The 144,179-nt window shown below is 43.3% G+C and overlaps 1 protein-coding gene across 1 annotated transcript; it reads right to left on the bottom strand.

Annotated features, from left to right (window-relative positions):
• Window positions 1-3,787: 3,787 nt before the first annotated feature.
• On the bottom strand, window positions 3,788-114,013 carry PIPOX (pipecolic acid and sarcosine oxidase). The gene is made up of 8 exons (XM_069761203.1): window positions 113,748-114,013; window positions 89,700-89,848; window positions 51,527-51,740; window positions 48,328-48,510; window positions 28,304-28,456; window positions 26,585-26,743; window positions 25,483-25,558; window positions 3,788-4,277 (listed from the first exon to the last, which is right to left on the bottom strand). The coding sequence occupies exons 1-8, from the start codon at window positions 113,862-113,864 to the stop codon at window positions 4,147-4,149; spliced, it is 1,182 nt and encodes a 393-aa protein (XP_069617304.1). The 5' UTR covers window positions 113,865-114,013; the 3' UTR covers window positions 3,788-4,146.
• Between the last annotated feature and the right edge of the window lie 30,166 nt (window positions 114,014-144,179).

Below are 144,179 nucleotides of genomic sequence, written 5' to 3' on the forward strand. Positions count from 1 at the left end.
GGAAACAGCAACCAACTCTCTCCTCAGATGGGAAAGTAACCATCCCATTACATTAAAAAGAGGTATACCAAAAGGACAATATTTGAGAATCCGGAGAAATTGCTCCAATTCTGACACCTTTCAAGAACAAGCGTTTGACTTGAAAAACAGATTCTTAGAGAGGGGCTACCCAGAAGGGATCCTCAATAAGGCCTATAAGGAGTCCCTAAAAAAGGAGAGAAAACATTTGCTGATCCCTAAACCTAAGGTTGAGGACAATGATGTCATACGCTTCATTACCAGGTTTTCCAATGGAGCGGGTGACGTCAGAAAGATTTTGTTAAAACACTGGCCAGTACTCCAGATGGATAATGACATAAGTAAACACATTCCTGAATTGCCTCAAATCACCTATAAAAAAGGCAGATCTCTGTCAGACAGATTGGTTCACAGCCACTACCAGCCAGAAAATAGACCGGGGTGGATGAATCAAACAAAAGGATGTTATAAATGTGGCGCTTGCAAGGCCTGTGCCTCTATCTCATCAACAAAAACTTTCCAGAGCAATGTGACTGGCACATCATACTCCATACGACACTTCATTAATTGTCGCACTAAAGGAGTGATTTACAAAGCCACTTGTGAGTGTGGTTTGGAATATGTGGGCAAAACAAAGAGAGAGTTCCGGAAAAGGGTTGGGGAACATCTCCGGGACATCGCTAATAGAAGAGAAACTCCAGTGGCAACCCACATGAATAACTTCCACCATGGTATTCTCAAAAAAATCTCTTTTATCGGGATCGATAAAATAACTCCTCCAGTAAGAGGAGGAGATTGGGACAAATTGATCCTACAGAAAGAGAGTAGCTGGATATTCACCCTGAGAACCGTGCAGCCAGCTGGCCTGAATGAGGTACAATCTTATAGTTGCTTTTTATAATACCCCTCTCCACTACACTTCAGGTTTTGAGGGTATTGTAATGAGGGAAAGCCGCCGTGGAGTGGGGGCGCCACTTGCGCAGTTCTTTAGGGTGCCAACCCCCGCGCTAGGTAGGCTATGATTGATAGGGAAAGATGGTCACATCCTCTATATTGATCCCTCTTTAACCAACCATTGTATCCTTTTCTATCTCCCATGCACAATTCAGGGACAAAATAGGGCTATGCAGCTAGGGATAGCCGCCGTTGAGTGGGGGCGCCATTTTCTTTGCGTTTTTCTCTTATAGGGTGCCAACCTCCGCGATAGGTAGGGTACAGACAGGACAAGAGGGTTTAGTTCTATATAGGGTGTGCAGGTTCCCCAGCACTACCCCCTCACTCTCTGTTTCTTATCGGCACTCGGGTCCGTGGTGTCACGTCCAAATAAATGAATTCATAGCCTACTTATTCTCATATATATTCCTTTCTTTTTCTGGTCATATCTTCTTCCTAGGTCATCTGTTTTTCCTGATGGTGGGTCATACCACTAATAGTATAGGTTTATTCTGTATCATGCCGCTTTGGGTATGGGCCAGCGCAGGATCTTTGTATGCCCGCCCTTTCTTTTTGGGGTCTGCCCATAGAGGTAGTTTGTATATATTGATTATTTCACCCTTATTTGGTGCAGCCCCATCAGGGATCCTTTATATTTTATAGGATTCCATATTATGAGTACGGCTATATGGTCAGCAATTGCTCTTGGTTTACGGCGCAAGCGCACTTTGTGGGAGCTATGCGTCCCACTGAGATGCATTGCGTGCGTTCCAAGTATCCCTGACGACTGACTTAATATACCGGAAGTACTCCATACGACCTCAGACGCGTCACACGCCATGGGCGGAGCATTGCTCACGCGCGGTTTGGTCCGAACATACAAATGACACAGTAGTGAGGAAAACCGGTAAGGCGGTTTAATCATACCTCGCTCCCCTGATGATTCCGGTAGGATGAAACGCGTCGGGAGACGCTGTCTTATGTCACGGCCTCACCATTACCTTACCACGGCAAACTAGACCGACGGACTCTGGTGAGATCCACCCACAACAGTGGGTCATATGTGTGGTGATCCCAGCCCGCAACAGCAAGCGGGATCTGTCTGTGCAATCCTATATGTCTGTACAGTAATTAGGTTGTATGCAGATATAATGGTGTACCCACACTAAAGGTATATGGTTTGCACTGAGCACCTTCATAACGCTCATTAGCTATCCTATGGATTTTATATAGGTGCGCTATATAAGGGCCCAGTGCATTATAGATGTCTCATGAGGCTTTTGTGACTACTGCTTTGTCATTGACTGTTAGCATACACCTAGCATATTTGCCGTTGTTCTATACAACCAGCTTATGGTGTCAGCGCTATACGCGCTTGGTAGCAACAATCATATAGTAACCAAGGGTATGTTCTAGTTGACACTCCCAATTTATGACTGTGGTGTTTTTTGGCTATGAGGTGGATATGATTTTTGGTGAAATATAAGTGACACCATACTACCACTCTAATATAGCGAGAGGTATATATTGACTAGTACTTCCCAGTTCTTCTTGGTACTATATGCTATCTGCTTTTTGGTCTTTAATCCATTTATAGGACCAACTATTACAGTCAATTGTCTGTTGTATGTCTACGTCTATTTGTTTTCCCCTTGCTGTGTTTGGTTTAGGGCACATGTATCACAGATCCCTGGTTTTTCTGTATTTTTTTGTATTTTGTGTCTTTTAGCGGTCATTTATTTTTTACTCTTAGTATGAATAAAAGCTAAGTTTTATCTAGTATCCAACCGCTATTGCTTCTGCATTTCTCTTGTTTGGATTACTACCCAGCTATAGTACAAACTCAAAATGAGCCTTCCATTTTTTGTTGCAAGTAAAAACTTTTTTCAGGCCACTCTTCCATAAAGGCCGCCTCTATTGAGTGTATGGCTTATTGTAGTCGTATGGACAGATACTCTAATCTCTGCTTGAGAACTCTGCAGCTCCTTCAGGTTACCTTTGATCTCTGTGCTGACTCTCTGATTAATACCTTCCTTGCCTGGGCTGAGCGTTTTGGTGGAGGCCCTTTTTACACAGGTTTATTATGGCACCATGTTCTTTCTATTTGAGGATAATGGCTTTCATGGGGCTCCCGGGGATCTTCAGAAATTGGGATACTCTTATATAACCCAACCCTGATTTGTACGTCTCAACAACTTTGTCGCTGACTTGTTTGGAGATCTCCTTGGTCTTCATGGTGTTGCAACCTTAGTGGCCTTTCAGAATAAGCTGTGTACATTCCGACAGACCATGTGTCACTTAGATTGCACACAGGTGGACTTCCTTTTACTAAGCATTTGACTTATGAAAGTAATTGCTTGCACCACAAATCTTTCGGGGCTTCATAGCATAAGGGGAGAATATATATGCACATGGCCAATTTTTATTTAATTTATCCCATAAATTTAATTTTTGCCTATATTTTTCTCAGTTAACTTCACCAACTCGTACTATTTAGTGCTGATGCATCACACACATCAGATTACGAAAATATTTAAATACAGGTTGTAATGTAAAAAGTTAAGGGTGTGTATACTTTCACAAGCCACTGTAAGTTACATTACCATGTTGCTAAAAATGCATTAGTGATATCTTCATTGTTTTTCTAGTCCATGTGGTTATGTACTTCTGTACTTAGTGGCTTAAAAGCTACAAAAGAGAATTTGACATTTGCTAAATGAGGAAAATCACCCATGTGCATAGGCTAAAATTAGTCCACGTGTTGTGTGTTGTGCAAATGGACAGCCCATTAACCAACACTACGTACCATTATCATTAGATACCAATGAGATTAAGCTTTGTTTAAGTATTTTGTAGATTTATTTTCCCATTTTATAACACTTTAAACATGTAGTTTAGTATTTAACAACCTTCACCAACAAATATTAACATTAATGGTAATCACGCATCCATTACATTTACATATTGGAAATAGCACTTGATCAACACATGACATTGTCTGCAGGATGCAATCTGATATGTCTTCTATTTTTGTTAATTTCACTAAAAACGAAATCAGAGATCTTCATTGCGCTGAACAATTTCATATTTTTTTTTTATGCCAGGATTCATAAATGTAGCTTGATGTGCCTCGAGGTAATAGCACCAATTTTCTATAAAAAACCCCAACAGCTTATTTTCTTCTTATATACGGCATCACAAAGATGAATTTATTGGGCTCTTGAATCGAGATATACAGAACGGCTTTAGATCATATGATGATTGTTTCCCGATACTGAGATCACATAGTATCTTCCCAACCAGTGGAGAAAGTTTAAAACTGTGACCTGTTATAAAAGGGAACAGGTTAGAGAGTAAAATAATTATAGTAATAAATGAATAGTCCTGTTGAAAAAAAATAGATTTATATGTTTTCCTAATGAAAAAAAAAAAATAAAACTTCCTAATGCATTATCTAGAATGCCCTGATCTTGAGACCCAAGCTGGGTCGCGGCAGCTCCACATTCAGCTTGTACTCAACACAGGACAGATTTTGTGTTAGGCTATGGTCAGTCCGACAGCTATCTGATAAAACATCGGCCAGCACATGAGTCGCCCGTCAGGGCCGTGGGGTACTCGGTACCTGGTCTGGTACTTAAAGGGGATGTCATGGTGGCTGCAATCTGTGGCCCTGGGTGCCCAATTAAAGGGAAAGGTCTTTAAGGGGATTGGTGAATAAAGTTTGTGTTCGTGACTAGGGTTGAGCGAAACGGGTCGTTCATTTTCAAAAGTCGCCGACTTTTGGCAAAGTCGGGTTTCATGAAACCCGATCCGACCCCTGTGCGGGGTCGGCCATGCGGTACGCGACTTTCGCGCCAAAGTCGCGTTTCAATGACGCGAAAAGCGCCATTTCTCAGCCAATGAAGGTAAACGCAGAGTGTGGGCAGCGTGATGACATAGGTCCTGGTCCCCACCATCTTAGAGAAGGGCATTGCAGTGATTGGCTTGCTGTCTGCGGCGTCACAGGGGCTATAAAGGGGCGTTCCCGCCGACCGCCATGTTACTGCTGCTGATCTGAGCTTAGGGAGAGGTTGCTGCCGCTTCGTCAGAAGCAGGGATAGCGTTAGGGAGGGTCCATTAACCACCAAACCGCTTGTGCTGTAGCGATTTCCACTGCCCAACACCACCTTCGGTGTGCAGAGACAGTGGAAGCTACATTTTTTTTTTTCCCCTCAGCGCTGTAGCTCATTGGGCTGCCCTAGAAGGCTCCCTGATAGCTGCATTGCTGTGTGTACGCCGCTGTGCAAACCAACTGCTTTTTTCAAAGCACAAATCCTCTTGTTCCTTCCTTTCTGCACAGCTATCTTTTTTGTTTGTCCACACTTTTTATTTAATTTGTGCATCAGTCCACTCCTTATTGCTGCCTGCCATACCTGGCTGAGATTACTGCAGGGAGATAGTAATTGTTGGACACACCCTGGTTTTTTTTTTTTTTTTTGTGGGAGATTAAGATTGACATTTCTGCTAGAGTGCCATCCCTGTGTGTGCCATCTCTCACTCAGTGGGCCATAGAAAGCCTATTTATTTTTTTGCTTGATTTGGGTTATAAAATCTACCTGAAAAAATCACTACATCAATCAGTGGGAGAAAAATATTGGCCTCAGGGCTTGTGTGCCACTCCTGACTCCTGTGTGCATCATCACTCACTCAGTGGGCCATAGAAAGCCTATTTTTTTCTTTTTGCTTTATTTGGGTTCTAAATTCTACCTGAAAAAATCAATAAATCAATCAGTGGGAGATTAATATTGGCCTTTGGGCTTGTGTGCCAGTCCTAAGCGTGCCATCTCTCTCTCTCAGATAGTGGGCCATAGAAAGCCTATTTATTATTTTTTTTATTGGGTTTATAAATTTTCCCTGGAACAAAAAAAAAAATGTGGGAGATTAATATTGGCCTCTGGGCTTGTGTGCCAGTCCTGAGCGTGCCATCTCTCTCACAAATAGTGGGCCATAGAAAGCCTATTTATTTATTTTTTTGGGGTTTTATAAATTCTCCCTGGAAAAAAAAAGGGAGATTAATATTGGCCTTTGGGCTTGTGTGCCAGTCCTAAGCGTGCCATCTCTCTCTCTCAGATAGTGGGCCATAGAAAGCCTATTTATTATTTTTTTTATTGGGTTTATAAATTTTCCCTGAAAAAAAATAAAAAGTGGGAGATTAATATTGGCCTCTGGGCTTGTGTGCCAGTCCTGAGCGTGCCATCTCTCTCACAAATAGTGGGCCATAGAAAGCCTATTTATGTTTTTGGTTGATTTGGGTTCTAAATTCTACCTGAAAAAATCAATAAATCAATCAGTGGGAGATAAATATTGGCCTCTGGGCTTGTGTGCCACTCCTGACTCCTGTGTGCGTCATCTCTCACTCAGTGGGCCATAGAAAGCCTATTTTTTGTTTTATTTGTTTTATAAATTCTCCCTGAAAAAATCATTTTTATTTTATTTGGTTTCTAAATTCTTCCTGAAAAAATCATTTTTTTTTTATTATTTTTTTTTCTAAAGTCTCCCTGGAAAAAAAAAAAATCAAATCAGTGGGAGATTAATATTGCCCTTTCTGCTTGTGTGCCAGTCTTGACTCCTGGGTGTGCCATCTCTCTCTCTCTCTCCAATTGTGGGCCATAGAAAGCCTATTATTTTTTTAGCTTGATTTGGGTTCCAAAATCTACCTGAAAAAATCACTACATCAATCATTGGGAGAACAATATTGGCCTCTGGGCTTGTGTGCCACTCCTGACTCCTGTGTGCGTCATCTCTCACTCCGTGGGCCATAGAAAGCCTATTTTTTCTTTTATTTGTTTTCTAAATTCTCCCTGAAAAAATCATTTTATTTTATTTGGTTTCTAAATTCTTCCTGAAAAAATCATTTTATTCTATTATTTTTTTTTCCTAAAGTCTCCCTAAAAAAAAAAAAAAAATCAAATCAGTGGGAGATTAATATTGCCCTTTCTGCTTGTGTGCCAGTCTTGACTCCTGGGTGTGCCATCTCTCTCTCTCTCTCTCCAATTGTGGGCCATAGAAAGCCTATTATTTTTTTAGCTTGATTTGGGTTCCAAAATCTACCTGAAAAAATCACTACATCAATCAGTGGGAGATAAATATTGACCTCTGGGCTTGTGTGCCACTCCTGACTCCTGTGTGCGTCATCTCTCACTCAGTGGGCCATAGAAAGCCTTTTTTTGTTTTATTTGTTTTCTAAATTCTCCCTGAAAAAATCATTTTATTTTATTTGGTTTCTAAATTCTTCCTGAAAAAATCATTTTATTCTATTATTTTTTTTTCCTAAAGTCTCCCTGAAAAAAAAAAAAAATCAAATCAGTGGGAGATTAATATTTACATTTGTGCTTCAGTGACAGTCCTGCGTGTGTGGCATCTCTCTCATTTGTTGCCACCAACAACAGAGTGTGTAACATTGTGCCTGATTTTCGTTGTGGTCTCACTCACCTGTAAAGGGGTAGCTAAATCATACTGAAGTTATAGCTCACCGAGTAAGTTGTGTGACAGCAACAAATACCGTTAGTTTGGTTACGTTTTTAAAACAATGAGGAAGTCTGGTGGAAGAGGTCGTGGCCGGGGGCGTTCATTGTCAGCTGGTAATGAGGGTAGTGGTAGTGGTGGAGCATCAGCTGGTCGTGGGAAAAAAATATTGCACCTAAGTCTGGAGCTGTGGAGCCAGGTTCGTCGTCTGGCTACACAAGGCCTCGAACGCTCCCTTTTCTGGGAGTAGGAAAACCGCTTTTAAAGCCGGAGCAGCAAGAGCAAGTTTTGGCTTATCTTGCTGACTCAGCCTCTAGCTCTTTTGCCTTCCCTCGTGAAACTGGTAAATGTCAAAGCAGCGCGTCGTTAGTGGATGTTCACGGTCAGGGACAAGTTGCTTCCTTGTCCTCTTCAGCAAAAACAACAACAGAGAAGAATGCAGCAGGCGACACAACGGGTTACTCCATGGAGCTCTTTACACATACCGTCCCTGGCTTAGAAAGTGAAGCAGTTAACAGTCCATGCCCATTACAAGTTGAATCTGACATGGAGTGCACTGATGCACAGCCACAGCCAGACTACTATGCTGGTCCTTTGACTCAGACCACAACATTGCCCTCGCAGGGTAATGATCAAGAATCAGACCCTGATGAGACTATGTTGCCCCATCACAAACGCTATGCCACCAACCGACACGGTGACACAGACGAAGTTGCACACGAGCTACAAGAAGAGGTAATAGATGACCCAGTTCTTGACCCCGATTGGCAGCCATTGGGGGAACAGGGTGCAGGCGGCAGCAGTTCTGAAGCGGAGGAGGAGGGCCGCAGCAGGCATCAACATCGCAACAGGTTCCATCTGCCGGGCCCGTATCTTGCCCAAAACGTGTGGCAAAGCCAAAACCTGTTGGAGGACAGCGTGGCCATCCGGTTAAAGCTCAGTCTGCAATGCCTGAAAAGGTATCCGATGCTAGAAAGAGTGCAGTCTGGCATTTTTTTAAACAACATCCAATTGATCAGCGCAAAGTCATCTGTCAAAAATGTTCAACTACCTTAAGCAGAGGACAGAATCTGAAAAGTCTCAATACAAGTTGCATGCATAGACATTTAACCACCATGCATTTGCAAGCCTGGACTAACTACCAAACGTCCCTTAAGGTTGTAGCACCCTCGGCCAATGAAGCTAGTCAGCAATGCAACATCCCTTCCGGCAGTGTAGGGCCACCATTTTCCGCACCACCTGCAGTATCTGTGCAGGTTTCTTTGCCAGGCCAAAGCAGTCAGGGTCAGGGAATCACCAGTTTCGTAGTAGGAAAGACTGCATCTAGGGCACCGGCGGCAACAATACCATCTCCCACCGTCTCTCAGTCTGCCATGTCCACCGGCACCCCCGCTAGTTCCACGATCTCCAGCTCTCCAGTCCAGCTCACCCTACATGAGACTATGGTTAGAAAAAGGAAGTACTTAGCCTCGCATCCGCGTACACAGGGTTTGAACGCCCACATAGCTAGACTAATCTCGTTAGAGATGATGCCCTACCGGTTAGTTGAAAGCGAAGCTTTCAAAGCCCTGATGGACTACGCTGTACCACGCTACGAGCTACCCAGTCGACACTTTTTTTCCAGAAAAGCCATCCCAGCCCTCCACCAGCATGTTAAAGAGCGCATCGTCCATGCACTCAGGCAATCTGTGAGCACAAAGGTGCACCTGACAACAGATGCATGGACCAGTAGGCATGGCCAGGGACGTTACGTGTCCATCACGGCACACTGGGTGAATGTTGTGGATGCAGGGTCCACAGGGGACAGCAAGTTTGGGACAGTTCTGCCTAGCCCACGGTCTAGGAAACAGTTGGCTGTAGCCGTTCGCACCCCCTCCTCCTCCTCTTCGTCCTCCTGCAGAAGCGAGAGCTCGTCCACAGACCGCAGTCGCACAACCACTCCATCCGCAGCTGCCACTGTTGCACACCAGGTCTCCCATTATGGGGCAGCTACTGGCAAACGTCAGCAGGCTGTATTGGCTATGAAGTGTTTGGGCGACAACAGACACACCACGGAAGTTCTGTCCGAGTTCTTGCAGAAAGAAACGCAGTCGTGTCTGGGCACTGTAGATCTTGAGGCAGGCAAGGTAGTGAGTGATAACGGAAGGAATTTCATGGCTGCCATCTCCCTTTCCCAACTGAAACACATTCCTTGCCTGGCTCACACCTTAAACCTGGTGGTGCAGTGCTTCCTGAAAAGTTATCCCGGGTTATCCGACCTGCTCCTCAAAGTGCGTGGACTTTGCTCACATATCCGCAGTTCGCCCGTACACTCCAGCCGTATGCAGACCTATCAGCGTTCTTTGAACCTTCCCCAGCATCGCCTAATCATAGACGTTGCAACAAGGTGGAACTCAACACTGCACATGCTTCAGAGACTGTGCGAACAGAGGCGGGCTGTTATGTTTTTGTGGGAGGATACACATACACGGGCAGGCAGTAGGATGGCAGACATGGAGTTGTCAGGTGTGCAGTGGTCGAAGATTCAAGACATGTGTCAAGTCCTTCAGTGTTTTGAGGAATGCACACGGCTGGTTAGTGCAGACAACGCCATAATAAGCATGAGCATCCCCCTAATGCGTCTGCTGATGCAAAGTTTGACGCACATAAAGGATCAGGCGTCTGCAGCTGAGGAAGAGGAAAGCCTTGATGACAGTCAGCCATTGTCTGGCCAGGGCAGTGTACAGGACGAGTTAGCGGGCGAAGAGGAGGACGAGGAGGATGATGGGGATGATTATATTTTTAATGAGGAAGCTTTTCCGGGGCCACTGGAAATTGGTGGCGCGGCAAGGCCGGGTTCTGGTTTTTGGAGGGACACAAGTGACGTGGATTTGCCTGAAACTGCCCCTCAACCAATCACAACCGCAGATTTGACAACTGGAACTTTGGCCCACATGGCGGATTATGCCTTACGTATCCTCAAAAGGGACACACTCATAACTAAAATGATGAACGATGACGATTACTGGTTGGCCTGCCTCCTTGATCCTCGATATAAAGGCAAATTGCAAAATATAATGCCACATGAGAACTTGGAACTAATATTAGCAACCAAACAATCAACTCTTGTTGACCGTTTGCTTCTGGCATTCCCTGCACACAGCGCCCGTGATCGTTCTCACACGAGCTGCAGGGGCCAGCAGACCAGAGGAGTTAGAGGGGCAGAAATCAGAAGTGGCGTTGGCCAGAGGGGTTTTCTGACCAGGTTGTGGAGTGATTTTGCTATGACCGCAGACAGGACAGGTACTGCAGCATCAATTCAAAGTGACAGGAGACAACATTTGTCCAGTATGGTTACAAACTATTTTTCATCCCTTATCGATGTTCTCCCTCAACCGTCATTCCCATTTGATTACTGGGCATCAAAATTAGACACCTGGCTAGAATTGGCAGAATATGCATTGCAGGAGCTTGCTTGCCCGGCAGCTAGTGTCCTATCAGAAAGAGTATTCAGTGCTGCAGGTTCAATACTAACAGAAAAAAGGACTCGTCTGGCTACCCAAAATGTAGATGATCTAACCTTCATTAAAATGAACCACAACTGGATTTCGAAATCTTTTGCCCCACCTTGCCCGGCTGACACCTAGCTTTCCTATGAAAAGGTCTTGCCTGTGGACTATTCTGAATGCCTTTTCCAATCTCGTAATTTTCTGCACCTGATTGTCCAGCATACGATATGTTTACACCTCACTAAATGGCCAAACTCCCCACACGGGGCCGTGGTATCGACACTTGGCGACAGCACCCGTGAGAGTGCTGTTTGTCTGAAGAGGTGGGTGTGCCCGCTTTTGGTCGACGGCACTGCCACTGGGTCCCTACTAGTACAATAAAGTGTCTCTGGCGGTGGTGGTGCGCACCCAACGTCAGACACACCATTGTAATATGAGGGGCCCTGGGCCTGTACCGCCGGCCACAAGACAGTCCCCCCCCCAGCTCAAACAGTGCTCTACCACTTGCAAAATTATCTCACAGCTCCACCAATGTTTAGTCTATGCGCTGACATCCTTCAATGCCTGCCACTGACAATACCATTGTATTGACATTTTTGTTATGTTAGGCCTTCGAAGCCTGTCTGCGGTCACTCCTTCCACTATGCCTCCACTGACCACACCACTGCTGCCCGTGTACCCCTGGAACCAATTTAAAATTGCCTACAGCCAGCCCAATTTTTTTATTTTAGGCCTTCGATGCCTGTCTGGGGTCCGTTCTTTCTACTACTACTACTACACTGACCAGGCCACTGCTGCCCGTGTACCCCTGGAACCAATTTAAAATTGCCTACAGCCATGTGTTATTATTTTAGGCCTTCGATGCCTGTCTGCGGTCATTCCTTCCACTAGGCCTCCACTGACCACACCACTGCTGCCCGTGTACCCCTGGAACCAATTTAAAATTGCCTACAGCCAGCCCAATTTTTTTATTTTAGGCCTTCGATGCCTGTCTGCGGTCACTCCTTACAATATGCCTCCACTGACCACACCACTGCTGACCGTGTACCCCTGGAACCAATTTAAAATTGCCTACAGCCAGCCCAATTTTTTTATTTTAGGCCTTCGATGCCTGTCTGCGGTCACTCCTTCCACTAGGCCTCCACTGACCACACCACTGCTGCCCGTGTACCCCTGGAACCAATTTAAAATTGCCTAGAGCCAGCCCAATTTTTTTATTTTAGGCCTTCGATGCCTGTCTGCGGTCATTCCTTCCACTAGGCCTCCACTGACCACACCACTGCTGCCCGTGTACCCCTGGAACCAATTTAAAATTGCCTACAGCCAGCCCAATTTTTTTATTTTAGGCCTTCGATGCCTGTCTGCGGTCACTCCTTACAATATGCCTCCACTGACCACACCACTGCTGCCCGTGTACCCCTGGAACCAATTTAAAATTGCCTACAGCCATGTGTTATTATTTTAGGCCTTCGATGCCTGTCTGCGGTCACTCCTTACAATATGCCTCCACTGACCACACCACTGCTGCCCGTGTACCCCTGGAACCAATTTAAAATTGCCTACAGCCAGCCCAATATTTTTATTTTAGGCCTTCGATGCCTGTCTGCGGTCACTCCTTCCACTAGGCCTCCACTGACCACACCACTGCTGCCCGTGTACCCCTTGAACCAATTTAAAATTGCCTACAGCCAGCCCAATTTTTTTATTTTAGGCCTTCGATGCCTGTCTGCGGTCACTCCTTCCACTAGGCCTCCACTGACCACACCACTGCTGCCCATGTACCCCTGGAACCAATTTAAAATTGCCTAAAGCCATGTGTTATTATTTTAGGCCTTCGATGCCTGTCTGCGGTCACTCCTTACAATATGCCTCCACTGACCACACCACTGCTGCCCGTGTACCCCTGGAACCAATTTAAAATTGCCTACAGCCAGCCCAATTTTTTTATTTTAGGCCTTCGATGCCTGTCTGCGGTCACTCCTTCCACTAGGCCTCCACTGACCACACCACTGCTGCCCGTGTACCCCTGGAACCAATTTAAAATTGCCTAAAGCCATGTGTTATTATTTTAGGCCTTCGATGCCTGTCTGCGGTCACTCCTTACAATATGCCTCCACTGACCACACCACTGCTGCCGGTGTACCCCTGGAACCAATTTAAAATTGCCTACAGCCAGCCCAATTTTTTTATTTTAGGCCTTCGATGCCTGTCTGCGGTCACTCCTTCCACTAGGCCTCCACTGACCACACCACTGCTGCCCGTGTACCCCTGGAACCAATTTAAAATTGCCTACAGCCATGTGTTATTATTTTAGGCCTTCGATGCCTGTCTGCGGTCACTCCTTACAATATGCCTCCACTGACCACACCCCTGCTGCCCGTGTACCCCTGGAACCAATTTAAAATTGCCTACAGCCAGCCCAATTTTTTTATTTTAGGCCTTCGATGCCTGTCTGCGGTCACTCCTTCCACTAGGCCTCCACTGACCACTCCACTGCTGCCCGTGTACCCCTGGAACCAATTTAAAATTGCCTACAGCCATGTGTTATTATTTTAGGCCTTCGATGCCTGTCTGCGGTCACTCTTTACAATATGCCTCCACTGACCACACCACTGCTGCCCGTGTACCCCTGGAACCAATTTAAAATTGCCTACAGCCAGCCCAATTTTTTTATTTTAGGCCTTCGATGCCTGTCTGCGGTCCGTTCTTTCTACTACTACTACACTGACAAGGCCACTGCTGCCCGTGTACCCCTGGAACCAATTTAAAATTGCCTACAGCCATGTGTTATTATTTTAGGCCTTTGATGCCTGTCTGCGGTCACTCCTTCCACTAGGCCTCCACTGACCACACCACTGCTGCCCGTGTACCCCTAGAACCTATTTATAATTGCATAGAGCATCCTTTTTTTAATAGTAGGCGTACAAAGTCTGTCTGCGGTTCACTATTGAAATTGTCCTCCACTGCCCAGAGCACTGCAGCTTGTGTACCCCTGTAACTTTTTTCTGCTGCAGTGAGCCACATTTTTGGTTTGAGTCCTACTACCTGTGTCTGTCTGCGCCACTCAATTCAGCTGTGTTCCTTTGAAAAAAGCTGAGCATCAATAGTCTTGTTTTCAGCCTCTAGGAATTTTAAAACTGCATTGGGTGTACAACTTTGGTAGGGCCTACTAACGGTGTCTGCCTCCCCAAGGTGTTCCCCAGGATTCCTCTCCATTGCTTCAATCTTCATGCTCTCGTTTAGTAGTTGTTGGAAACTACGCTGCATTAGGCCTACAAATTGGGTATGGGGTGTAGAGAGATGGTGTGTTCCACTCCAAGGTGTTCTCCAGGTTGCCTTTCCTGAGCTTCAATCTTCATGCTCTCGTTTAGTAGTTGTTGGAAACTACGCTGCATTAGGCCTACAAATTGGGTATGGGGTGTAGAGAGATGGTGTGTTCCACTCCAAGGTGTTCTCCAGGTTGCCTTTCCTGAGCTTCAATCTTCATGCTCTCGTTTAGTAGTTGTTGGAAACTACGCTGCATTAGGCCTACAAATTGGGTATGGGGTGTAGAGAGATGGTGTGTTCCACTCCAAGGTGTTCCCAAGGTTTCCTCTCCATTGCTTCGATCTTCATGCTCTCGTTTAGTAGTTGTTGGAAACTACGCTGCATTAGGCCTACATATTGGGTATGGGGTGTAGAGAGATGGTGTGTTCCACTCCAAGGTGTTCCCCAGGTTTCCTCTCCATTGCTTCGATCTTCATGCTCTCGTTTAGTAGTTGTTGGAAACTACGCTGCATTAGGCCTACAAATTGGGTATGGGGTGTAGAGAGATGGTGTGTTCCACTCCAAGGTGTTCTCCAGGTTGCCTTTCCTGAGCTTCAATCTTCATGCTCTCGTTTAGTAGTTGTTGGAAACTACGCTGCATTAGGCCTACAAATTGGGTATGGGGTGTAGAGAGATGGTGTGTTCCACTCCAAGGTGTTCTCCAGGTTGCCTTTCCTGAGCTTCAATCTTCATGCTCTCGTTTAGTAGTTGTTGGAAACTACGCTGCATTAGGCCTACAAATTGGGTATGGGGTGTAGAGAGATGGTGTGTTCCACTCCAAGGTGTTCTCCAGGTTGCCTTTCCTGAGCTTCAATCTTCATGCTCTCGTTTAGTAGTTGTTGGAAACTACGCTGCATTAGGCCTACAAATTGGGTATGGGGTGTAGAGAGATGGTGTGTTCCACTCCAAGGTGTTCTCCAGGTTGCCTTTCCTGAGCTTCAATCTTCATGCTCTCGTTTAGTAGTTGTTGGAAACTACGCTGCATTAGGCCTACAAATTGGGTATGGGGTGTAGAGAGATGGTGTGTTCCACTCCAAGGTGTTCCCAAGGTTTCCTCTCCATTGCTTCGATCTTCATGCTCTCGTTTAGTAGTTGTTGGAAACTACGCTGCATTAGGCCTACAAATTGGGTATGGGGTGTAGAGAGATGGTGTGTTCCACTCCAAGGTGTTCCCCAGGTTTCCTCTCTATTGCTTCGATCTTCATGCTCTCGTTTAGTAGTTGTTGGAAACTACGCTGCATTAGGCCTACAAATTGGGTATGGGGTGTAGAGAGATGGTGTGTTCCACTCCAAGGTGTTCTCCAGGTTGCCTTTCCTGAGCTTCGATCTTCATGCTCTCGTTTAGTAGTTGTTGGAAACTACGCTGCATTAGGCCTACAAATTGGGTATGGGGTGTAGAGAGATGGTGTCTTCCACTCCAAGGTGTTCCCCAGGTTTCCTCTCCATTGCTTCGATCTTCATGCTCTCGTTTAGTAGTTGTAGAAAACTACACTGCATTAGGCCTACAAATTGGGTATGGGGTGTAGAGAGATGGTGTGTTCCACTCCAAGGTGTTCCCCAGGTTTCGTCCACATTGCTTTGGTCTTCCGACTCTCGTTTAGTAGTTGTAGAAAACTACACTGCATTAGGCCTACAAATTGGGTACGGGGTGTAGAGAGACGGTGTGTTACACTCCAAGGTGTTCCCCAGGTTTCGTCCACATTGCTTCGATCTTCCGACTCTCGTTTAGTAGTTGTTGAAAACTACACTGCATTAGGCCTACAAATTGGGTATGGGGTGTAGAGAGATGGTGTGTTCCACTCCAAGGTGTTCTCCAGGTTGCCTTTCCTGAACTTCTATCTTCAGGCTCTCATTAAATTGTAGTTAAATGGAACAACTGCATTTGGCGTACTAGTTGGTTTGGGGCCTACTATCGGTGTCTGCCACTCCTTGCTGTTCTCCTGGTTTCCTGTTCTGAAATTCCATTTTCAGGCTCTTGTTAAGTAGTTGTTAATGTTAGACTGCATTTGGCCTACTAGTTGGGTTGGGGCCTACTATCAGTGTCTGCCACTCCTTGCTGTTCTCCTCAACTGAACAAAACTGGGCCGCCTGTTTACTACGGTTGCCAATTTTGAACTGCATGTCGACTACTTACTGATTTGGGCCTACTCTCTGTGTCAGCCTCTCATTCCAGTTGTCCTCCACTGCAATGCCCCCTGGTTAGTCCTGTGTTACCAATTTTGAACTGCATTTAGCCCACTTTATTCTTTGGGCCTATATCTGTGTTTCCTCCTCATCCTGCCCATTGCCCAGCCAGTGATAGATGAGTCTGCTGGTACATTGACCCATAACGCAAAATTCCCCGTGCATGCTACACAGCAAGATTGTGACCCTGCTGAAAGTCAGGTTCCTCTTCCCGCATACCATACCACCTTACACGGGGACAAAGAGGAAGGTGCAGATGAAAGTGCAGGTTCCTTCATCAGGTGGGGGGAGGAATACTAGTTGGCGACATCACTGGCACAGGGCCTCTCATAGTACGCAAAAGTGTTGCTGCCGGTGGGAGGCGCCCCCGCCGTGCAAACACACCGCTGTACTTTGAGGGGCCCTGTGCCAGTGCCAATGCCAACGAGTGGGCCCCCCCTGCTTGCTCAGGATCACAGCACTTGCAAAGTTTAAATACTTACCTCTCCCTGCTCCACTGCTGTGACGTGGTCCAGATTTACTGGGCCCACTAATTACTTGAACCAGCCCTACCCCCCACAACTTTAGCCAAATGACCCCCAATTTCAAATGCCTTCCAATTATTATAAGGTAAATTACGATTGACAAGCTTCTTTAACAAGAATGGATGTTTTTGCCATTAAAATGGGCAGTGTAGGTGTTTTCCTGGCCTCCACTCACTGCCGACTATGCTCCCCCATTGACTTGCATTGGGTTTCGTGTTTCGGGCGATACCCGACTTTTCGCGATAATCGGCCGATTCCACTCGACTCGACTTCTAAGATAGTCGGGTTTCGCGAAACACGGCTCGACTCTAAAAAGGTCAAGGTCGCTCAACCCTATTCGTGACGCCACCTGTGGCATTCGGTCAGTGGGGACCGACGCTGCTTAAAGGGGTCCTCTGGGGTGATGTTATGGCAGCTAGATAGAAAAATAGGAGACAAAAAAGCGCAAATAGGGTCTTATCCCCAGGATTGCTTCTAATCAATTGTGAGTTAACTCCTCACCTGGTGATACACAGTACAGGCGTGTAGTTTGTCAGCTGCTGCAGATCCACAGGTCGGCGCTGCGACCTCTCAGAACCGTTAAACTAGATGAAATGTGGATTAAATCCGCGCTGCTGCAACAAATAATGGATCCAGATATAATTGTAAGGTGTTCGGGTGGTTTATTCAACGCGTTTCGAAGCTCATGGCTTCTTCTTCAGGAAGTTTCCACACAAAGATAAGAAGTTCCTGAAGAAGAAGCCATGAGCTTCGAAACGCGTTGAATAAACCACCCGAACACCTTACAATTATATCTGGATCCATTATTTGTCGCAGCAGCGCGGATTTAATCCACATTTCATCTAGTTTAATGGCAGCTAGATGGTATAACTTCCCACAGGTGAAGTAGGTCCCCAGGGCTCCCGGTGTATAGATGAGGATGGTGAGTGATGCAGTAAAGAATGGAGGACACAGGTTTGCAGTCTCTTTACTTGGTTTACTGTAGCTTTAGGCAACCGCAGTCCAGGGCACCAGATCACAGGTTCAGGCAGGGTCTGGCCGGCTTGGAAGCAAGTTCAGAGTCCCCTCTACCAGTTGGGGATGAAAGCCTTCCTCATGCGCAGTGGTATTGTAGTTCCTTACTGCCTATGGCTTCTAGCAAGGTCCTCACAGTTCCTCTCTGTCCTCCATAAAGGTGGGACACAAACCTGTATGAAAAGTGAGTCAAGCCTTTTTATAGGGTTTTCTATCACGACTCGGGCCCTATGTGTCACTGTGCCTCCAGGGTTTAAAAGGCGGACAGGTAACTTAAAGTCCAGCTGTCCTGCCGGTTTCTGCTATGCCTCTTGGAGCCCGACACAGCCTCAGTCTTCCTGGTACCGGTGTCTGCGCTCAGCCAGGGAGGTAGCCCAGTCACAGCTATCCTTCCCAGATGTCTCTCTCCTGTGCTTTACTCTCCTGCATGCTCTCTTCAACTGTCCTTCTTTCGGTATCTCTTTCCCCAGGAGCTGCAGCTACTACCGCTGCACGCCCCCCTTCAGTCCTTCTGACACTCTCTGTCTGACTGCACACTACTCTGTCTTCCTGATATACTGCTCTCTGACTTCTCCTCCAGCCAGAATATATATCAAGGGCGGTTCCCCGGAAAGCCGGGTTCAGAGCTCCCCCTTCTGGCTTGGATTGCAAACATGTTGCATGTATGTGTTTACCTGATAGAAGAGATCTTCCCTTTCTTCCAAGCTTGACATCACTCTCCCCGTGAGGAAAACAATGCCACTGTAACTATCAGGACCCTGGGGTGTTACACACATGTCCGATGTATACGCTCGTGTGATCAAGCCCGTAGTGTAAATTGCAGGTGGAAAGGCAACAATGATAGCAAGAATGGATTTTTTTTTCAACAATGATTTACTGCTAGTTGAGATCGAGAAAAAATGCAGTTTTCATAGGTGTTAAGAAAAATACCAAGGTTATCTTCTAGTCTCTTTACGTAGATGGGTTCTGAACTTAATCAGTCTTGGAATCCTTTCAGTCACAGACAGTGGACCCCAGGGCTCCGGGTCTTGCAGCTAAGACCTCTGAGGTTCCTGATGTCTTGCCCTGCACTGCAGCGAGAACATGTGCTCTTTATGGGGCACAACCTGGTGCCGGATTCCTGCTGTCCTGTACATAGTCTCTTTTTGCACCTGGTGTCTCTGCCAGACCACCTTCTCCCACTAGCGGTCACAGTCTGCCTCCTTCTCCTACAGCTCTCTGACAACTACTGAGGTTGCCTGATGTCCCCACCAGTCACTCTGATCCAACCAGCTACTCTCTTTCTCTTTGACTGTTCCCCAGGACACACACATTGACATGTGCACCCTAAAAAATCTTCCCTCACTATATCCAAAAGGAACGTTCCTACATTCTTTCATGGATGCTACAGAAAGGATTTGGCTCAATCGACTGACTAGAACTGGATCATCTTTCTTGCATGTTCTTCAGTAGTCTCGAGATATTGAAGCACCATTGCCATGTGTTATATTGGTGGTGTAATGGGTACATCTGTGTTAATAGGAACCTGTCAGTATGCTTTTACACTACCATTCAAAAGTTTAGGGTCACCCAGACAATTTTGTGTTTTCCATGAAAACTCATACTTTTAGAAATCAAATGAGTTGCCAAATGAATTTAAAATCTAGTCCAGACATTGACAAGGTTAAAAAAAAAAAGATTTTTATTTGAAATAATAATTTTCTCCTTTAAACTTTGCATTGGTCAAAGAATGCTCCCTTCGCAGCAATAACAGCATTGCAGACCTTTGGCATTCTAGTAGTTAATTTGCTGAGGTGATCTGGAGAAATTTCATCCTGTGCTTCCAGAAGCCCCTCTCACAGACTGGTTTGGCTTGATGGACACTTTTTGCGTACCATACGGCCAAGCTGCTCCCACAACTTCTCAATGGTTTGGAGATCTATTTACTGCTCTGGCCACTCCATTACAGATAGAATACCAGCTGCCTGCTTCTTCCCTAAATAGTTCTTGCATAATTTGAAATGAAATGAAATTGGCTCCAATCAAGCGCTGTCCACAGGGTATGGCATGGCATTGCAAAATGGAGTGGTAGCCTTCCTTATTCAATATCCCTTTTACCTTGTACAAATCTTCCACTTTACCAGCACCAAAGCAACCACAGACCATCACATTACCTCCACCATGCTTGACAGATGGCGTCAGACACTCTTCCAGCATCTTTTGAGCTGTTCTGCGTCTCACAAATGTTCTTCTGTGTGATCCAAACACCTCAAACTTGGATTCGTCTGTCCATAACACATTTTTCCAATCTTCCTCTGTCCAATGTCTGTGTTCTTTTGCCCATATTAATCTGTTCCTTTTATTAGCCAGTCTCAGATACGGCTTTTTCTTTGCCACTCTGCCCTGAAGGCCAGCATCCCGGAGTCGCCTCTTCACTGTAGACATTGACACTGGCGTTTTGCATATACTATTTAATGAAGCTGCCAGTTGAGCACCTATGAGGCGTCAATTTCTCAAACTACAGACTCTAATGTACTTGTCTTGTTGCTCAGTTGTGCAGCAGGGCCTCCCACTTCTCTTTCTACTCTGGTTAGAGCCTGTTTGTGCTCTCCTCTGAAGGGAGTAGTACACACCGTTGTAGGAAATCTTCAGTTTCTTGGCAATTTCTCTCATGGAATAGCCTTCATTTCTAAGAACAAGAATAGGCTGTCGAGTTTCACATGAATGTTCTTTTTTTTCTGGCCATTTTGAGAGTTTAATGGAACCAACAAATGTAATGCCCCCGATTCTCAACTAGCTCAAAGGAAGGTCAGGTTTATAGGTTCTCTAATCAGCCAAACTGTCTTCAGCTGTGCTAACATACCTTCACAAGAGTTTTCAAGGGTATTCTAACATACATTAGCCTTCTTACAAGTTAGCAAACACAAAGTACCATAAGAACACTGGAGTGATGATTGTTGGAAATGGGCCTCTATACACCTATGAAGATATTGCATTACAAACTAGACGTTTACAGCTAGAATATTCATTTACCACATTAACAATGTATAGAGTGTATTTCTGAATCATTTAATGTTAGCTTCATTGGAAAAAACTGTGCTTTTCTTTAAAAAATAAGGACATTTCTAAGTGACCTGAAACTTTTGAACGATAGTGTACATCTTGAAGTAGAAGTACGGCCTTACAAGTGCTAGCGCTCGAATAAAAATAATACCATTTTTGTAGAGATCCGATGTGGCAGTCATGAGAAACCTAGTGTAAAAGCCATACACAAATCAGAATAGAATATGCCACTACTTCTATATATAAAATCGTGCAGATAGGTTTTGTTTGGGAGCAAGCAAAAAGTGGAGCAGCCAAGACCTGGAAAAGGTACTAATACCTGAAGATTTGGGCACTTTTGATAATACAAGTAAACTATTAAGTCTTATATTTTATTATTAAGGAAAAATCTAAACATATTAAGCATGAAAATAAGCATTTTTTTCAACTGTCTAGTACAGGATATAAGCAGTCAATTCATGACTCAAAGACTATAAAAAAAAAAACCAACAAAAAAAAATCAGTCCATTTGCTAGCAGAATTCATTATTCACTTGGTAATACATATGTAGTAACTAGGGTTGAGCGACCTTTACTTTTATAGGATCGGGTCGGGTTTCACGAAACCCGACTTTTTCAAAAGTCGGGTCGAGTGAAATTGGCCGTTCCTATAAAAAAGTCGGGGTCGGGGTCGCCCGAAACTCGAAACCCAATGCAGTGCATTGGGTTTCCAATGGTTCCCAGGGTCTGAAGGAGCGGAAACTCTCCTTCAGGCCCTGGGATCCATATTTAAGTGTAAAATAAAGAATTAAAATAAAAAAATATCGCTATACTTACCCTCTGACGCGCCCTGGTACTAACCGGGAACCTTCCTTCCTTCGAATCAGCGCTTGCAGGACCTTGCGGTGACTAGAAGCAGAAATATCTACAGGTAACTTTGACATAGTGGGAATAACCGAGACATGGTTAGATGAAAGCTATGACTGGGCAGTTAACTTACAGGGTTACAGTCTGTTTAGAAAGGATCGTAAAAATAGGAGAGGAGGAGGGGTTTGTCTCTATGTAAAGTCTTGTCTAAAGTCCACTTTAAGGGAGGATATTAGTGAAGGAAATGAGGATGTCGAGGCCATATGGGTCGAAATTCATGGAGGGAAAAATGGTAACAAAATTCTCATTGGGGTCTGTTATAAACCCCCAAATATAACAGAAACCATGGAAAGTCTACTTCTAAAGCAGATAGATGAAGCTGCAACCCATAATGAGGTCCTGGTTATGGGGGACTTTAACTACCCGGATATTAACTGGGAAACAGAAACCTGTGAAACCCATAAAGGCAACAGGTTTCTGCTAATAACCAAGAAAAATTATCTTTCACAATTGGTGCAGAATCCAACCAGAGGAGCAGCACTTTTAGACCTAATACTATCTAATAGACCTGACAGAATAACAAATCTGCAGGTGGTTGGGCATCTAGGAAATAGCGACCACAATATTGTGCAGTTTCACCTGTCTTTCACTAGGGGGACTTGTCAGGGAGTCACAAAAACACTGAACTTTAGGAAGGCAAAGTTTGACCAGCTTAGAGATGCCCTTAATCTGGTAGACTGGGACAATATCCTCAGAAATAAGAATACAGATAATAAATGGGAAATGTTTAAGAACATCCTAAATAGGCAGTGTAAGCGGTTTATACCTTGTGGGAATAAAAGGACTAGAAATAGGAAAAACCCAATGTGGCTAAACAAAGAAGTAAGACAAGCAATTAACAGTAAAAAGAAAGCATTTGCACTACTAAAGCAGGATGGCACCATTGAAGCTCTAAAAAACTATAGGGAGAAAAATACTTTATCTAAAAAACTAATTAAAGCTGCCAAAAAGGAAACAGAGAAGCACATTGCTAAGGAGAGTAAAACTAATCCCAAACTGTTCTTCAACTATATCAATAGTAAAAGAATAAAAACTGAAAATGTAGGCCCCTTAAAAAATAGTGAGGAAAGAATGGTTGTAGATGACGAGGAAAAAGCTAACATATTAAACACCTTCTTCTCCACGGTATTCACGGTGGAAAATGAAATGCTAGGTGAAATCCCAAGAAACAATGAAAACCCTATATTAAGGGTCACCAATCTAACCCAAGAAGAGGTGCGAAACCGGCTATATAAGATTAAAATAGATAAATCTCCGGGTCCGGATGGCATACACCCACGAGTACTAAGAGAACTAAGTAATGTAATAGATAAACCATTATTTCTTATTTTTAGGGACTCTATAGCGACAGGGTCTGTTCCGCAGGACTGGCGCATAGCAAATGTGGTGCCAATATTCAAAAAGGGCTCTAAAAGTGAACCTGGAAATTATAGGCCAGTAAGTCTAACCTCTATTGTTGGTAAAATATTTGAAGAGTTTCTGAGGGATGTTATTCTGGATTATCTCAATGAGAATAACTGTTTAACTCCATATCAGCATGGGTTTATGAGAAATCGCTCCTGTCAAACCAATCTAATCAGTTTTTATGAAGAGGTAAGCTATAGGCTGGACCACGGTGAGTCATTGGACGTGGTATATCTCGATTTTTCCAAAGCGTTTGATACCGTGCCGCACAAGAGGTTGGTACACAAAATGAGAATGCTTGGTCTGGGGGAAAATGTGTGTAAATGGGTTAGTAACTGGCTTAGTGATAGAAAGCAGAGGGTGGTTATAAATGGTATAGTCTCTAACTGGGTCGCTGTGACCAGTGGGGTACCGCAGGGGTCAGTATTGGGACCTGTTCTCTTCAACATATTCATTAATGATCTGGTAGAAGGTTTACACAGTAAAATATCGATATTTGCAGATGATACAAAACTATGTAAAGCAGTTAATACAAGAGAAGATAGTATTCTGCTACAGATGGATCTGGATAAGTTGGAAACTTGGGCTGAAAGGTGGCAGATGAGGTTTAACAATGATAAATGTAAGGTTATACACATGGGAAGAAGGAATCAATATCACCATTACACACTGAATGGGAAACCACTGGGTAAATCTGACAGGGAGAAGGACTTGGGGATCCTAGTTAATGATAAACTTACCTGGAGCAGCCAGTGCCAGGCAGCAGCTGCCAAGGCAAACAGGATCATGGGGTGCATTAAAAGAGGTCTGGATACACATGATGAGAGCATTATACTGCCTCTGTACAAATCCCTAGTTAGACCGCACATGGAGTACTGTGTCCAGTTTTGGGCACCGGTGCTCAGGAAGGATATAATGGAACTAGAGAGAGTACAAAGGAGGGCAACAAAATTAATAAAGGGGATGGGAGAACTACAATACCAAGATAGATTAGCGAAATTAGGATTATTTAGTCTAGAAAAAAGACGACTGAGGGGCGATCTAATAACCATGTATAAGTATATAAGGGGACAATACAAATATCTCGCTGAGGATCTGTTTATACCAAGGAAGGTGACATGCACAAGGGGGCATTCTTTGCGTCTGGAGGAGAGAAGGTTTTTCCACCAACATAGAAGAGGATTCTTTACTGTTAGGGCAGTGAGAATCTGGAATTGCTTGCCTGAGGAGGTGGTGATGGCGAACTCAGTCGAGGGGTTCAAGAGAGGCCTGGATGTCTTCCTGGAGCAGAACAATATTGTATCATACAATTATTAGGTTCTGTAGAAGGACGTAGATCTGGGGATTTATTATGATGGAATATAGGCTGAACTGGATGGACAAATGTCTTTTTTCGGCCTTACTAACTATGTTACTATGTTACTATGTTACTATGTCGCGGTGACGTCGCGGCTTGTGATTGTTCGCGCGGCCGCCCATGTGACCGCTCGCGCGACCAATCACAAGCAGCGAAGTCACCGCGACGTCACGCAAGGTCCTGCAAGCGCTGATTCTTAGGAAGGAAGGCTGCCGGAAAGAAGCAGAGCGCGTCCGAGGGGAGTATATTCCTATTAGGTACATACTCACCCTCGGACGCGCCCTGCTTCTTTCCGGCAGCCTTCCTTCCTAAGAATCAGCGCTTGCAGGACCTTGCGTGATGTCGCGGCTTGTGATTGGTCGCGCGAGCGGTCACATGGGCGGCCGCGCGACCAATCACAAGCCGCGACGTCACCGCGACGTCACCGCAAGGTCCTGCAAGCGCTGATTCGAAGGAAGGAAGGTTCCCGGTTAGTACCAGGGCGCGTCAGAGGGTAAGTATAGCGATATTTTTTATTTTAATTCTTTATTTTACATTAAATATGGATTCCGATACCGATTTCCGATATTGCAAACATATCGGAACTCGGGATCGGAATTCCGATACCACATTCAGAAGATCGCCGACTTCATGGCAGACCCCACACAGGGGTTGGGTCGGGTTTCATGAAACCCGACTTTGCCAAAAGTCGGCGACTTCTGAAAGTGGCCAACCCGTTTCGCTCAACCCTAGTAGTAACTATAGATTCTTTATAGTTTTGCTGCAGAAAAGTCAAAAGTAATATGCAGGATACTATCGCTCACCTGAAAATCCAGACCCTATCACAATGTTTTTGTGCAGTGGGTGATAGTCCAAAATAAAATTACAGTCTGGGGTATTCTACAGAGGAAAGAAAAAGTTATGTAAAATCAGTCTGATAAGTGATGTAATAAATAATTAACATCAGGGATAGCAGCTGTATTGTCGTTCGGCTTACAAGGAATATGCCTGCAATTACTGGATATTGTCTCTTTATCGTGTTAGGAAGATACTGAATACCTCCATTAGGAAGATTTTACCCGATAAGCACACTAGTGATATCTGCAGGATTACAATGGCATCGCTTTCTCAATTAGGCTTGGGATACAGGGCGGCTTTGGCCACGATGCAGATGCTACATCGAAGCATAATGATAATAAATACTGTACACTCGCATTGCGAACAATGAATGCAACACGCAAATAAAAAAAATCCCAACTGGTTAAGATTATTTGCGACTTGCTTGCAGGGCTGTGGAGTCGGTAAGCCAAACCTTCGACCCCTCAATTTCCTTGACTCCACGACTCTGACTCCACAGCTCTGATCCTTACTGAGCATGTGCATAAAGTGCAGCACAGATTCATCTCAACTAAAAGCCAAGATCCTTAGATCAGGAACAGAACAGACATTTACAGGACATTTCATAACTTTCCCAAATTATTGAGAAAACATTTACAGCACATCCTGCATTGTACTACTGTACCCAACGTATTATATATTTTATGAGTCAGAGTCTGACCATTTTATACCGACTCCACCAAAATTGACAACGACTACACTGCTTGATTGTCGTGGTCGCAACATTCAATTGCATTATCCTGCATGACCTGTGTGTGGGCCAAAGAAGTCACCACGAAGCCCCAGCCTAACTCATCCATTGTTTCTATAGAAATGGCATGTAGTCTGTACATCCGCATATATTTCTATGGAACAATCTACAGTACAAGGCAAAGATGTAAGCTTTGACCAGCACTGTCATTTCACAGTTCAGCTGGGGTCCCATAGGTTGGATCTCCACTGACTAAACCTTGATGGCCTATGGAGAACCCTATTAAATATACATTTTAATATAGTCTCAAGAGTAAAGTTCTCACAGAATATACTCACTGTATACATGCACTGTTCTATCACAGCTGGCTTAGGATGCAAGCCGGGAAGGTATTGACTGATAAAATTGCAGAGTATTTGGATATCCTGGATTTGATTGGGTTTGACCTGAAGCTCACGCTCTTCAGGGTCTGCCTCATTTCCACCATGAAAGCAAATCTGTGATAGAAAAGACAACATTTTATGATGCATAATGAAAAATATAATCTAAGCCACCAATCAAATGACAAGTCAGTATACTGGGACAGATATATCTATTGGTGCTGTGAAGCTGTTCTAAAACTGGTTAGTGACTTACTCCATTTAAATTTATCACGTGTCTTGAAACATTTAATAAGTACTTATGTGATATTACTTAAACATAAATGAAAAATGTGTATGGTGAGATATTTTTGTAACAGAGTGGTTGGATCTGCTCCCTTGTATTATATAGAGTACTGTACTTCTCAAAAAATTTTTTGACCTCACTGGTAAGGTTCCCCTATGTTGTTTGTGAGTCATGTTTGGGGATATAGTTTTGATGGTGATTATCTTTTTATGGTTCTACCATTCTATAGCTAAGCAGCCAAATTGACTTTCTGGTTATCTATTATCAACCAGGCAACCCCCACATTACTAACAGATGTAAATCATTCAGCTGCGGCAAGAAAAACTAAAACTCCGAACACTAAAAAATACTCGGAGGACCCCGAGCGTGCTCGAGAAATCTCGAGTAACGAGTATATTCGCTCATCACTAGTCTCCTCTGATCATCAGTCGGCCAGTACCCACATACACATTAGACCATGGCCTGAACATGTCGATATCGGCAGGTCCAGCCAACATTAGTCTCGTGTATGGGGGAATTAAATTGTGGTAAGCCTTGTCAATATGACTAGGATATAAGTTGTCTCTTCACTGACGTCACTGCTCAGATTGGAGTTGCTGGTCCAGCCCCTGACACCTCTATTGCCCCAAGCTGGGTTTCCCCTCCTCGAATTCCATGTGTCCTATTAGAGTATATGGATTGATGTCTTTACCATGAGAAGACAGCCCTTTTAAATCATTTTGATCTGAGTAAGATTTGGCAAAAGAGTAACAGAATTTAATTGTAGTTTTCTCCTCATTTCAGGCAAACTAACGTTTCTACAAATCCCTCTAGTGTTGGATGTAGACATCCAAACATGTACTCAATGTCATCAATTAATTAGTTAAATAAATCACGGGCAATTATGATATGGATGTAATTATTGAATTTTCATGTCTATCTCTTTATTTACATACTGCTTCCTGGAAGTCTCTGCAGAATTGCTTTCCTTAGTCTGTTCCTGAACTGGCTATATTTAACGCTTTTTTTCTGAAGAATCAGGGTCTGAGAAAATGTATATGTAGCATTCAGCAAAATGGAAATAGAAAAATTAGTGCCACAAAGGAAATGGCCAATATCTGTAACAGAAAATAAAGTAGTGACTTGATGTACTGTGAAATGATGTTGGAGGTACACAATGAAGTATTGCCAGGCAGTAAACATAACAATATTGGCTTGGATCACCTGTAAACCCTACACAGCCCAGTGGTGTCAGTAGGGCTCTGATGTTGTCCATCATTTAACAGATCTGTGCCCTCTGTGAATTCTGATTTTATGTTCCTATAATGGGCCATTACACAGAATTCTTAACTCAGATGTGAACATACTCTGGGAATAAAGTGGTTATACATAAAATAAGCAGATGTGTGCACCTTAAAGAGCCCTGGATACTCCTGGGAGGGTAGTCCATACAGCTCATGTTCTTCTCCATTCAGGTTTACAGCCAGGAATGTCGGGAAGTTTTGCAGGAGTCCAGATCTCCCAGGAATCGTCTCCTTCCAGTAACAGACATTAATTCTCAGAGTCTGGGAAGGAAGCACACTTATAATGAAATAAACGGCACGAGACATGGGCATGTAATAACTGTACTGTCACAAAACATTATTTGTCATGGGTACTAACCATGATGTAATAAAGGCAGCTAAATAGCTGCATTATGGCTTGCACATATACACTGTTGCCATGTAACAACATTACCCCATGCTACTTAGGATAAAATAATTATCATGCAACTTGCACAATCTAAATAATTCATGATGTCATATGGAAATAAGGAACGCGACTTTTCCTAACAGATATTGTTTGACTTGAATATTCCACTGAGTAGAAAGCAATGCCAATGGTACACAATACTGCAGAAAGCAATGCCAATGGTACACAATACTGCAGAAAGCAATGCCAATGGTACACAATACTGCAGAAAGCAATGCCAATGGTACACAATACTGCTGGCTAACAGTAAGTAACTGTTCCTATATTCTATCAAAAGCATAACTCAGGTATAATTAGTGGACTGCTGTGTAAGAGGAAGGAGTTTATTACCGGGAGACACCCCGAGGGCTTGTACAGTTTTGCAGGATTCCCATGAATATGACATAGTTGATCACATCCTGTTCATGTTACCATCTTCCTTGCCTAATTGTAATATCCATGTTACATACAGTAGTATAAGCGGAACGAGCCTCAGGTTGACAGATAACTCACCAACACCAAGTTAAAGGACATCCGTCAATAAACTGTTTATTGACTGGACACCTGTAAGTACAGTACAAGGGCCCCGATTCATCATTTCCGTTTTTTTCAAGTCACTCTTCTTTTTTGTCTTGCATTAGTTGCCATTTTTGGCCCCACATTCCTCAAATGATGCACACGATTCATGAATTTGGTGCAAAGTAAAAAAAAAAAGAGCTTTATTTCTGGCTTGAATATTTTTTTTTTAAATCAGATACATTTTTATTGAGTATAACAAAATTACAACATGTGTTACTCATAACAGTACATTTTACACAGGTAACAGTTTTTAATATAATGTAAACTATCCCTCCCCCTCCCCTCTTCACCCCCTTAGAGACCATAACGCAAACAAACAGAACTCCTCACATTCTACACATAATCAATTGGCATGCTATCACCACCCTTGAACACCTCTTATAACGTCACATCATTTCTGCCACACTAATTCCAGTCAATCCATGGTTGCCATAACTTGTGGAAAAGATCCAGCTTGTTTCTCTTGGTGTAGATGCTTTTTTCCAAAAGAAGTATATGATCCGTTTGTGCAGTGAAGTCTCTTCTAGTCGGAGGTTCCTCTCTAATCCAGAATTTTGCAATCAACTTTCTTGCAATAAATAACAGTCATGCAATTACTATTTTGGTCGAATTGTCGGTTATTATTTCTTCCACATATCCCAATATACATACTGGATCCCTAGGGCCAGTACACCCATACACCAGTTTGATACGGTTCAACACCACTCTCCAGAAGGAGGACAACTTAGGACACTTCGACAGCATGTGCAGCATACCTGCCTGAGATTGCGAGCACCTTGGGCAATCAGAGTTAGACCTCAATCCAACCTTGAATAATCTTTCAGGAGTTCTATAAGCTCTATGAATTACAAACAGCTGCGATAACCTCCCGGGTTCACTCATAGAAATCTTAGGCACATACTCCAAGATTGATTCCCATCTGTCATCATCAATGTCTCCCAATTCAGCTTTCCATTTCCCTCTAGCCTTAATAGGATGTTTAACCAGGAAGGTAAATAGAAGATCTCCGTATACCTCTGAAATCGCCCCCCTCGTACCCTGACATTTGAGGATAAATTCCAGCATAAGATCTGCTTGCATCACTATAGGCCTCTTTCTACCTTGTGTCTGGTATGTGTGACGAATCCGGTTATATTGATACAGCTCTGAGTCTGGTAACTCGAATTCTTCCTGTAGCTAATCAAACGATTTAAGACTACCCTGGCTAACTAACTGGCCCATCAGTCTAATTCCTGCCTCCCTCCAGACCCGAAAGCCTTTCATATGTCTGAATTCCTGCAAATGAATATTGTTCCAAATATGGGAGAACCTTGTAAATCCATTAACCCCCCCTGATTTGCTTCGCTTTTTCCCAACCCTTGTGAATTAGGTTTATAGTACCGTACTGAGAACCCGCCTTCATAAAATGACCTTCCTCCAAACTTTCACTCAGGAACCCTGTTTTCAGTAAATACCTCAAGCTATTAGGAGTATGTCTCCCCCCTGCCTCCTCCCACCAACCTCTAAGATGTTGACACTGTGCTGATTAAAAATATAGCCAAGTAATAGGGAGCACCAATCCACTCTCCGTTTTGGGCCTCTGAAGTATCTCCAGTTTAAACCTAGGGTTCTTACCCCCCATATTAGTTCACCAAACAGGGGTTAAATCCTACGAAACCTACACTGCGGGATCCAGACAGGGGAATTGTGTAATACATAAAGCAGTTGCGGCATCACTATCATTTTTAACAAATTCACCCTACCAACTACCGACAAATGTAATTTATTCCACGCTGAAATTTTGGTACTGATTTTTTGCAAAAGCGGGTTTAAATTTAAATCCTCAAATCTTGTTATAGGAAGGGCAATATGTATCCCCAGATATTTAAATTTTTTAACCATTTTCAATTTTGTAGAATTTCCCACTTCACCTCGACCCTCGTTATCCCCATCTATCGGCAGAACACATGATTTATTCCAATTAATCGTAAGTCCTGAAAACTGCCCAAATTCCTCAATAAAAACCACAGCCCTACTCAGAGTCCTCTCCGAATCTTCCAGGAAGAGCAAAATGTCGTCAGCATATAAGGCCACCTTTTCCTCCTTCGTTCCATATACAAAACCCTTTACCTCTTGTGCTCCTCGTAATTTAGCCGCCAATGGCTCCACAGCCAGAGCGAAAAGCAACGGGGACAGCGGACATCCCTGTCAATTGCCTCTACACAATGAAAAGGCCTCTGACAATTTGTTATTTACTCTGATTTTCACCATTGGAGCCGAATATAGCAGCCTCACCTAAGAGATGAATTTAGGTCCAAACCCCAGGGGTTCCAGCACTGACCACAAGTAAATCCATTCTACACAATCGAAAGCTTTATGGGCATCCAAAGACACCACTATTCTTTTACCAGCTGGAATTTGCATGTTTAGAAATTGCCTTCTTAAATTGATTGCCATAGATTTATTAGGCATGAAGCCAGATTGATCAGAATGAATCACCTTGTCAATCACATGAGTCAGTCTATTCGCCAAGGCCTTCGCCAAAATCTTTATATCCACCGTTAAAAGTGAAATTGGTCTATATGGCTCTGGGAGCTGTGGATCCTTATCAGCCTTAGGGATGACCACAGCAATAGCATCTCTCATAGATGGAGGCAGCACTCCTCTCTCCAATGACTCATAAAAAACCTGTTCCAATTTGGTTACTAATTCTGCATTAAGGATTTTATAAACCTCCGCTGTGATGCCGTCTGCCCCTGAAGCCCTGCCTCCCACCATATCCGCTAGAGCCACCATCAATTCTTCCTCTCCAAGTGGCTTATCCATCCATTCACTATCTTCCCTACTTAAACTGGGTAGATTAACCTCTTCAATATAATTATCTATCTGGCTTGAATATTTTTGGTATCAAAAGTCGCCAGTTGGTGTAGGGGGGACTTGTGCAAGGTTGTGCCAATTTTATAAACTTTTAAATGAATCAAGCAAAAATGTCTGGAATTGTTAGACCCACTCACCGGCATATCTAGAGCTGTATTGTGCATCACGGAAGGTTAGAGAAATATGCAAATTGTCTCTTCAGAGAGGAAGAGGACTAGAACTCTAGTGCCACCTATTGGAAGAAGCAATCCTAACAGCCAGTGTGAACCCTTTAATGAGCCTTGTCACATGAAGGTTAGAGAGTCGCGGAGCTCTCGCCCAGCGGGCGGAGACTACTGACCTGGTTGATGGACTGGAGTCCTGCAAATCGATTAGCCAATCTCTATTGGTAATGCAGTTTTAACCAGCCGAGGGAAAAACACATGGTAATTGACCAAAGTCCACATCCCCAAAGAGTCCTCTAATGATGATTTGTTGTTTTATTGGTAGATGGCAGGACCAAGTACTGGATGTCTGTACCTGGTGGAGATGGTGCAATGACTTAACCTAATCCCATCATTTATATCCAGGGTCATTGAATCCACAGTCCCAAATGAGGTCCTAGCCTCTGCTTTCACTATAGGCCTTAATCACACAATGTTTTTTCTTAAAAATAGGGAGCTAATAGATGTTCAGCAAAGATCAGAGAGACAAAATAGCCATATGCACAAGCATGTGCATAAAATAATATGTCAGCTTTATTTAACATGAATTAAAATACAAGGACAAAGACAAAAATTAACACATAAACTGACAAATTATAGTGGCATATAAAAGTTTTGGCACCCCTTATCAAAATTACTGGTTATTGTAAAAAGTTAAGCAAGTTGAAGATGAAATAACATATTTTCCTTTGTATTTTAGGCAAAAATATATATTATCATTTTTTGTTTCATTTAAAAATTACAAAAAGGAAAATGGGCCGATGAAAACGTTTTGGCACCCTTGGAAATTTGTGTGCTCAGATAACTTTGACCAAGGTTTCAGACCTTAATTAGCCTGTTAGGGTTATGGCTTGTTCAATTTCATTGCTAGGGCAGGCCAGGTGATGCAAATTTCCCAGCTTTACAAAAACCCACTCTCTTCTATCCTTGTGCCAAAAACAGCAGCCATGGGTTCTTCTAAGCAGCTGTCCAGCATTCTGAAAATGAAAATGGTGGAGGCCCACAAAGCAGGAAAAGACTCTAAGAAGATAGCAAAGTATTTTCAAGTTACCCTTTCCTCAGTTCGAAATATAATTAAGAAATGGCAGTTAACATGAGTTACGGATTTGCAACACAGGACTAGGGTAGAAGGGGAGAAAACTAACCCTGCACTATCACTAGACTGAAACCCTATGATGGAGTGGGTGACCCATTCCTTGCAAATAGACCCACTGACGATCCTAGGTTAATCTCAAGCGACAACCTATAGATAGGAGGGAGTCCCTAAAAGATCTACGGACTGGGTACAAAAACGGGTCACCTCCTAACAGAAAACACAGAGAAGGCTGCAGAAACCAACAGAAAACAGAAACTAAGTCTAGCAGAACCAGAGGTCCCAACACTGCACAAATTACACATACAGAAGACAAAGGAAAGCACCAAGCCAGAACTAAAGCAGATTAACACTGTTGTCCAGCAAGGACTGGGAGGCAGGTGCTGGTTAATAAAGAGTGATACAAATACCTGACCCAAGAGATACCCAGCCCCAGAGGAAAAAGACCAGCAGCCATAACATCACAAGAAAATGGCGGATAGTCACAAACTAAACAGATTCTAAAAAGATGAACAGTAGAGGTCCAGATAAGGTCTGGAAGGTCAAGCAAAATTTCAATGAGAGTTATTCATAGGATTGCTAGAGAGGTAAATCAGAACCCCAGCTTGACTGCAAAAGACCTTCAAAAAGATTTAGCAGGCTGGAGTTGTGGTACATTGTTCTACTGTTCCGAGACACCTGAATAAATTTGCCATTCATTGAAGAGTCATCAGAAGAAAACCTATCCTGTGTCCTCACAATAAATGCACCTGAAGTATGCAAAAGAACATCTAAACAAGCTTGATGAATTTTGGAAACAAGTCAGGTTAAAATAGAACTCTTTACCCACAATGGTCAAAGGTATGTGTGGAGAAAAAAGAGCACAGAATTTCAGGAAAAGAACATCTCGCCAACTGTTAAGCATGAGGGTGGATCAATCATGCTCATGGGTCGTGTACAGCCAATGGTATAGGGAACATTTCATGGGTAGAGGTAAGAATGGGTTCAATAAAATTTAAACAAATTTCGTTTTCCGTAAAAAAAAAAAGCTGATGCTGAAAAGAGAGGTGTCAGACAAACACTCCCATTATTACCCTGAAAGTAAAAATCAATAAATGCACACACACACACACACACACACACACACACACACACGTCCTTTATTTTATAAAAAAAAGACAGACACCCTCTTTCACCAATTTATTCCCCCCCCCCCCAAAATTCCACGCCGGTTTGCCATAGTCCAATGGACACGCCGTAATCCACATCGATGTCCCACGATGAGCCTCATCCAAAATTCCAGCATTCCTTCGTCAGGAGTTTGTCCGAAACGCGCGTCGGGCTGCGCTACCACAGGACTAAGCTACCAAAAGGTATTGACCGACAATAATATAATTTTAGGTCCCCTCCGTGCACTTTGTATATTTAGCATTTTTTCTATCTCAGGAATATTGCAGCATGTAAGCACTTTTTAGAAGTCTATGTAATTTATCCTTGGCACAAAGTATATTTTTTTAGCCTTACTTATGTTTGCTGGTTATATGCACAGCACTTAGCACTTTTTTGGGGGGCTTAGGTCAATTTGAGCATGCAAGCAATTTATTTTTATTTTTGGCACAAAGCATTTGGTTGCTGGTTATAAGCACAGCACTTTGCACTTTTTTTGAGCTTAGAATTGTTCTAGCATGTAAGCACCTTTAGGAGCATATGTAATTTATTGTTTGGCACATTGCACTTTCCAGCTGGACTTCTTTGTGATTTACATGCATAGCACTTTTTGTATATAGGCAATCTAGTCTTTTTAATATATTGCACGTTATATTAGTGTGAATTGTGATAAAAAAATATATATCTTCGCATGTATATAGCACATTTATAGGCATTATTTTGATTTTTATTTTTATTTATTTTTTGGTAGGGATCTAATAATATCATTTTTGGGTTTTGCTGCTATTGTACCATTCCTATATGTCCTGTGGTTCGTACTAGTATTTGATTTTATATGATACATATTTTAATGAATTTTGTTGCTACTTGAATTATGTAATAAAAGCAGATTTTAATTATATATCCCTGGTGTGGTGCTAATCTCTGGTGTGTCTATGGTTATGGTGTTCGGGCTGTTTTACTCCACGTGGTGGTGGTGGTAATCACACATTTGCACAGAGTACCTGAAATTGATATATAATTTAATTTTGATCCAAACAAGATATCTAATATGTCTCTTGACATTGTGTGGTACTTCTGTGTTTTAATATTATGTTACACAAACTGCTGGATCTCACAGCGCTCCATGATAGCTGGCAGTGGCTTTGTCTATGCTGTCGTACAGCATATGTGACCAGTGGCAACCTTGCTGACATCACGGGGGCTGACTCTTGCTCTACCCTCAGTGCGAGAACTGACAGTGACTGCTACAACTTATCAAGCGCGGTTACAGATGCTACTCTCTATGCACAGAGAAGTGACTGAACCGACGCCGGAATCACTCCAGTGGATAAATCCTGAACGCTGCTGGGAGTAATAAGGCCTATTTCCTCCCTGCAGCAGGGTTCTAAGTGCGGGCATCGGACAGGTCCAGAATGCCATTAACCTGCAGATTAACCATATATTCGCAGGTTAATAGCGTTTTTTCACGTGACAGGTTCCTTTTAATATCATTTTAGGGTTTGGGAATTGTATTCCTTGGATGTCCCGAACTGCTAGTGCATTGATAATTGGGTTAATTTCCTTACAGGATCAAATTATGAATCACCAGGATGCAGAAGTGAGGAGAGGGTCAAACTGGTTATTCAATGTTTGGGGGGCAAAACTAAAAGTAATTAGTATTATAATGCTGTACTGTGACGCTCAGAGTATGAGAAATCTGGTGCATTCCAGAAAGTTTATAGAACAAACTTTTCTTCTCTGGAATTGACTTTTAACTGATATTTTAGTATGTAGATGTAAATTAGTCATTCACTTCTTATCTAATTGTTTTATTATACAAACTTCAAAGTGGGAGAAATCATTTTGAACATATTTGCACTGATCCAATACTTTGATATGACAATAGAACAAGGACTTTAACTTTTCCTATTGTAATCTCTTTCATTCTTCACTGCCAATAGTTCTCTGTTAAAGTGTCAACCTGTTCTTTTGGCAAAGGTTTAAAATCATCTGAATTAATATAATATTTTAGTGTTCTCCATGGCTCACACATCATTCAGTCTGCTGTAACTGCTTTATTATCGCAGAGCAATTGTATACTATGTATATTCTGTAATGTTCTTGGAAATAAGTGGTTGATTTGTGCGCATTAATATGAACAAAGGCTACAGGAGATGATGCAGGAAAAATGATGGAAACTTTGAGATGTATACAGATTCGTGTAAATTTTAATATAAAATCATGAAAGCTCAGTGCAATGAAACAGTTATTGTCAGAATGTATTGCAGTATAATGCATAATTATATCGTTACCACTCTGATTTCTACCGCAGGCACTATATGAAACATGAATGTCATGTACATAGCTTGGAGGACATGACAGTGGAGTATTAAAAAATTTAAAGAATATAATTATTCTATCAAACAGAATGTGGGATCTCATTTGCAGAAGGTTATACATTGGCATCGCAAGGTTGTGTATTAAGTGTCATTTTGATAGTAACTACTTATTGTTTGTTTCTTTTAAAGATTGAAATCTAGATGTTAATAACTGGAAATGGAGCCAATACAAGAATCAATATTTGATATTATTTAAGATTCAATAAAAGTGTACAACAAAGGCAAATTATGTCCAAATTCATATGGAGTCACTGCCTTTATCAACATAATGATTGGATATGAGCATTCTTGTACTCATTTTTCTTCTGTTATTGAGTTACATTTCTCATCTTTAAAAATGTATTTTGTGTATATTTATGTGTAAGCACAGATCCTGCAAAAGTTACCGTCACTCAGATAACAGCACTGGGATACCGCGGTACAAAAAAAGTGTAAATCGGCTCTGTTCCAGCAAGTGTTGAAACTGTCTCTCCCAGAGATCGCATGACATTTTTTATGTCATGCAATCCCTGCAGCAGCTCTTACTTCCTCTGGATGTATGTGGTCTGTCCAAAGGTGGGTAGAGTGAAGCCAGCACTGAATAGTCGCAGTGGATCACGTGACATAACAATGTCATGTGATTTCTGGGACAGCCAGCGCTGACAATGCTGGAACAGTGCTGGTGAAAGAGCTTACTATAGGTGTTATTATTTTACTGGGGGCAAATATACGGATCGAGAAGGGGTTGTCCGATAAGTGAACAACCCCTTTAAAGAAAGCTTTTTTATGTAGATTCAGTAGTTATAAAACAACAGATTAATGGCCGGATTAATCAAAGCTTGTACGCCAGTATGCTGGCATAAAAAATGTTGGCACAACTCAAGGCTAAGCTAATATTTAGCGACTTTTGCCATTTTCAAGCCATCTTTGAGAGTTCTGACAAAGTGGTGTCGTTGGGGCATGACAGTGGTGGGGTGACCGCAGCTTGTCAACTTAATTACGAATGGTGGGTTTTACTACGCCACAAATCTTACTACAGCCACGACTAGAGTAGGATTTGTTGCAAGGCTCACAAACAGGTCTATACCACTTGTCCGAACTCTTGATTCATGAAGAGGCACATCTCTTCACCTCACTCCGGCACATGTCCTCATCCAGACCGTGGTGAACAAAGCAGGTCTTGATTAATTGGGGCCTAAGTATTATCCTTCCAAGGTCCTTCACTGGTTTTCTGCTGCTGCTCTGGTCTCTGCTGTTTGTCTGCAATCTGATGTCGCATTGACAGCACAGTCATTGTATATGGCAAGAGATTCTGAACTCACTTACTGGCTTCAGTCACCTTTAGCTTAATTACCAATAAACAATCTATCTTGCTGATGAAAGCAGTATAAATGCTGTAGGTCCTGGGCATCGAGTCCTCATAACCCGGTAAAAATAGGATTGGAGAGAATTTAGCCATAACAGTAAAATATATGCATGTTTCCAGTCTGGATGGAGGACTACTATTCATGAAGCATTTGACAGATATAGAAAAGTGGACTCAAAAGTCATGAAATCACTGGAGATAAGAACAGAAGAAACGACTAACAGTGGTCAGACTACTTCTGAATAACTGTCCAAGTCATAACAAGCCCAAACACTACAGTGGATAAATATCACCAAAGCCAGACACAGGTAACCCATCTGTACATGGCAAACAAAATCAGTGTATGTGAACCAGCATCTTGTGAAGATGCTGTGAAGATGCTTGTGAAGAATCCAATAAAAGGATACAAACTGATAAGGAAGAAAAGACTAGCATGAAAAATAAAGAAATAAAGCAGTCAAACTATTGAAATATCTGTCTGAGAAGAAAGAACAATCAGAAGGCATGGAAAGGCAAATTAAACTTCTGAAGGAACAGAAAAAACAGCTGAAACAAAACTTGGTGGATAAAGATGAAGAAAACATCTTGAGACAGAATTTATTAAAACTTGTTAAAGTTACTGTAGAAAATAGATGGAAATAGACAGAAAACTAAGGCAAATCATAACTTTTGCATGCTCACTTGACCACAGTTTTGGGTTGATTACAAGCTGGGACTTATGGACTCAACCTTAGCTGTTGAGAAGTGGTGATGACATATTCAATAACTCCAGGCTTATGCTTTGGAGGGACTATCTTTAGCAGACGGTAAATTGTGCAGTTTTCTTGACTATATTGTATGACCTCTCTGGTTTGTTTTTTCTTGTTTTTCTGTTATCCTCCAAGTTGTGGTGATGTAACTTGAGTCTGATGGGCCCCGGGGCAAAATTTGAACCGGGGCCCCCTCCATCCTGGTATATATGTCCCTCATCCTGGTATGTATGTCCCTCATCCTTGCCCCATTCTGGTATATATATATATATATATATATATATATATATATATATATATATCCTGGCATATATGTCTCTCATCCTGGTCCCATCCTTATATATATATATATATATATATATATATGTATATATATATATATATATATATATATATATATACATATGTTCTCCATCTTGGTATATAGGTCCCTTATCCTGGGCCCTATCCTGATATATACACTGCTCAAAAAAATAAAGGGAACACTAAAATACCACATCCTAGATATCACTGAATGAAATATTCCAGTTGCAAATCTTTATTCATTACATAATGGAATGTGTTGAGAACAATAAAACGTAAAATGATCAATGTAAATCAAAATTAAGATCACATGGAGGTGTGGATTTGGAATGATACTCAAAATCTACGTGGAAAATCAAATTACAGGCTGATCCAACTTCTGTGGAAATGCTTTAAGACAAGGAAATTATGCTTAGTAAAGTGTGTGGTCTCCATTTGCCTGTATGACCTCTCTAAATAGCCTGGGTATGGTCCTGATGAAGCAGCAGATGTTTTCCTGAGGGATCTCTTCCCAGACCTGAATTAAAGCATCAGTCAACTCCTGCACAGTCTGTGGTACAACGTGGCATTGGTGGATGGAACGAGGCAAAATTTCCCAGATTTGCTCGATTGGATTCAGTTCTGGGGAACGGGCAGGCCAGTCCATATCATCAATGCCTTCATCATGCAGGAACTGCTGACACACTTCAGCCACATGAGGCCTAATATCGTCATGCATCAGAAGAAACCCAGGGCCCAGTGCTCTGGCATATGGTCTCATAATGGGTCTGAGGATCTCATCCTGGTACCTAATGGCGGTTAGGGAACCTTTGGCGAGCACATGGAGGGCTGTGCGTCACTCCAAAGAAATATCTCCCTACACCATTACTGACCCACTGCCAAACCAGTCATGCTGGAGGATGTTGCAGACAGCAGGATGTTCTACACTGCGTCTCTAGGCTCAGTTACGTCTGTCATATGTGCTCAGTGTGAACCTGCTCTCATCTGTGAAGAGTACAGGGCGCCAATGTTGATTCTGCCAATCTTGGTGTTCTCTGGCAATTGCCAATCACCCAGCACAGTGTTGGTCTGTAAGCACAACATCCATTTGGGGACATCGGGCCCACATACCACCCTCATGGAGTCTGTTTCTGAGAGTTTGAGCAGACACATGGATGTTAGTGGCCTGCTGCTGGGAGTCATTTTACGGGCTCTGGCACTGCTCCTCCTGTTCATCTTCATCTGATATAGGATTCAAGGTTATCAACAGTCCTGGGTATTATTTGCCGGATACAAGCACATCATCCATCCAATAGCGATGGTAGAAAATACTACTTAATAAATCGATTAATATACAGCAGAAGAGATATAAAACCTAAGTTTAATAAATATGGTTAAAAGAGCATTTGCTCGAATAAACCACACATAAACAAAGTATTTACAGATGTATGTTGCTCAGTGATGCCAGTTGGGTAAAGTGTTTCCGCTGTCTCAATTTCCTGGTGAAAAAGTTTATATCTTTTATCCACTTAAATGGACAAAAGTTTCTTGTAGGGAAAAAAAAGAGCACTTTATTCAAAACCGATAACTCGCTATCACTTACATTTCATAATGCACCAAATGTTTTCTATAGGTGAAAGGTCTGAACTGCAGGCGACTGTTTTATCACACAAACTATTCTTCTGTGAAGCTATGATGTTGTGATGGATGCATGGTGTGATTTAGCATCATGGTTCAGTAGTTAGCAGTGCAGCCTTGCAGCGCTGGGGTCCTGGGTTCAAATCCCACCAAGAACATCTCCAAGGAGTTTGTATATTCTCCCCGTGTTTGCTGGGTTTCCTCCGGGTACTCCGGTTTCTTCCCACACTCCAAAGTCATACTGATAGGGAATCTAGATTGTGAGCTCCAATGGGGACAATGCCAATAATGTCTGTAAAGTGCTGTGGAATTAATGGTGCTATATAACTGAGTAAAATAAATGAATAAGTCTAGCTGAAATATGCAACAACTTGCCTGAAAGAGATGTTGTTTGGATGGGACCATATGTTTTACTAAAACCTCTCTATAAGGGCTCATACTCACTTGCGCGAAACTCGGATGAGTCTCGCATGTTAATACCCGGAGCTGCTGCCGGCACTCAGATCGGAGCGTGCGGCCGCATAGGAATACATGCAGTCGCTCCTCTATGCCAGGTGCAGTGCCAGGTATTGCCGAGTTTCGCGCAAGTGAGTATGAGCCCTAATGCTCTACATTGATAGTGCCTGTCAAGATGTGTTAGGTGCCTCTTCCATAGGCATTAAAACAATTCCATACACACAGACAAGCAGGTATTTGAACAGTGCGGATGGTTCGATGGTCCCTCTCCTTTTCAATCTGTAGGACACAGCATCCATAAAGAATTTCACATTTTGATTCAGCTGACTACAGACCAGTTTTATATTTTGTCTAAGTCCATTTTAAATGAATTTTGTACTAGAGAATTGTGTTGATATGTCCCTTTCTCTTTGCATGACAGAGCGTTTACTTTCAATTCTGGAATGTACCGCAAACCATGTTCACAGACAATGAGTTCTGGAAGCATTTATGAGTTCACGCATTGATTTGCATAACTGAATCATGACTGTTTTTAATGAGGACTTGTAGATAACGAGTATCCAATATTGACCGTCGGCTTTGACATTGGTGCATGGGGATTTCAACTGAATCTATGAATATTTTGTTGTACTGTAGATGGAGGAATATTTAAAACTTTAGAAATTTTACATTGAGGAACATTCTTTTGAAATTGTTCCACAGTTTTTAGATGCAGTTGCTCACAGATTGGTGAATCTCTGATCATCTTTGCTTTTGTGAGACTCTGCCTCTCTAACATGTTCTTTTTATACAGTCATGTGACTTGAAAACTGACCCTCCAGTTGTTTTTTATTATTACTACTTTTCCCCGCTTTCGATAACCTTGTGCCAATTTATTTTAGATGTGTTGCTACCATCAATTTCTAAATTAGTTAATTTTTTCAAATTAAAATGGAGACATTTCTAACGTTCAACTTCTGGTCTGTGTTCTATATTTTGTTGTGAATAAAATATGGCTAGAAGATGTTTCCAAATCATTACATTCTTCTTTTCTTCACATTTTACACAGGATTCCAACTTTTATTGGACCCGGGGTTGTAAAAGAAAGATTATTTACTTTTAAGCCATCTGTGTATTATATATATATATATATGTGGCTACAAGGGAAAATGTTTATCTGGAGAAGTCTCATTTGCAGGGGAAAGTCATTTGCAGTAATCTTTTCCAACCCATAACATACCAAACTACTGATATATTTTTCTATGAAGTGCTTGGTTACTCCTGAATGCATATTGTTGCCATTTATGATATTATGTATGTGTTCATACTGTGCATATGGGTTGAAAAAGGTTACTTGCCTGGAAAGGGAGGTGATTGGCGCAAAAAATTATTAAAGTAAGAACTGTATTGGATTTTGCTGCTAAACACCAAACAACCTAATGGGTTAATTATAGACATGATATGATGTATTGAGGATAATAAAATCATGTCAATTGTAATGCTTTGCGCAACAGGTGTTTCTTAAATTAATTATTGGTTGTTCACACGTAATTGTTTTTTACTGGTTTTAAATGTAGTCATAGTCTAACGGTCTAATGTGGATTATCTCTATGACTAATTGCTTGAAATAAGTCGTAAACACATAAGAGGGTTAATAATTGGGTTAATATGGAACTGCACGTGATTATTTAACAAAGATGTCAATAAAGAAAATCCTGTTTTTTTAGCCTCTACTGGAAGTGCCAATTCCTTTCCATTGAACACTCCTAAAATATTGTCACAACACAGCTGTTGTGTGACCTCGGACCAGGGGCTCCTTTACTGGCCCTAACACTCGGGGGCGCCCTAGCTCACCCTGTTCCCTGGGATTCTTCTGCCCTTGCCTTATCCCCTAAATTAGCCCTCCTTATGTTCTCTTCCCTCACCCAGGGAGAAGGGGGCGCTACTGTACACCACAGTAGACCTACCCGACAAACAGTGCGACAAAGACAAGGGGAAACATAAAACTCCACACACACCAAATACTCACTCACATATAACAGAGGTATTCACCGGGGTGTGCAGGAAGGGGAAGAAACCAAAACAGAAAAACATAAGGAATTACCAAGTGTACAAACCAAATAAGTTTCCAGCACTCCTTCTTATAACAACTTCTCTCCCTCCTTTAGCCATGCAGCAGAAAGCTAACTTTGATGAGGATTAGTAATAGAACGCAGATTATATAGCGAAAAAGAGTGGCTAACTGAATACAGCTGAGAACAGGGATTTCTAACGTGGCAGATTAACTCCTGTTCTGCCAGAAGAAATGAACATGTTTAATTAGACAGAGAAGAGCTTCTTCTCAGTGCCGGACTAGGAGCAACCAGACGCTGTGATCTTCTGGATCCGCTCCGATGTAGTAACCCTGTGACAAATATAGTATGATATCTGTCATAGAAAACATTAAAATCCATAACCATTTTCCAGAGAGGGGGCATTCAGCCCTCCTCCTCTCTCACGGAGAAAAGAACTGACTATCTAAACACATGTTTAACATATGGAAAGTGAGGAAATTACGTATAGCTAAGAAGTAAAAAAATAATGAAAACTCCATTTGAACCAGAGGACCCCTGCTGTGCAAAGCAGGAAATCTAACACTGTTAGCGGTAACTTTTGTTCCCTTCAGAGCAAATGGGACATCAGCAACAAAGTTATGAATATTGGAGATTGTATAGATCAGATATTAATGGGGCATAAATTTTCAGCTTCAGGACTAATAGGTGAAGAATATGCATATTTTTTCACAACTATGCCCGTTATAATCCCCAAATAAATAGTGGCCTGATCACTGATAACAGCCATGCCATTTGTCTGATCTATTTAAAGGTACAACCCCCCAAAAAAAATATAACAATGATATCTAACTCCTGTGATCGTCAGGCATGAAGATATTGTAAATGTTGGGAATATCATAATCTTCTGAAACAGAAGCCACATCCTATGACCAGCCCTTATATGAATATGAGTCATCAAGGGTAGGTATGTGGGTGTAACCTAGGTACTGATAAAAGGACAAGGCAAATTATGATCTGTATTCAAAGCTAATTAATATACATACCAGTGTAGGCTTGATCCACGTTAACCAGACATTTTTCAGTCAGATTTCTTCCATCCACTAAACTGAGCCATCTCTGTGACCAGATTTATTAAGTTTATTTGTTAATACTTTTTTTTATGTAATTGTATATGCTGTATTGTTTTGTCCCCCTTGTAAAATCTTTTGTACATGTTTTATAAACACTGCCTATCATTCTGGATTAAATATAAAATGTAATAGTTCTGTTCCTTTTGTTCTGTAAGCCACACTCCTGAAAGTCATCAGCTACCTGTCAATTCTCCAATTGGCCTATAAACAACTGGTGGTGGCAGCTAATAATCTGCAGCCTCATCTGTTAATCATCGGTCAATTGTTTAATTGTCCTGATGTTAGTGAGCAGTAAAGGGCTGCTCTTGACAAAAAGATAACAGCGTGACGAGTTTAGAGTGACATCCTTGGCTGCTATCTTTGATAATATCCATGCAGAAATCTGAAAGTATATTCAGAGCATCTGGATTTGTAGGAGCTTCATGCAAATTTTAGTATATTTTAATTATTAGTCTTATTTATGAAGACCTAATGTGGCTTAAAAAGTGATTATGTAATTATCATTATATTTTATTTACTTTATTACTCCTATTGATCCAGCACAAAGTGATTTAGTAATCTAAATGAATTATAGCGACATCTGAGAATTGGCAAGGTCATAACAACTCACGCACAAAAGGGGAATATTATACACAAGTAAATATATGTACAAACACAGTCATATGTTCCTACAGTGGAGCACCAAAAGGCTTCATCAATGTTCGCAATTAAGAATAATTGTATATCTCTTGGAAACTCTTAAATATTCTGTACATAGGCATGAGTCCCTCATAACAGGGTTATTATTAAGAAATCGAACATGTTATAATATCATCCGGTCAGATTGTAAATTGTTATACCAGGACAGAGCCTATGTTGCCTAAATCTGCCTGGTCCTGGTAGGTTTGTTTTTTATTGTCTTCAAGACATTGCAGTGGATAGCAGACTTGATCAATAAACATAGTCAATCAACTCTTAAGAGCCACAGACTTTTTCGTGACATTATTTTCCTGACCGTATTTGAATACCTTAGAAAGGCACAGGGGCTTCATAAAATATAGCGTATACAGTTGTAATCAAAAGTATTCACTCCCCATTGCAAATTTACAAACAAGAATAATTGAAATAGTTAAAAACGACCAATATAACAAGTTGTTTTTTTTCCAAATTCAAAACAAAATGACGCTTTTAATGACTACTGGAGCTATGAGAATTACTCAACCCCTTCATGATAAAAGCCTTTTTGTGATACTTGACTGAAACCATCTTGCCCTCAAAAACTGCTGGTTTCCAGTGACAGAAAAAGCAAAACCTCCATGTTGGTAGTGTGTCCTTTTCAGCATTTTGCTTCATTCTTACTCCTCCAGACGTTCAGTTGATCCAGTTTATTTTGTTTCATCACTCCACAGAATAAAATGCCAAAACTTTTGCATCTTATTTTGCAGCATATTAAAGTCAACATTTCTTGTACCTTTGGGTTAATAAAGTTGTATGTCTTGGGGTGTGATGCTCTACTATTACTAAAGATGCAGGTCATGAAGGGGTTAAATAATTCTGAACCTGGAGTAGTCAGCAAATGTGACATTTTTTGATGAATTTGGAGAAACCACTTGTAAACAGCATACAGTTTGTAAATTGTGTTAATAAATCTAATTTGCAATGGGGATTAAATAATTTTGATTGCAACTGTCCTTACATTCATCAATATGTGCTATGTCTTTTTAGCTGTATATGTAAGGCCCTTTTAAAATAACATTTTCCCCTACATTATTTCACCAACAATGTAATGAAGTGTATTCTTGTGAGAGTGCACTCCAGCTTTGTAATTTTTATGAGGGTCTTCAAGTTAGTTCCGCACCATACAAATATGAGGCGTACTGCAAAAAAATGCAACTGTATAAATATGGGCATTTTAAAGTGGATCTGACATTAGTAGAGATGAGCAAATATATTCAAGTGGAATTGAATTCTGCTTGAATATTACACAAATCCACTTTTGCCAAAATGGAATTTTTTGTGTAATTTGTTTCCGCTTGGATTCAGCAAAATTGTAGCCATTGGCCACTATTTTTCTGAACCATATAGGGCCATCAAAAGGATAAAAAGCAAACAAAAAAAATACCTGTACTCACCGCTCAATTCTTCAGCCCCCTCAACTATCCTCCAGTTCTTTTTGCATCTTGTTATCACCTTCCCGAACGATGAAATCTCTGGACCTCTTACGCTAAGCCAGTACTTCCTGCTATGATGAGGATCTGCTCATGCAAGATCATTTTAGATCTTAGAAATCACCCTATTGCACCAATTCCCATATCTGAAGCATTTCCGCCCAAAGTGTGATGTTACTTCCGGTTTACGTTATGGAACTATTACCTAAATAAACTATTAATATCTAACAAAAACTACAATAGTGTATTAAACCTAGATTAATTCATATAGTGCCCGCATGGTTTTTTGATGCAGAAGAACCGGGATTGTACGACGCGGGGGATGCCCTTATGAGAGTGACGTCAGCGGTGGATGCGCCGATTTCTAAGATCTAATTTTCATTAGTCTCTGATTGGGTGATGGGTATATTTAATGACCTCAGCGTCCCTTGTGAAAAACACGCCCCCGGAAGAAGGATTGGCGAAACGCGGCGTCGGGGTGAGACAGCTGGGTTGACACGCTATCCAGGTATTTACCAATAGATACGCACTTGTAGACATTAACAAGAAGCATTATGCATCGGATAAAGGTAGTCTAATCAGGTGCACTCGTGGTATGGGTGGAACTATAAACAGATTTAATACTATGTGAACAATAAGATTAATACCCATTACATATTTGTAGTATACACTTTTTCTTTTCCATACGAGGAGTGTTGAATACCTTAGGATTAATATGGTGTGTTAACTTATGCTGTATTTTGTAGTTTGACTTGAGGCACTGAAAAAACACTTGTTTAATATTTGAGATTTTACATGTTTAAATAAACTTTAATGATTTTATATTTACGCTCCTTGTTCCTTAATTGGTTCTGAGTTGTTAAAGACCTGAAGAGACCTGTGTAGTCTCGAAAGTTTGCAATTTGTTACCATCTTTTCAGTTAGCCATTAAAAGGTATCAGCCACTGAGGACTCTCAATTCTAAATATTTTTCTATCTACTGGCTAACACGGTACCAAGATATATTTCTTTCCTGTATCATAGTATATGTCTGAAAATGTTCCTTGTTACATGTATGTTGCCCAGTCTATGTGGTGTGAGCAGTGCCCAAGAAATGCCGATATTATCTGTGCCACCAATATTCTTAACCAAAGTATTCTAACTCATTCTAGCAAAGTCGTAGGAAATGGGTATTGTCAGACCAATCTATAATAATCAACCTCTTTAGAAGAGGTTCATAAATTAGAAACACTTCTACACCGTCTTGCTCTTTTAATGGCAACCAGCAGCGGTTAAGATAAACGACTCTGTTATTTCTCTATCTAGAGTGTTCATATAAAGGGAATAGTAATCCCCAAAGGTGGCTGGAAATTGACGGGCGTACAACACTAAGGTTTTGTGTTGTTACTTATGAAGAATCTCAAGGCTACAGAGAAGAAACTGGCTGCAATATAAGCTGTTTGTTGGTAGAGGAGCTTCTAACACATTGCAGTGATATATATTGCCCAAGGGAGGATGACAGTCCCAGAAACCTTTTAAATGCAGTTCTGTTTCAAGGAATCATACTGTAAATCAAATGAATAAGTAATCCCTCTACTTGCCTTCTTGAAAAAAATAGGTTTAATGATAAAAGGCAATTTTTTTCAGCATGACAAGATAAAAAGAAATTAAATAAATAAAAATCTCACCTTTAAAGGTAGCTCAAGGCCCAGTGGGCTAAGCACCTTCTGCGCCCAGGGGCCGGCAGTGATCACTAATTTTTTAGCTTCAAAGATACCGGAAGTGGTTGTTACAGTGACCACCTGTCCTGGTTGCACGTGCTTTACCTTTTCCCCATCACGGATCACTCCACCCATTTTTTGAAACTGCTCCTTTAATATAATCATAAAGAAGTTTATGGTAAAGATAAAACGTTTTTGCAACAGTTTTTAAAATGTGTTGGTGACTGCAAACTTTTAGGTAAATTATTAATATCTTCATCCTTTCCCTCTAAATCTGTATGCCCTGGTGTTCATTTGTTCAAAACAAAAGAAAGCATTGTAAGAATTTGGCAAGAGAGTGAGGCTAACTATTGGTAAAGAAGTTTTTAATTTTTGTTATTTTTTTAGATTTAGTTGTTTTTTTTTGTTTTTTAGAGTCTTGCAAACCTCCCATTCTTAAAGGAGCTGGCAATGGACTTGTGTATAAAAAAAGGTGTATCCTGATATTCAGTAAGATTACCCCTTTAACCAGTTCATGACCGGGCATATTTTCAGATATTATCACACATGCACTTTTAATGGCTCTAAAAAATGTTCTCGCTCGGATATCCAATTGTTTCTTATTTTTTTTCACGACACATGAGGCTTCATTTTATGTCATTTTTATGTCCTATCTCAATAAAATTAGGAAATACTTGCCTATTTTTCACCTTTTTTATATTTTGTTTTTGATATATTTATTTTTTTTAATTTAGTTTACCCATTGTGCCTTCCACCATAAGGTCTTAGAAGACTTTCGTGAAAGGTGGGTGGGGGAGCATTTTAGCTTATCTAGTTTAGGCCGGGATCACACATGCGAGAAACACGTCCGTGTCTCGCATGTGAAATCCAAGCTCTGGCGCCTGCACTCCAGAGCAGAGCGTGCGGCTCCATGTGTTCCTATGCGGCCGCACGCTCCGCTCCGAAGTGCCGGCGCCAGAGCTTGGATTTCACATGCGAGACACGGACGTGTTTCTCACATGTGTGATCCCGGCCTTATTTCCCCATGCTAATATATTAACCTCAACTACAGGGAAATTTCAGCCTCCTGGCAGCATAGCAGAGCTGTCTGGGTTTCCTAGGACCAAGTGGCTTGTTCCCTCTCTACACCCATCGTTCGCAGGATAACGTGGTCTGGAGTAGAAATCATGCGCTAATTCAGCACTGTGCATATGGAGATCGAGAAGGTAAACATGGTAACAAAAACATGTTTATCTTCTCTCTGGGTAGTCTGGCTGTGTCTGACAGCCAGACTCTCTTCTCCACAGTGGTGCGATCTACTGCTAGATGCTTACTTTGCCTTGACATTTCAGAACATCAGTGATGGGATAACTGTGGACTGCCCAGATGTGCTTTGCATTCCTGAATAGTGATGAGCGAATATACTCGTTACTCGAGATTTCCCGAGCACGCCTCCATTTTTTAGTGCTCGAAGATTTAGTTTTCATCGCCGCAGCTGAATGATTTACATCTGTTAGCCAGCATAAGTACATGAGGTGGTTGCCTGGTTGCTAGGGAATCCCCACATGTACTTATGCTAGAGATGTAAATCATTCAGTTGAGGTGATGAAAACTACCATAAGTCTCCGAGCACTAAAAAATACTCGGTCACCTGAGCGTGCTCGGGAAATCTCGAGTAACGAGTATATTCACTCATCACTATTCCTGAAGCAAATGGATTATTTTGACTTTAGAATGGTGGTCTCTTTAAAGAGGATCTGTGATCAATTTTTCTTACTTTATTACAGGACTAAGTTACCAATTTTTCTTACTTTATTCCCACTTCCCAATTGTTTTTATTTGATTCCCACTGCTCACCTGAGTACTTTGCTTTCTTTTTTTTTTTTATCTGCCATATAGTTTCAGAGATAAGAACCTTTTTATTAAAAGCAATTTTTTATGACCTTTTCTCCAGGGGGGCATTTCTCCCAAAATTCTCTGCGACCGTGTCTATGGCTTGCTCTCCATCATTACACTGTGAGCAATGCCCCTTGTAAAAAACATAAAAATTAACACTAAATAATGTGGAGGTGGAAGGAATAGTCGATAGATGAGCCAACATCTATCAGAAGAGTATGGCCAACTTTAGTGTAGATTTAGAAGTTGTATTAACCCATTAGTTTTACAGTGAAATAGAGGTTGATAAAGAAAGTATAAAATACAAAATTCAAGAAAAAGGTTGAACGTTTTTGGGGGGTATTTTTCAAAAGTAGGCAAAGAGTACACAATGGTACACAAAAAAAAAAGCATTATATGACCCTTGAATCTCCTCCGCTCCAGTGCTACCGCTCTGGTTGTCTCCTCTGTACCAGCAGTAGTGACATCCTGTTCATCTCACTATTACTTCCAGTACAGACCACAAAAGCATTTTTTTTTTTAAAAACCCTCTACTTTTTGCCATCTTTAAAAAAAAAAAATCACAGAAAACCCTTATTACTCAAAATACTATTTTTCAAATTTTTCACTTTTTTTTGTGAACATTTTGTTCTCAAGAAGATTCAGGAAGTGAGTCCTGATCTGTAATAAGGTTTATATTGTTAATTGTAAATCCACATGGCAGTCAGCGTTCCTGCAATCTAATCGTATACATTGAGGAGATAACAGAAAGTGTAATTAAACACTGTGACAAACCCAACTTGTACACATCAGTCAAATTATTGTGAACAACCCTTTTAATTTGTCGGGATGTTTAATTAGACATAGATCAAATGTAATGTAAAGAAACATGTTTAAATTGATCCTTTTTTTTGTTTTGTTTTTTATTCTTCATAAGATGAACTCCGTGCAAGCGAAACACGGTACGTAGCAGTCTGCTCTAGTCCCTAAAGAGTTACTTTGCTCTTTCCTCCGTAAAACAAAGAACTATTTATGAACAAAGCAATTTCACACTTTGGATACGTGCTCTCTGTAGAATGAAGACATGTCTCTATTGAAAATTAGATTTTTTAATTCTTTTTGCATAAATATATTTTAATCAGTAGCTAATCTAATTACGGAGAACGTTCCGACGTGTCTCTAGCAGGGGACACGAAATGTTTTGTTTATCACTTTGTGTCGGAGTGTATAATTATGTGTACATGTCTTTTTGTTCCATGTAGTGATTACATAGGTCTCTAATAAACAACAAGATGCAAAATTCTCATGGTACCTGCACGGCCCGTAAAGCCTTGTCGGCACTCAGAACTCCACCATCATGGTCACAACCGACAACTTCTCCCGGCTTTAGAACCAATCCTGGATATTTTTGCTTGCATTTCTCTTGAGTAAGAAATTCCCACGATATCTTTCTTTCTTCCATATTCTTACACATGGACTCAAATTCTTCATTTCCAGTTGGGGCAATCACCAGAACGCCTGTTTTCCTGTGAACATATGATAAGGTTGTCTAAAAATGCGCCAAAAAATAAAAAGACCCATCAAATAAACTTGAATACATCAGTGGGCTTATCTTATTTCAAGTTAGCAAAAAACATTAGACTTGAGAGATATATTTATGGAAACGGCACATGTTTCATAAAACCTAAATTGCACATTTTGTGAACATCATTTATATCAGTAGTTAAAAAGATTTTGTGAGATATGAGAAAAAGGGTAGATTTTTTTATTAACTGCATACTTTTGTCCATCTGCTATGTCTAGCATTTCAACTCAACGCTATAAGCATTAATGCACCTATGCACCTTACCGCCTCCTCTCCCAATCCCCAATAAATTTTAGGTCCCTGATAGCATCACAATGAATTGTGAGATGGGGAGGATGCTATCAGGTGCTTAGCACCCTCCTCCACCACTCAATTCATTTTACATCCATATCTAACGTCCTCCTCCCCCTGTTTGTAATTCCATTATAAGTTCCCCTTCATCCCATCCCAATCCCCCACATCCCTCATTGTCCTCCGCCCCACATCCCATCATTGTCCTATCCCCACCTCCATCATTGCCCTCTCCATCACATCCATCATTGCCCTCTACAGCACCCCAATCATTACCCTCTCCACCACCCCAATCATTGCTCTCTCCACCACCGCACGTCATTGCCCTCCCACCAACCCCATCATTGCCCTCTCCACCACCACAATCATTACCCTCTCCACCACCTCATCATTACCCTCTACACCAGTGGTCCCCAACTCCAGGCCTCGAGGGCCGCCAACAGTGCAGGTTTTCAGGATTTCCTTAGTATTGCACAGGGGTTGGAATCATCACCTGTGCAGATCATCACATTACCACTGATGCAATACTAAAGAAATCCTGAAAACCTGCACTGTTGGCGGCCCTCGAGGCCTGGAGTTGGGGACCCCTGCTCTACACCACTTCCATCACTGTTCTCCCCCTTCACCCCATCATTGTCCTCTCCACTACCTACATCCTTGCCTTCTCTCCACACCATCATTGCCCTCTACATCTCCTCCATAATTACCTTTTCTACCACCCCATTATTGCCCTTTCCACCACCCCTATCATTGCCCTTTCCACCACCTCCATCATTACCCTGTCTACTACCTCCATCATTGTTCTCCCCCACCACCCCATCATTGCTCTTTCCAACACCTCTATCATTGCTTCCTCCCTCACCACTCGCATCATTGCCCTTTCCACCACCTCTATCATTGCCTCCTCCTCCACCATCCCCATCATTGCCCTTTCCACCACCACCATCACTGTCTTCTACTTTACCACTCCCATCATTGCCCTTTCCACCACCTCCATCATTGCCTTCTCCCCCACCACCCCCATAATTGCTCTTTCCACCACCTCCATCATTGCTTTCTCCCCACCACCCCCATCATTACCCCTTCCACCACCTCTAGCCTTGGCTTTCTCCCCCACCACCACCATCATCTTTCTCTCTGACACAGAAGTGCGCAAAAAGGTGACATCATCCAGTCGCACTGCTGTGTCAGCCAGGAAGCGTGGCCAGGAAGCAGGACAGACCCCATGCAGCTCCACTGCAATTTTTTCCTATAGGCAGTGGACCTTCAGGGATCGCTCCCTGCCCACCACGCATGAGGGCAATCTGGCCAGGGCCCCCCATAGCCAGATAAACAGGCCAGATTGCCCTCAGTGTTAGTCGCCATGCAGGGGCCCCCCTCTACCTTCGGACTCTGATGCAGACACAGCGGCTGCACATGTGATATGTCTCCCCTGAGTCCTATGGTAACTCATGGGCTGCTTCTATGGCACATACATTGGGTTCCAACACAATCAGTATTTTATCAGCAGAAGATTAACACTACAGGACTACATATGATGTGCGAAGCCAAAGTGTCAAGCTGATTTGTGAAACCCTGCTCACACTTCTGACTGGCAACTTCCTGCGTATGCTGTGAATTGTCAGGAAGCTGCCAATTAGTGATGGGTGCAAACATATTAGCTTGACTGCCTGACACATGAGATGTAGTCCCGTAGTGTTAATCTCCTTCTGATAAAATACTTATTGTATTGAAACCCAGCCTAATAAGTGCCATATCCCTGTAATCAGGCTGTCACGCCCTATATTAAGTTACTCTCAAATTAAATATCAAAATCCTACTGACTGTTTTCCTTTAATATATTATAAGATCAGCTAAGTTGAAATAAACGCCGGTCGGTACATGCTCTATCGGGGATAATTGCTAATAATCTGGCAATGCGTCAGTCTGGGAAAAGCACATTTTTGGATTTGTTTTAATTTGACGAAGAATTCTAATGAACCCTGTTGGGCGTAAAGCGTTAACATTGTGTCTTTCCTGGGAAATTGCTCAGTGTAGTCTCTAGAGACATTTATGCTACATTCTGTGATAACCCCGAAGTGGCTTAAAATAGATGTATTGTTAGATGAAACACCGTGGAAGAAGCACAGCAACAGCCCTGTTTAGTCGGAGTGTGGGGGGCTACATTAGTGCATATGGAGAATTGTGAGTGGCAGCTACGAAATGAAATATGTAAGGTGGGGTATGGGGGATTGTTTTTTATTTTTTTTTTCAAACTATTTTATCATAGAGGTGAAATTGCCCTTGACGGGAAGTCTCAGCTAGAAATAGCAATGTGCACACAAGAGACAAAGAACGTGCACAGTACATGGTGATTTTCATTTTAACGCTGGAATACAGAAATAGAGACCAGAGACGGCTATTGTGTTCTGTATAGAGAGACTGCACATAGAGTACAATGAAGAAAAAATTATTAATAAAAACGGCGGTGCTTACACAAGGTAGTACTAGCTAATGAGTATTTTATTGTCAAGGTCACATGAATGTCATGTTGCCGTTGAAACTTTTACTCGGGAGTAATTAGTACGTTTTGTCGTTGGAAAGAGATTTCTAATCGGACAAGAATTTTAAGTGTTTTTTTTTTATTTCATTTCGGGAGGAATTTATTTAATCAAAACAGAAGGTAAATGAATAGCGTGGTCCTGTTCTGCATTCACCATGGACCCTCTCCGCTGCTGCAGAAGATATGTGCTCCATTCAAATGAATGGGCTGAAAATATTTCCTGCACAGTTAGGATTCCTTATACTAAAAAAAAGAAAAGTGCTTAGCGTTCGCTTGGCTCATGCGGAAGGAAGGAAATATTTATAATCAGCGGTTTACTTTCAGTGCTTATTGAAAAGAATATATAGAAGCAATTAACAGCAAAGGACTTCATAAACTAAGACAACAGAGGAAAAGGACAAAGAAATTAGTGAAACAAATGTACTACTTTAATGCAGCTAAATTATTTATCTTTGCGCCTGTGTTTTGCATGCAAAACGAAAGGTTGATAAGTCTCCATGTACTTTATATTATAACGGTAGTTTAACTCGAGCTCTGAATTGCCATTCTATCAGCCTCGATGTAATCATACTTTCCGCCTAGAAGCAACAGGATCATTTAAGAAGTAGGCGAAGGAAGCACAAATCAATTTATTCAACTTATTCTGGCCTCTCTGGATCCCTCTGTGCCTCAATAAGAAAATCATTAGGATAAGCCTAAATGTAACAAAAACACATTTCCTCGATCTCCTGGTTATCCAATATTCTCCGCAGGCCGGGACACTAGAAGATTGATGTAAATGAACCTTAAAGACTTTTAACTAGAGCATTAACTCTGGAAATCGTTCATTAACATCCATGGAAAGCATGAGGGCTGCAACCTTGCTTAAAGTGATTGTCTAGGACTATAAAAAATATTTGCTGAAGTCGAAACACCGTGTATTCCCACTCTAACACATTTTATTTAGATATATTGATCACTAACGTCAGATCCCAGGAATAATGATGCCTACTAGCAGTTTTTTCTTTTTCACACTGTTATCATCCATATTTGAAGGATGTATAGAAATTGTTCTATGGATGCACTAAATTTATAGATGCTCTCTATGTATGAGAAATCAGGAGAACTTGTTTTGATGTACCCAATAAGTGTCTAGAGGCCAAATAACTATATAAAATGCATTATACAGTATGGATATGTTCTTTTCACTTTGTATACATGTTGATGATCCCAAAAATGCATTAATTTAACCCTAACTTATTATGCACTATAATTACCTACTTTTAAGACCTTTTTTGCAAAGAAGTTGCTTAGGCTGTGGTGTGGATTTTGTATATATGCAAACCTGCTCTCTAGAATGGGCCATCAATGTCAGTCAAGAAAATCAACCATTAAAATCATTGGGACCCCTGGTCTTAAAGGAAATCTGTCACCAGGTGTTTTCTACCCCACCTGAGAGCAGCATAATGTAGGGGAAAAAATCCTGATTCCAGCAATGTATCACTTAATTCACTGGGTGCAGCAGTTGTGATACAATCAGAGTTTTAGGTGTAGCATGTAGCTGAGCTGAGAAAGCTAACATCACCTACACCACAGCTTTTTGTGTTCATTGTCTATTGACAGTGAGCTGCTCATCATAGGAGGGGGCATGGTCAGTCTAGCAAGAGCGTGAGCTGTGGGCCAGGCAGTGATAATCTTCTGGTGATAAATCCTTCATTGTAAATAAACAACAGCGCGTAGCCTAATAAATGACACATCCCTGAATTCTGTGTTTCAGCCTCTATCTCATGCTATCTCCAGATTACATAACAAAAACCTGCTGACAGATTCCCTTTAAAGATTAGGATCTCAGAAGTGATACCTGCTCATATTAGATGCTTTCCCACAACCATAAAGCTTTATTTTATTCCTTAGAAATATTATCATAATCTCATATGTGAGTTTACATTTTATTCTTATGGAATAATAATTTTATCCTTTGACTAGGGTTGAGAGACTTTTACTTTTTTAGGGTCGAGTCGGGTTTCGCGAAACCCGACTATCTCAAAAGTCGAGTCGAGTGAAATCGGCCGATTATGGCAAAAAGTCGGGGATCGACCGAAACACGAAACCCAATGCAAAGTCAATGGGAAATCTAACTTTTTTCTCTCTCTCCCTCTCTCTCTCCTCCGTCCCTGAACAGAAAAGCTGGTGTTACACATTGCAAATCGCTACAGCGCACAAGCGACAAGATGGCGATAGGCGTCCACGCCCCTAAGACCTATGTCATCACTCTGCCCACGCTCCTTCATTGGCTGAAAAAATGGGGCCAAACGCGTCATACGAAAAGCAACTTTGGCGCGAAGATCGCCGACCGCATGGCCGACCCCACACTAGGATCGGGTCGGGTTTCATGAAACCCGACTTTGCCAAAAGTTGGCGACTTTTGAATTTGTCCGATCCTTTTCGCTCAAGCCTACCTGTGACTATCTCTTTAAATGATACTTTTCTGCATTATTTTTTTACCATAAGGGTATATGCACACATTTTTCCAGGTGGGCAAACCGAATGGGTTTTTTAAAGATGTTTCCGGAAACGTCAGTATTTTTTTCCTGATGTATCTTTTTTTTTTGGTTGTTTTCTGAGTGTTTTTTTTTTTTTTTTGCTTTTATGGCCTTCACTGGTTTTTTTCAGCGATCTCATTGCCTTGTGGTGTAAAGTATAGAGGAACTCCAGAGCAGAAAACGTCTGAAGAATGGACAGCGGTTAAAGTGGTTAAAAGACGCTCAAAAGATTCAATGTTTGGTGTTTTTTACATAGAAACATGGTTTACTTTTTTATGGTTTTACATGTTCTTTCTTTTGGTGTTTTTTTAACTCTTTTTCAGTCGGCTTTTGGAACGGACCCACCCTAAAAAGACATACCCTAACAGTTATACGAAAAAGGTTCATGTTCTGCATACCAAAAGAGGTTCTGCCGTAACAACAATCTTGGTATATTGCACGCAAGCTTTTCTATAACTAGTGATTCACATGCATTATGATTATTTTCGTTTATGCTAAAACTGGGAATTTATTCGGAAATTCAGAGTCATGAACCTTTTTTTCCATCTCTACTTTTGGCTGAACAAAAAAACTGCATGGAAGGACTGGTTCAAAATGCAAAGCGTAGGCTGGGTCTAAGGATTAATGGGAAGTCTACCAAATATGTAATTAAATCCTTTCCTGTAATGAGTCAAATAACATAAATGTGAGTGTGTTATTAATTTGCAACCAATCATTAAATCGAGAAATGAATAAGCTAAGGCCAAGTTCACATCTGCGTTGGAGGATCGATGAAAAGTCCCAGTTCCAGATTCCATCATGTTTTTAGGAAAAAAAAGAGCCGCATACAGACAATTAACGCTGTGACAGAACTTGAAAGACTCCAATAAAAATGAATGTGGTCCATTGGCAATATCGGTGACCATCATTTGACATCATCATTTTTGTTTTTCTGCTGTTATGATGGTACAGAGAACTGGGAATGTTAACTCATTTGTTAACCGTGCAGACTATAGTATTAATTATTAATATAATTTTATTCTTGTTTCATCTCCAATTACATAGTTTTGATGTTAATCCTGGAAGCAAGTGTCAAGACTACTATGACCCCACTGGTAGAATTTGTAGAATATATTATCTGCAACAACATCGAAACTAAGGGGTCGCACGAAGGTGCATAATGACCGAGGTAGCAAAGGGTACATCCGCAACCGGACCCATGCGGGAGGAGGATCCACCAACGCCACTGCCTATTTCAGCTGGATGTGCATCTGAGGATGCACTTTTGGTTGAATTGAATTGTGGCGCAGAATCTGGAGGTTCCCTGTACTTCAATACACGTCCATCATGGGGAGCACATGATAATAATAATAATAATAATCTTTATTTTTACATAGCGCTAACATATCCGCAGTGCTTTACAGTTTGCGCACATTATCATCACTGTCCCAGATGGGGCTCACAATCTACAATCCCTATCAGTATGTCTTTGGAATGTGGGAGGAAACCGGAGTGCCCGGAGGAAACCCACGCAAACATGGAGAGAACATACAAACTCTTTGCAGATGTTGTCCTGGGTGGGATTAGAACCCAGGACCCCAGCGCTGCAAGGCTGCTGTGCTAACCACTGCACCACCGTGCTGCCCGTGACAATGACATCAAGCACCACCTGTTGCAGGCACACTAATGTCAGCTGCTGGCCTCTGTGCCTGCTTATGGTACAGGATGCTGCACGTCATGGGAGGAGAAGGTGGGAAAAAGAATTGTTTATTTATTTTTTAAATGTGCTGGAGAAGAGCGCCAGGATGGGAACATTATTACCAGATGGGTCCAGGATGGGAATATTATTACCAGATGGGTCCAGGATGGGAACATTATTACAAGATGGGGCAAACACAAGTGTGGTTAGAGGATCGAAAATGCTACAAGGGCCCATACAGTTATGTGCAAAATAAAAGCAGTCTATCATCACTAATGTATTTAATTACTGTTTTTGGAAGAAAAGATAATTCAACACAGGAAAAAATTCATGACTAGGTGTAGGTGAATAATGGGCAACCAAGAGAATCAACAGTCATGATACCCATGCTGCTAATTGGGTGTAATTCACCCATTTAATGAAAGGGAGGTGTTCTGATTAATATCAGTGCGGTGTTCAATTAGTGAGGCCATTCATTCTGTGGAGAAACAGGTGTTAATTATGGCCCTTTTTTAAGGAAGGAGGGCAGCAAATGTTGTTCCTTTTGGTTTTAGCTCTTGCTCAGTAAGTAAAATGGGTCATCCCAGACATTGTACTGAAGGAGAAAGAACTTTGAACAAGAAGATGATTGAAGAGGGGAAAACATATTAACAAGGGCTTCAAATAATTGGCTGCTCATCTAAAAAGATTTCCAATGCTTTAAAATTTAAAACAAAATCCAAAACATGTGGTAAGAAAATAAATGCTACCATATAAGTATCATAGAATGACAAGAATGGCAAAGAAACATCCAGTGATCAGCTCCAGGGAGATAAATGAAAGTATTCAGCTACCTATGAGTCCTGCAACTATCAGTAGATGCCTACATGAAGCCAAACTATTTGGAAGAAACCTTTGTAAAGTAACATTGCTGAAAAAAAGACATGCTGAAAAGCTCACAGTTTGCCAGAGAACACATTGACTGGCCTAAAGAGAACTGGCACAACATTCTATGGATAGATGAGAGCAAGATTGTTCTTACTGGGTCTAAAAGCCACAGACAGTTTGTGAGATGACCCTTAAACACAGAGTTCAAGCCAATCTGTGAAGAATGTAAAACATGGAGGTGCAAGCATAATGGTTTGGGGATATTTTCCCTATGAAGATAGGCCTACTTATCCAATACCAGGCATTATGGACCAGTTTGAATATATCAAAATAATAGAAGAGTTCATCTTGCCTTATGCTGAAGAAGAAAAAATACCCTTGAAATGGTTGTTTCAGCAAGTCAAGGACCCCAAACACACCAGCAAGTGGGCAATATCCTAGTTCCAGTCCAACAAGATTGATGTGATGAAGTGAGCAGCCCAATCCGCAGACCTCAATCAGATTGAGAACTTGTGGTGTGACATTAAAACATCCGCATACATCGGCATGGCCTGTGTACCTAACGGTAAAGCTAGGGTATGCACACCGCATGCCGACATAGGCAGAGCTGAACGGAGGAGGTGCGGCGGTGGGCAGAGCCTCACGGAGGATTACGCAGCCTTCCGAAGCACCTCCATCCACAAATGTGAAACCAGCCTAAGGGGGTGACAGAGGCCATCATATACCTCCCCGTCTTTGAACAGTATTCACATTGAATGTGTGCGATTCCATAGTGTTTATGACTGCTTATGTATTCATGTAATGTTGCTGTAATATGTATGTACCATACATGTGTTATGCATAGGGTTAGGGAAAGGTATAGAGGATAGTATAAAAGGGTAGACAATCTTAGTGATAGAATAGTGGGGCACATAAGAGCTAGGGAATTAGAGTGTGAGAATAGGCATAGTTAGTATAAGGGGTTTTCCAGGCTGGGAAGAGTTACAGATGGTTGTAGTGCAGAACAGTGGGATATAGTGAAGGCACTTCCTGGTTAGGGAGTAGTAGTGATGCAGCAGTGAAAGAAGGCAGACAGCCATGGGGGTGAAGTTGCTGAGGCAAGAAGGGACCCCAGGTTGAGTGGCATGCAGGCAGTCACCATCTTAAATGGTAAGCATTCCAAGAAGGATCCGGAGCCAACGGCCGGGATTAGGTGGAGCTGAGACGGCGAGCCTTGTACTTTTTTCATTTGAAACTGGACTAGGGGAATGGGAGGAAGCTGATGGACCAAAAGGCACAGACGTCACTGAAGGGGCAGAGATTGCCAGGACGGGACAGGGATTGTCCAGAGAGGCAGAGAGTGCCAGGAAAAGCATGGATTGCTAGGAAGACATGGAAAGCCCCAGGAATATCACTGTGTCTGCACTGTGCCGCATCTCTAATGAAAACCTTGTTGATGGGTAAAGTTGAATTGTTAAGAATGGACATTGAATATTTAGTTGTTTGTGGATCTGGTGCCAGAATGACAGAAGCAGAGGGGACTCCGGCAATTAATGTGAGTGTTCTGCTGTGCATGTTGCACATACAGCTGTAGGGGCATTATGTTTCATTTGTGTACTGTAAATGATATCTATAACCCTGTATGTAACCCCTTTCTCATGTACAGCACCATGGAGTTAATGGTGCTATATAAATAAATAATAATAATAATTTGTGGGGCGCCAAGGTGTGGGAACACTACAGCTCGTTGCCACGACTACCACCCTGGCCGCCTTACAATTGTACACCTGACCAACATACAGGTGTGGACTCAGGTACAAATTTTGCACTGGGACAGATCGTAACCTAGGTGACCCCAGCTGCCACATGCATAGAAACCAAATATCAAATGTGATCCTATTGAGTGAACACAATGCTGCAGGATCTGTGCTACATACTCAGACAAAACAATATTTTTTTTACTTTTGTAGAACTATAAAGCTTTATTTTATTCCTTAGAAATATTACCATAATCTCAGGTGCGAGTTTATGTTCTAATCCTATGGGATCATAATTTTAGAGTAAACTGATGAAGTAATTATAGGAGGCATTGATACATAAACTTTCTGTATTTCACTAGGGTTTCAGACACTAGAAAATGATCTATGTGCTTCTTGTTGGGGTCAGAGCTTGTAATCTACTGTAATAACATTTTGCAATACTCCATAGACCTACGTGCGGGTAAAAGCTGATATTGGAATCAGCAGCGTGATCATGGTGCCGCTTTCTAATGGCGCTGGACTCCGTGGTCACTCTCCCTCCTCGTGGTACATTTATTGTTGAGCCTTCTGTGTGTTTCCCAATATCACTGGATTATTGTCATAGCTTTCCGCATTGTTTCCTTCATCTTACATTATATGGATTTTGTCATTCTCACGGCGCTGCAATACACTCACTATCACATCCATTTGTATCTAAGAAAAAGTGGTTGATTCAGGGATAATCATTTATTCCTGCTTTGACATGTGGGTCCCCCCATTTTATACTCATTTTATACCCTCTCTGAAAGAAGTATGGCTAGATTTTCCTTTACTGACCAAAGGTCTCTGAAAATCCCAGTCAAGTGCATCTGGAAACCCTGACCAAGGCAGAAGTTCTTGTTTCCTCTCTGCCAGACCAACTCACCTCTAAAAAGACACTGAAGTAAAGAGAATCTGTCACCAGGTTTTTGTAATGTAATCCTTAGCATACCAGGATGGTAGAGACCCTGATTCCAGCGATGTGTCCCTTACGGGGCTGTGTGTTATTGTTTCAATAAAATCAGTGTTTTAACCAGCAGGAAATGATTACTAGAGGACTAGTCTTCTCCTGCCATGTAGTCCTCCTACTATGAGTAACCCCGCCTCCAGCACTGATTAGCATCTTTCTGCATATGCACAGTGTACACATAAAATTGCCAATCAGTGATGTGAGCGGGGGTATACAGAACTCAGCAAAATCTGCAGCAGAAAAAACAGGGATTTTATCAAAATGACAGCAAGCAGCCTAGTAAGTGACACATCGCTGGAATCAGGGTCTCTGCCCCTATATCGTTCCGCTCTTAGATGGGGTAACAACAAAGTGGTGACAAATTTCCCTGATTCCCATCTTCTTTTAGGATATATCAGGGAGGATATGCAATTAATGTTGACCAGATCAACTCCTATTCTAGCAGCCGTTTCAGATAGGAATGGAGCTGTCCCGTGCAGATCAGTCCAGTGTTTACATGGGACTGCCACAGGAGATAACAGCTGATCAGTGGAGGGTCCTGGGTGTCAGACATCCACTGATCCACTATTGACTACCTATATAAAAGATATACTGTATACGGTAATAATCATTATTACATGGCTGGAGAGTCCCTTTAACTGCTATGTAATCTCCTGTACTCTCTGATTTACTCAAATATCATGGCTACACAATATTAATGGTGATTAACACCGTTCCTTGCACAGTGGGTGGTCACGTTATAAGATAGGAATGTCCAAAATTCTGGAGTAATCACATTAATGACAATAATGTCAGTGTCATTGCATGAAATATTGCCAGTAATAATAACATATAGGATAATACGATGATATCTCAATATTTCACTATTACAGGACAACATTGTTTATTATTCTGAAGATTCAGTGCAACCTGTAACTCCTGCGACCTTTAGATTTCTTTACTTACCAGCCTGATCTAGAATAGAACTACCATTGCCTGAGAATAATCCTGGGAGAATCTGAATCCACTGACGTCTACAATCTCGCCTTTCTGCACTCACTTCATGTTCTTAAGGTGCTTGAACTGAAGATGGTCCTTAAGGGATCCAAAACATCAGCGTCTATTTAAAGTGCCACGCCGCATACTCCTTATATTTATCATAGAAGCGGGATGCGAATGTCTCCAGCAGACCGCCAGGCTTGCATCGAATATCCTTATATTTTTAATAATGAAATACTTCCCCAGCTGTATGAAAACAGTGTGCATTAAATATTAAATCCAGCGCTGGAAGAAGAAAATGTTCCTATGTCTTATCCTAGGGTGACCATTGCTTCTTCACACAGGCATGTCTACTTATGGACTTTACACCTAATATTTAATGTGCAGGTAAGGCTGGTTTCACATTTGCGTTTTTTGCCGCTGCGTTTTAGCGCAAAAAAAGCATGCGTTTTTTTTTCTATACTTAACATTAAAAACGCATGCGTTTTTTTGCATGCGTTTTGCCGCGTTTTGGACGACGTATGCGTCGTTTCTTTGCTTGCGTTTTGTTGCGGAAATGCAACATGTAGTAATTTCTAGAGGCGTTTTTTTGCCGCAAAAAAACGTATTGCTGTCTATGTAAACGCATGCGTTTTTAAGCACATGCGTTTGCTTGCGTTTTTAAACGCATGCGTTTTTATAGAAAAACACCAGAATACACACTGATAAGCCACCCCCCAACCCTAACCCTAACCCTAAAGGGATCCTAACCCTAACCCTAGGGATCCTAACCCTAACCCTAACCCTAGGGATCCTAACCCTAACCCTAGGGATCCTAACCCTAACCCTAGGGATCCTAACCCTAGCCCTAACCCTAGGGATCCTAACCCTAACCCTAGGGATCCTAACCCTAACCCTAGGGATCCTAACCCTAGGGATCCTAACCCTAGGGATCCTAACCCTAACCCTAGCTATTTCTGTTTATAGTGGGTTTTCTAGTTGATTTTGATGATTGGCAGCTGTCACACACTTCTCATCATGCGTTTCAAAAATGTAAACGCAGGAAAAAACGCATGTAATTGCGTCAAAACGCTGCGTTTTTTTACCACATGCAAAAACGCATGCATCTAAAAAACGCAGCGTTTGCACGTGTTTACATGCATTTTTTTCACCACATGTGTTTGCGTTTAAAACGCTGCGTTTTTAAACGCAAATGTGAAACTAGCCTTTCATAAGTGTGTAACTTGTTAGTAAACACACTAGGTCGGATGGAGGCAAAAGCTATCTAGCCACAACTCATGGAGCCCGGCCGAGACATGCATCGAAATAAAATGATGGAAATTGACCATCATTGAGAGTGTGCATGCTCAGTTTGATCCGTTATTTCTCAATGAGTCTGTGGAAAACATCGAACTGCACTCGGATGACATCTGAGTGCAATCCTATTTCCCCGCACTGACACAATGGAGAAAATGGGAGAAACTTTTTTACTCCATCTTCTATTCATCCAAGAAAATCAGGTCACGCCGTCCTCACATTCTGACCAGACAATGATCAGAGTGTGATTTGCATAATCTACCCGATTCTCTCGGATAAGAGAATACAGTCGTCTGCACCTGCCTTTAGTTACTACAATTCATCATAGGCACACATCTCTCTAGACCATAGGTACATGGGGCAGAAGTGACTATTGCAACTCCGAGAAAAATATCGAGCCTCACTGTACTATGAAGCTTCATTGGAATATTAACATGAATTTTTTTTTCTGCTTTGCCTTTTTTTTTCTTTATAGGATATTTTTTATTTTAATAAAAAAATCGTTTTTGCCTCTCATCCATTACTCTGCATTATGTTTTATGTTCTGCCCTTTGCACTTTCTCCTTCCATCATTTAATGGGAACCTGTCACCATGAGAGTGCCGCAGTCACCATGTTATAGAACAGTGGGATCTGAGCAGACTGATATACAGTATATTCTATACATCATTCTGATCAACTCCCCGGCTCTATAATGCGGTGACAGCAGATTGGACGGCATTCTCACGGTGACAGGTTCCCCTTCATGTCTGTAAAAATTGCATGTCAACTCTTGAACCCCCATGTAGATGCTGAATCCCAAAAAAGTTGTCAGGGTAGTTACCCGGGTACTTATTAACTATATTCTGGGTCTATTTGGTGTATGCTGCAGAAAAATGTTTCTCATTTATATTTGTTTTGTGTAGCACGGGGAAAATGTTCCATGCTTTTGAAAAGATTGTGCTTTGGGCAAATGTTTGGCATAGTTTGGAGTAGCCTTGCTTCAACGTTACTGAAAAACAAGGTTTAAAAGGATGTTGATAAATTTATGGTGATGGGAACCTTGTTATTAAAGAAGCACTCCTCCTTCCATCATAGTTCTTGTCCTCTTAATATATTGCAATCATCACATTATATAGCATGGTGTACTTACTATTGTTCTACCCAGGCAATTCTTCTGATTTCCATTAGGTCTATAACAGAGGCGTAGCTAGGGGTTCAGCTCAGGGGGGGCGAAACATGTGAGTGGGCCCCCAACAGGCGGACATATCATTAGTGCAAACTATGCGGCAGCACATGGGCCCAAGAGTTAAGGGGGGCCTTTTCTACCTCTAAATAAGGTGCAATTTTGTATTTTTAGAAGTTCTTGGGCTGCAAAGGGCCCATATATTGTTCTTGCACATGGACCCTTTTCTGTCTGTGTCCACCTGTGGCCCTTAACTAGGTAACCATGATTGTAACTATGGTGGTATAGGGGAACCTCAGGAGATGACCGCACTGTTATTGAAAATAAATCTCTATACAATAACCAGTACTGATATTACCGCCATACGGTAATACCATATAGTGGTAGAGACCAGTCCTGCATGACATACAGAGATCACAGCACAGTTGTAGATGGTGACTTACAGAGGACGTTCTTTCCGGTGGAGCCATTCACTTTTCCCATCTGTGTATACTATTACTTCCACATTTTTCAGTCACCGCTCTGTGCATAGAGAGCGGCGGCTGTAACTGATGCCCCGGGACAGACTGACAGCCGGTACAGCACTATCTGCCATCCAGTAGTTATGCTTCAATGCTTCGTAAGTGCCTACTTATTATTTAGGAGTCCCCCTATGTACAGTAATACTGGAAAAAACAGTAATGCTGTGTGTAATGCTATGTACAGTAATACTGGCCCCAACATCGCTGATGAGAGCAGGAGGTCATGTGACGACTTTCTTCTATTGAGAGAAGTCAAACTTGTCTAGTCAACACGTGCAAATAGCAAACGTGGTCGCATGAGCGCCTGATCACACCAGTGGTCTTGGGGTCTCATGACGGCAGGTGCACCCCATCATGGTTTGGCAGTCTGTAGAGTGACTGCAGACAATTATCCCAAGCCTTTAATAACTTAAAGGGAACCTGTCACCCCCCCAGGGCCTATTAAGGTAAAAGAGCCACCTTCTTCAGCACTAAGGCTGCATTCTGTGAAGGTGGCTCTTATGTTTATCCCTTATAATAACGCTGAAATATTCACTTTTATAAATTGTGCGCCATACCTGTATTGTTGAGTCCGGGGGGTACGCTTTCTCCCCCTGACTCAGCCGCCTCGCAGCCGTTCATCATCCCACCGAGCGCCGCCTCCTCTCTGTCTTGTGCCGTCACCGGCGCTCTGCAATTATTTCTCGGTCATGCGCAGTGCGCGCTCCCCTGGAACTTATATCAAGTGATGTAAGTAGATCGCACATGCGCACAGCGCCAGATTCCCAGCCCCGCAATGTGAATACACCATAACACACTGCGGGGCGGGATCTCGGGCCTCCGCTACACGCAGGCGCAATATCAGTACATCAGCTGATGGGAGTTCCAGGGCAGCGCACACGGCGCATGCCCGAAAAATGAGAGCCCAGGCATCGGCGCCCGGTGGGATGATGGACGGCTGGGAGGCGGTTGTGTCCAGGGAAAAAAGACGTACCCCCCAGACTCAATACAGGTATGGCACGCAATTTATAAAAGTGAATGTTTCAGCGTTATTAGGGAACAAAAACATAAGAGCTACCTTCACAGAATGCAGCCTTAGTGCTGCTGAAGGGGGCTGGCTGTATTACCTTAATAGGCCCTGGGGGGGGGGGGGGGGTGACAGGTTCCCTTTAATAATTTAATGATAAGCAATTTATTCTTATAACATAGAATGCAGCCCGTGGTTACTGTATTGTTATACTTGTTAAGGGGCAGACAGATGGACGTATTTCTCATGTGAGGATCGCATTGCAATCCTCGGACTGACTGTCGGCTCTCCTGACCTGAGGCTGACAGTTGCATAGTAATCTATCATGCTGTCACGCTTATGTCAGGAGAGGTGTCAGGGCCAGTCCGAGGATTGCAATGCACTCGTCACATGAGTTATACAGTGTCTGTCTGCGCCCTTATGTTAACCCCTTAGTGACAGAGCCAATTTGGTACTTAATGACCAGGCCAATTTTTGCAATTCTGACCACTGTCACTTTATGAGGTTATAACTCTGGAACGCTTCAACGGATCCCGCTGATTCTGAGATTGTTTTTTCGTGACATATTGTACTTCATGTTAGTGGTAACATTTCTTTGATATTACTTGCGATTATTTATGAAAAAAACGGAAATATGGCGAAAATTTTTAAAATTTTGCAATTTTCAAACTTTGTATTTTTATGCCCTTAAATCAGAGAGATATGTCACAAAAAATAGTTAATAAATAACATTTCCCACATGTCTACTTTACATCAACACAATTTTGGAAACAACATTTTTTTTTGTTAGGGAGTTATAAGGGTTAAAAGTTGACCAGCAATTTCTCATTATTACAACACCATTTTTTTTTAGGGACCACATCACATTTGAAGTCATTTTGAGGGGTCTATATGATAGAAAATAATGAAGTGTGACACCATTCTAAAAACTACACCCCTCAAGGTTCTCAAAACCACATTCAAGAAGTTTATTAACCCTTTACGTGCTTCACAGGAACTGAAACAATGTGGAAGGAAAAAATGAACATTTAACTTTTTTTTGCAAACCTCTTAATTCAGAACCATTTTTTTTATTTTCACAAGTGTAAAAACAGAAATGTAACCATAAATTTTGTTACGCAATTTCTCCTGAATACGCCAATACCCCATATGTGGGGGTAAACCACTTTTTGGGCGCACCGCAGAACTTAGAAGTGAAGGAGCGCCGTTTGACTTTTTCAATGCAGAATTGGCTGGAATTGAGATCGGACGCCATGTCACGTTTAGAGAGCCCCTGATGTACCTAAACAGTGGAAACTCCCCACAAGTGACACCATTTTGGAAACTAGACCCCTTAAGGAGCATATCTAGATGTGTGGTGAGCACTTTGAACCCCCATGTGCTTCACAGAAGTTTATAACGTAGAGCCGTGAAAAAAAAAATCGCATTTTTTCTACAAAAATGATCTTTTTGCCCACAAATTTTTATTTTCACAAGGGTAACAGGAGAAATTAGACCACAAAAGTTGTTGTGCAATTTCTCCTGAGTACGCTGATACCCAATATGTGGGGGTAAACCACTGTTAGGGCGCACCGCAGAGCTTGGAAGAGAAGGAGTGCCGTTTTACTTTTTCAATGTAGAATTGGCTGGAATTGAGATTGGACGCCATGTCGCGTTTGGAGAGCCCCTGATGTGCCTAAACAGTGGAAACCCCCCACAAGTGACACCATTTTGGAAACTAGACCCCTTAAGGAACTTATCTAGATGTGTGGCGAGCACTTTGAACCCCCATGTGCTTCACAGAAGTTTATAACGTAGAGCCGTGAAAAAAAAAATTGCATTTTTTCTACAAAAATGATCTTTTTGCCCACAAATTTTTATTTTCACAAGGGTAACAGGAGAAATTAGACCACTAAAATTGTTGTGCAATTTCTCCTGAGTACGTCGATACCCAATATGTGGGGGTAAACCACTGTTTGGGCGCACCGCAGAGCTTGGAAGAGAAAGAGTGCCGTTTTACTTTTTCAATGTAGAATTGGCTGGAATTGAGATCGGACGCCATGTCGCGTTTGGAGAGCCCCTGATGTGCCTAAACAGTAGAAATCCCCCACAAGTGACCCCATTTTGGAAACTAGACCCCCCATGGAACTTATCTAGATGTGTGGTGAGAACCTGGAATGCCCAAGTGCTTCACAGAAGTTTATAATGCAGAGCCGTGAAAATAAAAAATATTTTTTTTTCCACAAAAAAGATATTGTAGCCCCCAAGTTTTTATTTTCACAAGGGTAACAAGAGAAATTGGACCCCAAAAGTTGTTGTCCAATTTGTCATGAGTATGCTGGTACCCCATATGTGGGGGTAAACCACTGTTTGGGCGCACGGCAGAGCTCGGAAGGGAAGGAGCGCCTTTTTGGAATGCAGACTTTGATAGAATGGTCTGTGGGCATTATGTTGCGATTGCAGAGCCCCTGATGTACCTAAACTGTAGTAACCCCCCACAAGTGACCCCATTTTGGAAACTAGACCCCCCAAGGAACTTATCTAGATGTGTGGTGAGAACTTTGAATGCCCAAGTGCTTCACAGAAATTTAGAATGCAGAGTCGTGAAAATAAAAAATATTTTTTTTTCCACAAAAAAGATATTGTAGCCCCCAAGTTTTTATTTTCACAAGGGTAACAGGAGAAATTGGACTGCAATAGTTGTTGTCCAATTTATCCCGAGTACGTTGATGCGCCATATGTGGGGGTAAACCACTGTTTGGGCGCACGGCAGAGCTCGGAAGGGAAGGAGCGCCTTTTTGGAATGCAGACTTTGATAGAATGGTCTGTGGGCATTATGTTGCGATTGCAGAGCCCCTGATATACCTTAACTGTAGTAACCCCCCACAAGTGACCCCATTTTGGAAACTAAACCCCCCAAGGAACTTATCTAGATGTGTGGTGAGAACTTTGAATGCCCAAGTGCTTCACAGAAGTTTAGAATGCAGAGTCATGAAAATAAAAAATATTTTTTTTTTTCACAAAAAAGATATTGTAGCCCCCAAGTTTTTATTTTCACAAAGGTAACAAGAGAAATTGGACCCCAGAAGTTGTTGTCCAATTTATCCCGAGTACGCTGATGCCCCATATGTGGGGGTAACCCACTGTTTGGGCGCACGGCAGAGCTCAGAAGGGAGGGAGCACCATTTGACTTTTTGAGCGCAAAATTGGCTGTCGTGTTTGGAGACCCCCTGATGTACCTAAACAGTGGAAACCCCCCAATTCTAGCTCCAACCCTAACCCCAACACACCCCTAACCCTAATCCCAACCTGATCCATAATCCTAATCACTAACCCTAACCATAATCACAACCCTTACCCCAAAACAACCCTAATGTCAACCCTAACCATAACCCTAATCAAAACCCTAAATCCAACACACCCCTAATCCTAATCTCAACCCTAACCTCAAACCTAACCCTAATCCCAATACACCCCTAATCACAACCCTAACCTTAACCCTAATCCCAAACCTAACCCTAATCCCAAGCGTAACCCTAATGCCAACCCTAACCCTAATACCAACCCTAATCCAAACCCTAACCCTAATCCCAGCTCTAACCCTAACTTTAGCCCCAATCCTAGCCCTAACTTTAGCCCCAACCCTAACCCTAGCCCTAAGGCTACTTTCACACTTGCGTCGTTTGGCATTCCGTCGCAATCCGTCGTTTTGGACAAGAAACGGATCCTGCAAATGTGCCCGCAGGATGCGTTTTTTGCCCATAGACTTGTATTGCCGACGGATCGTGACGGATGGCCACACGTCGCGTCCGTCGTGCACTGGATCAGTTGTGTTTTGGCGGAGCGTCGGCACAAAAAAACGTTCAATGAAACTTTTTTTGTACGTCACATCCGCCATTTCTGACCGCGCATGCGTGGCCGTAACTCCGCCCCCTCCTCCCCAGGACATAGATTGGGCAGCGGATGCGTTGAAAAACTACAGCTGCTGCCCACGTTGTGCACAATTTTCACAATGTGCATTGCGACGGCCCCGTACCGACGTAAGTGTGAAAGAAGCCTAACCCTAAATTTAGCCCCAACCCTAACCCTAAATTTAGCCCCAACCCAAACCCTATATTTAGCCCCAACCCTAGCCCTAACCCTAGCCCTAACCCTACCCCTAACCTAACCCTACCCCTAACCCTACCCCTAACCCTAACCTAACCCTACCCCTAACCCTAACCTAACCCTACCCCTAACCCTACCCCTAACCCTAACCCTAACCTAACCCTACCCCTAACCCTAACCCTACCCCTAACCCTAACCTAACCCTACCCCTAACCCTAACCCTACCCCTAACCCTACCCCTAACCCTACCCCTAACCCTACCCCTAACCCTAACCCTAACCCTAATTTTAGCCCCAACTGCTGTTCTCCTGCCGGCCGGCAGATGGAGACAGATGGCGGGCGCACTGGGCATGCGTCCGCCATGTTCTTCTGCCGGCGGCCAGGAGGAGCAGCAAAAGGATCCAGGGACACAGGTGAGTATTGTAGGGTCCCCGAATCCCCCTATTTCTCTGTCCTCTGATGTGCGATCACATCAGAGGACAGAGAATTACACTTTACTTTTTTTTTTTTTGCGGTCGCCGGTAAACAGTTAATTACCGGCGATCGCAAAACAGGGGTCGGTAAAACCGACCCCGATCATGCTCTTTGGGGTCTCGGCTACCCTCGGCAGCCGAGACCCCAAAGATTCTCCCGGTGCCGGCCGGCGGGCGCACTGCGCATGCGCCCGCCATTTTAAAGATGGTGGCGCCCACCGGGAGACACGAGGAGCATCGGGGGAGCTAGGTGAGTATTGGGGGGCCACCTGGGACCCCTTTTCTCTGTCCTCCGATGTGCGATCACATCGGAGGACAGAGAAATTAAAAAGAGATCGCTTTTTTTTTTTTTGCGTTCGCCGGTAAACGGTTAATTACCGGCGATCGCAAATGCGGGGTGGGTTAAAAACCCCCCAAATCATGTTCTCTGGGGTCTCGGCTACCCCCGGCAGCCGAGACCCCGGAGAAAATCGGCCTGTGGGGGGCGCTATTGACTTTTTCCACAGCGCCGTTAATTAACGGCGCTGTGGTTTAAGTACCCTTAGCGGCCGCCGTTAAAAGGCGTATCGGCGGTCGCTAAGGAGTTAATACTTATCCTTGTTATAGTAATATTAACCTTCTTTGCTATGCTTGTTTTACTAATACTTATAAAAGACCCAGCTCGCAATAATAAAAAGCCCCCGACCTCCCCATCTCCAGCCCCCAAGACAGCAACTATTAGGGTACGTTTCCAAGGGGCGTATTGCTTGGGGTTTTGCCTGGGAATGGACGCTGTGTACATCCGCAGCATCGAAATTGCAGCTTCCAGATGTTACAGCATAGTGGAGGGGATTTTATGAAATCCCGTCTCCACTATGCGTACATAGACGCAGGTGGCAGGCCTGCGTAACCGGACATGTGATGCGTTTTTCAGCAGCATGTCTATTTATCTTGTGGAGATGCTCCGTCTCCACAAGATAAATAAAACAGTCTATAAATAGGATGTGGTGATTCCACCTGTGTTCAATGAATATATGCGGAATCACCGTGCGTACAACAGGGGGCAGCGCTTTAGGCAGAGCGGGGTATCTGCTGTGTCCAAAGCGCTGCTAATACACCTCGAGGACACATACCCTCACATATGATGGAGTGAATATCTCATAACATTAAACAGTATAATAATAATCAGCTCCCCAGTGCCCCCTCACCTCCGTCAGCCCTCATAATACCCTCAAACTCTCCCATTCACCCCCAGTACACTGTCCCCCTCCCAGAATACCACCATCCTCTCTCATTCAGCTCCACAGTGCCCTGTCTCCCTCCCAGAATACCACCATCCTCTCACATTTACCCCACAGTGCCCTGTCCCCCTGCGCACCCACAATAACCCCCATCATTTCACATTTACCCCACAGTGCCCTGTCCCCCTCCCAGAATACCACCATCCTCTCACATTTACCCCACAGTGCCCTGTCCCCCTGCACACCTACAATAACCACCATCCTCTCACATTTACCCCACAGTGCCCTGTCCCCCTGCACACCTACAATAACCACCATCCTCTCACATTTACCCCACAGTGCCCTGTCCCCCTGCACACCTACAATAACCACCATCCTCTCACATTTACCCCACAGTGCCCTGTCCCCCTGCACACCTACAATAACCACCATCCTCTAACATTTACCCCACAGTGCCCTGTCCCCCTGCACACCTACAATAACCCCCATCGTTTCACATTTACCCCACTATGCCCTGTCCCCCTGCACACCTACAATAACCCCCATCGTTTCACATTTACCCCACAGTGCCCTGTCCCCCTGCACACCTACAATAACCCCCATCGTTTCACATTTACCCCACTATGCCCTGTCCCCCTGCATACCTACAATAACCCCCATCGTTTCACATTTACCCCACAGTGCCCTGTTCCCCTGCACACCTACAATAACCCCCATCGTTTCACATTTACCCCACAGTGCCCTGTCCTCCTCTCCCACTTCAGCCCCTACAATAACACAATCCTCTCACATTCACCCCCACAGTCACCATGATATGCCTAAACCGAATTACTCTAATAAACTCCATCCCCACTTACTGATGAAGTTTTCAGGCAGTGAGGAGAACCAGGAAGTGTCCAGATAGATGCACGGAGGGCACTAGGACCCAGCGTGCCTCAGCCAAACCAAACATAAGTAACTGCATCTGCTGCTGCCAGCCAGGAAGAGACTCCTCGGGTGAGACCACATCGCACTCTGCACGGGGGAGGATCTGCAGCCAGCATTGTGCTGCTCTCTCCCTGACACCTCAGACTCGGCAGTGGATCTCCTGGTGGGCCCCTTCAGGTGACCGGGCCCGGGGCAATGGCCCCCTCTGCCCCCCCAGTAGCTACGCTACTGGTCTATAATAATCTTTTATAATAATCTTTATTTTTATATAGCGCTAACATATTCCGCAGCGCTTTACATTTTGCACACGTCTATGACATCACATGGTAAAAACTGACTAGCTGAATCCTTCTAAGCTCTATGTAGAAACGGGAGGTCAATTTTTTCAGCACAAGTCATGAGTCTCTGCAAAAGTCTATGGCAGGGAGAAGAGCAGAGCGGCCGGGTCAGGAGCTGAAGAGGGAAATGAGTCATGCAAAGACAAGAGACTTCCTGTTTCTACATAGAGCAAGGAAAAGGGTAGAAAGGGAAAATGAGCAATTGTAAGTACGCAGTGCTATGTAATATGGTGACTGCAATATATAAAGAGGAAAAAAACTTTAACGGGAGGAAGAGTGCTTACTTGAAGGTATGAAATCAGAGGCGGACATAACATTGATGATACCTGAGGAACCACACAAGTGCCCTAGATATTAAGGGGCCCCACCACAACCTTCAAAGCAGGCGGAATGGTGCATTATGATGAATGAGCGATTTGACAGCAAATGGCCCATATATTGTTCCTGCATAGAATAAAGGAAGCTGGCAAACTTGGTAAGAATCCCATTAGTACAATACCTTACTCTGTGGCCCTAAAACAGGATTCAGAGGACTACTAATGGGGCCATAGGCTGCAATGACATGTATAGACTTCAAATGAACTCCTTTGGGTACTTTTCAGACAGGCACATGAATGTAACTTGCTCCTGTATGATTATTTGCTCATCTGAAATGATGACCTCTCTTAGACCCTGTTTAAACTAAGTCTAGCTTGGAAACCAATTCTGCTGTAAAGCAGCTATAAATGTCACTTCCACAAGTTCTTTTCTTACCAGCATCAAGTTGGTTTTCTCTTATAATAAATAGTCTATACTGTATGGATTATTCTTTCAAGTGTCTAAATGATCACAGCAGAATAATTACCTATTTAGAGTAAAGCTTCTCTCGATGATGGAAGTTTATTAAACACAAGTGCACTACAAAGCATTGCTCTCCGAATGACCATCATTTCTCAGATTATTGCAGTAATAGTTTTCCTCTATGAAAATTAGTTTTTTTTAAAAATCAAAATGCACAAAAAAATATTCATATAATGACATGGTAAACAGTAAATTAATTATAGTAATTGCACTTAAGTGAATGTTCCACCTTATAACACTTTGTCGGGGCTCCCTTTTTCTGAATCACATCGCCTACATAGTCAAATGGTTAAATCGTACAATTGTAATTGCCTACAATCACCACTAGAGGGAGTGTTTGAGCTTACACTGAACTCCATAATAATGTTGTATACTGTGAGCTCATAAGCTCCCTCTGGTGGTGCCAGACTATACATCACATCTTTTAATTCTGGGTTTTTGTAGGTGATGTAGAGCTCTGTATGAAAAAAAGCAAAGCTATGTTAAGTAATTACCCTGTGGCATTATCAAATGTTGTCAACTGGCAGTTATTTTCAATTTTTAGTTTTACAAATCTGAAAAGCCTTTGTGTAAAAAAATCATTACTCAGTTTTGTCAATGGAAATTTTCAGAAATTAAAATAAATGTTGACAATACTACAAGCCGAACCTTTGTCAATGATTCTGCAGACCGCCGTGGGTAAATGGAGGGCGGCTGAAGGTCAAAGTAGCGCAGAAATCACTGGCAATGTAGGATTGCTTTACGTATGATGATACAGACAGATGATAAATCTGTCATTAGGCAGCCCGAGCGCATGAGGGAAACTGATGGAAGGTGGCACGTGCCAATGGAACAAAAGAATATGTACTTTTCTTAGAGCTGGGATAATTAGTAAGAGGAAGAAGTTAATATGGATGAGAGAGTGACAGAATGAGAATAATTAATAACTAATGATAGACTGCTGGAGTCCTTTGTCTTGTATCTAAAAACCCTTGGTGGCTGGAAATAATTTTCTCAAGCAACACTTTACTAACATGCAGGACAGCTGTGGAGCGCCGCCACGAGATTGTATCGGTAAGGCCGCGTTCACACGTTCAGTATTTGGTCAGTATTTTACCTCAGTATTTGTAAGCCAAAAATCAAGAGTGGAATAATCAGAGGAAAAGTATAATAGAAACACATCACCTCTTCTGTATTTATCACCCACTCCTGGTTTTGGTTTACAAATACTGAGGTAAAATACTGACCAAATACTGATAGTGTGAACGTGGCCTAAAAAATTGACTTCTATCTTGTCATCGTCTGGATGAATAAAGGATGTGCATAGATAGAGGAAATATACAACATTATATGAACAATACAGGAAACAGTAATCTATATGACTGAGAATACACAGCTGTCCTAATATTTTGCATGAAAATAATACTAAAGAATACTTTTTATTTTAATTTGCCCCGTTCATTTTTCATGTTTTCACTTTTCTCCCTGTTGTGAAACTAACGCATTTTTCTTGGCTAAGGAATGTATGATCAGAAATAATTCTTTTAAACAACTGAAAAAATGTGAAGCATTTTTTCATTTTCAGTAGTGTCTCATTTTTTTAATGGTATAAAATATGACAAATGGATTTAAAAACGCTTTAATATTCTCACCACTGGGTAAAGTCACTGTCACAACCCTGGCGCCCAGACCTGAGCGCACCGCTAATTACAGTGATCACAGCGCTGCAGCCGCAAATGCTCTGTTCTAATCGCAGTAAGGCTATGTGCACACGTTCAGGATTTTTCACGATAAAAATGCATAAAAAAGGCATACATATGCATCCTGTTTTTCCCGCTATTTAATTTATTGGGAAAAAACACGAAAAAACGCATGCGGATTTCTGGCAGAAATGTCCGGTTTTTGTCAGAAAAAACAGTGCATATTGCTGGGCTACAATAGAATGACACCCGGCTCCACCCACAGCTGTGATCTGGGCAGCCCAGGGAGTATGCATAGTTCACAGCTGGGGCAGCAGCATACATGAGAGGTAGAGATGAACACTGACTGCAATCTCCCATGGACTGTGGCTTCTGTATTTCCTGGTGTGTAAGTGTTGTGCTTGCTCTGATACTAACACATCAGCAAATAAAAATTGATAGCCCACAGAGACTAAGTAAAAATTGAATAAAAAACATAAAAGCGCCATGGAATAAATAGCGCTATAACAATAAATAATAATAATAATAATACACCAGTTTCTGTTGTACTGTAATAAATAAACTTAATAAATTAATTAAAAATACATAATAAAAAAAAAGATGGATACAATTCCGTTAAAAATATTTTTATGTAAACATGCCTATCATACAGGGTGGGACATTTATATGGACAATCCAACACAATGGGCAACACTTTGAACACATTTTATACGTGGTCATAAACTTGTAAATAACTCATGAAACATGAAAGAATAAAGATACGATAAAACCAAGTACACCATTGTTTTTCTTGTGAAATTTTCAATAAGTTTGATGTGTCACATGATCCTCTTACCATTGAAAAAAATAAAGTTGGATCCAAAATGGCCAACTTCAAAATGGCCGCCATGGTCACCATCCATCTTGAAAAGTTTCCCCCTTCCCATATACTAATGTGCCACAAACAGGAAGTTGATATCACCAACCATTCCCATGTTATTTAGGTGTATCCATATAAATGGCCCACCCTGTAGTTTATTTGAGCATTCTCCTTAACTGACCCCCCTCTACATGACAGCGTCTATCACCAATGCAAGGAACTGTTCTTACTATGAAGGATACCCACGTGAAAAAATTCAGAGGTCAACATTGGACTTACTAAATCACCAAATACAGTACAGACCAAAAGTTTGGACACACCTTCTCATTTAAAGATTTTTCTGTATTTTCATGACTATGAAAATTGTACATTCACACTGAAGGCATCACAACTATGAATTAACACATGTGGAATTATATACTTAACAAAAAAGTGTGAAAAAACTGAAATTATGTCTTATATTCTAGGTTCTTCAAAGTAGCCACCTTTTGCTTTGATGACTGCTTTGCACACTCTTGGCATTCTCTTGATGAGCTTCAAGAGGTAGTCACTGGGAATGGTTTTCACTTCACAGGTGTGCCCTGTCAGGTTTAATAAGTGTGATTTCTTGCCTTATAAATGGGGTTGGGACCATCAGTTGTGTTGTGCAGAAGTCTGGTGGATACACAGCTGATAGTCCTACTGAATAGACTGTTAGAATTTGTATTATGGCAAGAAAAAGCAGCTAAGTAAAGAAAAATGAAAGGCCATCATTACTTTAAGAAATGAAGGTCAGTCAGTCCGAAAAATTGGGCAAACTTTGAAAGTGTCCCCAAGTGCAGTGGCAAAAACCATCAAGCGCTACAAAGAAACTGGCTCACATGAGGACCGCTCCAGGAAAGGAAGACCAAGAGTCACCTCTGCTTCTGAGGATAAGTTTATCCGAGTCACAGCCTCAGAAATCGCAGGTTAACAGCAGCTCAGATTAGCGACCAGGTCAATGCCACACAGAGTTCTAGCAGCAGACACATCTCTACAAACTGTTAAGAGGAAACTTTGTGCAGCAGGCCTTCACGGTAAAATAGCTGCTAGGAAACAACTGCTAAGGACAGGCAACAAGCAGAAGAGACTTGTTTGGGTTAAATAACACAATGAATGGACATTAGACCAGTGGAAATCTGTGCTTTGGTCTGATGAGTCCAAATTTGAGATCTTTGGTTCCAACCACCATGTCTTTGTGCGACGCAGAAAAGGTGAACGGATGGACTCTACATGCCTGGTTCCCACCGTGAAGCATGGAGGAGGAGGTGTGATGGTGTGGGGGTGCTTTCCTGGTGACACTGTTGGGGATTTATTCAAAATTGAAGGCATACTGAACCAGCATGGCTACCACAGCATCTTGCAGTGGCATGCTATCCGGTTTGCATTTAGTTGGACCATCATTTATTTTTCAACAGGACAATGACCCCAAACACACCTCCAGGCTGTGTAAGGGCTATTTGACCAAGAAGGAGAGTGATGGGGTGCTACGCCAGATGACCTGGCCTCCACAGTCACCAGACCTGAACCCAATCGAGATGGTTTGGGGTGAGTTGTGTTGTGAATTCTGTTGTCGGGCTCCCTCCTGTGGTCATGAATGGTACTTCGGCTGGTTCTGTCCATGGACTTCCTCTGGTGGGTGTTTCTGAGTTTTCTTCCACAGGTGACGAGGTTAGTTCGTTAGTGGGCTGCTCTATTTAACTCCACTTAGATCTTTGCTCCTGGCCACCTGTCAATGTTCCAGTATTGGTCTAGTTCACTCCTGGATCGTTCTTGTGACCTGTCTTCCCTGCAGAAGCTAAGTTCCAGCTTGTATTTCTTTGGTTTGCTATTTTTCTGTCCAGCTTGCTATTTTTTGTTGTCTTGCTTGCTGGAAGCTCTGGGACGCAGAGGGAGAGCCTCCGCACCGTGAGTCGGTGCGGAGTGTCTTTTTGCGCCCTCTGCGTGGTCTTTTTGTAGGTTTTTGTGCTGACCGCAAAGTAACCTTTCCTATCCTCGGTCTGTTCAGTTAGTCGGGCCTCACTTTGCTAAATCTATTTCATCTCTGTGTTTGTATTTTCATCTTACTCACAGTCATTATATGTGGGGGGCTGCCTTTTCCTTTGGGGAATTTCTCTGAGGCAAGGTAGGCTTTATTTTCCTATCTTCAGGGCTAGCTAGTTCCTTAGGCTGTGCCGAGTTGCATAGGGAGCGTTAGGCGCAATCCACGGCTATTTCTAGTGTGTTTGATAGCATTAGGGATTGCGGTTAGCAGAGTTCCCACGTCCCAGAGCTCGTCCTTAATTATCAGTAACTATCAGGTCATTCCGTGTGCTCTTAACCACCAGGTCCATTATTGTCCTGACCACCAGGTCATAACAGTACAGGTGGCCCAAAGTACTAATGCATCTCAATAGAGGGATAAGAGAAGTTCTGAGACCATTTTTTTTTCTTTGCAGTGTGTTTTGTCTCTATTTTCCCCTTTACCTCTGGGTGGTTCAGGACATAGGTGTAAACATGGACATTCAAGGTCTGTCCTCTTGTATGGATAATCTCACTGCAAGGGTACAAAACATACAAGATTTTGTGGTTCAGAATCTGATGTTAGAGCCTAGGATTCCAATTCCTCATTTGTTTTTTGGTGATAGATCTAAGTTCTTGAATTTCAAAAATAATTGTAAATTGTTTCTTGCCTTGAAACCTCGCTCCTCAGGTGACCCTGTTCAACAAGTAAAGATCATTATTTCTTTGTTACGTGGTGACCCTCAAGACTGGGCATTTTCCCTTGCGCCAGGAGATCCGGCATTGCGTGATGTTGATGCGTTTTTCCTGGCGCTTGGATTACTTTATGACGAACCTAATTCAGTGGATCAGGCAGCGAAGATCTTGCTGGCTCTGTGTCAGGGTCAGGATGAAGCGGAGATATATTGTCAGAAGTTTAGAAAGTGGTCTGTGCTCACTCAGAGGAATGAATGTGCCCTGGCAGCAATCTTCAGAAAGGGTCTCTCTGAAGCCCTTAAGGATGTCATGGTGGGATTTCCCATGCCTGCTGGTCTGAATGAGTCTATGTCCTTGGCCATTCAGATCGATCGACGCTTGCGTGAGCGTAAACCTGTGCACCATTTGGCGGTACTATCTGAGCATGGGCCTGAGCCTATGCAATGTGATAGGACTTTGACCAGAGCTGAACGGCAAGAACACAGACGTTGGAATGGGCTATGTTTTTACTGTGGCGATTCCACTCATGCTATCTCCGATTGTCCTAAGCGCACTAAGCGGTTCGCTAGGTCTGCCACCATTGGTACGGTACAGTCTAAACTTATATTGCCCGTTACTCTGATTTGCTCTTTGTCATCCTATTCTGTTATGGCATTTGTGGATTCAGGCGCTGCCCTGAATTTGATGGACTTGGAGTTTGCTAGGCGCTGTGGTTTTTTCTTGGAGCCCTTGCAGTATCCTATTTAATTGAGAGGAATTGATGCTACGCCTTTGGCCAAGAATAAGCCTCAGTACTGGACCCAATTGAATATGTACATGGCTCCTGCACATCAGGAGGATATCCGCTTTCTGGTGTTGCATAATCTGCATGATGTGGTCGTTTTGGGGTTGCCATGGCTACAGGTTCATAATCCAGTATTGGACTGGAAATCTATGTCTGTGTCCAGCTGGGGTTGTCAGGGGGTACATGGTGATGTTCCATTTTTGTCTATTTCGTCTTCCACTCCCTCTGAAGTTCCAGAGTTTTTGTCGGATTATCGGGATGTATTTGATGAGCCCAAAGCCAGTGCCCTACCTCCTCATAGGGATTGCGATTGTGCAACTAATTTGATTCCTGGTAGTAAGTTTCCTAAGGGCCGATTGTTCAATTTATCTGTGCCAGAACATGCCGCTATGCGGAGTTATATAAAGGAATCCTTGGAGAAGGGTCATATTCGCCCGTCGTCATCACAGTTAGGAGCAGGGTTCTTTTTTGTGGCCAAGAAGGATGGTTCTTTGAGACCTTGTATTGATTACCACCTTCTTAATAAAATTACAGTCAAATTTCAGTATCCTTTGCCGTTGCTGTCTGATTTGTTTGCTCGTATTAAAGGGGCTAGTTGGTTCACCAAGATAGATCTTCGAGGGGCGTATAATCTTGTGCGTATTAAACAAGGCGATGAATGGAAAACAGCATTTAATACGCCCGAGGGCCATTTTGAGTACCTGGTTATGCCATTCGGGCTTTCCAATGCTCCATCAGTATTTCAGTCCTTTATGCATGACATCTTCCGAGAGTACCTGGATAAATTCCTGATTGTGTATTTAGATGATATTTTGGTCTTTTCGGATGATTGGGAGTCTCATGTGAAGCAGGTCAGAATGGTGTTCCAGGTCCTTCGTGCGAATTCCTTGTTTGTGAAGGGGTCAAAGTGTCTCTTTGGAGTTCAGAAGGTTTCATTTTTGGGGTTCATTTTTTCCCCTTCTACTATCGAGATGGACCCTGTTAAAGTCCAGGCCATTTACGATTGGACTCAGCCAACATCTGTGAAGAGCCTGCAAAAGCTCCTGGGCTTTGCTAATTTTTATTGGCGCTTCATCGCTAATTTTTCTACTGTTGCTAAACCATTGACTGATTTGACCAAGAAGGGTGCTGATGTGGTCAATTGGTCTTCTGCAGCTGTAGAGGCTTTTCAGGAGTTGAAGCGTCGTTTTTCTTCTGCCCCTGTGTTGTGCCAGCCAGATGTTTCGCTCCCGTTTCAGGTTGAGGTTGATGCTTCTGAGATTGGAGCAGGGGCTGTTTTGTCGCAAAGAACTTCTGATGGCTCGGTGATGAAGCCATGTGCTTTCTTTTCTAGAAAGTTTTCGCCTGCTGAGCGTAATTATGATGTTGGTAATCATGAGTTGTTGGCCATGAAGTGGGCATTCGAGGAGTGGCGTCATTGGCTTGAAGGAGCCAAGCATCCCGTGGTGGTCTTGACAGATCACAAGAATTTGACTTATCTTGAGTCTGCCAAACGGTTGAATCCGAGACAGGCTCGATGGTCGTTATTTTTCTCCCGTTTTGATTTTGTGGTTTCGTACCTTCCAGGCTCTAAGAATGTGAAGGCTGATGCCCTGTCAAGGAGTTTTGTGCCTGACTCTCCGGGTGTTCCTGAGCCGGCGGGTATTCTCAAAGAGGGGGTAATTTTGTCTGCCATCTCCCCTGATTTGCGGCGGGTGCTGCAAAAATTTCAGGCTGATAGACCTGACTGTTGCCCAGCGGAGAAACTGTTTGTCCCTGATAGATGGACTAGTAGAGTTATCTCTGAGATTCTTTGTTCAGTGTTGGCTGGGCATCCTGGAATCTTTGGTACCAGAGATTTGGTGGCTAGATCCTTTTGGTGGCCGTCTTTGTCACGGGATGTGCGTTCTTTTGTGCAGTCCTGTGGGACTTGTGCTCGGGCTAAGCCCTGCTGTTCTCGTGCCAGTGGGTTGCTTTTGCCCTTGCCGCTCCCGAAGAGGCCCTGGACGCATATTTCTATGGATTTTATTTCGGATCTCCCCGTCTCTCAAAAGATGTCGGTCATTTGGGTGGTTTGTGATCGCTTTTCTAAAATGGTCCATTTGGTACCTTTGTCTAAATTGCCTTCCTCCTCTGATTTGGTGCCATTATTTTTCCAGCATGTGGTTCGTTTACATGGTATCCAGGAGAACATAGTTTCTGACAGAGGTTCCCAGTTTGTTTCGAGGTTTTGGCGTTCCTTTTGTGCAAGGATGGGCATTGATTTGTCTTTTTCCTCGGCTTTCCATCCTCAGACAAATTGCCAAACCGAACGAACTAATCAAACTTTGGAAACATATCTGAGATGCTTTGTTTCTGCTGATCAGGATGATTGGGTGTCCTTTTTGCCGTTGGCTGAGTTTGCCCTTAATAATTGGGCCAGCTCGGCTACTTTGGTTTCGCCATTTTTCTGCAATTCTGGTTTCCATCCTCGTTTCTCTTCAGGGCAGGTTGAGTCTTCGGACTGTCCTGGTGTAGATACTGTGGTGGATAGGTTGCAGCAGATTTGGACTCATGTGGTGGACAATTTGACATTGTCCCAGGAGAAGGCTCAACGTTTCGCTAACCGCCGGCGCTGTGTGGGTCCCCGACTTTGTGTTGGGGATTTGGTTTGGTTGTCTTCTCGTTATGTTCCTATGAAGGTTTCCTCTCCTAAGTTTAAGCCTCGTTTCATTGGTCCGTATAAGATTTCTGAGGTTATCAATCCTGTGTCATTTCGTTTGGCCCTTCCTGCTTCTTTTGCCATCCATAATGTGTTCCATAGGTCGTTATTGCGGAGATACGTGGCACCTGTGGTTCCATCCGTTGATCCTCCTGCCCCGGTGTTGGTTGAGGGGGAGTTGGAGTATGTGGTGGGGAAGATTTTGGATTCTCGTGTTTCGAGACAGAAACTCCAGTACCTGGTCAAGTGGAAGGGTTATGGTCAGGAAGATAATTCCTGGGTTTTTGCCTCTGATGTTCATGCTGCCGATCTGGTTCGTGCCTTTCATTTGGCTCATCCTGGTCGGCCTGGGGGCTCTGGTGAGGGTTCGGTGACCCCTCCTCAATTCACTGTTGTGAATTCTGTTGTCGGGCTCCCTCCTGTGGTCATGAATGGTACCGGATGGCATACACCCACGAATACTAAGAGAACTAAGTAATGTAATAGATAAACCATTATTTCTTATTTTTAGGGACTCTATAGCGACAGGGTCTGTTCCGCAGGATTGGCGCATAGCAAATGTGGTGCCAATATTCAAAAAGGGCTCTAAAAGTGAACCTGGAAATTATAGGCCAGTAAGTCTAACCTCTATTGTTGGTAAAATATTTGAAGGGTTTCTGAGGGATGTTATTCTGGATTATCTCAATGAGAATAACTGTTTAACTCCATATCAGCATGGGTTTATGAGAAATCGCTCCTGTCAAACCAATCTAATCAGTTTTTATGAAGAGGTAAGCTATAGGCTGGACCACGGTGAGTCATTGGACGTGGTATATCTCGATTTTTCCAAAGCGTTTGATACCGTGCCGCACAAGAGGTTGGTACACAAAATGAGAATGCTTGGTCTGGGGGAAAATGTGTGTAAATGGGTTAGTAACTGGCTTAGTGATAGAAAGCAGAGGGTGGTTATAAATGGTATAGTCTCTAACTGGGTCGCTGTGACCAGTGGGGTACCGCAGGGGTCGGTATTGGGACCTGTTCTCTTCAACATATTCATTAATGATCTGGTAGAAGGTTTACACAGTAAAATATCGATATTTGCAGATGATACAAAACTATGTAAAGCAGTTAATACAAGAGAAGATAGTATTCTGCTACAGATGGATCTGGATAAGTTGGAAACTTGGGCTGAAAGGTGGCAGATGAGGTTTAACAATGATAAATGTAAGGTTATACACATGGGAAGAAGGAATCAATGTCACCATTACACACTGAATGGGAAACCACTGGGTAAATCTGACAGGGAGAAGGACTTGGGGATCCTAGTTAATGATAAACTTACCTGGAGCAGCCAGTGCCAGGCAGCAGCTGCCAAGGCAAACAGGATCATGGGGTGCATTAAAAGAGGTCTGGATACACATGATGAGAGCATTATACTGCCTCTGTACAAATCCCTAGTTAGACCGCACATGGAGTACTGTGTCCAGTTTTGGGCACCGGTGCTCAGGAAGGATATAATGGAACTAGAGAGAGTACAAAGGAGGGCAACAAAATTAATAAAGGGGATGGGAGAACTACAATACCCAGATAGATTAGCGAAATTAGGATTATTTAGTCTAGAAAAAAGACGACTGAGGGGCGATCTAATAACCATGTATAAGTATATAAGGGGACAATACAAATATCTCGCTGAGGATCTGTTTATACCAAGGAAGGTGACGGGCACAAGGGGGCATTCTTTGCGTCTGGAGGAGAGAAGGTTTTTCCACCAACATAGAAGAGGATTCTTTACTGTTAGGGCAGTGAGAATCTGGAATTGCTTGCCTGAGGAGGTGGTGATGGCGAACTCAGTCGAGGGGTTCAAGAGAGGCCTGGATGTCTTCCTGGAGCAGAACAATATTGTATCATACAATTATTAGGTTCTGTAGAAGGACGTAGATCTGGGGATTTATTATGATGGAATATAGGCTGAACTGGATGGACAAATGTCTTTTTTTGGCCTTACTAACTATGTTACTATGTTACTATGTATGTTACTTCGGCTGGTTCTGTCCATGGACTTCCTCTGGTGGGTGTTTCTGAGTTTCCTTCCACAGGTGACGAGGTTAGTTCGTTAGTGGGCTGCTCTATTTAACTCCACTTAGATCTTTGCTCCTGGCCACCTGTCAATGTTCCAGTATTGGTCTAGTTCACTCCTGGATCGTTCTTATGACCTGTCTTCCCTGCAGAAGCTAAGTTCCAGCTTGTATTTCTTTGGTTTGCTATTTTTCTGTGCAGCTTGCTATTTTTTGTTGTCTTGCTTGCTGGAAGCTCTGGGACGCAGAGGGAGCGCCTCCGCACCATGAGTCGGTGCGGAGGGTCTTTTTGCGCCCTGTGCGTGGTCTTTTTGTAGGTTTTTGTGCTGACCGCAAAGTAACCTTTCCTATCCTCGGTCTGTTCAGTTAGTCGGGCCTCACTTTGCTAAATCTATTTCATCTCTGTGTTTGTATTTTCATCTTACTCACAGTCATTATATGTGGGGGGTTGCCTTTTCCTTTGGGGAATTTCTCTGAGGCAAGGTAGGCTTTATTTTCCTATCTTCAGGGCTAGCTAGTTCCTTAGGCTGTGCCGAGTTGCATAGGGAGCGTTAGGCGCAATCCACGGCTATTTCTAGTGTGTTTGATAGTATCAGGGATTGCGGTTAGCAGAGTTCCCACGTCCCAGAGCTCGTCCTTAATTATCAGTAACTATCAGGTCATTCCGTGTGCTCTTAACCACCAGGTCCATTATTGTCCTGACCACCAGGTCATAACAGATTTGGACCGCAGAATGAAGGCAAAAGGGCCAACAAGTGCTAAGCATCTCTGGGAACTCCTTCAAGATTGTTGGAAGACCATTCCCGGTGACTACCTCTTGAAGCTCATCAAGAGAATGCCAAGAGTGTGCAAAGCAGTCATCAAAGCAAAAGGTGGCTACTTTGAAGAATCTAGAATATAAGACATATTTTCAGTTGTTTCTCACTTTTTTGTTAAGTATATAATTCCACATGTGTTAATTCATAGTTTTGATGCCTTCAGTGTGAATGTACAATTTTCATAGTCATGAAAATACAGAAAAATCTTTAAATGAGAAGGTGTGTCCAAATTTTTGGTCTGTACTATATGTGATCATAGGAAGTCAAACAGCCAGGTATATTACATATGTGTAATTTCATTCTTCATGATCTGAGGCTTAATTCTTAAAGTCTCCACTTTTTCCATAGGCTGGTTCTATATACAGTGTTTTGGAAAACCTTTCTCAATGTCAAATTAGCTGTAGTTCGTCGGAATACATTGAGTCTCACATAATATTTTTATGCAACTGTTGCATAAAAATGATAAAGAGAAGACATAAGAAGTAAAATATGTACATGATCTATTGATTTCTATTGATTGGTGGAGTCCCAGCGGTGGGAGTTTCTCTACTATCCTGTGGAGTGGTTACGTTTTCCATGGCCCAAATGTACTAAAGCTTTAAAAAAATGTCAGGGTAAGTCTACAGAAGGAAAACTAGAAGGAAAACTCAGCAGAAATAATTCTATAGTGTTCATTTGCAGAAATCAATTCTATCAAATATTTTTCCATGTGATGTGAAAGTCTCATATAGTAACTGCATTTTATTTTCATAAATCAACAGTACAAGTACACCAGAAATCTTTTGTTGATATCCTACTAAAGAAATGTGCTTCTTACACCACCTATCAACCAATTTTGTCAGAAGGAAGGAGTAGAAGGGAGAAAAAACAGAAAGGCAGAGGAGCGACTGTTGTTTCCAGTGCAAAGAGGAAAACTTAAAGAAACACTCCTCCTCACATCTAATTTTTTATCCCCTTAATATATTGCATCATATTATATAGCACTGTGTACTTACAATTGCTCATTTTGCCTTTCTACCCAGATAATTCTTCTATTTTCCATTAAGCCTATGACATCACGTGATTAAAAACTGACTAGCTGAATCCTTCTAAGCTCTATGTAGAAAAAGGCAGTAAATTTTCCCTGTGTGAGTCATGATTCACTGCAAAAGTCAATGGTGGGGGGAGGAGGGAGCACCTGGGTCAGGAGTTGAAGAGGGAAATTATTTCTGTAGGGGCAAGACACTTTCCGTTTCTACATAGAGCAGAGAAAAGAGAACAATTAGCTGGGTGGAAAGGCAAAATGAGCAATTGAAAGTACACAGTGCTATATAATATGACGACTGCAATATATTAAGAGGATAAAAACTTTGATGGGAGGAGTGTTTCTTTATATATGGGATGCAAGTGAAAAAATGGCTAGAAAAAGGTTATATCACAATTCTACATGAACATACACTTTATCCTCTTGGATGGACAAATGCTTTAAGTAATAACTGTCATTTTTATTTTATAATTCAGTAGTACACATGAAAATGAGCTACTTTGTAATACATCCTATCAGAGCAAGTTGCTTCTTAGGCTATGTTCACACATAGCGTCCTGTCCCTGCGGGTTCTCCCGCAGCGGATTTGATAAATCTGCAGGGCAAAACAACTGCGGTTCTCCCTGCAGATTTATCGCGGTTTGTTCCGCGGTTTCCGCTGCGGGTTTCCGCCTATACTATTGATGCTGCATATGCAGCAATATGCAGCATCAATAGTAATGTTAAAAATAATAAAAATTGGTTATACTCACCCTCTGATGTCCGGATCTCCTCGACGCTGCAGGCGGCGGTCCGGTTCCAGAGATGCTGTGCGAGAAGGACCCTTCGTGACGTCACGGTCATGTGACCGCGACGTCACCGCAGGTCCTGGTCGCACAGCAACTCTGACCGGACGGCCGCGTGCATCGCTGAGACTTCAGAGGGTGAGTATAACATGATTTTTTATTTTTATTCTTTCTTTTCACCCCAAATATGGTTCCCAGGGCCTGGAGGAGAGTCTCCTCTCCTCCACCCCGGGTGGGAACCGCACATTATCCGCTTACTTCCTGCAACGTGGGCACAACCCCATGCGGGAAGTAAGCGGTTCAATGTATTCCTATGGGTGCAGAATCGCAGCGATTCTGCACAAAGAAGTGACATGCTGCGGGTTTTAAACCGCTGCGTTCCCGCGCGGTTTTTCCCGCAGCATGTGCACAGCGGTTTGCGGTTTCCATAGGGTTTACATGTAAATGGAAACGCTATGGAAACTGCTGCGGACCCGCAGCATCAAAATCGCGGTGGTTCCGCGGTAAAAACCGCAAAGTGTGAACCCAGCCTTACTCCTCTTGGATTGAATTTATAAAAGTTTATGGAGAGAGAGTAGGGGAATAAATGGGAGAAGACAGTGGCAAAACAGTCATTCTGCTGAAAGTTCCATAGAAGTTTATAAGCACCAACTGTCATCTCAGTAATGGAGAAATCTCTGCTCACTGAAGACAAATTTGACACGTTAATTCGAGAATGTTTAGAATGAAAGATCTGTCTAGGAGGAGAAAAAAAGCTGATTTCTCTGATAAAATATACTATGAAAGATTTATTTTCATGTGAACTATTGATTTATGAAGCAAAAATTAAAACAACAGTTACTCTTTTACTGCTCCTATTATGGTTAATGAAGGGATCACTAATCAATTGGTGTCTATGGCAGCTTCATAAAAAAAAATTGTTAATTTGAACATGGTAGAAGTTATGTCTCTTCGAAACAATTGACATAAAATGACCCTTAACCTTGCAAACTGATCACTTTCCTACTTTAGTAATTGATACTCCACCTGTACAGTTGGATTCCAGACTCCTTCTCCAACTCTGCCCAAAGCTCGTAACTCTCCTGCATCATGTTGGTGTAAAAATCTTCCGCATACGCTCTACGAATGATTCTTGTTTGCCCATGGGAGCTGCCTCTGGAGTGCGGGAGGGGAAACTGGAAGAAAAATGATTATTTTTTTTTAACGAAAATCTATTCCTGCCAGCAGCACAATACACAGGTTCCTTTCACGTAAAAGCGATTTAAATGTCTCTGTATTTTCTATTCTGCCTAATTATTGTCATAGCATACATCCTTGGTGGCTAGATGTCTTCACGTCTCAAAAGAGATTTTACATCCGGCTGAAGACAGTCCCATGACTGGCAAGTACATCTTATTATGTTTCAATCTCCTTGTCTCCGTGTAGACCGCTGTGTAAAATGTATTAGCATATTAAAATGGATAACTTCCAGTTCTATTTTCCCTCACAAGAATCAACTGTTATCTATTTGCGGCTTTCTGGGGAGCAAAGTTCAAGGTCAAAGACATATTAAAGTGAATAATCGCTTTACCAACAACTTTCTTCCAAATGTGGCATGTACAGATATTTTCCTAGACATTTACAATCGTATATATTATAGATAAGAACTTTGTTTATGGTTAATAAAAATGATTGACCTTCAGTTTAACAGGGACAGTGCGTCATTTACTGGGCTGCTTGTTGTAGTTTTGATAAAAATCAGTTTTATCAGCAGGAGATTATCACTAGAGGACTAGTAAACCTGCTGCCAGGTAGTCCTCCATATTCATGAGCTCTGCATGACCCCGCCCCCCCCCCCCCCCCACCGATTGGCAGCTTTCTACCTACAGTATGCTCCAGTTAAATATATAGAGTGGTGGAGGATAATATCAAGTGATAATTGTCTCATCTGAAGGAAATGTAATTGCGTTTTGTCATTATAGAAATTGTATTGAGCGCCTGGAGCTGTCCTTGTGCGGTGTTCTGTGTAAGCAACCAGAAGGCAATGAAAGAGAGGATTGGCACCGAAAACATATCCAAAGGTCGTGAGATGGAGGAAGACACAATATGGACTGATTCCAAGTATGATGAAATTGCACCTTGTATTATCAGTACACTATGGAGATTTACCAAAATCAAAGTCGAAGTCCATTTCAAAACGGCCTTTGAAACACGGCAGATTTGATTGATAGGGACAACTTTTGCTCTGCACCCATCTGCCCACATATGTTCTTAGTAAGCATGGAGAACCAACTCTACAGCTGGCAGCTGAGCTGTAGCTGAGGAAAGAGGCTTTCTTCTTGGGCCAGATCCAGCACACCTGTCTAAGAAAATAAAAGCTGTCTTTGCTTCCTATAGCAACCTGAGTCCAGTTTAAACTTTTCAAACTTGTAGGTTGACTCGAAAGTTCACTGTTAATGGTTGCTACTCATATACTTCTGATATGTCTGTATTATGTTAAATCTATTGCAATTAACCCCTCAAGGATGCAACCATTTTTCTTTTTTTGCTACCGACTATGAGCCATAACTTTTTATTTTCAGTTTTTTTTTTTCATGATATTGAAAAACAGAACACAAATTCTTTGTACGGTGTAATTCCGCCATTGCTTTTTAGGTTTTGTTTTTAAGATGTTCAAGTACAGTAAAAATTGCCTTTTTAATTTATTCTTTGGATAATACTGTTATAAAGATATCAAATTAATATGTTTTTTTGTATACTTTTCTACATAAACTACATGGAACAAGCTGTAGTTTTTATTGGTAAAGTTCTGGGCTGTATATGACTTTTTGATCACTTTGGTAGCATGCTCCCTTTCTCTCTTCTGTGCCAGTCTCCACTGCTTACAGATATGGTATAGGCAATGTCTCTATTCTCATGCTTTATGTCATGTGCATTGCCCTGCCATTTCCAGTTATTGGTTTGCCACAATCTTGGTACATTTATTATGATTCACCTCTATTCATGACCCAGCTTTGTTGCTTTTTTTATTTTGCAATGGATGCCCTTTTGGATCTTGCCATTGGACACCTAATATTTGTTTTTACTTTGCATCTCTGCCGGAACTCCTAGACTTCTGCTATCCCCTGACTATGCAATTAGTTCTGATTTTTGTCTCCTGTTCTCCTGGTTCTGACCTGGATTCTTTACATTATTTTTCTCAACTCACTGTGCTGGCCAGAAGCTACTCTGTGGACCCAACACAGAGGGCCCTGGAGGAAAGGCCAGATCTCTGTACGGAGCTGAAAACATTAACACCAGTCTGCCCGTAGACACCTACTTGAGATGACATATTCTTAACAGATTGCTGGTACTTACCTACAAGCAACCTTCGATCCTCTCAAGATCTCCTCCTCTACTCCCCTCTCATCTCTTCTTCCCACAACCTCATACAAGACTTCTCCCGTGCATCCCCCCTACTCTGGAACTCTCTACCCCAACACATCAGGCTCTCGCCTACCACAGAAACCTTAAAAAGAACCTGAAGACTCATCTCTTCTGACAAGCCTACAGCCTGCAGTGATCCTCAACCTACTGAACTGCTGCACAACCAGCTCTACCCTCTCCTAGTGTATCCTCACCCACCCCCTCCAGACTGTTAGCCCTCTCTCCCTCTGTACCTGTTAGTGCCTTGTTTTTGCTCATGTTTAATGTATTTGTCTATATTTGCCCCTTTTCACATGTAAAGTGCCATGGAATAAATGGCGCTATAAAATGTGTAATAATAATAATAATAATAATAATAATAATAATAATTGCTATTCCCTTTCTTATGACATTCACTGTGCATGGTAAATAAGGTAATATTTTTCCAGTTCTGACAATTAATGATATAGCTTTTGTTTAATTATTTTGGAGCAAATTATTAATCTATTTCTTTAATTTTATTAATCCCACTGGAAGATTTCAACCTGGATCGCTTAAAGGGTTTATCTGGGACTTTTTTTTATTTTTTCTACTATGGGCCTAAGAACTAACAAGCAGGGAATTGCTAACTACTTGACCATTCTGCCCGCTGGCAGCTCAGAGCCGTCTGAACGCTCCTGCCGATGATTCTGCAGCTTCTGTTGAAATCACATTGACAGAGCAGCTGATTCTCTTCAACTCTGCTATGTTGACAGGGTGTGGATGCTGCTGTCATACTGACTGACAGTCAGCTACTGCCTGCCTAACTCCCAAGAGCCGGCTGCCAATCAGCATGACGTTAAGGTACTGTCACACATAACGATATCATTAACAATATCGTTGCTTTTTGTGACATAGCAATGATATCGTTACCGAAATCGTTATGCGTGACAGCGACCAACGATCAGGCCCCTGCTGGGAGATCGTTGGTCGCTGGGGAATGATCAGAACTTTATTTTGGTCGATGATCTCCCGCTGACATCGCTGAATCGGCGTGTGTGACGCTGATTCAGCGATGTCTTCACTGGTAACTCACTGACTGTGAGCGCCGGCCGGCCGTAAAGCAGAGCACAGCGGTGACGTCACCGCTCTGCTTTACGGCCGGCCGGCGCGCCGCTCACAGTCAGTGCGGGAAGCTGAAGGCGAGGGACGTGACCAGACACCGGAATGTAAGTATGTAGTGTTTTTTTTTTACATTTACAATGGTAACCAGGGTAAACATCGGGTTACTAAGCACGGCCGTGCCCTTAGTAACCCGATGTTTACCCTGGTTACCCGGGGACTTCGGCATCGTTGGTCGGTGGAGAGCTGTCTGTGTGACAGCTCTCCAGCGACCAAACAGCGACGCTGCAGCGATCGGCATTGTTGTCTATATCGCTGCAGCGTCGTTTAATGTGACGGTACCTTTAGGAGTCATGCCTCATCAACAGAGCAGCTCGAAAGAGGAAGAGCTACTCTGTTGAAGTGAAGAAGAGTACCACTGGCTGGAGCGGTTCGTGACCTGGCGTGGGGTAGAACAGACACGTAGTTATCAACTACCTGCCTGTTAGCTATTAGGCCCATAGTAAAAAAAATAAACTATTCCAGGAAAACCTCTTTAAGGCTACGTTCACATTTGCGTTGTACGCCGCTGCGTCGGCGACGCAACGCACAACACAAATAAAAACGCACCAAAACGCACGCAAAAACGCCGCGTTTTGCGACGCATGCGTCCTTTTTTGCTGAAATTTGGACGCAAGAAAAATGCAACTTGTTGCGTTTTCTGCACCCGACGCTTGCGGCAAAAAAAACGCATGCGTCGCACAACGCAGCACAACGCATGTCCATGCGTCCCCCATGTTAAATATAGGGGCGCATGACGCATGCGTCGCCGCGGCGTCGCCCGACGCAAACACGCAAAACACTAATGTGAACGTAGCCTAATTGTTGGTGCAAAGCATGGCTTATTGTACATTGATCATTTTTTAAATTTAACTTTAAGTTGATTCATTTTGCAAAGAAAATATAAAATACATTAAAACAGAAGGTAAAGGAAGCTGGTCCCTAAGAATTATTTCAGGGAAGTCATATATCTCCGAAATATGCAGGCTTGAACATACATTAATCTCCAATGCTTGCTAAGGACCATTACACTTTTTATATTAACTATGAAAATACACTTGAAGAATTATTCCTCACTTTTGCTCTTGAAGCACTATTGTAATTAATCTTTTGAAAATGGGAATCTAAAAATATCTGATCCTTTCCTCACAGGAACTTACAATAAAAAAGACTCTGAACATTGAAAAAAGGAAAAGGTAACATTTTGAAGGACTTCCTTGAAATGTAGCACAGACGTCTTTGTAATAAAACATAATTCTGTCTTGTCAAATAGATCATTTCATTAAATATAAAACATACATTGATGTGATATTATCATAGTATATCGAACTGCTCTATTTTACAACGATAACCTTCCCAACAAATGTTCAAAGCTAACTTCTATAATTAAAAAAGTATTTCCTACTGAAGGGGTATATCTTACAAAATGTACCTACACCCAAATGACAGCCATTATGGAGTATTGTGAATATGATTTTTTTTTCTGATTAAAAATTAATGTGGATAATATGCAAATATTTCAAACTTAAGTTAGTAATAAATCTGTTGCACTGACCAGTTGAATTTTCTAATTAAAACTGGTCCTGCCTATGGAAAGTTTATCAAGCTATAAATGAGGAGCATAGTTTAAAGAACTTGCCAGGGGTGTCGCTTTAAAAAAATATTTAATTGTTAGTCATTGTGCTGTACTATTATATAAAAAGGATGACAATGACTGTGTAATCATACACTACAATGAACGACTAGTCACATGCATGGATCTCCTCTTTAACTGACTGGGTATTTAAAGGGACACTGTCACCTGAATTTGGAGGGAACAATCTTCAGCCATGGAGGCGGGGTTTTGGGGTTTTTGATTCACCCTTTCCTTACCCGCTGGCTGCATGCTGGCTGCAATATTGGATTGAAGTTCATTCTCTGTCCTCCGTAGTAGATGCCTGCACAAGGCAATCTTGCCTTGCGCAGGCGTGTACTATGGAGGACAGAGAATGAACTTCAATCCAATATTGCAGCCAGCATGCAGCCAGCGGGTAAGGAAAGGGTGAATCAAACACCCAAAAACCCCACCTCCATGGCTGAAGATTGTTCCCTCCAAATTCAGGTGACAGTGTCCCTTTAATACGAGTTGCAATCAGCGTCGGACTGGAGCACCTTGGGCCCACCAGAGAAAATCATTCCTGGGGCCCACTATGTAGCTACATAGAAATAAATACAAAACCACCAATTGTGTGGTAAAACACTCTACTATCAGGGTATAATATCAGGTAGTACATGTCTTAATTATGTAGCAGGGGTTGGGGTAGAATCATAGAGGGGTAGCCCCCTCATAGAATATAATGTAGCCTCCCTCATAAAATAATGTAGCCCCCCTCATAAAATATACTGCAGCCCCCTCTCATAGAATATAATGCAGCACCCCACAAAATATAATGCAACCCCCTCAGGTATAACGCAGTCCCCACCATAGAATATAATGTAGCACCCTCATAGGGTATAATGCAGCCCCCTTGTATAGTATAACGCAGCCCACCACAGAATATAACGCAGCACCCCCAAAGAGTATACTGTAGCCCCTTCATAGGGCATAATGCTGCCACCCTCATTTAGGATGATATAGTCCCCTGAGAGAGTAATGCAGCTTCACCACAGAATATAATGCAGCCCCCCATAGAGTATATTGTAGCCCCCTCATATAGTAATATGTAGCCCCCAAAATATAATGTAGTCCCGAGAAAATAATGCAGCCCCCACAGAATATAATGTAGCCCCCTCATAATGTATAATGCAGCCCCTCTCCACCCCATCATTGTCCTCATCCCCACCTCCATCATTGCCTTCTCCCCCACCACCCCCATCACTGCCCATTCTTCCACCTCCATCATTGCCTCCTCCCCCACCACCATCATTGTCCATTTCATCACCTCCATCATTGCCTTCCCTCACCACCATCATTGCCCATGTCATCACCTCCATAATTGCCTCCCTTACCATCATTGCCTAATCACCTCCATCATTGCCTCCCCCCACCATCATTGCCCAGCACCTCCATCATTGCCCATCATCTCCATCATTGTCTATTACCTCCATTATTGCCTCCCTCACCATCATTGCCTATCACCTTCATCATTGCCTCCCCCCACCATCATTGCCCATAGCCTCCATCATTGCCTCCCCCACCGTCATTGCCCATCACTTCCATTATTGCCTCTCCCCACCATCATTGCCTATCACACCATCATTGCCTCCCCAACCATCATTGCCTATCACCTCCATCATTGCCTCCCCTCACCATAATTGCCCATCACCTCCATCATTGTCTCCCCCCACTGCCATCATTGCCCATCACTTGCATCATTACCTCACCCACCAATATCATTGTCCTTCCACACCACCCCTCACACACACATACACACACACACACAAAGCACCGCATCACTCTTTTTCACACTCACACACAGAGCACCGCACCACATACACACACGCCGGCACGAAAGGCACACAGCACAGCTCACCTCCCCGCAGCAGCACATCCCGGCAGTCTCTTCCTTTCCAGCAGCATCCAGCTGGGCTGTCTCAGACAGGAAGCAGGACGCCGGGATGTGCTGCGCTGTGTGTCTGTGTGCCTGCGTGTGTGCATGTGGTGAGGTGCTTTGTGTGTGTGCGTGTGTGTGGTGCGGTGCTGAGGCTTTACATGCGGGCAGTGTTAGCTGCAGCCTGCAGCTAACGCTGCCCGCTATTAAAGAGAAATGGTATTCACATGTACCCTTAAGAGATATGTCAGTATGGGCTTATGCAGACAAGCATAGAAATTGGACATGTGCTATCCGATTTTTAAGTGGACAGTAGGGTTGAGCGAAACGGGTCGAACATTTTCAAAAGTCGCCGACTTTTGGCTAAGTCGGGGTTTCATGAAACCCGATCCGACCCCTGTGCGGGGTCGGCCATGCGGTACGCGACTTTCGCGCCAAAGTCGCGTTTCAATGACGCGAAAAGCGCCATTTCTCAGCCAATGAAGGTAAACGCAGAGTGTGGGCAGCGTGATGACATAGGTCCTGGTCCCCACCATCTTAGAGAAGGGCATTGCAGTGATTGGCTTGCTGTCTGCGACGTCACAGGGGCTATAAAGAGGCGTTCCCGCCGACCGCCATCTTACTGCTGCTGATCTGAGCTTAGGGAGAGGTTGCTGCCGCTTTGTCAGAAGCAGGGATAGCGTTAGGCAGGGTCCATTAACCACAAAACCGCTTGTGCTGCAGCGATTTGCACTGTCCAACACCACCCTCGGTGTGCAGGGACAGTGGAATTTTTTTTTTTTTTTTTTTTCCCCTCAGCGCTGTAGCTCATTGGGCTGCCCTAGAAGGCTCCCTGATAGCTGCATTGCTGTGTGTACGCCGCTGTGCAAACCAACTGCTTTTTTCAAAGCACAAATCCTCTTGTTCCTTCCTTTCTGCACAGCTATCTTTTTTGTTTGTCCACACTTTTTATTTCATTTGTGCATCAGTCCACTCCTTATTGCTGCCTGCCATACCTGGCTGAGATTACTGCAGGCAGGGAGATAGTAGCTGCCTGCCATACCTGGCTGAGATTACTGCAGGCAGGGAGATAGTAATTGTAGGACATTCCCTGTTTTTTTTTTTTTTTTTTTTTTGGTGGGAGATTAAGATTGGCAATTTGGCATTTCTGCTAGAGTGCCATCCCTGTGTGTGCCATCTCTCTCACATAGTGGGCCATAGAAAGCCTTTTCATTTTTCTGTATTTTTTTTTGTGGGGTGTATAAATTCTCCCTGATAAAAATACAGTGGGAGATTAATATTGGCCTTTGGGCTTGTGTGCCAGTCCTGAGTGTGCCATCTCTCTCACAAATAGTGGGCCATAGAAAGCCTATTTTATTTTTTTTTGGGTTTTATAAATTCTCCCTGAAAAAAAGGGAGATTAATATTGGCCTCTGGGCTTCTGTGCCAGTCCTGAGCGTGCCATCTGTGCCAGTCCTGAGCGTCCCATCTCTCTCACAAATAGTGGGCCATAGAAAGCCTATTTAATTTTTTTTTTGGTTTTATAAATTTTCCCTGAAAAAAGGGAGATTAATATTGGCCTCTGGGCTTGTGTGCCAGTTGTGAGCGTGCCATCTGTGCCAGTCCTGAGCGTGCCATCTCTCTCACAAATAGTGGGCCATAGAAAGCCTATTTAATTTTTTTTTTGGTTTTATAAATTTTCCCTGAAAAAAGGGAGATTAATATTGGCCTCTGGGCTTGTGTGCCAGTTGTGAGCGTGCCATCTGTGCCAGTCCTGAGCGTGCCATCTCTCTCACAAATAGTGGGCCATAGAAAGCCTATTTAAATATTTTTTTGGTTTTATAAATTCTCCCAGAAAAAAAGGGAGATTAATATTGGCCTCTGGGCTTCTGTGCCAGTTGTGAGCGTGCCATCTGTGCCAGTCCTGAGCGTGCCATCTCTCTCACAAATAGTGGGCCATAGAAAGCCTATTTAAATATTTTTTTGGTTTTATAAATTCTCCCAGAAAAAAAGGGAGATTAATATTGGCCTCTGGGCTTCTGTGCCAGTCCTGAGCGTGCCATCTGTGCCAGTCCTGAGCGTCCCATCTCTCTCACAAATAGTGGGCCATAGAAAGCCTATTTTATTTTTTTTTTGGGTTTCAGAAATTCTCCCTGGAAAAAAAAAGGGAGATTAATATTGCCCTTTGGGCTTGTGTGCCAGTACTAAGCGTTCCATCTCTCTCTCTCTCTCAGTCAGTGGGCCATAGAACGCATATTTTTGGTTTTATTTGTTTTCTAAATTCTCCCTGAAAAAATCATTTTATTTTATTTGGTTTCTAAATTCTTCCTGATAAAATCATATTTTTTTTATTATTTTTATTTCTAAAGTCTCCCTGAAAAAAAAAAAAAAAAAAAACAACCAAAAAAACAGTGGGAGATTAATATTGGCCTTTCTGCTTGTGTGCCAGTCTTGACTCCTGGGTGTGCCATCTCTCTCTCTCTCTCTCTCTCTCTCTCTCTCTCTCTCTCTCTCTCTCTCCAATTGTGGTCCATAGAAAGCCTATATTTTTTTTCCTTGATTTGGGTTCTAAAATCTACCAGAGAAAATAACTACATCAATCATTGGTAGAAAAATATTGGCCTCTGGGTTTGTGTGCCACTCCTGACTCCTGTGTGCGTCATCTCTCAGTCAGTGGGCCATAGAACGCCTATTTTTGGTTTTATTTGTTTTCTAAATTCTCCCTGAAAAAATTATTTTATTTTATTTGGTTTCTAAATTCTTCCTGATAAAATCATATTTTTTTTATTATTTTTTTTTCTAAAGTCTCCCTGAAAAAAAAAAAAAAAACAGTGGGAGATTAATATTGGCCTTTCTGCTTGTGTGCCAGTCTTGACTCCTGGGTGCGTCATCTCTCAGTCAGTGGGCCATAGAACGCCTATTTTTGGTTTTATTTGTTTTATAAATTCTCCCTGAAAAAATCATTTTATTTTATTTGGTTTCTAAATTCTTCCTGATAAAATCATATTTTTTTTATTATTTTTTTTTCTAAAGTCTCCCTGAAAAAAAAAAAAAAAAAACAACCAAAAAAAACAGTGGGAGATTAATATTGGCCTTTCTGCTTGTGTGCCAGTCTTGACTCCTGGGTGCGTCATCTCTCAGTCAGTGGGCCATAGAACGCCTATTTTTGGTTTTATTTGTTTTCTAAATTCTCCCTGAAAAAATCATTTTATTTTATTTGGTTTCTAAATTCTTCCTGATAAAATCATATTTTTTTTATTATTTTTTTTTCTAAAGTCTCCCTGAAAAAAAAAAAAAAAAAAACAACCAAAAAAAACAGTGGGAGATTAATATTGGCCTTTCTGCTTGTGTGCCAGTCTTGACTCCTGGGTGCGTCATCTCTCAGTCAGTGGGCCATAGAACGCCTATTTTTGGTTTTATTTGTTTTCTAAATTCTCCCTGAAAAAATCATTTTATTTTATTTGGTTTCTAAATTCTTCCTGATAAAATCATATTTTTTTTATTATTTTTTTTTCTAAAGTCTCCCTGAAAAAAAAAAAAAAAAAACAACCAAAAAAAACAGTGGGAGATTAATATTGGCCTTTCTGCTTGTGTGCCAGTCTTGACTCCTGGGTGCGTCATCTCTCAGTCAGTGGGCCATAGAACGCCTATTTTTGGTTTTATTTGTTTTCTAAATTCTCCCTGAAAAAATCATTTTATTTTATTTGGTTTCTAAATTCTTCCTGATAAAATCATATTTTTTTTATTATTTTTTTTTCTAAAGTCTCCCTGAAAAAAAAAAAAAAAAAAACAACCAAAAAAAACAGTGGGAGATTAATATTGGCCTTTCTGCTTGTGTGCCAGTCTTGACTCCTGGGTGCGTCATCTCTCAGTCAGTGGGCCATAGAACGCCTATTTTTGGTTTTATTTGTTTTCTAAATTCTCCCTGAAAAAATCATTTTATTTTATTTGGTTTCTAAATTCTTCCTGATAAAATCATATTTTTTTTATTATTTTTTTTTCTAAAGTCTCCCTGAAAAAAAAAAAAAAAAAAACAACCAAAAAAAACAGTGGGAGATTAATATTGGCCTTTCTGCTTGTGTGCCAGTCTTGACTCCTGGGTGTGCCATCTCTCTCTCTCTCTCTCTCCAATTGTGGTCCATAGAAAGCCTACATTTTTTTTCCTTGATTTGGGTTCCAAAATCTACCAGAGAAAATAACTCCATCAATCATTGGTAGAAAAATATTGGCCTCTGGGCTTGTGTGCCACTCCTGATTCCTGTGTGCGTCATCTCTCACTCAGTGGCCCATAGAAAGCATATAGTTTGTTACATTTGTTTTCTAAATTCTCCCTGCAAAAATCTATTTTTTTTTTTTTGGGGGGTTTCTAAAGTGTTCCTGAAAAAAATAAAAATAAAAAAAAAATAATAGTGTGACATTAATATTAACATTTGTGCTTCAGTGACAGTCCTGCGTGTGGGGCATCTCTCTAATTTGCAGCCACCAAAAAAAGAGTGTGTAACATTGGGCCTGATTTTCGCTGTGGTCTCACCAACCTGTAAAGGGGTAGCTAAATCATACAGAAGTTATAGCTCACCGTGTAAGTTGTGTGACTGCAACAAATAACGTTAGTTTGGTTACGTTTTTAAAACAATGAGGAAGTCTAGTGGAAGAGGTCGTGGCCGGGGGCGTTCATTGTCAGCTGGTAATGAGGGTAGTGGTAGTGGTGGAGCATCAGGTGGTCGTGGGGGAAAAAATATTGCACCTAAGTCTGGAGCTGTGGAGCCAGGTTCGTCGTCCGGCTACACAAGGCCTCGAACGCTCCCTTTTCTGGGATTAGGAAAACCGCTTTTAAAGCCGGAGCAGCAAGAGCAAGTTTTGGCTTATCTTGCTGACTCAGCCTCTAGCTCTTTTGCCTCATCTCGTGAAACTGGTAAAAGTAAAAGCAGCGCGTCGTTAGTGGATGTTCACGGTCAGGGACAAGTCACTTCCTTGTCCTCTTCAGCAAAAACAACAACAGAGAAGAATGCAGCAGGCGACACAACGGGTTACTCCATGGAGCTCTTTACACATACCGTCCCTGGCTTAGAAAGTGAAGCAGTTAACAGTCCATGCCCATTACAAATTGAATCTGACATGGAGTGCACTGACGCACAGCCACAGCCAGACTACTATGCTGGTCCTTTGACTCAGACCACAACATTGCCCTCGCAGGGTGCTGATCAAGAATCAGACCCTGATGAGACTATGTTGCCCCATCACGAACGCTATACCACCGAACGACACGGTGACACAGACGAAGTTGCGCAGGAGGTACAAGAAGAGTTATTAGATGACCCAGTTCTTGACCCCGATTGGCAGCCATTGGGGGAACAGGGTGCAGGCGGCAGCAGTTCTGAAGCAGAGGAGGAGGAGGGGCCGCAGCAGGCATCAACATCGCCACAGGTTCCATCTGCCGGGCCCGTATCTTGCCCAAAACGCGTGGCAAAGCCAAAACCTGGTGGAGGACAGCGTGGCCATCCGGTTAAAGCTCAGTCTGCAATGCCTGAAAAGGTATCCGATGCTAGAAAGAGTGCAGTCTGGCATTTTTTTAAACAACATCCAATTGATCAGCGCAAAGTCATCTGTCAAAAATGTTCTACTTCCTTAAGCAGAGGTCAGAATCTGAAAAGTCTCAATACTAGTTGCATGCATAGACATTTAACCACCATGCATTTGAAAGCTTGGACTAACTACCAAACGTCCCTTAAGGTTGTTGCACCCTCGGCCAATGAAGCTAGTCATCAACGCAACATCCCTTCCGGCAGTGTAGGACCACCATTTAGCGCACCACCTGCTGTATCTGTGCAGGTATCTTTGCCAGGCCAAAGCAGTCAGGGTCAGGGAATCACCAGTTTCGTAGTAGGAAACACTGCATCTAGGGCACCGGCGGCAACAATACCATCTCCCACCGTCTCTCAGTCTGCCATGTCCACCGGCACCCCCGCTAGTTCCACGATCTCCAGCTCTCCAGTCCAGCTCACCCTACATGAGACTATGGTTAGAAAAAGGAAATACTTAGCCTCGCATCCGCGTACACAGGGTTTGAACGCCCACATAGCTAGACTAATCTCGTTAGAGATGATGCCCTACCGGTTAGTTGAAAGCGAAGCTTTCAAAGACCTGATGGACTACGCTGTACCACGCTACGAGCTACCCAGTCGACACTTTTTTTCCAGAAAAGCCATCCCAGCCCTCCACCAGCATGTTAAAGAGCGCATCGTCCATGCACTCAGGCAATCTGTGAGCACAAAGGTGCACCTGACAACAGATGCATGGACCAGTAGGCATGGCCAGGGACGTTACGTGTCCATCACGGCACACTGGGTAAATGTGGTGGATTCAGGGTCCACAGGGGACAGCAAGTTTGGGACAGTTCTGCCTAGCCCACGGTCTAGTAAACAGTTGTCTGTAGCCGTTCGCACCCCCTCCTCCTCCTCCTCCTCGTCCTCCTGCAGAAGCAAGAGCTCGTCCACAGACCGCAGTCGCACAAACACTCCATCCGCACCTGCCACTGTTGCACACCAGGTCTCCCATTATGGGGCAGCTACTGGCATACGTCAGCAGGCTGTATTGGCTATGAAGTGTTTGGGCGACAATAGACACACCGCGGAAGTTCTGTCCGAGTTCTTGCAGCAAGAAACGCAGTCGTGGCTGGGCACTGTAGATCTTGAGGCAGGCAAGGTAGTGAGTGATAACGGAAGGAATTTCATGGCTGCCATCTCCCTTTCCCAACTGAAACACATTCCTTGCCTGGCTCACACCTTAAACCTGGTGGTGCAGTGCTTCCTGAAAAGTTATCCGGGGTTATCCGACCTGCTCCTCAAAGTGCGTGGACTTTGCGCACATATCCGCCGTTCGCCTGTACACTCCAGCCGTATGCAGACCTATCAGCGTTCTTTGAACCTTCCCCAGCATCGCCTAATCATAGACGTTGCAACAAGGTGGAACTCAACACTGCACATGCTTCAGAGACTGTGCGAACAGAGGCGGGCTGTTATGTTTTTGTGGGAGGATACACATACACGGGCAGGCAGTAGGATGGCAGACATGGAGTTGTCAGGTGTGCAGTGGTCGAAGATTCAAGACATGTGTCAAGTCCTTCAGTGTTTTGAGGAATGCACACGGCTGGTTAGTGCAGACAACGCCATAATAAGCATGAGCATCCCCCTAATGCGTCTGCTGATGCAAAGTTTGACGCACATAAAGGATCAGGCGTCTGCACCAGAGGAAGAGGAAAGCCTTGATGACAGTCAGCGATTGTCTGGTCAGGGCAGTGTACATGACGAGGTACCGGGCGAAGAGGAGGTGGAGGATGAGGAGGATGATGGGGATGAGTATATTTTTAATGAGGAAGCTTTCCCGGGGGCACGGGAAATTGGTGGCGTGGCAAGGCCGGGTTCTGGTTTTTTGAGGGACACAAGTGACGTAGATTTGCCTGCAACTGCCCCTCAACCAAGCACAACCGCAGATTTGACAACGGGAACTTTGGCCCACATGGCGGATTATGCCTTGCGTATCCTCAAAAGGGACACACGCATTACAAAAATGATGAACGATGACGATTACTGGTTGGCCTGCCTCCTTGATCCTCGCTATAAAGGCAAATTGCAAAATATTATGCCACATGAGAACTTGGAACTAATATTAGCAACAAAACAATCAACTCTTGTTGACCGTTTGCTTCTGGCATTCCCTGCACACAGCGCCCGTGATCGTTCTCACACGAGCTCCAGGGGCCAGCAGACCAGAGGTGTTAGAGGGGCAGAAATCAGAAGTGGCGTTGGACAGAGGGGTTTTCTGACCAGGTTGTGGAGTGATTTTTCTATGACCGCAGACAGGACAGGTACTGCAGCATCAATTCAAAGTGACAGGAGACAACATTTGTCCAGTATGGTTACAAACTATTTTTCATCCCTTATCGACGTTCTCCCTCAACCGTCATTCCCATTTGATTACTGGGCATCCAAATTAGACACCTGGCCAGAATTGGCAGAATATGCATTGCAGGAGCTTGCTTGCCCGGCAGCTAGTGTCCTATCAGAAAGAGTATTCAGTGCTGCAGGTTCAATACTAACAGAAAAAAGGACTCGTCTGGCTACCCAAAATGTAGATGATCTAACCTTCATTAAAATGAACCACAACTGGATTTCAAAATCTTTTGCCCCACCCTGCCCGGCTGACACCTAGCTTTCCTATGAAAAGGTCTTGCCTGTGGACTATTCTGAATGACTTTTCCAATCTCGTAATTTTCTTCACCTGATTGTCCAGCATACGACATGTTTCCACCTCACGAAATGGCCAAACTCCCCACACGGGGCCGTGCTATCGCCACTTTGCGCTTGGACCCTTGAGAGTGCTGTTTGTCTGAAGAGGTGGGTGTGGCCGCTTTTGGTCGACGGCACTGCCACTGGGTCCCTCATAGTACAATAAAGTGTCTCTGGCGGTGGTGGTGCGCACCCAACGTCAGACACACCGTTGTAATATGAGGGGCCCTGTGCCTGTACCGCCGGCCACAAGACAGTTCCCCCCCCCAGCTCAAACAGTGCTCTACCACTAGCAAAATTATCTCTCACAGCTTCACCAATGTGTAGTCTAGCCGCTGACATCCTTCAATGCCTGGCACTGACAATACCATTGTTTTGACATTTTTGTTATGTTAGGCCTTCGAAGCCTGTCTGCGGTCCCTTCTTTCTACAACTACTACACTGACCAGGCCACTGCTGGCCGTGTTACCCTGGAACCAATTTAAAAGTGCCTACAGTCAGCCCAATTTTGTTATGTTAGGCCTTCGAAGACTGTCTGCCGTCACTCCTTCCACTAGACTTCCACTGACCATACACTGCTGCCCATGTACCCCTGGAACCAATTTAAAGTGCCTACAGCCAGCCCAATTTTGTTATGTTAGGCCTTCGAAGCCTGTCTGCGGTCACTCCTTCCACTAGACTTCCACTGACCAGACCACTGCTGCCCGTGTACCCCTGGAACCAATTTAAAAGTGCCTACAGCCATGTGTTATTATTTTAGGCCTTCGATGCCTGTCTGCGGTCACTCCTTCCACTAGGCCTCCACTGACCACACCACTGCTGCCCGTGTACCCCTGGAACCAATTTAAAATTGCCTACAGCCAGCCCAATTTTTTTATTTTAGGCCTTCGATGCCTGTCTGCGGTCCATTCTTTCAACTACTACTACACTGACCAGGTCACTGCTGCCCGTGTACCCCTGGAACCAATTTAAAATTGCCTACAGCCAGCCCAATTTTTTTATTTTAGGCCTTCGATGCCTGTCTGCGGTCCATTCTTTCAACTACTACTACACTGACCAGGTCACTGCTGCCCGTGTACCCCTGGAACCAATTTAAAATTGCCTACAGCCAGCCCAATTTTTTTATTTTAGGCCTTCGATGCCTGTCTGCGGTCCATTCTTTCAACTACTACTACACTGACCAGGTCACTGCTGCCCGTGTACCCCTGGAACCAATTTAAAATTGCCTACAGCCATGTGTTATTATTTTAGGCCTTCGATGCCTGTCTGCGGTCACTCCTTCCACTAGGCCTCCACTGACCACACCACTGCTGTCCGTGTACCCCTGGAACCAATTTAAAATTGCCTACAGCCATGTGTTATTATTTTAGGCCTTCGATGCCTGTCTGCGGTCACTCCTTCCACTAGACTTCCACTGACCAGACCACTGCTGCCCGTGTACCCCTGGAACCAATTTAAAAGTGCCTACAGCCAGCCCAAGTTTGTTATGTTAGGCCTTCGATGCCTGTCTGCGGTCCATTCTTTCAACTACTACTACACTGACCAGGTCACTGCTGCCCGTGTACCCCTGGAACCAATTTAAAATTGCCTACAGCCAGCCCAATTTTTTTATTTTAGGCCTTCGATGCCTGTCTGCGGTCCATTCTTTCAACTACTACTACACTGACCAGGTCACTGCTGCCCGTGTACCCCTGGAACCAATTTAAAATTGCCTACAGCCATGTGTTATTATTTTAGGCCTTCGATGCCTGTCTGCGGTCACTCCTTCCACTAGGCCTCCACTGACCACACCACTGCTGCCCGTGTACCCCTGGAACCAATTTAAAATTGCCTACAGCCAGCCCAATTTTTTTATTTTAGGCCTTCGATGCCTGTCTGCGGTCCATTCTTTCAACTACTACTACACTGACCAGGTCACTGCTGCCCGTGTACCCCTGGAACCAATTTAAAATTGCCTACAGCCATGTGTTATTATTTTAGGCCTTCGATGCCTGTCTGCGGTCACTCCTTCCACTAGGCCTCCACTGACCACACCACTGCTGTCCGTGTACCCCTGGAACCAATTTAAAATTGCCTACAGCCATGTGTTATTATTTTAGGCCTTCGATGCCTGTCTGCGGTCACTCCTTCCACTAGACTTCCACTGACCAGACCACTGCTGCCCGTGTACCCCTGGAACCAATTTAAAAGTGCCTACAGCCAGCCCAAGTTTGTTATGTTAGGCCTTCGATGCCTGTCTGCGGTCACTCCTTCCACTAGGCCTCCACTGACCACACCACTGCTGCCCGTGTACCCCTGGAACCAATTTAAAATTGCCTACAGCCAGCCCAATTTTTTTATTTTAGGCCTTCGATGCCTGTCTGCGGTCCATTCTTTCAACTACTACTACACTGACCAGGTCACTGCTGCCCGTGTACCCCTGGAACCAATTTAAAATTGCCTACAGCCAGCCCAATTTTTTTATTTTAGGCCTTCGATGCCTGTCTGCGGTCCATTCTTTCAACTACTACTACACTGACCAGGTCACTGCTGCCCGTGTACCCCTGGAACCAATTTAAAATTGCCTACAGCCATGTGTTATTATTTTAGGCCTTCGATGCCTGTCTGCGGTCACTCCTTCCACTAGGCCTCCACTGACCACACCACTGCTGTCCGTGTACCCCTGGAACCAATTTAAAATTGCCTACAGCCATGTGTTATTATTTTAGGCCTTCGATGCCTGTCTGCGGTCACTCCTTCCACTAGGCCTCCACTGACCACACCACTGCTGTCCGTGTACCCCTGGAACCAATTTAAAATTGCCTACAGCCATGTGTTATTATTTTAGGCCTTCGATGCCTGTCTGCGGTCCATTCTTTCAACTACTACTACACTGACCAGGGCACTGCTGGCCGTGTACCCCTGGAACCAACATCAGAAAATATAAAAATAAGTATTTTGCTTATAAAAAAGAAAATACTGGTGAGATATCAAATGCAGACATTTTAACATTAAAAACAAACACACAACTCTAATCTGGTACAGTACTAAAAATGGCCACCAGCTACAATTACTTTCTCCTGCAAGTAGTTAACTGAAAGTTTTTTTAAATTGAAAACACACATATGGCATCCACCGAGTGTTGTCCTGTCGCGTCTTCTTTATATTATTGCCGAGAAGATGCAAAATAATGAAAATAATAAAATCATTAATTACCAAAATAATAGAGAAAGTCAACACCACATTGCAAATAAACATTCATTCCAAATAAAGAAGCAGGGCGCGTCCGAGGGTGAGTATATACCTAATAAGAATATAATCACCCTCGGACGCGCAATGCTTATTTCCAACAGCCTTCCTTCCTAAGAATCAGCCCTTCCGTCGTGTAGAGAGACGTTGTGTTACACTCCAAGGTGTTCCCCAGGTTGCCTTTCCTGAGCTTCGATCTTCCGGCTCTCGTTTAGTAGTTCTTGGAAACTACTCTGCATTAGGCCTTCAAATTGGGTATGGGGTGTAGAGAGATGGTGTGTTCCACTCCAAGGTGTTCCCCAGGTTGCCTTTCCTGAGCTTCGATCTTCCGGCTCTCGTTTAGTAGTTGTTGGAAACTACGCTGCATTAGGCCTTCAAATTGGGTATGGGGTGTAGCGAGAGGGTGTGTTACACTCCAAGGTGTTCCCCAGGTTGCCTTTCCTGAGCTTCGATCTTCCGGCTCTCGTTTAGTAGTTCTTGGAAACTACACTGCATTAGGCCTTCAAATTGGGTATGGGGTGTAGAGAGAGGGTGTGTTACACTCTAAGGTGTTCCCCAGGTTTCCTTGCCATTGCTTCGGTCTTCCGACTCTCGTTTAGTAGTTGTAGAAAAGTACACTGCATTAGGCCATACAAAATGGGTATGGGGTGGAGAGAGATGGTGTGTTACACTCCAAGGTGTTCCCCAGGTTGCCTTTCCTGAGCTTCTATCTTCAGGCTCTCATTAAATTGTGGTTAAATGGAACAACTGCATTTGGCGTACTAGTTGGTTTGGGGCCTACTATCGGTGTCTGCCACTCCTTGCTGTTCTCCTCCACTGAACAAAGCTGTGCCGCCTGTTTACTACGGTTGCCAATTTTGAACTGCATTTCGACTACTTACTGATTTGGCCCTACTCTCTGTGTCAGCCTCTCATTCCAGTTGTCCTCCACTGCAATGCCCCCTGGTTATTCCTGTGTTACCAATTTTGAACTGCATTTAGCCCACTTTCTTCTTTGGGCCTATATCTGTGTTTCCACTTCATCGTGCCCATTGCCCAGCCAGTGATAGATGAGTCTGCTGGTACATTGACCCATAACGCAACATTCCCCGTGCACGCTACACAACAACATTGTGACCCTGCTGAAAGTCAGGTTGCTCTTCCCGCATACCATACCACCTTACACGGGGACAAAGAGGAAGGTGCAGATGAAAGTGCAGGTTCCTTCATCAGGTGGGGGGAGGAATACTAGTTGGCGACGTCACTGGCACAGGGCCTCTCATAGTACGCAAAAGTGTTGCTGCCGGTGGGAGGCGCCCCCGCCGTGCAAACACACCGCTGTACTTTGAGGGGCCCTGTGCCAGTGCCAATGCCAACGAGTGGGCCCCCCCTGCTTGCTCAGGTTCACAGCACTTGCAAAGTTGAAATACTTACCTCTCCCTGCTCCACTGCCGTGACGTGGTCCAGATTTCCTGGGCCCACTAATTACTTGAACCAGCCCTACCCCCCACAACTTTAGCCAAATGACCCCCAATTTCAAATGCCTTCCAATTATTATAAGGTAAATTACGCTTGACAAGCTTCATTAAGAAGAATGGATGGTTTTGACATTAAAATGGCCACTCTAGGTGTTTTCCTGGCCCCCACTCACTGCCGACTATGCTGCCCCATTGACTTGCATTGGGTTTCGTGTTTCGGTCGATCCCGACTTTACGTCATAATCGGCCGATTTCACTCGACCCGACTTTGGACATAGTCGGGTTTCGCAAAACCCGGCTCGACTCTAAAAAGGTCAAGGTCGCTCAACTCTAGTGGACAGCATACTCAGTCGCTGAGATGAATGATTTTTTTCTCTGTCCGAGTGTTTCTGAGAAAAAAATCTCAGCACGCACTACTTTCATACAAGTCTCAGATGAGACTCACACATTCAAGTCTATGGGTACAAGAAATCCCACAAGGCTCATCCGAGTGACATCCGATTTTTACAGAAAGTTTTCTATTAACCTAGGAAAGTGGTATAAACCTAGGAAACTATGTGATCATGTACTTTTTTAATGTAGTTTTATGAAAATGGATCTCACACAGATGTAAAAAACGGACCTGCAATGGCTCATAGATAAATTCAATTAGAAAAAATCAGCAGAGTTTTTTGGATGAAACTGGGACGATTTTTCATATATTTGTCTGCAGACAACCTAAGGGTAAGTACATATGTTAAGCATTTGGTGTAGAAATTTCTGCACCATTTCTGCATCTCTTGGCAGGAAAAAACACTGCGTAAAATAGACACGTTTTTGCCTTGTTTTTTACATGCCTTTTCCCCATTTTTATTGTGGTTTTTACATGCGTTTTTGGTGCAGATTTTTCCCCACTCATTAGTATTGGGGAAATCTGCAACAAAAATGCCAACACCACGTTGACACATTCAATATTTGGTCAGTATTTTACCTCCGTATTTGTAAGCCAAAACCAGGAGTGGGTGATAAATACAGAAGTGGTGACGGGTTTCTTTTCCACTGATTGTTCCTCTCCTGATTTTGGCTTACAAATACTGAGGTAAAGTACTGAACTTATGAACGTGGTATTAAAAAGCATAAAAACACGACAAGTCTGCAACATTTCACAATCATATGGACTATCAGATATGTCCGATTAGCAAGCCGCTTGAGGCCCCCTTCACAAGTACGCTTAAAAAAGTAAGCGTGAGAAGTTCCTTTTTTACTATCTGTTTGGTTTTCTGTTGGCCATCCATGTGTACATGTGTACCATCCGTGTGCCATACGTGTGTACCATCCATGTGTACGTGTGTACCATCCATATGCCATCCTTGTGTACCATGCCAGAATAGAATGCAGATTTTTATGTGCTAAAGATATGTAAAGATATAGCTAGCTAAATAGATATTCATGGGATACATAATTAGTACCCTGTGTGTGAAGCATACTGTACACTTTTAACCTAATAGATAAATGAAAAAAAAAATTACCTGGTGTCCCCTCCATTTTGATAAGCATCAAAAGAAAAACACACAGCTGTGGGCTGATATTATCAGGCTAGCAAGGCCCCTAGCTATTGGGCCCTACCCAGCCTAAAATCAGAAGCCCGCAGCCACCCCAGAAGTGAAGCATCACATGAGATGCTCCAATTCTGGCGATTTGTCGGGTTCTTCCCAATGCCCTGGTGCGGTGGCAATCAGGGTAATGTGCTTGGGGTTGCTGTCAGCTGTGAATTGTCCAAAAACAAAGCTGGCATCAAGTCCTGGTGCTAGTAGTGGCCTCTATCAGAGACCCCCATTATTAACCCAGTAATAAAAAGACAAACACACAAACAATTTATTGAAATAAATACTCCCCCACACTTTTCCTGGTTCCCCACTTTATTAAAAATTAAAAAAATCCCACGCAGGTCCAACGTAGTCCAACAAATCAGACATAGCCTATCGAATCCACCGTACAAAGCCTATGGAGCCTCGTTCTGACGTTCCATAAGCTTTCCTAACAAACACTTCCACGAGACTCTGAAAAGCAGTGACATCAGTAACATTACTGCTCTTCACAGTCGCTGGGTCACACAGAGCACAGAATGATCCTGTGACTCTGATGAGCAGTAACGTTACTGATGTCACTGCTCTTCAGAATCGCCAAGTCTCATGCAGCGCTGCGTGACATGAAAGTGGCTGTTGGAAAAGACCATGGAATGTCAGAACGAAGCTCCATAGGCTTTGTATGTTGGATTTGCTGGACTTCGTGGGATTCGCTTGGTCTATGGCTTTGGCTATGTTGGACCTGCGTGAGAACTTTTTTTTTTATAAAGTAGTAAACCAGGCAAAGTGTTTTTGTTTTATTTATCTTTGCTTGATATGTATGTTATTTTCAGGTTTCCATTCGCTGGACTACTTCTTACTTGCGTGGCATTTATTTGGCTTAATAAAGTGATGAACCATGGAATGTGTCGGGGAGTGTTTATTTCAATAAAGATTTTTTTGTGTCTGTTATCTTTTTATTACCGGGTTAGTAATGAGGTGCCTGATAGATACCTCTCCATTACTGTGTCTTTGGTCAGTTCACAGCTGACATCAACCCCAAGCTCCAATATATCGATTGGCACCACACCATGGCATTGGGAAGCGTCAAAGCGAAGTGCCAGAAATGGAGCATCTCATGTGATGCGACACTTCTGGGTCAACTGCCGGCTGGTATTTTTAAGCTAAGAAGGGTCCAATAATCATAAACCATACCAGCTTCATAATATCAGCTCACAGCTGTCTGCTTTACCTTTGCTGGTTACCAAAAATGGGAGATATACCACGTCATTTATTTTAAATTATTTATTTATTAGGTTAATAACACAAGTACAGAAAGCTACAAACGCAAGGCACAAATTATATATCTCACGGATATCTATTATCTATCCAATTCTGCACATCTTTAACACATAAAAATCTGTAATTTTTATTATGCTTTCTATTCTGGTACATGTCCCACGGACGGCACATGGATGTCACACAGATGTCATCAGTGTGCCGTATGTATCTACACGGACCCGTTGACTTGTATTGGCCCTTGTCATCCATGCTACCGGAGAAAAACAGATATATCTACGTGTGGGTCACACGGAAACATGGTCCACATGAAGACACGGACAAGGGCGCAGCCCCATAGGTTATAATGGGTATATGTGGATTCGTGCCTTCCGTATATGTAAAAACAGATGCTACACGTACCAGAGAAACGTACATGTGAAGTGGGCTTAAGGCAATATTTGCAGGGCAAGTGCTAGGCAGACAATTCCTCTGCAGGCTGCCCACCAACCTGCAATCATTTTTGTTTTGTTTGAGGTTTTGATATAGTTTGATATAAATGAAACCAAAAATATACGAACATGCATCAGCTTTTTTCCATCATTTACATTTAGTAGATTATTAAAATCCATATTTTTAATTCCGCTTGGTGAGTGCTGGCTGTAATGAGCAAAATGTAATAAGTCAGACTTAATGAGAAATATATTGAACTCTGATTTAATAGGAATATCTACTGTAACCATAATAGCATTGTCACATACATCAATGCTACATTAATTTAATACACATGTGATATACAGTTTAATAAAGGCCGACAATTAATTTCCTAAAGATCCAGTGATTTAAGTTGCAATTAGTTAGACGCATGATGTAATATGCAAGCGCCTTGAATAGCTAGTACAGTAAATATAACTATAAATAATAAGAAATCTCCGATACTAATATATAGTAATATTGATATAGCCTTATTTATAACATAAGGACTCAGCCTGTAAATCAGGGCAGGTCAGGACTGTTTGATGAATTGCGCCAATCTTCCAAAGTTCAACGTTCTAAGTAAACACAAAACGAAGTGAGAAAAGGGTCACAATTCTTCGTGTTATTCTCTAATAAGTTATTTCACAGATGTCAAATGTGTTAAAGCGTCAGAATTAATCTAATGTATCTCCTTGTGTTGTGCACCTTCCTACTTATCCACACAAGGAACATGACTAAATGACGGCTCGGTGTACAGTCTCCCCCCTTGTACCTGCTCCAGCAGTAGGGTCTTCTTCTGGTTTTTAGCTAAGTGATAAGCAGTGAATGAACCCTGGATTCCAGCTCCTAATACAATGCAGTCAAATACGGCGCTGCTGGGAACAGCCATGTTTACTTGCTTCTTCACAGTGAGGATATCCAGCCCACGAGGCCATAAGCCCCCACTCTGACTCCACCAGGAGGAGGGAGCATAGACTCATTCATTAAAGCAGAAATATCCAGTTACTGTTGCAACATGTGTTATATGCACTGAATGACTTGTCACACTGTTGCAGTTCTTTGCACTTTAATCTTTTTTAGACTTGTATTGCTGTCATTAATCAATTACCGTACTATGGAAAATTCTGCAAATGGTTACACAGATTAATGCACTTTGTCATATAGCGATAAGAGACACATCCAAAACACTACATACGAAAACACTTCCAGAGATATTGCATCTCTGTACGAGAAAGTACGATAGTCTAAATTTAAAAAATACTCCAAAGTTTATCATTTCAATACATTTAAAACGAGGAAATTTAAAAATCACCATAAGCAGCGCAGAGAAAACCAGAATTTGGTACATATCACATCGGTAGTTTCAAAAATGGGGTAGAACAACAATTCATAATTTTGACAATTCTATTATTTAATCCTTTAGCAAAGTGCAAAAAGTGCTGAAAAGATAAATTTTACACTGTGGTAAATGCCCTGTTTTATGAAATAGCAATGAAAATTATAATAAGGTGCTAGAAATACTGTCTGGGAAGGAATTGGTATGGTAAATGATTTTCAAGGTTTAAAAAGTGCTGAGTGCAAATTGTGGGATAGAAATAACAGTAGGGTTCTGTGTATCAATACATATAAGTACCGTTGTTTATCAGAGCCTTAAAAAGGTTCAGTGCTATTGATGCTCCTGTCCAACACTAGCTAACACTCTTTAACTCCCTTAACCTTCTGGCTATTAGGCTAGGTTCACACTGCGTTAGCAGCAGCCCGCTCAGCACATACGCTAACGGGCTGCTGTTAATGCAAGTGCCGGCGTTTGCATCGCGCTAGCGCAGATAGAGCATCTGCTAGCTCTATCTGCGCTAGCAGTGACGGACCCGGAAACGCTGCAGCCCGCGTCTCCGGGTCCGTCACTCAATGACGGCACATCCCTAGCGCACGCCCATTTGCAGTCAATGGCGGCCGTAACGGACTACATTACACCGCATCTATGCTGCGGTGTAACATAGTCCGTCTAACGGACACCATTGACGCAATGTGAACCCAGCCTTACAGAAACCTGGATCCAGCACTCAGACACCACCGCTCTCTCATTTGGTGGGCTGAAATTTTCACATACCGCCAGACCTGAGAACAGACAGGGTGGAGGTGTTGGTTTGCTCCTTTCATCACAATGTGCTTTCCAGGTTATCCCCCCGGTTCCCTCACTTACATTTCTTTCCTTTGAAGGCCACGCCATCAGACTCATTAAGCCCTTCTCCTTGCGAGTGGCAGTGGTTTATCGCCCTCCAGGCTCCTCCCACCTGTTTCTAGACCACTTTGCCACCTGGCTTACTCACTTTCTATCCTGTGACATCCCTGCCCTCATCATAGGAGACTTTAACATCCCCATCAATGATCCCCTCTCCCAGTCTGCCTCTCATCTTTCTCTAACTTCTTCATTCGGACTCTCACAGTTTACTAATTCTCCTACGCATGAGGACGGGAATTCTCTGGACCTGGTTTTCTCCCGTCCTGGCTTGCTGCACGACTTTACTAACTCCCCTGTTCTGCTCTTGGACCACAACCTTCTTTCCTTCTCTGTCAAGAATTGTCTCCTCACCTGGGACACCCCCCTTACCACACTTATTGGAATACACGTACCATTAATACCCAGCAGCTTATGGACAATCTCTACACATCTTTAGCCCCATCTCCTCCCCCTCCTGTCCAGACTTAGCATTGTTGTCACACTTCAATAATACACGGAAGAATGCCCTAGATGAAGCAGCTATACTCACCCTCCGTAGTCCGCCGAGCGGCTCGCGCCTGCCGCCATCTTCCGTTCCCAGCGATGCATTGCGAAATTACCCAGAAGACTTAGCGGTCTCCTGGGAACGGAAGATGGTGGCAGCCGCGCGCTCATCGCCTGCGCCAGAGCCTCACTGGATTCGATCCCGGCGGGTGAGTATATAACTATTTTTTAGTTTAATTATTTTTTTTAACAGGGATGTGGTGCCCAGACTGCTGTATACTACGTGGGCTGTGTTAGATACCGCGTGGCTCTGTGCTGTATATTATATAGGCAGTGTTATATACTATGTGGGCTGTGTGATATACTCCGTGGGCTGTGCTAGATATTACGTGGCCACTGTTATATACTGTGTGGGCAGTGTTATATACTAAGTGACTGGACAATATACTAAGTGACTGGGCAATATACTACGTGGCTCTGTGCTGTATACTACGTGGCTCTGTGCTGTATACTACATCGCTGGGCAATATACTATGGAGCTGGGCAATATACTATGTGGTAAGCAATATACCACGTGACTGGGCAATACACTATGTGGCTGAGCAATATACTACGTGACTGGGCAATATACTATGTGGCTGGGCAATATACTACATGACTGGGCAATATACTACGTTACTGGGCAATATACTATGTGACTGGGCAATATACTACGTGGCTGGGCAATATACTATGTGGCTGGGCAATATACTATGTGGCTGGGCAATATACTACATCACTGGGCAATATAGTACGTCACTGGGCAATATACTACGTGGCTGGGCAATATACTACGTAGCTGGGCAATATACTACGTAGCTGGGCAATATACTACGTAGCTGGGCAATATAATACGTGGCTGGGCAATATACTACGTGACTGGGCAATATACTACGTGGCTGGGCAATATACTACGTGGCTGGGCAATATACTACGTGGCTGGGCAATATACTACGTGGCTGGGCTATATACTACGTGGCTGGGCAATATACTACGTGGCTGTGCAATATACTACGTGGCTGGGCAATATACTACGTGGCTGGGCAATTTACTACGTAACTGGGCAATATACTACGTAGCTGGGCAATATACTACGTAGCTGGGCAATATACTACGTAGCTGGGCAATATACTACATTTATTGGAGTGCTGTAAAAGTAGTAATGTAGGAGTGGAGAGAATGATGTGGCACCACTCTGGAAACCTCTGTTGTTTTAAATGTATGAAAATCTACTGTATTGTATGGTTTATCCTCTGGGAGGCTGTAGTTCCTGTTAGTCAGCGGTGAGAAGGTTAACTGTAGGGCTGGTACATGGTTGGCAAGGAGTATTTGGGACCTGTGTGTCAGTTCCTGTTTTGGTAGTTAATTGTTAATAAACTAGAGACAAGGACAGCCTCAGAGGAAGGTTATCATTATTGGGTGTGTGTGAAGAAACCTGAGTAAAAGGGAGCAAGTTTCCGCAAGAGATGTACGGTGGTGGCGGTGTTCTTCCTTAACCAGGCAAGTCGGGGTGCTTACTGCAAAAGACTTTTATGAATGTTTTTAGTGCTAACCTGACCTGGAATCTGCCATGAAGTAAGGCAGAGTCAGTTAGGTGGAGACAAGTTCGTCTTCCAAGGCTACCGTCCCGCACCACCTTCCAATGACACAGAGTCTACTGGAGTAATTGTGAAGCTGTTAAGGAAAGTGTCAGCCGGCTGCCTAGATTGCGACCAGTGCACACACACTGCTGATGTTTATGTCAATCAGCAACCTCTGTACATGTTGATGTCTCTTGTGAGAATGATTGTAAGCACCAATCATACTGCTCTTTAAGCAGTGGTGTAACTTGAAGTTCGTGGGCCCTAATGCAAAATCACCAAAATGACCCCCATATATTGCAGATCTTTAATTAGTCATAATCTCTTCTCTTCTCTTATTGCCAGGCAGACTAGGCAGCTGCCTGGGCCCCCATGCACAGAAAGGACCCACTGCTGAGATGGAGCTTACAATTCAAATAACACTAGGAAGTGATTCCCTCAGTGGGAGAAGAGGTAGAGATATCTGCTTCTGTTCTCCTGCAATGGGAGTCTTGCCCTGCCATGAGCTGCCTGGTGTTATTTATGCTTCCATCCCAGAGGCAGAAGCAGTCAGGCATATAATACTGACCTGCGATCCTCTCATGTTCTGGTTTACAATCTATGCTGTGTCCTGACAGCCTCAGGACCTTGCTAAGTGACACATGACCACTGGTGTAGCGCTGACTTTGCACAGCAGCGCCTGTCAGGACACAGAATAGTAGCTGTGCTGCCACCCAGGAGAAGTGTTCCCACAGACAACACTACAGTACTAGTCACTGGTGGTGAGTTTTTTTTTTACTGCACCTTAACACCAGTCACATTCTGCGTAGCAGCAAAAACCTCTAATGTAATAAGTGTAATTTTTTTTTTTTTAAAGCAAAAATAAGCTTGAAGTGATATAGAAAAATAAATGCTGTAATTCATCAGGAACCTGCACAGGCCGCATTGTGGTGTGCGCTGGCACCAGGAGTGATGGCGTCACTGTGATCTCTAGGCACAGGACCATTACGTTCTGTCATCGGGCACGCTCTCACTAGTGTATATTCTCTAGTGCGAGAGAATCCGGACGATTATTCTAATGACACTCGACGCAAACTCTCATCAGAGTTTAAGCATAGTGTCAGTTCACTGAGACCACAGGTGTGCAGAAGACGGAGAACTTAATTTCTCCATTTTCTCTGTGTCCGTACATCGGGTTGCGCTAGGGTAACATCTGAGTCCAGCCCGATGTCTTACATTCACCCATAGACTTGTATAGGTGCATATGGTCTGATTTGCGGAGCCACTTGCAGCATGCTGTGATTGTTTTCTCATGCCGATTCGCAGATCTTCACTACCCCATAGTATATCATTAGGTCGAGTGCTATCCAATAAAACATCACATAGCACTCAGCCATGTTATACGCTAATGTGATGTGAGCGAGCACATAAGCTGCATCTGTCAAGTGACTTTTACGATGTGTCATTGTATGTTTTTCTGATGGCATACCAGGCCACAGCTGCCCCAGAATTGGAGTATCAAATTCGATGCGCCAATTCTGGTGATTTGCCCTCCTCTTCCCCATTGTCCTGGTGCGGTGTCAATCAGGGTAATGGGGTTTGAGGTTCATGTCAGCTGTGATGTCTCAAAAATCACAGCTGGCCTCTAGCTCTGGTGTTAGTATCAAACACCCCCATTACTCACCCGGTAACCAAAAATAAAAACACCCTCCTGCTCCCATCATTCCCCGTCTGTGTCTGACGTTTCAGCTCAGCGGGCATGATTATGCCACTTCATCATGACATGCTGTTCTGGGCAGTAGAGCTGCTGAGGAGACACGCTGTGGAGACCAGAGCAGCAGGGTGTAACAACTCTGCTGGCATCACGGCATGGCCTCTCATCTCTCACACTATCTTATCCACTGCTCCAGGTCATGATGTGGTTTCTGTTTCTTGCCAGCTCCATATTCTGTGCCTCTGCTCTCTGAATGATTCCTGGCTGTGTGCATAGGGGACCGGCGCCTGAACTCTCTGGTTCTTATAGGAATCAGGTGCACCTGTCTAGTCTGTTCCTGACCAATTACCAAGAGGCCTCCAGTATTTAGTGCAGCTCCACCCAGTGGACTGGGTCTGTGCAATGTGTTAACTCAGTTTGTGTTTTTCCACTGAGTTGCCAGGCCTTGCTCTGTGTTACTCCCTCTCTAGAGGCTTTTCTCCTTGCCTTGCCTTGATCTTGTTTGTCTGCACTTCAGGAGGCTGTATATCCTGGTCCCTGTGTCTTTGTTCTCGTACCTTGTCTTGTTCCATTACCTTGTCTGAACTTAGTCCTACCTCTGTCTCCTTGTCTGTGACTTCCTTCCCTGCTGTGTCTTTCCTTGTGTTCTCAGTCTGCTTATGCTCCGCACTCTTGTGGCTCTGCCTCCTTTGAACCCTTGTGGCTTTGCCTGGGCTCTGCTCTCTTGCAGCTTTGCATCTGCTCCGCACTTCTGCTGTTCTGCTCCGTTCTACTCTGCTCTGCTGCAGCGACCTCTTGCTGCAGCTCCTCTCCGCATTCCTTGCGGTTCCGCTCTGCTTAGCTTTTGCTGCTGCACAAACCTGTTGCTGCAGCTTCTCTCCGCATTCCTTGCAGTTCCGCTCTGCTTAGCTTCTGTTGCTGCTCCATCTCCTGCTGCTCTGCCATTCCTACCTGCAGCCTTGTGGTTCTCTTCCTGTGTGAACAGGTCCCAACCTGTTCCTTCACACTCCTTTTCTTTCTGCTTGTTTCCGTACCTGCATCTTCTGTGTGAACAGTTCCTTACCTGTTCCTTCATACTACATATCCGTACCTGCACCTTCTGTGTTTACAGGTCCCTACCTTTTCCTTCATGCACCACACCAACCAGCCCTGTGTCTCTGCCGTTCCTGCCAGCCCTGTGTCTCTGCCGTTCCTGCCAGCCCTGTGTCTCTGCCATTCCTGCCAGCCTTGTGTCTCTGCTGTTCCTGCCAGCCCTGTGTCTCTGCCGTTCCTGCCAGCCCTGTGTCTCTGCCGTTCCTGCCAGCCCTGTGTCTCTGCCGTTCCTGCCAGCCCTGTGTCTCTGCCGTTCCTGCCAGCCCTGTGTCTCTGCCGTTCCTGCCAGCCCTGTGTCTCTGCTGTTCCTGCCAGCCCTGTGTCTCTGCCGTTCCTGCCAGCCCTGTGTCTCTGCCAGCCTTGTGTCTCAGCCGTGCCAGCCTATTCATCTGAGTTTCATCCGTGCTCATCTGCTAGTCCTGCCTGATGCCCACACCTGTCCTAGTGTTCCTGTTCTCCAAGTGGGATCAGCAGCCACAGCCAGACACCACCCTGGAGTAGCACCTGGCATCTGCCTTTCGCACAAGCCTGACCTCACCATCAGAGGCTCCAGTGAAAACCAAGGCCGCTGTCATAGTCACGCCCCTTCCAGGGTAGTCTAGTTTGTGGCACAGTGGGGCCACAAACTCCCTTGGCTCACGCCCATCAGTCAGGGCATGAGCGTTACACAGGGGAGAGGTGAGCACAGGTTTTCATTCTTTTTAAATCAGTGACGATGTGGTGGCCATATTACTGGAGGACTATCGAGGCTACATTATACTATATGTACTATATGGAACTGGAGGACTATGGGGGCTCCATTATATTATATGTACTATATGGAGCTTGACAACTATGGGGGCTGCATTATACTACATGGAACTGGAGGACTGTAGGGGCTGCATTATACTATATGGAACTGGAGGACGATAAGGGCCGCATTATACTATATGGAGCTGCAGGACTATGGAGGCTGCATCATACTATATGTACTATATGGAACTGGAGGACAAAGGGGGCTGCACTATACTATATGTACATACTATATGTACTATATGGAACTGGAGGATAATGGGTGTTGCTTTATGCTATATGCACAATATGGAGCTAGATAACTATGGGGGGCTGTATCATACTATATTTACTACTAGATTGTGGCCCGATTCTAAAGCATCGGGTATTCTAGAATATGCATGTCCCTGTAGTATATGGACAATGATGATTCCAGAATTCGCGGCAGACTGTGCCCGTCGCTGATTGGTCGACGCAACCTTTATGACATCATCGTCGCCATGGCAACCATTATGACATCTACGTCGATACTGTGCCCGTCGCTGAATCAGAAACGTGAGATGTCTACGTCCTTTATGACATCATCGTCGCTGTGCCCGTTGCTGATTGGTTGAGGCCTGGCGGCCTTGACCAATCAGCATCGTCGCTTTGCCCGTTGCTGATTGGTCGAGGCCTGGCGGCCTCGACCAATCAGAGACGCGGGATGTCTACGTCCTTTATGACATCATCGTCGCTGTGCCCGTTGCTGATTGGTCGAGGCCTGGCAGCCTCGACCAATCAGACGCGGGATTTCTACGTCCTTTATGACATCATCGTCGCTGTGCCCGTTGCTGATTGGTCGAGGCCTGGCGGCCTCGACCAATCAGAGACGCGGGATTTCTACGTCGATGCTGTGCCGGTCTCTGATTGGTCGAGGCCTGGCGGCCTCGACCACTCAGGGAGCCGGGATTTCCAGGACAGACAGACAGACAGACAGACGGAAAAACCCTTAGACAATTATATATATAGATATGGAACTGGAGGACAATAGAGGTTGCATTATACTATATGTACTCTATGAAACTGGAGGACTATGGGGGCTGCATTATACTATATGTACTATATGGAGCTGGAGGACTATAGGGACTGCATTATACTATATGTACTACTAGATTGTGGCCCGATTCTAACGCATCGGGTATTCTAGAATATGCATGTCCCCGTAGTATATGGACAATGATGATTCCAGAATTCGCGGCAGACTGTGCCCGTCGCTGATTGGTCGACGCAACCTTTATGACATCATCGTCGCCATGGCAACCATTATAACATCTACGTCGATACTGTGCCCGTCGCTGAATAAGAAACGTGGGATTTCTACGTCCTTTATGACATCATCGTCGCTGTGCCCGTTGCTGGCGGCCTCGACCAATCAGAGACGCGGCATTTTCAGGACAGACAGACAGACAGACAGACAGACGGAAAAACCCTTAGACAATTATATATATAGATATGGAGCTTGACGACTATGGGGGCTGCATTATACTATATGTGCTATATGGAACTGGAGGACTGTAGAGGCTGCATTATTCTATATAGAACTGGAGGACTATGAGGGCAACATTATACTAAATAGAGCTGCAGGACTTTGGAGGCTGCATCATACTATATGTACTATATAGAACTAGAGGATAATGGGGGATGCATTATACTATATGTACATACTATATGTACTATATGGAACTGGAGGATAATGGGTGTTGCATTATGCTATATGTACAATATGGAGCTGGATAACTATGGGGCTGTATCATACTATATTTACTATATGGAACTGGAGGACAATAGGGGTTGCATTATACTATATGTACTATATGAAACTGGAGGACTATGTGGGCTGCATTATACTATTTGTACTATATGGAGCTGGAGGGCTATGGGGGATGCATCATACTATATGCACTATATGGAAATGCAGGACAATGGGGGCTTAATTATACTATATGTACTATATGGAATTGAAGGACTAAGGGGTGCATTATACTATAAGGAGGACTATGAGGAGTGCATTATACTATATGGAAGAGTATGAGGAGTGCATTATACTATATGGAGGACTATGGGATGTGCATTATATTATATGGAGGACTATAGGGCAGATTATACTCTATGAAGGACTATGGGGTGCATTATAGTATATGGAGGACTCTGGGTGTGCATTATACTGTATGGAGGACTATGGGGTGTGCATTATATGATATGGAGGACTATAGGGAAAATTATACTATATGAAGGACTATGGTGTGCATTATAGTATATGGAGGACTATGGGGAGTGCATTATACTATATGAAGGACTCTGGGTATTATACTGTGTGGAGGAGAATGGGGTGTGCATTATACTATATGGGGACTATGGGGCACATTATACTATATGGAGGCCTATGTGATGGCATTATACTATATGGAGGACTATACAGTGTACATTATACTGTTTGGAGGAATATGGGGAGTGCATTATACTACATGGGAGGATTATAGGGTATGTACTATACTGTATGGAGGATTATGGAGGTGCATTATACTATATGGAGGACTATGGGGTGCATTATAGTTTATGGAGGACTATGAGGGTGCATAATACTATATGCAGGACTAATGGGTGTATTATAGTTTATGGAGGACTATGGTGAGTGGATTATCTGTATGGAGGACTATGGAGGTGCATTATGCCATATGCAGGACTTTTAGGTGCATTATAATTTTACAGAACTATGAGGGTGCAAAATGCTGCCTATTCATCGGGTGATTGAATTGTTCATGCTAGAACAAAAATCATTGTTCTCGGCAGCACATCGCCCAGTGAAAACTGCACATAAGCTCCTGATAACATCTGCTAGTGATTGTTCTGTCCCCATCATTCTTTGTCATCCTGTGTAAATAGACTGGGAAACATGCATCGAATGACTTCAGTATTGTAAATCCCGTGTGGTTTAGGGCATATGTGGAGTGCCCCTGTGGGCAGTGGGGTACTCGGTACCAGGTCCTTCGGTTCTCAAGGGGGATGTCACGGTGGCTGACCCGGTCCGTGACCCTCGGGACGTCCGTGTATAAAGGGAAAGGTCTTTAAAGGGGAAATGTTTGTGACGCCACCTGTGGTATTCGGTCAGGGTGACCGACACTGCTAAGGAGTCTGCTGGGGTGATGTTATGGCAGCTAGATGGTATACCTTCCCACAGGTGAAGTATGTCCCCAGGGCTTCCCAGTGTGTAGATGGTGGATGGTGAAAAACGAGGACACAAGGTTGCAGTCTCTTTACCTTTTACTGAAGGCTTCAGCATCCACAGTCCAGAGCACAGATCACAGGGCAGGCAGAGACCGGCCAGTTTGGAGGCAAATCCAGAGTCCCCTTATTCCGGTTGAAATCAGTAGCCTTCCTCTAGCGCCTGAGTGTTGTAGTACCTTACTGCTGAGCCTTTCATAAGGTCCTCGCAGATGTTATAGATATTATCGATGTTATCTTTCTTTCTGTCCCCAGATGGATAGGACAAACCCGTATGACCGGTGGCCTGAGGCTTTTTACAGGGCCTCTATCATGCCCCGGCCTCTCGTGGGTGCCACCTTGCCTCCTGGGTATGGGGCGGACCAGTAACTTGCAATTAGCTGTCCTGCCGGTCTCTGGAACAAGGCATAAAGGACTGTTGCTCCCTTGGTGTTCCGGCTACTGGGATCCTGCACCTCAGAACGAGGCAGCCTGTGCAGGGCAGAACTCCTTCTGGATTCCACTTCTTTGCTATGACTTCTTCACCCTCTCTACAATACAGTTCTCTTTTCGTGTCCTTTCTTAGGAACTGCCGCACATGGGGCAGGCGCAGCTTCGTGACCTTCTGTCTAGGGCTCTGACAGGCTCCCACCCCTGTCAGGGACCAACTACCTGAGCAAAGCTCAGCCAGCAACTGCCTAACTTCCTATCCAGGCCACCAGTTTTACCTAAGTGTGAAGAGTGCTCTAATAAATAGGAGCATAGCTCACCCTGGTGGACTTGAGTGTGAAATGTGTTGTATGTTTGTGGTACCTGGTATAGAGATCTCCTTTATTGCCTCCAAACATAACATCACTCCCCCCAGAGAAAAATGACATTACTGCAACGACCAGGACCCTGGGGCGCTGCATATGCACACGTTGCGGATTTGGCTGCGGGTCCGCAGCAGTTTTCTGTGCGGTGTACAGTACCATGCAAACCTATGGACAACCAAATCCACTGTGCCCATGCTGCGGAAAATTCATCGCAGAAGCACTGCGGTTTATTTTCCGCTGCATGTCAATTCTTTGTGCGGAATCCGCAGCGTTTTACATCTATTCCATTATAGGAATCCGCAGGTGTAAAAAGGCAGGCAAAATCCGCAGAAATCCGCAGGTAAAACGCAGGTCCTTTTACCTGCGGATTCTGCAGAATCCACACGGAAAAATCCGCAATGGAATCCGCAACATGTGCACATACCCTATACGTTCTGAACTCAGCCCATGTACAGTAAATGCAACCGAAATGTGTCTGTGTGATGGTGTAATATGTTAGCATTTGGGACCCCTCTTTAAACTTTTGCCCAGGGACCCACTTTGTCTAAAACCAGCCTTTAGAGCAAAAGGACCTTTTGTTCCCCCCAGGCTCCAGGATATGGATGCAAATGCAACCTCTTCACCTAGTGTAGTTATGCCACTGCCTTTAAGAGACTTTGTAACCATATTGCCTTTTTATGAACTGTTTTCTTTGCACATTTGTATTCCTTCCCTCTTCTTGAGTAGGGACCCCAGAATCTATTTTTACACCAAAGGCCCCCTGTATCATATATTTACAGGCACACCGCACACAGATACCAGTTGCACACTACTGTGCTTTCTTTGTTACTTGTTTATTGAATCTTCTCAAACTTTCACCACTTGGATCTTCTTCACTAGACTGACCAGGGTGATCCATGGGCTTTTCATCATGGGAGGTGGAAGTTCATGCCAAAAAATATTGCCCAATTTGAAAAATAAAAAAAATTACCGTACCTAATTTACTTTTCATTTTTCTCTTGAAAGTTGTAAAAACTCAAATATGTACAAATTGAGTCACTTATGTTTCCAACCCAATAATTACTGCAGGCAGAGAATGAATTGTGCAGCTTTTAATAATTTCTATGAAAATTGTATACATTTAGTGAACACTTGACAAATTGAATTGTAACCCAAACTGAACAATTAGGAGAACACACAAAGGCATAGAGTCACATAGTCTATAGATGTGATGCAGGTACCAGTTTTAGATTCATATCTTCTGTATGTGAAAAAAAAAATCTGTATCTGTTTTTATAATCATGTCTCATTCTTTTTAAATTCTCTAAATAGCTCTTTTTATAGTACATTACATTTTTTTCTGAATTCTTCTCATTACAAAACATTTTGTTTGTGCAAGAAAATTGTACTAAGTGTCATTATGAATTTCCTTTGCTTTTTTTCTATTCTTCTAAATAAAATTACATTTGTGTTCAGTTGAATAAATATGTAAATTTTCATTGCGCTGCAGAGAAACAACCGAATATTGTTATGAAAGCAACTATTGCTTGTTAAAATTTGGCTTAGTTCTAAACATTTCACAAATATAAAGAAATAACCAAACAAATTATTAAATTGTTGTTCCAGCCATGTGCTATAAATAAATTTCATTGAATTTTTTCTTATTTTCCAGTGGTTGAAGATCTTAAACTGAATTTCTACCCTTTTATCATCATGCAGTTTTAAGCGCTAAAATTCTGTGTGGATTTAATGTTTAATGTATCTTCATAGTAATCAGTAATTTTTTTTTTCTGATACAGCTCCAATTCCTTTACATAAGTGCAGCGCCCCAGAGATCTGGTCATTGCAGTATGACGCTCTGCCACTAAGGGGAGTGATGGTACGTCTGATGGCACTGAAGGAATTCTCCTGACCAGGTATCATCAGAACACATTACACTTCACACTCCAGCCACTAGGGGGAGCAAAAGGCTTTATTTATTGGGCCACTCCTCACACTGGTAAAACTAGGGGTTGGGGAGGAAGTTAGTCAGAAGCTGACTGGGTTGGATTCAGGCAACATCCCGTGGCAGGGGGTGTTGCAGGGAGAAGGCACAGGGGGGTCCCTGTCAGGCATGGGAACCTGGCAGGTGCCTAGCGAACAGAACAGAACGTAACGGAAGCGCGCTTGCACTACCTTGCGGCAGTATCCTAAGAAAGAGACACGAAGGGAAGGATATTGTGGAACAGTGTAAACGAGATCAAGCACAAAGGAGTACCAGTAGGAGTCATGCCGTGAGACCGAGGCAACATCCTACTGAGGTGCGTAGCCGGTGGCCGGAACACCGCGGGAGTAACTGACTCTAGGCCTTACTTCAAACTCCGCAGGACAGTTAATTATAGGTTGGCTGTCTACCTTAAATTTCCTAAGAAAACATAGGGGGTAACAGTGGGAGAGGGGCATCTCTAGGGTCCCGGAAGACCTCCAGGCCTTCCCGTCATACGGGTGCGTCCTAGCCAAAACATACTGGGGGACGAGAAACTAGTGTGACGCCCAGGAGACCGGGATACCCAGCACCGGACCAATGGAGTCTGTCTCTTGAGGGGGATGTCACGGGTGGCTTGACCCGGTGCTGTGGCCTCAGGCAATGCACAGTGTAAGGGGTATCATGAGGGGACAGGCACTTACTTGATCAGCAGCAGATTCTCCCAGCGGTGACGATCCCGATCCTGGATAGATGGCTATTGTCCAAATGAAAGACTGAGGCACTGAAACGTTTAACCAGTTTACTTTAACATAAAAGGATTTACAACCAGTCCTGTCACCGGAGTCTGTATGGGAACTCTGAGTTACTTTGACCCTGCCGGGGTCTTCGCCTCTTATTGTGCGCAATTTCTGTGTGGCCCTGCTGCTGTATGTGAACTGGCTGCCGGCCCAATCTGTCCCCTCCGGGTCCTGGTTCGACGGGCAACCCGAGTCCTTTTATCGGTTTACCCCCTCTGGGAGTACCGCTGAACTCTGTGTCTGTTGCTGCGTCCGGCCCTAGTGAAGCTGATATCACCTCACGTTTTTCCGGTTGCTGTATTATATATAATGAATACAGCCACGGATCCGGTATCCGTCTTTGCGCCTGTTCTGGGTAGTGATTAATGCTACCCGGTTCTCACAATGTCCTTTTTCTCTATCCCTCTTCTCCTCAGGCCGGTGATTTAGGCCTGGTAACAGTCACAGGGCTGTTAGAGATTCAACTGTATGACCTCTCACTTTCAGCTCCTTAGCCCAACTGCCATTTCTTCTCTCAGACCAGAATGGATCAAGGGGAGTCTCTGGAGCTCCCCCTTCTGGCCGGAGGTGGTAGTGCAGTCTTGCTATTTTAGTATTTGCATTTACTGTCAGTAACTATTTTTGTGGCAAATACCCCTAGGGGTGCCACATTCCCCCTTAGTTAAGAACAGTACTCCGGGACTGTGGGACAATAACATTTTGAAATAACAATTAATATGTACAGAGTCTTAAAAATGAAAAGTTACAAAAACCACTCAAGGAAACAAAAATATAGTTCTGTAAAAAGTCACTTCAAATAGCGTCCATTAATACAGTTCTATCCTTGAAGGTATTAGGAAAGGCACTGTACTTAGTGTCCAGGAATTTAGTTCCATTTTTCCAACGGAGTTATCAATATAAAGTCTAAAGAAAGTTCAAAAAGAGCAAAAAGCAAAGTTCAAAAAGCAGTCTTTCCGGAGCTTTGATTTAGTGCCTCCGGGCTGATAAAAAGTTCAAGAATATGCAAGAAGTTCATACAGACAAGTCTCTGTAGGCACTGGGCTTAAACGTTGCAGACTGATAACAATGACTATACTACATTTTCTGTTTAACTATATACGGCATAACATATATACAATTCACATTATGAGCTTTATAGTTGGTAATCTGCATACCTGGCCGGTAATTGACCCTGGGTACTACGCTGTGATCTACGTAATAGCGGTGTCTCTTCATGTGGTGTACTACTGTCTACTGCGGATGTAGTATCTGCCCGCTCTGCTAAAGATAATTCCACGACTATGGAGTTGGCAAGTCCACCGTGAATGGGATTACTCTGACCAGGAATCTGTTCTTCCTGGCCTGGAACCTCCTGTAGTACGGGGTCAGCCTCTTCCTGTCTTGGGACTTCTGGTATTGGGTTCGGTGTTAGGTAAAAGGCCACCATGGGAACCACTACTGCACCATGGTATGTTAGTAGGGTTTTGGGAAAGTCTCCTATACAGGTGTGATACACTTCCTCTTCTTTTTCCTTTACTGGTTGAACCTGTATGGGTTGAATAACTTCTGGTTCTGGCTGGACAACGTCTGGCTCTTTCAATGCTTCCGGACACAATTTAAGATTGTCTCTTGACACTAGTACAGATGTTAAGCCTCCGTTTTTGCTAATGAGACACATTTTAGGATTATCCACTCTTGTTGGTAAAACTGTGTAGGGTACGGCTTCCCACTGATTGTCCAGTTTATTGGTTCGACGATTTCTCTTGAGCACTTGGTCACCCGGTCTTAATGGGGTCGCTAGAGCATTCTGGTTGAAAGTTCGCTCTTGTCTTTCTCTAGTTTGCTGAAGGCTTCTTTCCACACTCTCTTGCACTTGGCGATACTGCTTTTGCCGTATGATATCCCAATTGGAGTCTTGAACTTCTGCGTCTGGTTTCAGAATTCCCATTTCTAGATCGATTGGTAATTGGCCGGGTCTTGCACGCATAAGGTAAGCTGGGGTGCAGTTGGTGGAGCTCACCGGGACATGATTATACAGATCCACCAAGTCAGGCAATTTCTCTGGCCATTGATTCCTTTCTGTCTCAGGTAAAGTCTTTAGTAGGTCTATTACAATATGGTTCATCTTCTCGCATAAGCCGTTTGTTTGTGGATGATAGGCCGTCGTCCGGATCTTTTTGCAACCATACATATTACAGAATTCTCTGAAGATCTCTGATTCAAAGGCTGTACCTTGGTCGGTGAGAACCTGTTCCGGATATCCATGGGGTCTACAAAAGTACGTTTGGAACGCTTTGGCTGCTGTTTTTGCTGTCAGATCTTTTACGGGTACTACTACCAAGAAACGTGAATAATGGTCCACGATGGTCAAGGCATAGACATAGCCGGACCGGCTTGGTGTCAACTTCACGTGGTCCATGGCTACAAGTTCAAGTGGTTGTTTGGTGATTATGGGCTGCAGTGGTGCTCTTTGGTTCTTTTGATCGTTTCTTCTGAGGTTGCACGGGCCACAATTTCTGCACCACTGTTCGATTGATTTTCTCATCCCGACCCAATAAAATCTTTCTCTTAGAAGTACTTCTAACTTTTTCCAACCGAAGTGACCAGCACCATTATGGTAAGCTTCGAGGACCATCTTCACATCTTGTTTAGGCACAATAATCTGCCAAACCAATTCATGTGTTTTCGGATTGGTGTATCTTCTACAGAGCTTCCCTTGATACAGGAACATTTTGCCTCTCTCTTTCCAGAGTTGATGCGTCTCTTCTGGGGCATCCTCATCGGGATATGCACTTTGCTCAGTCAACAGTTCCTTCACCAACTTCACAGCCGGATTGCTGTCTTGGGTGTCAGCCCATCTATGGTGTGCTAACGGATTAAAATTCACCTCTTGTTGTTTCTGATAGGTACTTGACTGATGATGTTTTGCCTTGGGACGATGGAAGGCTGGTAGTTCAATTTCTTCAAGCTCCCCCGTTTCCTCTTCTACATCTCTCAAGTGTGGCATCCGGGATAGGGCATCGGCATTTCCATTCTTGCGACCTGCTCGATACTTGATTATGAAGTTGTAATTAGATAACCAGGCCATCCATCGCTGTTCTAATGCACCTAATTTGGCTGTGTCCAGGTGGGTCAACGGATTGTTGTCAGTATAGACAATAAATTCTGCAGCGGCCAGATAGTGTTTGAAACGCTCCGTCACAGCCCAAACTACTGCCAGTAGTTCCAATTTGAAGGAGCTGTAATTTTCTGAATTTCTTTCAGTAGGCCGGAGCTTTCTACTTGCAAAGGCGATGACTTTCTCCCGACCTTCTTGCTTTTGTGACAGCACCGCTCCTAGTCCCACATTACTGGCATCGGTGTAGAGGATGAAAGGTTGATGGTAATCTGGGTATGCCAGAACCTCTTCTCCAGTTAGTGCCTTCTTTAGTTGTTCAAAGGAGTCTTCCCTTTCGTCGTTCCACTGAAAAGGAGGGTTTCGGTTTGAAGGTTTCTTCGTCTGCCCTACCAAGGTGTCTTGCAAGGGTGCTGCCAACTTGGTAAATCCTTTTATAAATCTGCGATAGTAACCCACCAATCCCAGGAATTGTCTCACTTCTTTTGCGCTGGTAGGTTTTGGCCAATCCCTTATGGCGCTTATTTTCTCGGGATCTGGTGCTACTCCCTCCGAACTCACGATGTGTCCCAGGTACTGTACCTTTGGCTTGAGAAGGTGACATTTGGATGGCTTGACTTTCATGCCATACCTGGATAAGGCTTCGAACACTTCTGCCAGGTCTATTAAGTGTTGTTCGTAAGTCTTTGAGTAGACGATCACATCATCTAGGTACAGGAGGACGGTCTCGAAGTTCTTGTGTCCGAGGCAGCATTCCATCAGCCGCTGGAAGGTACCGGATGCGTTGCAGAGTCCGAACGGCATGCGATTAAATTCACATAGACCCATTGGTGTGGTGAATGCCGTCTTTTCCTTATCTCTCTCAGCCACAGGGACTTGCCAATACCCGCTTGTTAAGTCTAAGGTGGAAAAATAATTAGCAGATTTCAAAGCAGTTAAGGACTCTTCTATCCTAGGCAAGGGGTAGGCGTCTTTATGGGTGATGTTATTAATCTTCCGGTAGTCTACGCACATTCTCATGGTTCCGTCCTTTTTTTTGACAATCACTAGAGGGGCCGCCCAGGGGCTACAGCTGTCTCTTATTACCCCGGCCTGTTTCATTTCCCTCAGCATATCTTTTGCACATTGATAGTGAGCGGGCGGTATGGGTCTATATCTTTCTTTTATTGGGAGATGGTCACCTGTGGGGATTGTGTGTTCTACCCCTTCTATCCGTCCGAAGTCCAATGGGTGTTTACTGAAGACTTGTTCATATTCCGTCACTAGCCTATACACCCCTTGTTTTTGATGGGTAGGTGTTGAATTTATGCCCACGTGTAGCTGTTGGCACCAATCCTCCATTTCTCCATCTGAGCCATTGCCTTCCACCTGACAGGTTGGTTCTAAGGGCTCAATGGTTGTGATGGCATTGTTGTCAACAGTATATAGCTTTGCCATTGTAGCATACCTTGGCAAAGTGACCTCTTCCTCTCCACAGTTCAAAAGTCGTACCGGCACTCGTCCCCGGTGTACCTCGACTATCCCTCGTGCTGTGAGTATAGTGGGGCTGCTGTCGGTGTACACTGGTTCTATTAAGGCTTGATAATCTCGTCCCTTAGTACCAATGGCTGCTCTACACCATACCAGCATTTCTGTTTTTGGTGGGATTACAATAGACGTTGGATCACTTACCCTCACACTGCCGATTTCTCCACCTGCAACTTCTACCTGTTGCCTTAACATCAATACTTTTATTTCCCTCCGGAGAACTCTCTGCTGGCAGGATTGGGCAGTTTCAGCAATTTGCTGTAAGACAGAAATGACTTCGGAAAAGCAGTTCTCTAACACATTCATTCCTATCAATACAGTTGGTTCACAGTTCCGCCGGTCAACATCAACAACAATTGTACCCTGTTTCTTCAGTTCTACTTTACCAATCTTTATGGTCATCTCCCTGAATCCTAGTTTCGGTACCAACTTACCATTACTGGCCCATATATCTAGTTCAACATCAGAGGGCCCTTTATCAATATCTGCATCAGCCCAGTACCTCTTATAAAGGATATACGGTATAGATGAAATCTGGGAACCTGTGTCCAGCAAAGCGTTGAGGGGAATTCCGTCCAGCACGATAGGGATAATGGGTCGTCCTCCGATGTACCTGTCGTGCCAGGGTGTTGGGCCTTGAAAGTTCATTCCTGCGAAGCGGCCCGCATTCCCAGGGGATTCCCGTTTAAATCACAATCTCGTGCAAAGTGGCCCGGCTGCTGGCAACGGCGGCAAATGGGCTGTCCATCCGGTTGGTAGCGGTCGCGGGGTCGTCCTCTCCATGTCGGGTATCTCCGGGGTCTCATCCATGGAACATCCTCTCTACAGTTTGCCAACTCCATCTTGTGTCCTCTCATCTCCTGCATGGTTTTAGCCATTGAAGCAAGAACATCAGCTAACGAGTCAAGCTTTTGTTGAAGAGCCTCATTAGTACTGGGCCCCAGGGGCTTAGCAATGGCCCCAGACATAGCTGATGTCACTGGCACTCCCTGTTGTTGAGGTGCCTCTGCCATGGGTTGCGCAGGATCCTGATCCCGAGGTGCCTCTGCCAGCTGGAGACGTATAGCGCTCTCCTTTAATTGGGCAAATGTCAATTCAGGGTTCTTAAAAACAAGCATGCTCACATGCCCCCGGTGAGAAAGGGTGTAGAGTCCCTCAATAAATTGATCTCTTAGCAGTTTATCCGCTCCGGTGTTAAAAATGGGTTCAGCCAGTGTAAGTGATTTAAGGGCTTCCTGTAGGTTTAAGGCAAAGTCTCTCACGCCCTCATTAGCTTTTTGTTTGCAATTAAAGAATCGTATTTTAGCTTTGCTGCTGGCCGTGGTTTCAAATGTAGCTTTTAATCCAGCAAATATGCGTTCAACAGTGCCTTTTAGATCAGCTGCCCATGCTGTGACTTCTCGCTTAGCATGGCCACTTAACTGCATCATCAGGAGACTAACACGCTGAACTTCACCCACAGGGAACATGTCAAAATGGGCCAGCATCTTTTCTCTGAAATCGTCAAGGGTATTAGGCTCACCTTCATACATTGGAAGCCATGGGCCACCCGGGGTATATGGCATCAGCACCGGCATGATGGGCGCCACTCCTTGCACCGCTGCGCTGCCAGACTCTCTATTGACACTCTGTCTTTTAGCTGCATTAGCGTTGCCGGGTGCTGCGGCGTCTCCGTGCTGCGACATACTGTGCCCCCTTAGTTAATCCGGACCCTTCCGGTCCTCCGCTTCCGTCGGGATAGTGTAGATTCGTTCCGCTGTGCAGCAGGATCGATTTTCCCCTTGCTCTGATGTCAGAGCGCTCAGCTTGGTGCCGCCCACAATGACACGCCCCCTGCTGCTCCCACCCACCGCGCTCTGTAATGGCGGATTCTGAAGTTTTTCAGTTAGACTGGGGCTCAGGTGATGGCGTAGCTCAATTAACAGTCTCGTGCCTAACGGTTATGAAGTGATTACCTCAGGGGATGGCGGCCATCTTTACTCCATTATAACCAATGGGGAAAAGTCACTTTCAATAGTTTTCAATGGGGAATGGATTTTTCTTTAATAAAGTCAATTTTCAAGATTTTTCATCCCAGTTTTCACAGTTTTGGGCTCCAATCACGGCACACAATACCCGGTATACGGGCTGGCTAGATCCTGTTCGTGACGCCAATTGTGACGCCCAGGAGACTGGGATACCCAGCACCGGACCAATGGAGTCTGTCTCTTGAGGGGGATGTCACGGGTGGCTTGACCCGGTGCTGTGGCCTCAGGCAATGCACAGTGTAAGGGGTATCATGAGGGGACAGGCACTTACTTGATCAGCAGCAGGTTCTCCCAGCGGTGACGATCTCGATCCTGGATAGATGGCTATTGTCCAAATGAAAGACTGAGGCACTGAAACGTTTAACCAGTTTACTTTAACATAAAAGGATTTACAACCAGTCCTGTCACCGGAGTCTGTATGGGAACTCTGAGTTACTTTGACCCTGCCGGGGTCTTCGCCTCTTATTGTGCGCAATTTCTGTGTGGCCCTGCTGCTGTATGTGAACTGGCTGCCGGCCCAATCTGTCCCCTCCGGGTCCTGGTTCGACGGGCAACCCGAGTCCTTTTATCGGTTTACCCCCTCTGGGAGTACTGCTGAACTCTGTGTCTGTTGCTGCGTCCGGCCCTAGTGAAGCTGATATCACCTCACGTTTTTCCGGTTGCTGTATTATATATAATGAATACAGCCACGGATCCGGTATCCGTCTTTGCGCCTGTTCTGGGTAGTGATTAATGCTACCCGGTTCTCACAATGTCCTTTTTCTCTATCCCTCTTCTCCTCAGGCCGGTGATTTAGGCCTGGTAACAGTCACAGGGCTGTTAGAGATTCAACTGTATGACCTCTCACTATCAGCTCCTTAGCCCAACTGCCATTTCTTCTCTCAGACCAGAATGGATCAAGGGGAGTCTCTGGAGCTCCCCCTTCTGGCCGGAGGTGGTAGTGCAGTCTTGCTATTTTAGTATTTGCATTTACTGTCAGTAACTATTTTTGTGGCAAATACCCCTAGGGGTGCCACACTAGCAACATCTGGAACTAAAGAAAGAGAGAGAGCTGTAGAGAATGATGAACGAGAACAGCAGTTGTGAGGACTATTCCGAATGCTCAGCAGGGTAGGACTACAACACACAGGCGCTAGTGGTAGGCAACGATTTCCATCTGCGAAGGAAACTCTGGAAGCGCCCATCGGACCGGCCGGTCTCTGATAGCCCTGTTAAATGTGCTCTGGATTGAGGATCCTGAAGTCTACAGTGAAGAGGTAAAGAGACTGTAACCTTGTGTCCTCGTTATTGCCTGCACTTTACACCATCACCATCCATCTTACTGGGAAGCCCTGGGGACATACTTCACCTGTGGAAAGGTATACCATCCAGCTGCCATTCCATCACCCCAGCGGACCCCACAGTAGCGTTGGTCACCCTGACCAAACACCACAGGTGGCATCACGAACCCCTGACAGACTGCACCACCTTTATTGGACGCCCCTTAGCAGGGTCACGGACCGGGTCTAGCCACCGTGACAGCCTCAGAACCGAAGCAGAGAGGCCCGATACCGAGAACGCGTGGCCCTGTGTCTGGGGGCGCTCCATAAGCATACAGAAAACTTAAAGGGAATCTGTCACCAGGTTTTTGCTACCTCTTCTGAGAGCAGCATAATGTAGAAACATAGACCCTGATTCTAGCAATGTACCCACTTAGGTTACTGTGTGCAGCAGATGTGACACAATCAGAAATTTTAGATGTAGCATGTAATAGAGCTTAGAAAGCTGACCCCACCTACACCAGGCTCTCTATGTACATTGTATATTGACAGTGAGCTGCTTATAAAAGGAGGGGGCATGGTCAGACCAGGGCTCGCTGGAGATGTAGCTCAGGCAGTGATAATCTTCTGGTGATAAAACATTAATTGTGTGGAAACCACCGCACACTGCCTAATAAGTGACAAATCACTAAATTCAGTATCTTAAGCCCTACATCATGCTGTCCTCAGATTACATAGAAATTTAGCCTCCAGTTAGAACAAGAAGTAGAATAGAATATATGGGTCTAGGAGAAGGGAAAACCTATGCCCCGCTTCAAGACTATTGTTTTGCATGCTAAACTTAATGAATACTAATATGGAGTGATATGCATTATATTATTAACCCCTTTTTGACATCAGACGTAGAAATCTGTCCATGTGACCTGGGCCTGTTTGACCAAGGATGGATTATTAAGTCCGCACAATCGCTTGAGCACATGAGGGGGGGGAGGGGTGTGTAGGCAATCGCCATCAGGTGTCAGCTGATTCTGACAGTTCCCGGCACTTTAACCCCTGAAATTCTGCAATCAAACTTGATCTCAGCATTTCAGGAGCCGGCAGAGGGCTGACAGCCCCTCTACCTTTGGATCGAAGACCTCGAGGTGTGATGCGGGGTCCCAGTTGTTGCCATGGTGACTGGAAGTCGTCATGACAACATCCGTGTCACCAGACCTAGGAAATTTGCTGATCATGCCCGCTGCATGATGAGAAAGTTTGTCTGTCAGTGCAGAGCTGACAGCTTCTACAGAATGGGGATGCTCATGCTTCTCCATGCTGTAGAAGCGATCAGCCAGCAAAAAATGATAGTCCCATAGTGGGACAAGGTAAAAAAGTTAAATGTTTAAAAATAATTGTAAAAATATTTAAAGAAAATCAAAATTAATAATTATAAAACAAAAGATATTGTATCTCTAAATAAATATTTGAATGAAAAAATATATAAACAATAAAAGTACACATATAAAACTGACCCACTAGTTAACCCCTTTAGTGAACACCATTAAAAAAAAGGCAGAAAACAATGCTTTATTATCATACTGCCAACCAAAAGTGGAATAAAACGCAATCAAAATGACAGATATAAATAAACATAGTACTGCTGAAAACGTCATCTTGTCCCGCAAAAATCAAGCCACCATACAGCATCATCAGCGGAAAAATAAAAAAGTCCATACAAGAGAAAAGTCAACTGCACTAGAGATGATATGAGTCCACGATAGAAGTAAAATGGCCTTTTATTTAACTAAATATTATCAACTAGGCAAACGGTTTGTGGTGCTCAGCACACAATAAACGTGTGTCTAATGCTTGACAAAAGAGAAAAAAAATGCGGCACTCACCACGTTTGCAGTATTTCTTAAAAATCCTTTATTTCACCAATGGTGTAGGCATTTGAGTGCGGGATTCGGGCATATGGAGGAATGCGGGGAGTGCTGGAAAGGACGATGGCCGTTTCACGTGTTACCGCTTCAACGGGTCCAAGGCAATTGCACCGACCGGAACAATAAAGTCGCCTAATCACTTATACAGCACTAGGAATGGCGTAATAAATAAATAAAAACAATTCTTCACATGCTGTTGATTTTTTAAATCTGCTTCCCAAAGATCGCAGTAAGGCTCGGTGCACATTTATCCTGTGTTCTGTGCTGATCGCTAACACCAGGGTTTCTGTGTAAATCTCTGAAAATACGTGAATCAAACGGAGCTCCCGGCGGAAGATTCCCTATAATGAGGCAGATGGAGGCTCTTTGGATACCGTCTGACCTGTGATTCGGTGGTGTCCATCTTTTTAGGATTTCAAAAAAGTGTCATCAACCACAATTTTGTGCACTTCTGAAAAGAAGGACACTGCTAAACAAAGGCCAGACGGAGTCCAGAGTAACTCCGCTGCCTCATTATAGTGAATGGATCCCTCAAGGGTTTCATGTGAATCACGTCACTCAGAGATTTAGATGGAAACACCAAAGTAAGTGCTCAGCATAGAGCGCCGTGTAACACAGAGCGTAACTGTGATCCCAAACATTATGTAAAATGTTCCCAATAAAAGCTTTAACTCAATTTACAAAAAAAAGCAAGTCCTCACTCAGATGAGTCATCTGTTAACAGAAATAAAGGGGGCTTCCACGTTACTGGTAGCACAAAGGCTCTGGAAAAGCGAAATGGCTCGTTATCCGCCAAAAGAAATTCTGCATATTCTGCACTCCCAAATCCAAATGCCCCCCTCCCTTTTGAGCCCCACAATGTACCTAAACCACATATTGCGTCCACGTTTGGCATTTCCGAAGCCATGAAAGCCTGCCTACCTTACGGGTGCATGCCTCCAGAAGCATGGGTTGGGCATTAGGTACTGGTGACTGCAACGTACTGGTTACTACAGCGTACTGGCCGCTACAATGGCAGTTTTCAATTTTTGCTCGGCAACATTCATTGCTGCTTGTTTTTGGAAAATACCCATGGAGTCAAAATAGTCACTACATCTGTAGATAAATTCTACAAGGGGTATAATTTTCCAAATGGGGTCACTTGAGGGGGAATTCTGCTCTTCTAACAATTAGAGGCTCTGTAAATGGAGTCCGCAAACTGCTCTAGGAAAATCTGTGCTTCAGGAGGCAAATAGCGCTCCGTTCCTCCCGAGTCTTTCTGTATGGCGGAGTAGTACTGTACAGCCACATATGGGGTATTGTCACTTTCAGTAGAAATTGTGGGACAAATTTTGGTGCCATTTTACCCACTTCTTGTGTGAAAAATGTAAAATCTGGGACTAAAACAAAATGTTGATGGTAAAAATGTAGTTATTTTGTCTTTACTGCCCGATGGTATAAAACTCTGTGAGGCACATGTGCAGGGCCGGCGTCAGCACCCGGCGCACCTGGGCAAGTGCCGGGGCCCTGAGCAGGCAGGCGGCCCACTCGCCATCGGGGACACTGGCGCGCTATAGTGCCGGCTCCTGAGAGTGGACCCCCGCCTGCTTCGGGCCCAGGCACTTGCGATACTTACCTCTCCCGCTTCCAGCGCTGCAGCATCTTCCATCCTCTGACTGTGATGTTTAGGTCAGAGGGTGCGATGACATCACCAGTGCGCGCCCTCTGCCTGAGCAGTCGCAGCACAGAGAGCAGGAAGACGCTGACGGTGAGGAGTCCAGAGCAGAGCAGCATCAAGCAACGAGAGGTGAGTATTTCATTTTTTTAAATATTTGGAGCATTATATGGGGCTAATTCTATATGGAGTATCTTATGGGGCCAATAATAATAGGGAGCATGTTATGAAGCCAATTCTATAGGGAGCATTATATGGGGCCAATTTAATATGGAGCATCTTATGTGGCCAATTCAATATGGAGCAGTATATGGGGCCAATAATATATGAAGCATCTTATGGCACTAATTATATATGGAGCATGTTATATGGCCATTTATATATGGAGGATTATATGGGGCCCATTATACATGGAGCATCTTATGGGGCCAATTATTTTTGGAGCATTATATGGGACCCCTTCTGTAAGGAGTTTTATATGGGGCCCATTCTGTATGGAGCAATATAAGGGACTCAGTATACTGTATGGGGCCAATCATACACTGTATGGAGCATTATATCAGGCCCACTAAATATGGAGCAATAAATGGGGCCCATCATATACTGTATGGAGAATTATATGTGGCTCACTATACTGTATGGAGCATTATATGGGGTCAATTCCGTATGGAGCAATATATGCGGCTCATTCTGTATGGAGTACTCTGTGGTGCCCATTATACTGTATGGAGCATTAAATGAGGCTCATTATTCTGTATGGAGCATAATATTGGGCTCATTATTCTGTTTGGAGCAATATATGGGGCTCATTATTCTGTATAGAGGACTATGTGGTGCCAATTATACTGTATGGGGCACTATATGGGGCCATTATACTGTATGGGGCAATATTTGGGGCTCATTATTCTGTATAGAGGACTATACTGTCCGGGTTCTGAGCTAATGTAGAATGCACAATAGATATCACTCATGCAATGTAAGAAGTAAGTGAAATCTTTGGCATTGTACTATAACTATATTTCTCTGCCATATCCGAGCATTATGAATTGTGGTATGTGTTAACGGGGCCCACCGGGACTTTTTCACCCAGGGCCCATGAAAACCTTGAGCCGGCTCTGCACATGTGATTTCAATATGATCACTGCACCCCTAGATGAATTTATTGGGGAGTGTAGTTTGTAAAATGAGTTCACATATAAGGGGTTTCTGGCAATGTGACATCGCACCCTCAAACCATTCAAGCAAAATCTGAACTCCAATATCCTCCTCTTCCCTTCTGAGCTTTGCACTGTGCCTCAAAGTAGTATTTCCCCACATATGGGGTATTGGCATACTCAGGAGAAATTGCACAACAAATTGTATGGTGCAATTTCTTCTGTTACCCTTATAAAAATGCAAAATTTGGGGTTAAAATAAAATTTTTGTGAGGAAAATGTGATTTTATTATTTTCACAGCTCAACGTTATAAACATCTGTGAAGCATCTGGGGGTTCAAGGTGCTCACCATTTATCTAAATACATTCCTTGATGGGTATAGTTTCCAAAATGGGGTCATTTGTGGGGGGTTTCTACCATTTAGGCACATCATGGGACATGAATGGGACATGACACCCGATAATGATTCCAGGAAATTTTACATTGAAAAAGTCAAATGATGCTCCTCCCTTTCAAAGCCCTGCCATGCACCCAAATAGTAGTTTTCTCCCACATATTAGGTATCAGCACACTCAAAAGAAAATGCTTAACAAAATTGTATGGTTCAATTTCTCCTGTTACCCTTATGAAAATGCAATATTTTGTGCTAAAAACATATTTGTGGGAAAATTTGATTTTCTTTATTTTTACAGCTCAACATTATAAACTTCTGTGAAGCACCTGCAGGTTCAGTGTGCTCCCCACACAACTGGATCAGTTCCCTGAGGGGTCTAGTTTCCAAAATGGTGTCATTTGTGTGGGATTCTGTTTAGACACATCAGAGGCTCTCCAAATGCGACATGGCATCCTCTAATTGTTCCAGCAAATTTTGCATTTAAAAAGACAAAAGACGCTCCTTCCTTTCCGAGCTTTGCCGTGCACCCAATCAGTGGTTTTCTCTCTGATATGGTGTATCGGCATGCTCAGGAGAAATAATAGAACAAATTTTGAGGTCCATTTTTTCCTGTTACCCTTGTCAAAATAAAAAAATTTAGATCTGAAGTAATTTTTTGCAAAAAAAAAAGTTACCGTATTTACTCGAGTATAAGCCGAGATTTTCAGCCCAAAAAAATGGGCTGAAAGTGCCCCTCTCGGCTTATACTCGAGTCATGGAAGGCGGGGGAGTCGGCAGGTGAGGGGGAGCGATGCCTGTCAAATATTCACCTGCTCCCAGCGCTCCTGACGCGGTCCCTGCATGTCCCATGGTCTTCGGGCGCCTGCAGCTTCTTCCCCTGTTCATCGGTCACTGGTACCGCTCATTAAAGTTATGAATATGTACTCCACTCCCATAGGGGTGGAGCTGCATATTCATTACTGCAATGAGCAGTACCATGTGACCGCTCACTACAGGAAGAAGTTGCCGCTCCCGAAGACTGTGGGACATGCAGGGACCGCGTCAGGAGCTCCGGGAGCAGGTAAGTATGTCATATTCACCTTTCCGCGTTCCACCGCCGCCTCGTCTTCCCGTCCTCTTGCTGTGACTGTTCAGGTCAGAGGGAGCAATGACGTATTAGTGTGCGCGCCGCTCTCTGCCTGAACAGTCAGTGCGGAGAGACGGGACGCTGAGGAGCAGCGACGAGAGGTGAGTATGTAATTTTTTTTTTAGTGAAGCAGCATTACATGTGGCACAATGCATGGCAAGAACTGCATGGAGCATTATATGGGGCATCTATGGGGCCATAACTGCATGGAGCATTATATGGGGCCATAACTGCATGGAGCATTATATGGGGCATCTATGGGGCCATAAAGAACTGCATGGAGCATTGTATGGGGCATCTATGGGGTCATAAAGAACTGAATGTAGCATTATATGGGCATCTTATGGGGCCATAAAGAACTGCATGGAGCATTATATGGGTCATATTTTGTATGGAGCATCTTATGGGGCCATAAAGAACTGCATGGAGCATGATATGGGGCATATTTGTATATGGATCATCTTATGGGGCCATAATGAACTGTATGGAGCATTATATGGGGCCTATTTTGTATGGAGCATCTTACTGGGCCATAAAGAACTGCATGGAGCATTATATGGGGCATATTTGTATATGGGGCATCTTATGGGCCATAATGAACTGTATGGAGCATTATATGGGGCCTATTTTGTATGGAGCATCTTATGGGGCCATAATGAACTGTATGGAGCATTATATGGGGCTCTTGATTCAATATAGATACTCAAAAACACTTAACCTACTGATGTCTCAATTAATTTTACTTTTATTGGTATCTATTTTTATTTTTGAAATTTACCAGTAGCTGCTGCATTTTCCACCCTAGGCTTATACTTGAGTCAATAAGTTTTCCCAGTTTTTTGTGGCAAAATTAGGGGGGTTGGCTTATACTCAGGTCGGCTTATACTCGAGTATATACGTTAAGTATTTTATGTGACATATCTCTGTGATTAAGGGCATGAAAATTCAAAGTTGGAAAATTTCAAAATTTTCAAAATTTTCTCACAATTTCAGTTTTTTTCACAAATAAAAGCAAATCATATCTGAGAAATTTTACCACTATCATGAAGAATAATATGCCACGCAAAAAACATTCTCAGAATCACTAGGATCCATTGAAGCGTCCCATAGTTATCATCTCATAAAGGGACACTGGTCCGAATTTAAAAAATTGGCTTGGTCATTAAGGTCAAAATTGGCTTGGTCACTAAGGGGTTAAAATTGAATCTTGTTGGCCACGGCACACGATTATATCCTAGTACAGTATGGTCAGAATTGTTAAAATTGGCCTGGTCATTAATGTACAAACCATCCCTGGAGGTATAGCGGTTAAAGGGGTTTTACGAGAATTTTTTTTTCCTATTGGACTAAGAACTGACAGTTGAGTATTTGCTTACTACTTTCCTATTTTGACAGGCTTCATCTCAGATCGAGGCCAACTCTTCTTCTTCTGGGCTGCTACCTTCCTGTAACTTCTCAGGTCCATAAGAAAAAAAATTAGACAGACTCGGGTAACCCATTTAATTGGTGTGTGCCTCACAACCCTCTGGTGTCACAGAAAGTTTTGGCATTTTTAACAGATCATTTTTCTTTCACTTTTTCTATTGTCACATTCCAGAAGCCATACATTTTTTTTCCATATTTTCAGCTACGTAGACATATCACGGCTTGTTTTTTTTGGGGGATGAAACAAACTTTTATTACTTTTTATATTATGCTACTCAACATCATTCACTATTCAATTAAGTGCTTCATTCATTCTCAAGGTCATTACAAACATGGCGATAACACATTTATAGTTTTATTTACAGCATATGTTTTATCATTTTGCACAGTAAAATGCCAAGAGAGAGAATGCCAAGAGTGTGCAAAGCAGTCATCAAAGCAAAAGGTGGCTACTTTGAAGAACCTAGAATATAAGACATATTTTCACATTTCCTGAGCAAGCACTTTTGTGAGTTCAGTCTTATTTACTAAAACTTCAACTCCAGGATCCTTTTAAACATAAATTCAAGAGAAACTAATGCAGTGCAAGTTGAAGAAAAAAATTGAATTACGCTCTTTTTTTAAGAAACGTATAATGTTGGTGATTCTGGCAAATATTTATTGCTGAGTGAACTGTTTTGTAAATTATGTTGTTATCTAAATATGGTAACAGTAAAAATACTTTGATATATTGATATGATAACATGTTTGTAGACATTTTTCTGTGTATCTTTCTGTTGGTGGTACGGAAAGAACCTTAGGGACTTCTGCGCTCGTCCTAGAATTGCGGGGTAGTGTGGGATTTCTAAAGCACTTTTAAAGAAGAATAAAGAAGTCATCTAAGAGGATTTACAAACATAGACCAACCAAGATGAAACAGCTCCA

This window comes from Ranitomeya imitator, chromosome 3 (assembly GCF_032444005.1).
Source record: "Ranitomeya imitator isolate aRanImi1 chromosome 3, aRanImi1.pri, whole genome shotgun sequence".
NCBI classification, from domain to species: Eukaryota; Metazoa; Chordata; class Amphibia; order Anura; family Dendrobatidae; genus Ranitomeya; species Ranitomeya imitator.

Bases quoted from the DNA above. Each gene is read 5' to 3' on its own strand.
- PIPOX (XM_069761203.1), bottom strand. From the start codon at position 113,864: ATGGCTGTTCCCAGCAGCGCCGTATTTGACTGCATTGTATTAGGAGCT. The intron at 89,849-113,747 runs GTACAAGGGGGG...TTTTTCTTCCAG, and splicing joins AGACCCTACTGCTGGAGCAG to TTTCCCCTCCCGCACTCCAG. The intron at 26,744-28,303 runs GTGCACACATCT...TTTCTATCACAG, and splicing joins AGTATCCAGGGCTCTTTAAG to ATTTGCTTTCATGGTGGAAA.